The sequence below is a fragment of the Copidosoma floridanum genome, unplaced genomic scaffold, assembly GCF_036245765.1.
Source record: "Copidosoma floridanum isolate Cflo_tuat_1 unplaced genomic scaffold, Cflo_Japanese_pri ptg000014l, whole genome shotgun sequence".
Taxonomy (NCBI): domain Eukaryota; kingdom Metazoa; phylum Arthropoda; class Insecta; order Hymenoptera; family Encyrtidae; genus Copidosoma; species Copidosoma floridanum.
Window position 1 is genome coordinate 6744638 of NW_028321891.1, and position 106524 is coordinate 6851161.

Genomic DNA, 106524 nt, shown 5'->3' on the forward strand with positions numbered 1-106524 from the left:
CATTATTGCGTTGTTTTTTAATAAATTTATTTATTTTGATCACGGTAGCAAATATATATTAAAAAAACAATTCAGGATACGTTTCATGTTTATAATTAACAAAAACATTTTTTATTATTTTAATGAAAAAGAAGAAAATAAAATAAGCAGGATAGACAAGAGAAGCCTGACTACCAATCGTCAATAAGACATTTGTTACGATTCCATTAAGTTGCGAATAAAAAAAAAAAAAAAAACTTCCTCCTCCTAGTTGTGTATACACAAGTCCGAAAGACGATTAACACACTTGAAGTTCCGTCTTCGTCTCTCAATGTCCTTTTTTCTTCTTTTTCTCTGTCGTTAGCGACTAATCTTGGAGCAGCTTTTGCGAAAAGAGTAAGACTTGAGAGCGGGCCAACGGCCGTCGTACGAGATGAGAATCGCAGATTGGCTTATGCACACCCCCGATGCGAGACTGAAAGGGAAGGAAAAAAAAAAAAAAAAAAAAAAAAGACACAAAGGTGGGGGTTAGTCGAGGGAGGCACCGAGTGTTGAGTTGCTGCTTTTCTTTTTGTGCGGAAGAAAATAAATGGAGGCGAGAGGAGTTGCAGGAGAGAGAAAGTGTAGCTCTGAAATTAGAGGCGCGTCAGAAGTAAGGGCCGGGGAAACGAAGTTGCGGGGACGCGCGCCGGTTAATTAATTCGACCTCCACCTCGTTTATTCATTTTTTTGTTTTTGTTTCTTTGTTCGTCGCTCTGTTGCCGGTAATTAATACGTAAGCGTTTGTTCTACGGCAATTCGTGGCGAGCTTGTGGTGAACTAAAAAGATCACGAAGATAGCGGGGAGACGTAAAGAGCTTTTAATCGTAGGTGTGTAAAATGGCACGTGTCAAAATTAAGTCTAACAATGCCTGTGTCGACGAACTTAAATGAGACACGTTAATTATGTATTTCAGTGGAGTGTAATTAGTTATTGGAAAATGTGCGATAAAACATTTTTGTTCAGCATTTAGTTGAACTAACTGCTACACCGGTAGTTAAAAAAAATTAAATGAAAATTCAATTAAGACTTTGAACTTCCAACATCCATCTAAAATTAAAAATATCACATAGCACTCAAATTCCAAGTTGCTTTATCTTCACAAGCGATGAAACTGCGTGACAGACACAGACACCACCTTCTTGATTTTCATAACCGGCCGTGGCATCGGAGTTTTATTTCTTCTGCAGCTGTAGAACCAAAAAAAAAAAAAAAAAAAAAAAAAAAACGTGCAGGGAAAACAGGTCTAAGAACCTTAGCCACTTTCCTACCCTTCATCCCCTGATGAGATTAACGGATAAGCTCTTTGGCCATTTTCGCGGAAATATCCCTCAGCTACGAGCAAAGACCCGTACCATCCAGTCTGTAAATATACAATATTTATGCGCAGGCCGTCGCCGTACTTGCGACAAACATGGCGCAGAGCTTCTTAGAGGGAATAGACAGGTATCTAAAATGCCATGGCTTCTTGTGACCCCTGCATCCCTGATGCATGCACCTATACATAGTCCCTGTGCGTCCCCGTTTTTAGGTACAGTCACGTGAAATCTGAGTTGTAATATTGAAGCAGCCCAGCCAGCATACCATTGATTTTAAAACATTACTATCCTCCTTTTTTTGTCGATAGGTGATCCACAAATATGGCAATTGAAATTTTTGCTTCTGCCAATCATACGTCCACGTTGGTGTATCCAATGACCAAGTTTTTCCAACGTTATTAAGTAACATTGCCACTATTACTATTTTTTATGTCCATTAGCCACGCAATTCGAGCACAAGCACTCGAATGCAATTGTAAATAAACGTTTGTTCAACTAAAATTGTAAATAACTATCGTCATGTACATCTTATGGCTCTGAAATGAAACTTATCTTTAGTTTAGGATATCTTACGAGCTCTGCCTTTTATTAAACCATTTTTATATAAAATGTTTAATAGTTATGCTTGTTGCATCTTTGAAAAAAAGGACCTCAACTTTTTCTGTAATTCCAATGTCTATACAGTAAAAAAAAAAAAGGGTGGAAAAATTCTTTTAAATGTACATCGGTTATGTTACATTGCAAAACAACTTTAAAAGTAAACATCAATAGGCTAAGATTTTGACCTCGTGAATTATTCTTTCTGCCTTATTGTGGACCGCTCCCCTCTCTCTTTCGGTCACCTAAAAAAAAAAAAAAAAGAAAAAAAAAAACTCGTCCATTCAATTTCCAACGAGATTGTTTTTCCCCTTTTCTCGATCTTCGCAAGAGTAAAATAAGAGAGCCACAGCCAAATGAATTCCATCGCTTAGCTGTCGCAACTACTACTATACCAGTGGCGGTAAATTTGGGGGATGCGTTTCGTTGGCTAAACGAAGCGCAAACTCTTTGCCGGACTCTGTCGTTTTTCACGTTTAAAAGGATGCGTCGTCCCTCCAGACAACGGACGAAACAGCTGCAAGGGAGGAAAAGAAAGACAAAAGGGGAAGGGTAGCAGAACACGCAGAACATCCGACGGCGGTCATTTGTTACCTCAAATCGCTAGATGTATGTACGCGAAACGAAAGAGTTTGCTTCTCTGCTTGGGAGAGAGGAGAGAGGCTTTTTGATGATTGCAACGTTATTTCATTGCTTCTCTCTGTACATCCTCTTTACTTTTCCTTGGCAAGGCAACGATTTGAATCTGTGACCGATGGAAGTACAAAAAAGTCTTTGTTTGATAATTGGTGGTTATATTTCGTTAAATCCCACAATGATTTAATTCATTTGTGTGCAAAACAGAGCGTTTGCTCGAAGATTTTTTCGCACAGCATTTGGTACGGCGAAGGCGACAATTAGAAAACTTTAGACTCCCGAGTTGATTACTCCCTCTTCTCTCACCCCTCCCCCCCCTCTCCTCCGCAATTCATTTGCATGATAACAGACCACCTTCACGAGTTTTCCAAATTAATTCGAGCAGGCAGTCCATAAACAAAAGCTTCCCACCGGCACTGGGTGTAAATACTTCCTCCAAATCTGTATGTAGAAAAGCTCTTTGCGCGGGTCGATCTACACGAGGAAGTTTAAAGTTTTAATAACAACGACGACGTCGACTTTTAAGATTAAATTCGTGCGATTTCTAATTTTAATACGAAAGGATTTAATTCCAGGGTAAACTCCCCGAGTCTATTTTCTTGATTAAAATCTCGTTCAATTTGGTTTAAAAAGCCAGCAGCATTTGCTGGTGACCGATATTAGAAGTCCAAGCTTTTTAACTTATGGCTATATATATAAATACGTGTAATGTTGACGCACATGCGTGGGTGCCAAGTGATTAAAGGGCGCAGAGTGAGGCCCATTGCAAACAAAAGCTTTAACCCGTTTTATTTAGTTGGAGGGGAGGGGTCGGATTTACAAATAGATTATAAGAAATAGAGCTTTTTATCTCGGCCGTGGCTGAAAGGATTAAAATCGAAAAGGCCACGGAGGAGGAGTCAAGCCTTGAATAATCGATCATTCAATGCTGCTGAGACTTGGTGACTGAAGGGACTCAGCCAGTGGCACCGAGTTGACCTGGACTCTTGTTGCGTGTGTTTGTCGTCGCTCTGCAGCTGCAGGCTCGAAAAGACCTACTTTGCTCTTTTGTGTGCATACCTCCTTCTGTTTTTAGTTTTTTTTTTCATCTTTCATTTTTTAGTTGTATGTCTAGGAATTTTTTATTTAAGGCACACTTGTGAAAATACTGTATGGGTCTTACCATTTAACGTTTATGTAGAATACATCTAAACACGAGTAATTTTGTTTTACGTATGAGCGTAATATACTTACATCGAAGTGAATGCCTCCAAGATTAGGTTAAAATAAGTGTTTGGACGTTCTTGTTAAAAAAATTTTAATTTTTACCGTTAGAAACACTGATTTTTAGTTACCCTAATTAATCATGTTGTTCGTTGTCTTCATTATCTAAAAGTATTTTGAAATCGTTTATCATGCGATAACTGTATTACAAACAAACAAAATATCACGATTGAATTGAAAAATAAAAATTTTTCGTCGTTTAAAATTTCTGTACACCAGATGTTTTTTTAAAATCCGACTTGCTTGAAGCTTGCGTAATTTTTCGAATAAAGAGCATCATGCAATGTGTGAAGATGAAACTAAATTTGAGCCTATTAAGGTAAATATTAATTGAACTCGTCCTAAAACTTGAGTACGTGAGTACTTAAACAGTTTTCTCAATGTATTTTTATGTGATATGTATAAGTAATTACTCATTGTTGTTAACTCAAAACTTTTTTAATATATTAAGCGGTCACATCACGGATGGCTACATTTTTTTATCTCTTCAGGAAAAGGTTTTCTGTGGATCAATCGTGCCTAAAAAATTATATAGTTATTTTAACTACAATATTAAATTTACCATTTAAAAAATATCACTTTTTTCCCTCGGTGAGAACGTCGTTAGCGATGGGACAAGCGTTCACCAATTACAACTATCGAAAGTGCAAGCCGTACTTAGTAATAGTCGATGAATACAAGTGCATATGAGGATTTTGGAGAAAAAAAAGTTTTTCGTATCTACACAATTTTATCTTATCTAACTTTTTTTCTAGCATTTTTATCATAAATATCATTTGTGCGTAGTAAAATAACAAAATCCTTTTTTCAACTATTGTATCTTTCAAACTCCTTCGAGTTAAAAATTCCATTATTTTGCATACTTAGTATCAATAAAAGTTTTCTTTAGAGTGATGTCTACATTTTCGAAGGGTTTTCTTTCCGAGACTAAATAGCCAGGGACCTTGAGAACAAAATTAAAATTTTCCAAAAATGACTAAACTGACAAGAAAAAACAACTTAACCTGAAATTTATAGTAACATAAGAAATAAAGTACTTTAAAGCTTAGCACAACCTACTGAATGAACATTGTTTTTATCAATATAGATTCTTTCTTTTTTTGTTTTAGCATAACTCAATCCACATGAAGGTAAAGTAATTATATGGTAAGTATTTAGTAATATAAATTTTTTTAGAAACAAATAAATAATTTAAATTAATCTCAAAATTTTAAAATTTTTTTTAGAAAGCTCTGTCACAATTTTTTCTGTCCACGTCAAACAATCGAAATCAAACTTCTCCAATGTTTCAATGGACAAAACCAATGGAAGCTTGATACCTCTATTAAATGTTTATTAATGTACAAAAATATTGACTGAATAAATGATGGATTAACTCAAAATTTTTATTTAAAAAATTAATAAGTATTCATTTTTCTAAATAACTCTAATCGTGATAAAAATGTGTAAGACCTATACAATAATTCGGAATACACACAAAAGTATGGCTACACAATAAAATTTATTTTTGTAAATTAGGGTTAGTAAAGATTTTAGAGAGTAGTCAATTAATTTCAATGAAATAAAACATAATTGGTCAAAGCGTTTAAAGTACTTTTAAAACATTATTGTTCGTTTTTTTTTAAGTGAAAAGTTTGTAGATTTTTTCATTTAAAAATCATTTACATGTAGAAAATATAAGACCTACAAACAAGCTTAAAATAAACATTTTTTTTCATTTTTACCTCTTGACAATCACCAGTTTTTACTTTTTTGAAGCTTTACGTCCTGTGATAAATATTAAATAATAAATTAACTGTACAACGTTTTAGGAAAGACTAGTTCACATTAATCCCTTTTTTTGCTATAGTAAAAAAGTACATGTGTACATAACATGACCATTTGGAGTATTAAAAAGATTTCAAGTCTACCATGAAGAAAGTGTGTGTATAATGAATGTTGTATGTACATAACCAAGTTTCAATACCAATTTAAGTAATTTTTTTCTAAATCAGTTGTAATTTAGTGGGTAGCTTTACCTCCTTCATTAGAGGCAATGCTTTTAATTCGAAAAAAACTTAAGCTTTGAGTCAGAAAAGTTAATTTAAAAAATCTTGTGCAAAGAAACGACGGAAAATTTATATTCAATTGTGAAATTTTCTTTTTCTTTTGTGTAGTACTACAGATATTGCGACAAACGGTTTCAAAACACTTTAATATCATTATAATTGCTTTTGTAGACATTTTCCGCTTTAGATAATAAAGACAATGAACAACATGATTCGTTAGGGTAACTAAAAATCAGTGTTTCTAACAGTAATACTGACAAGTTTCTAATAATTTGTACTTATTTATCCAAATATTTATTTTAACCCAACCTACTAAAAGGCTTCTATTTCAACGTAAAGTATATGGTATAGACTATAAAACTAACCGTGTTTGGATGTATTATATACAAAAATTAAATGGTAGACCGATAGAACCATCGAATTGAAACAGTCCACTAAGGGGGTTCTTTTACTTGCTATTGTTAATTTAACGTTTTCCATGATTTGCAACTTCATCAGTTTCTATTTTTAAAAGGTTTCAAAGTGAATAGTAAATAAATTATAAATTTTTTGGTAAATTCTGGAATGAGCATTTATTTATAATAAAAAGAGCGTATAATTGTTTAAAAGCAATAATGTTTCGAAAAAATATCGAATTTGACTACAGCGCCCACTACTGCTGTTAATTGCCTCAAAAAATGTCAAACTATTCTATCGTTAACTTGTCATTAAAAAGTAATAAGATGCGTTCAAAAAAAAAGTATAAAAGAACGTGATATTCTTTTAAAAATTAGTCACACCTCGAGTCACACCACGTTTAGGTTCTAGCCAGACATAACCTAGAAATTATCATTCTTCTTTTACTATTTTAAAAGTAACTCTGAACTGAGTTTTACTTGGTTATAAGCTTGACAGAAATTCATTATCGTCAATTCTATAGCAACCATGAGGAGCCTGTTGATCTTGGCTTTCGTCATTATTTTGGCGCTCACCGTCTCAGCTTTTCGTAAGTAGAAATATTTTTATTATTTAACACAATTTTATTTACGAGGAATAATCACGACAATAGTGTTAGATTTTTCGATGACAATTATTATTGTAATATCTCACAATTTTTAGTGATATCAATAACCGTTTTTACTAACCTTACACCCTTATTTTAAAAATGGCACTTGTTTCTATTTACTAAAATGCTCGGTTACACATTTGAAATTTTCGGACATCTAAACACATCAATATGTATGGTGACACTTTGAGTATTAGTAAAGACAATTTAATTTTTATCAGCTGTCTTACTTGTATTTCACTAGTATATTCATATAATATCCTCTAAAGTTTGTGACTTGATCCATACGGTTTTACGAGATCCCGCATGTCGTTCAAGTTAACCTAAAAATTTTACCTAAAGTCTTACTTTGAAGAAAATCCTTCAAGTATTTTGAGCTTTTTCTATTAAATATTATAGAAAAAGAAATCAAAAATTCTAACTGTGAGATTCTTTGATATGTATTTTTTGACAGTTTTTGGGGATTTTAGCGTGAAAAACATTATGAATTATTAATAACTGTTTTAACAGTAATCTCGAGATCACTTTACTTCATGTTAAAATTTCAAATCTTCATTTTACTTATAATAAGTTTAAGTTGTGACAGCTTTAAATTGTTCACCCTTATCCAAAAAACTTTTTTGCAGGAATTTCATAATTAACTTTTTTTTATGTGGATATTTTATATCGAATAACAATGAATGCAGGGAAATGTAGATAAATAGCAAGATTTCTTAACAATACAATTAAAATTTTCGATAATCTACTAAACTATAACCTAAAGTTCTTAGTAGCATGTGTAATGAAGTAAAGCTTAGCATAACACACTAAATGAAAATTTTGTCATTAGATTCATATACTTACTTTCCTTTTACAGCGCAATTGAATCCATATCAAGCCTATGCTAATGTAAGTAATTATTTAGGATTATATTTTCTAAAAACCTTTAAAAAATGTATTTACATTAAACCTACAACTTCTAACTAATTTGAATGAATTTTTTCAGAAATTTATGTTTGACAATTCCATAAAGCTCGATTTCAACAATGAAAATCATATTTATCCAAGACATCAACCGACAGAACCAATTGAAGCTTGATACCTCTATTAAATATGTATTAATGTACAATAACATTGACTAAATAAATGATGGATTAACTCAAAATTTTTATTTAAAAAATTAATAAGTACCCATTTTTCTGAATTACTCTTGTTTTTTAGAAGGAACTTAGGGGATTCTAATAAAATAACAAATGATGGGGTAAAGTGTATCGCGGTATTGTTGAAACTATTGACTGTTGATTATTGTAAGTAAAACGTTGATAATTTTATTCCAAAACTAGTGACACGGAGAAAAAATAACCCCCTACACAAACGAAGTGACACCTCGGGTTTTATCAACTTTCAAAAACTTTTAAAAAATATGAGAAGATATATAAAATTGAATCTATTCATAATTTTCAAATCTTGATTAGATAATTTTTCCACTAGACTGTATATGATATCCCGGAAAATTATTCTTGACCCCTCACGACGTTAATACATTCGATTCTATCACGTTATACATTTTTAACTTGTAACATGATGCTTAATTAAATTATTAGCTATATCATGTACGAATTCCGCTTTAGCATGCATGCATGGAATATTTATTTTATTTCCTGATTAGTAAGCTACACAAGCTCCTTCTCCCTTTCGTATGAAATCAGTAATGCACGAATGTCCTTACGTGTAATGAATCGATTTTCGTTCATAAGTATCAGATATTGTTTTTTTTTTTTTTTTTTTTTTTTTTTTTTTTTTTTTTTCGTTTTGTTTCAACGACTATTTACTTTGAGTCTCTTGCACCTAAAAGCGCTTTGGTAGCTTTTATGACATTCAATATTGTAAACTTCATAAAATACAAAGTTGATACGATTTTTAATCAAGAAATCTTTCGATACAAACACAATTATGTAGCTGTTTGCATTTGTTATTTCCCCCTCTACATAAACAAAAAACAAAAATACTTAAATAAAAAATTCTCACAGCAACAAAAGTAAGAATGAGGTTTTGTTTATTAAATAAATAAAATTGATGATTACAGAGAAAAAATATCAATAATCCAAACAAACGGACATTACATTTATATTATACGTGTAACACAGTTTTTTAAAAATTACAATTTCATTAAGGGAAATATATTCATGGAAGAAAGATAATTTAAAACAGAAAAAATTAAGGTGATCAAAAACGATAGAATAGGAAGTTATGAAAAAAAAAAATTCCAGCTCTGCGTTACATGATGTACAATATAAAAAAAATAGAGAAGCAGAAAAATCTTTGATACGCCGACGAAAGTTTACATTCTGTCCGAAAAGCAGTGCAAAAAAAAAAAAAGTTCAGTCAACAATGAGGTAAGAAAAGGCGTCAGGAGGGTTTAGTTTTCTTACTAACGAAAAATTGAAAAAATGTTACACAAAAGTTCGAAGAGCCACAATATTGTTACGATTTTCTTGCAACAAAACGATTATTCTGCTCTTTCTCTTCAAATACGAGCTTCAATTGGTAACCTTAATCAACGCATGGCTATTACAAATAAAAATGAATCGGGATGTACGAGTATAGGTATAATCTTGTAAAGACCATATCTAGTTTTATGAGCTTTAATTATACCGAAAAATATATTTAGCTCAATCCACAGTATAGGTGTCCCTAACTACATGTCACATGGTGATCATACAAAAAACCGCAGGTTTTGCCGATGCAGCAACCGCACAGAGATTCGCCGACTCGGTAAGTATCACGTCTCTGCGGACACATTTGGCCGCTCTCCCGAGCATCTTCGCTCCTTGCTTTCTATACACGTAACAGTCAGTAGAACTTCGATCTGTCCCGGACCCTATTTCGGAGCTATGGCGTGAGGTACTGTCACAGGATCTTGGACATCCGATCAAAGTTCCACTGAGTACACATGTGCACTGTATCTATATGAATCAGGGACCGAGAGAATAGCTTTTCTCTGCCTTCTACAGGGACAAAATTGATATCCTTCCTGATATACCTACACGTGTTTCTACATATTATCTCAACGTGAGTTTGATATTACTTATAGTATCCTCATTGCGGTGGCGACATTTCGATTCCACGGTACACTACTTTGACGTATTCTTTAAGTACGAAAGTAGATAATAACAATTATGTATCCTAACTATACTTTTCAAGATAATCAAGTATCATTAAGTTTACGATTTTAATATACGCTTGAATGGAATATTTCAATTACCATGAAAATTGTTCAATAAATCAAGGAAATTTATAGCGATACAACAGTGTAAACTCATAGAAAACAACGTATATATGGAAAAAAAAGGTTTAAATGCCTCGTTAATCGTCATCTCTTCATCTCCAATATCCATTACTTGTATTGCAAATACGGAACGCACTTCAGCTCGGTTAGCTGGTACCTACAGTAATGCACGACAGAAGCGCCGATGGAGAAGACGATGATTGTATCGGAAGGCAAATAGCGCCATGAAGTTTGAAACTTCGACATCATACAGGTCTGTACATGCATATATATTATGTACATATATTATACATATACAGAGAGAAAGCAGGCGAGGAAGTCGAAAATTTAATTAACTATGCTTCTCACGATGAAAATCGAACTTAAATGCCGATGTTCGTGCATGTACAGGTATAAAGGTGTTCAAGGCATAAAATACAATAAATATGAATGAAAAAATAAAAAAGATATGATGAGTGAAGCAACAAAATAACAAATTTTAATCTTTTTTTTTTTTTTTTTTAGTACTTACAAGGCACATCAGCGCAAAACATGTAAAACTACAAAAACGAACTTCGGCCATCCGGTTGAATCCGATCGTGTCCTGAAAAAAAAAAAAAAAAAAAATTGTGCGAATGAGAAAAAAAATAGTGGAGTGTTTTGACGAGAAAATTTAACAAATAAGAGTTTTTAGTACAGACAGGTAAAGATTTCCATTTTTTTTTTAATTCTTGTACATAATTATAATGTATAATGCAAGCAGTATGGGAGGTGAGAAATACAAAAAAAAAGTTGTTTAAATTTTAAAAATGTATAGAAGGGAAGACCGAATAGAAAAAAAATAGAATAGAGGGAGAGAGAAGGACAGGAGTCGAGATAACTGCACAAGAATAGGAGATTCGATTGCACGTCACGAGCAGGCCTTCGAAGCCTATTCCGTCTCGCGATCGGTTTTTTATTACCGGAAGCTTCTCTTTTTGTCCCTTCCCTCTCTCGAGCCGCAATTATTTCTTTTTTTTTTTTCCATCGTTTTTTACTCTGCAAAAAGTTGATGCTTGTACTTGCCCATCTCGTCTTTATTTCCTTGACACTTTGTCGTCGCGATAATTAATTTAAAGTTATAAGGGACTTAAGGGATCATCTGAAAGATCCGCTGTACTTTTAACTTAATTGATACCAATTGGGGTAATTTAATGTAAAAGCGTACGAAATAAAAATTTTTATTGTGGCAATCCACAGTCAGCTTATTTTTTTCGGAGAAGAGGAGAAATAATTTTTCATGAAAACTTCAATTTAAACATTTAGAGTAACTATTCAATGTGCTGTTTTGCATAGCGACTTCCACAACGAGGTTTTATAGACATATATAATTTATCAATGATAAAATAGTATGCGAAAATTAAAAATTTTTGATGCAATTTTGTAGAAATAATTTTTTTTCATCTATAACAAAAAATTTGCGCTACTGATAACTATTGAATAAATATCTTGTTCGATAGTGAAAAACATCTAAGTAGTGTTAAAAATAAATTATTTGTACAATTAATTAAAAAAAGAAAAAAAAAAAAAAAAAAAAATTATCGACCTCAGCACAAAAAGACTAGTTGATACCCTCCTTTGGTAAGTTCTGTAGCAGTAGGTATAAACTTACCGCTGATAGATAAAACAAATGTAAGTATATTTGTTATCTTATACCGATATCGTTTTTTGTGTATCATATACCGATACCATAGATCACACAATATGGAATAAACATGATAACTAATGAACGTTTTATTATACTATTGGTAGAAAAAGAAAGAAAATTAAAGTTGTTATTCATTGCAAAATTATAACACGAACTTGTATTGTTTATATAAAAAAACAACTTTGTCCCGGCGATAAATTTCGAAGTTTTTACAAGTTAGTAATTAATTAAGCAATTATCTTGTATATTATTAGTTACTGCAAAACAATAACTCATTAGTAATTTAACATAAAATAATAAAATACATATAAAATCTACATCCCTGGAACATTTTTGAAGTTTCGCGCTATGGGTCTTATTGTCTTTATCGAAATCTCGACTGAATATCTCTCTCTCTCTCTCTCTCTCTTTCTTTTGACAAGAGAGACTCCTTTTGTATATAAAGTTATTTGTAAACAAGAGAACAGCTGATCCGCACTTATCATCAGTATAATCATTTCTGATTATTGCGTACGTCGTGTGTGTATATGCAATCAAACTTATAAAGTTGCATCGAGACCCCCTTTTTTTTTCAACCATTCGGTAAAAAATCTGTCCCTATCGACCATTCAATATAATACTTACGCTATAAATAAGACATTGTTTTTATATTGACGTGCAAAAACATGCAATCCATTATGCAGTGACGTAGACGACGACGACTGTTTATCTTCATCGCGCAAACAAAGCGAAATTAGCCTGCAAACTACGAATCCAGTCTTTAAAAATGTCACCCACAGTGAATGGAGAAGGAGACAACGAGGTTGATGTCAAGCAACCGATCAAACGTTTGGAGATTCCTATAACGAAGTTCAACGACGTGGCCATCCCACATCACCTCGATCTTCTTAAAAGACACAGGAACAACATCAAAAAAGCAAGTATTCCCTTGATTCTTTGGTCAATGAACGACTAATAACAATATCATCCAGGTTTTACCCTGAATTTGTTTACAGTGCCAGAGCATCCGAGACTGGGATCGCATTTACGCAGAGCAATTGAATGCTACTAGAACTGTCAAACAGTTGAAACAGCTGCTTTATGAGATGGATACACTGAGGGCACAAGTGCAGGACAGTGATATCTCTGTCTTTGATAAACTGACTATAAAATCTAGGACGAACACAATGAACGCCATCAAAGAATATTTAGGTAATAAATTTTGTGTGAACTTAACAGGTTTGTTTCATTAAAAAAAGAATTTGTTCAAATTCACGTAACACTTTTTTCCAACAGATTTTGAACTTAATCTGCCACTCATCCAACATCCTCCGCCCAAAGTGGAAAAACAGTTTGCTGAAAATCCACATGACAACCGTTTTCATCAAATACAGGCAGAGCAGGAAGAATTGGAAAGACAGCAGGCCTGTTTGAATACCTGGAACACTTTACATTCTGATTTAGAACAGTTGCAGCAACTTTTTATTGACTTTAACAAAGTTGTGCACGTATGTGGGAATTTTTTTATTCTCAATAACTTAAAAATTATCGAAAAAGTTCAAAATAAAACCGACTCAGCTATTAATGTTTTCAGGAACAATCAGAATTAGTGAGTAGGATTGAGGACAATGTGGAGGATGCCCAAGGAAATGTACAAAGTGGACTGAAACATTTGAAAGATGCATCCAAGTATAAAGTCATGACATATCCACTAACTGGTGCTCTGTTAGGTACTTGCCTTGGAGGCCCTATTGGCTTTATAGCAGGTTTAAAAGTAGGAGGCCTTGCAGCCATTGGCGGAGGATTACTTGGTAAACTTAAATTTCATTAAAAATTTTTTTACTATTATCATTCAATCACTATAACTATATATCTTTAAGGATTTACTGGGGGTAAAATCTTGAAGCAAAAGTGCTCGACACCAACAGAACTGAAGCAGATTGAACCACCTCCAGAAGCAAGCAGTTCCGAAAAAACTCCCTCAAGAGAAATAGATAAAAAAAATTCATGACAATCAACCAATTCTGAAACTTGTAAAAAGTCTTGCAATATTATTTAATAAGCACATCTAGTACTAGTTTCACTTATATTATATTAACATATTTATTAAGAAACAAGCCTTAAAATAGTGGACAAGCATCTAGTACAACTGTGATGTTAAACTAAAAATATTTGTAAATATATTTTGCTATTAATAAACGATCAAAACTGTGATTTAAGTTTTTTAATTAATTTAAACTCATCCCGTAGGCAGTATTATCGCTAAAGTCCCCTACCTTACCAATCACGTTTATTCGGCTTTACGCTTGTATTACTTTGTAGTTTTATTAGCTCAAAAAATAGCTAAGTATACTTACTTTCTTTTAAAAAGTATGTTTATAAAGAGCAAGTCAAACAATTAACAATTAATGTGAACGGTAACGGTAGGGAACTTCAACGGTACCCGAATAAATACCTTACAACCTTACCTCTCTGCCCTTAAATAGACACCTAGATTTACCTGACGATACTTTCATCCGCACGTGATTTTGCCTACTGCTATAAGGTTTTTTATTTACATTTTGAACCGGTCATCGTGCCGACTGAGGCAAAAAATTGTCTTAGTTGATTTTTAATAAGTAAGAATAATGGGAAGAAAGGACAAGAAGAAGAAAGTCAGTGGTAGTGAGAAAACGCAAAAAAAAACGGAAAAGAAATTGAACGCGAAAATGAAAAAGGAACTCAACGCTATTGGAGAGGTTAGAAGAAAGACAAAAAAATAAATACTAATACCAATTAATGCATTTAAACAAAACAATGATTAACACAGGACGACATAGAAAAAGTCGTGGCACAGATCGAGAAGGAAGAAGCACGCAGGCAAAAAGTCGTGGAAGCCGTAGTTGCTCCACCTTCTCGTAGAGTAAACTTTACCCTTACACCACATCCACTAAAAGACGAATTGATCATGTTGGGTGGTGAATTCCACGATGGACAGAAGACAGTTGTGTACGGTGATATGTTCTTCTACAACATCAACAAAAACGAGTGGACTGTTGTTAAAGCACCAGGTGCGCCTCCGCCTAGATGTGGTCACCAGGCTGTTGCTACTCAGTCAAACAAAGGTGAACTTTGGATTTTTGGGGGTGAATTTTCCAGCCCTTCAGAGTCGCAGTTTTATCATTACAGAGATCTCTGGGTGTTCCACATTGGTGACAAAAAGTGGGAGAAAATAACGTGAGTTCATAAGGACTTTTAAAGATAAAAGTACCTGTAGGATGGTTTTAAACGACATTTAGTAGTATTTTTAATTTCCTATTAGAGCCACTGGTGGACCTTCAGCAAGAAGTGGTCACAGAATGATTGCCATTAAAAAAAATCTTTATGTTTTTGGAGGATTCCACGACAATCTGAGAGACTATAAGTACCATAATGATATTTACTGTTTTGAAATGGCAACAAGGACTTGGAGGAAACTTGAAACTTCTGGTACAAAAATTGTGTGTAAAGATTCATTTATTTACTTGCCAAATGTTAAATAAAAATTTGTCTACAGGAAATCCACCTGCACCCAGATCAGGCTGCATAGTTTTACCTACACCAGATAACAAGATACTTGTTTATGGTGGCTACAGCAAAGAAAGAATAAAAAAGGATGTAGATAAGGGACACGTTCACACTGATATGTTTTTGTTAAGTCCAGAGAGTAAGTTATTGATGTTAAAATCTTGCTATTGTAATCGTAAATTGATGCAAATTAGAAAATTTCTGTTTTCACTGTTTTATTTTTAACAGAAAACGATCAGACGGGACTGAAATGGAAATGGACAATTGTAAAACAAAGTGGAATAACTGTGTCGCCAAGGTGCAGTGCATCAGCAATACTTGTCCAACCAGGCACAGCTTATATGTTTGGAGGAGTTTATGACGAAGAAGAAAACGAAGAGGAACTCCAAGGAACTTTTTTCAACGATCTTATAGCTCTAAATTTGAATGATCTCAAATTACAATGGCACACGGTAACATTGAGCGGTAAAAATAATTCGACGACAAAAAGAAGACGACGGAAGGCAAAGGATAACGAAAATGAAGAAGAAAATGATGAAGAAAAGGATGAAGAGGAGGATGAAGATATGGCGGAATCAGTCGAAGTTGTACCAAAAACTGTTATAACAGACGATGATGGAATATTTACTGTAAGATAAAAGTTGCTATATTTTTATTTAAAAAATCAAAAAAATGTACGAGATTTATCATTTTAATAGGTAACCATTGGTCCAGCACCAACAGCAAACAAAATCGTTAACAAGGATGGAACAACTGTAAATATATTTATGCCATCACCAAGGATTAATCCTGGCTTGGCTGTAAAACAAAATATACTGTATTTGTATGGAGGCATGTACGAAGAAGGAGATAAGCAATATACGTTGAGCGATTTTTACAGCTTAGGTAAAAAATAATTTTATAAATTTTTAAAACATCATTAATCTAATCATTACTACAAGTTGAACATTTTTATAATATTTAATCTTATAAAATACGTTATTTTACAGATTGTAAGAAATTAGATGAATGGGTGAAAATATTACAAGATGATCTATCAACTCAAATCTGGCTGGAATCTAGTAGCTCCGATTCAGAATCCGATGATGATGATGATGATGACGATGATGACGACGATGAAGGTGGAGATTCTGATAAAATGGATGTAGATGATAAATAAATTTTTTAGAGTATTATTAAAACGTTCATAATTTTATAATAAAAAAAAATTAAAAAAAAATTATTTACAACACGAAATCCTTTAATGTGCAGTGAGTGGTATCCTTTTCAATTCTTCTTCAAGAGTGGAAATCTAGATGCGTAATTACAATACATTAGTCACATAGACAAAAATTATTTTTAAATTATTATATACTACACCGTACTTTTTTCTGGAACTTGACTTTCTCGTCATCTGATGTATTTGAATGCTTTTTCACCATTATTTCTAATTTTTTTTTGGCTTTTAATCTTTTGTTTTCAATATTTTTTTTTGCTTGTTCAAGGGAAGCGTCGTCATTAAACACAAGATAAACAGTACAGTTCAGATTAAAACTATCACAAATACTTTTATCCAGTCTTTTATAATTTTCTGCATGAATAATCTGTACATTTTGCAGCTTACTAACTGCAGTAATAACATTTATATTATCTAAATATAACTTTAGATCATCTGCGTTATTTACAACAATAATACCTAGAAAAGTTTTATTTCTTAAAACTGTAGTAATTAAAAAAATTATTATAGTGATAGTTACCTCCTACATCGTTTTTCTTAGTCACATTACCCAGTAATGTTCTGATAGATAAAATAACTTTAATAACTTCACTCATTTTTTTCTCTAAAGGTATGTTGCGCAATTCTTGTACCTCATGTACAGTAGGATAAGCACTTTCAAGCAGTGAATTGTTAAATTTGAAATTAGACAATTTGTTTGACAACTTTGAATATAAATCGTCACATAGATATGGAGTTATAGGCGCCATTATCCTCAATGAAATTTCTAAAGAGTGTGCTAGAGTATGCCTGTGACTGAGGATAATATTTTGATCTCCAGATTTAAACCCAAGCTTAGTTCCTTCCTTTAATCAAATATTTGTTTGAAATAATTAGAAATTTTCGATCAAAGAACATAAAAATAAAAACGTACAACATAGTAATCACAGAATTCATAGTAAACAAATTGCTTAATAGCTGCAACAGCCTTAGAAAAGTTATGTTCACTGATTTGGCGGTTCACATTTTCCACCATCCAAGCTAATCGACTTCTTATCCACAAATCTATTGGCGTAAAGTAACTAGGAGTTGGCATAGGCTCGTCATCAGTCACTAATAATGCGTATCTACTGGCCTGCCAAATTTTGTTTCCAAAGAATTTATTTTGTTCACACTCGACAATGTCGAAGGATATCGTTCGCTCTGCAAAAACGTGATGTAAAAATCAGATACACAGTCCTAAATGTTAATAACAAAACCTTACCTTTGATGTTATGAGCACATAATGTGAAACGTAAAGCGTCCACTCCGCAGTGCGGTATGCCATTCGAAAACATTTTTGTATTAATGGACAATGTTTTTTTTAATTCTGTTTGATTCAATATACCTGTCTCAAAACTATTTTGTGCTTGCTCATTCAATTTCTGTGAAGGAGTCAATAATTATTCATATAAATTTTATGCAATTTTTTTTCTTTCCAATTTAAAATTGTACCTCTAAAGTGATTCCATTAATAACATTTTCTGGAAAAATTACATTTCCACGACTTTTAGACATTTTCTTTCCTTGTGCATCACATAAGACTCCATGCAATAAAACTTCCTAAGAAATAAATTTTTATTTTACGTATAAGAAAAGCATTCGTATTGTAAACTCTTACTTTGAAAGGTAGTTCTTTAGTCAGCTCAAGCCCAAGCATAACCATTCTTGCAACCCAGAAGAATAAAATGTCATGACCAGTTTCCATTAAGTTCAATGGATAGTACTTTTTATAATTGAATGCCTGATAAAAATATTCAATTTTAGTGTATAATCATGAGTCACAGTTTTTCTTCATAACAAAAAAATTACTTTGGTAGGCCAGCCTAAAGAAGAAAACGGTAATAGAGCAGATGAAAACCATGTATCAAGAACATCGCTATCTTGATGTACTTCAACATCGGCACACAATTTTTCTGTAACTATTATTTGAGCCTCTTCCTTGGATCTAGCTACTATCCACGTAGTTTTTCCATTAATATCACAGTAAAAGGCTGGTATTTGATGACCCCACCATAATTGTCGAGAAATGCACCAATTTCTAAACAAAAAAGATTTTATCAATCAAACGATAAGAAAAAGTGAATAAATCAGATAATGTAATCACTACCTCGACTTCGTTTCAGAAAGCCAATCAAACCACGTTTTTTCGTGAAATGCAGGATCAAGCTTTAGAGATCCATTTTTAACTGCCTTGAATGCCCTTGCAGCCATTTCTTCACATTTAATGAACCATTGCTCCTTTAATAATAATTCTATGACATCTCCCGTTCTTGAACATCTAGGAACTTGCATTTCATGATCCTTAACTGATACCAAAGACCCCATATTAGCTAGATCAGTTAGAATTTTTTTTCTGGCTATAAATCTTGGCAATCCCTAAAAGTGAAATATTTCAATATAATTTTTAATACTGAAAATCTTTTTATTACTAGAAAACTCACCTTGTATCTTCCACCTTGATCAGTCAATTTACCATCTTCATTAATTATATCTATTATTTCAAGATTGTGATTTTTGGCTATGGAATAATCAAATTCATCGTGTGCTGGAGTTACTTTGACAATTCCTGACAAATATAATACAGTTTAGTCAACTAACTTAAATTTTAAAGTAGCAAAATCTTGGAATAGTGATACCAGTGCCAAAATCTTTTTTGACTCCTTTATCTGCTATTATAGGTAAGTAAGCTTCTTTCAATGGATGTTTCACTTGTTTCCCTATGAATTGCGTATAACGAGTATCATCTGGATGTACAGCAAGTGCAACATCTCCTAATAACGTTTCTGGCCTGGTTGTGGCAACACTTAACTTTTCATCTGCAAATTATTAATGAATCAAATACATGAGTGGCACGTAAACTTTATTTTAATAATAATCTCACGTGAATCCTTGAGATTATAAGAAATTTCATAAATCTGTCCAAAAGTAACTTTCTTATCATAGCCAGGTATTTCAAGGTCTGTCTTTTTTTTCAAAGTTTCAAAATCAACTTCTATGTCAGACAGTACGCTCCCTAAGGTTGAAGACCAATTGATCAACTTTTTTTCTCTATACAACAAATTTCTCTTATCTAGTGTGATAAACGCTTCTGTCACTGCAGTATTATGATGCTAAAAGTCCATGCAACAAAATAAAATACATTTTTAACACTACCCTACGAATGCTTATGTACTGTGTTGACATTCAACTTACATCACTAATGGTAAAGTACACCCTTAGCCAATCTAAGCTGGCTCCTAAGGTTTTCAGCTGGTCCTCAATAACTTGACCTTTTTCATTCTTCCACAGATTAACAACTTCTAGGAATTGTTCTTTGGACATGTCAGACTTTTTAATGCCTTTTGTTTTGTATAAATATTTCTCAATCACAGCCTGAGTGGCTATTCCAGCATGATCCAAGCCTGGAACCCACAATACTGAAGCTCCATTCATTCTGTGCCTAAATAAATACTATGTATAGTTAAATTTGAGTAATCTTTGATTTTTTAGTACCATGGAAAATTAGTGCAATAAATTTACCAACGAGCTAAAACATCCTGAATTGTAGCAGTAAGAGCATGACCCAAATGTAAAGTTCCAGTGATATTTGGTGGTGGCAAAATCATTGTAAAACTCTTCTCAGCTTCCTCTTTTGGTCGAAAATATTTATTTTTCTCCCATACTTCGTACCAACCCCGTTCGACATCTTGTGGCCGATAAGTTTGTGGAAAATCTAAATAAAAAATTATCTAATTTGAATTATCAATAACAAAATTTTTATATTGAATACTTTACCATTAAGACGGTGATTGTTGTAGACATTATGACACTTCCTTTTCAAGAGAGCATTATTTAGTGTGGCTTTGACTTGATTCGCATACATCTTTCGTTTTTATATGTTAAAAATATTTAAGACGGAGTAATCTTTTTTTTTCAACATGCTTTTTGCAAATTTACTCTCTCAGTCCCATGTCCCAACCTAGCTGATCATTGACAATATTGACTATTTTGTGACAAATTGTGACGGATTGAGAAATTTAAGACAAACAGTGACGTATTTCATGGTGTAAAAAATATACATACTAAGGTGGGCTCTTCAGCCCCCGAACTGATCAGCCACTCAGGAGGCTTGGAACAAGCGACCTTCCATATTGGATTTTCCACCAATGAGCGTAGAGAGCGCGTTATTTAACTACTTACACTTTATTGTTGAAAATAAATACAGATTGCCAGAGATGAACAAAAAAACTGACTTCTGATGTTAAAATTCTCATAAAAAGAAAAAAAAAAATTGTAAAATTTGTTTATTGAAATATTTAATAAACTTTATGCATTGTATATTTTACAAATAATCAGATCATCATATAGAATTATATTTATACATAAAACAGTACCTAACAAATTTTAAACATATTATTCATCGAGGAAATTTTTTACCCTGTACTCTTGTTTATGCATGTGTAGCAGTAGTTGAACAATGCGCTCTCTACGCTCATTGGTTGAAAATCCAATATGGAAGGTCGCTTGTTCCAAGCCTCCTGATTGGCTGATCAGTTCGGGGGCTGAAGAGCCCACCTTATGTATTTTTTACACCATAAACATCAGTAAACATAAGCAGTCTGCTCTCGTACGTGTATTTATGCACTCATACTTGTTCTTGTACGCGCTTTAAGTATATTAAGTGCATTTTTATGTTCCGTATTTAAGTACCGGGTTGTTGTAGTTTTTCCCTGCAAGCGTACTGCAGAACACGTACAGTGGGGGCCGTTTAATTCGTTGAGCGGGAAATATAAAATTGACCAATGAAAGAGGTTATGTGATCGAATCAGCCAATGGGAATTAAATGTTTGAATTTCCCGCTCAACGAATTAAACGGCCTTCACTGTATACTTATAGGTTATTGGTTGTGGACGGAGCTGTGATGCTGCGAAAAGTAAACAAACATACACGAACGGAACGTATAAAAATAGAAAATTTAATTGCCAGCCATGGTTTACATGACTTTTCCATCAAATTTAACGGAGGAGGAATTAATGCTGCAAGCCAAATACAATAAATTGAAAAGAAAGGTATTCATGACTAAGTAAAAACTACAATTATATTCTTTATCTAAGAAGTTTTGTAGGTTATGTTTCATTATTTACAGTCGTTAACTGAAAAGTAGTAGTCATAAACCTTTTTATTTTTATCAATCTATAGAAAAAGGCTCTTCAGGACTTAAAAGCACCAAAACCAGAGCCCGAGCGCACACCTCAAACCCCAAAGCGTCCCACCGAAGCTCGAGATGCTCGCGAGGTTGCCAAAAAGCTCATCAAATCCGGCGTTATTACAGCTCCCAAGACTCCTAAAAGAGGAGAACAAGCATTCAAAAGACCCAGAGGCTTGGAACGTAAATTGAACAGTATCGAAAAGGCAGTACCTTCGTATCAGCCTTTCTCAGCTATTCAGCAGGAAGATGAACCCAGTGAACCACCAAGACAGAAAGTCAAGGGTTTGTATGAGAGCTTTGTGTCGGCGAGTGATCCTGGGAACAAGAGTCCCACTGACAAAGCAACGCTTTCCAAGCCAGAACCCTACAAAATCAGAGGCAACACCATATTTGTGTCTGGTTACAAGATATCTGATGAATTCCTCAAAAAGCACTTTTCAAGATTTGGTGTTATTGTCAAGATTACCATAGAAGCCGAAAAGAAGTTAGTCATAGTCAATTGTCAGGCATATTATCAGATTATGTAGACACTATTGAATCACAAATTTAATTTTTCCGTTTCAGAGCATTTATTACATTTGAAAAAATAGAATCAGCTGAACTCGCAATAAATGAAATGGATGGTATCATGGCTTCTTCCATACAATTGAAAGTCTCTATGGCAAGGAGACAGCCAGTAATTGAAGCGATAGGTGATTCTGGCACTAGTTCGTTGTGGGCACCACTGGCAGCGAGTTACACAGCAAAAACGAAAACTACCGACAAGGAAAAACGTGAGCTCAAAGTTTACGAAGACGATCTCTTTTCATAAAGACAGGTATTCATAAACTTGAATAGAATGATGTAAATATCCAGACGCTTTGTTATGACTGTAAAACTAATCATGATTTATTATTTAGAAAAAGGATTCTAGTTTTTTATGATGTATGATAAATTGTATAGAAAAAGAAAAATATATTGTATGTGTATATTACACTAAGTATACACAAAAGTTTAATCTTAATCCTCATTACCACTTGTGACTCTCATAATTGAAAAAGTCTGAGTAAAATTTCAGTTCCACTATGAGACGTGATGATTTTTCAAACTGTTAATTACTTGACACATGTTTGTTACGTGGAAAAATTACTTTTTTTTCAGATTTGTTATTAACAAAAAAAAAAAACCATTAGTCTGCTAATCATCTTATCCATTACTACAGCACATATTCATAATTTCAATTCGTTTTCGTGCGTTTGAAATTCATACATATTACGATAGCTCGAAGAATTTTGTTTTTTTCTTTAAACTAATTCAGATTTTCAATGCACGGCCCTTGCTCGATGAGTCAGCAAAGCCACTGAATTTACAGATTTGTATTTTAAACAAATAAGTAAGTACATACAACATCAATTGCGATGAAACAAAAATAGTAACTTTATTTTTTCATTCACCCAAAGGTATTTGTACGTCAATAATTTTTCAATCCTATGGCTCATTGGTGGTTATATATTTTTTTAATACTTACATAATCACCTCAAAAAAATGTGATTAAATATTAACTAAAACTACTTATGTAGCGATAGTTATCGCCTACATGAGAGTGAAAAAGATGTTTCGTCCCGCGAGAGCACGTCAGGACCCATCAGTCAGGCTGATAACGTGCTCCCTGCCTTAGACACCGGAGTCGGAGAGGTGTGGGCTCAGAGCTCAGATTGACACGATCGCGGTTATAGGGTGTATTCCGCAAATGCTGCCAGCAGTTAAGTTACGTAGGTCGTGGTAACGCCGCATGGTCGGGTAGCGCTAGCGTCAACCTGTACTAACTGTCGGTGGGTTCCGCATGTCAACAAACTCCGAAATATCAGATGGCATAGGAGTGAAAACAGTAAAAAATATCGAAGTTTGTTGACATGCGGAACCCACCGACAGTTAGTACAGGTTGACGCTAGCGCCGCCCGACCATGCGGCGTTACCACGACCTACGTAACTTAACTGCTGGCAGCATTTGCGGAATACACCCATATACTTATAAGTAACCGTGCGGGAATTTCGCCGCTTTTGACGGGAGAGAATTATTAGGGGCTTGGCCACCTAGCGAGTAGAGCCTGAAGTACTCGTGTACATTTTAATTTCCTGGCTGTAAGCTGTAAGAAGATTCGGGTTCCAATTCCAGCCACGGAGTGGCGCTAGAGTGGCTCAACAAAATATATATAGTGATATGCACACATGCGGAAAATCCGCGAGATCAGATGATAGTAAGCACGCATTACGCATCCTATTAACTTTAAAAGTTACCTACGTACCTAGGTGGTAAAAAGTTTGGAGCATAAAAAAAATAGTCAACACCACCCCAAGTATAAGTATATAAAAAATATATTCACCAGTGAATTTGCACTCACCTTTGTACCAAACGAAGAATTTTTCCGGTTTTCCCCTTCCTGAGGAGAGCCAGTTGTGTGCAAGAGCGTTGTGTTGTACCTACATATCGTATTGTGAATTGTGAGGTGAGGTGCGTGTAACGCGAGCGAAGAAGCGGCCAGCAGCCCGAAGGAAGAAGACCCAGCAACGATGGCATCATCGCTATGCAGACGAGCGATTTTCCAGGTGGCGAAGCGCCCGTTTTACATGTCCGCCTGTCAGGGTGAGTACGAGGACACTCTATGGCGCACCTTGACGGAGAGGCTAGGGTTGACGGATCACCCCTCTCTCAACTGTCTTGGTGCACTTTATCACATTACGTAATGCTGGGGTAAACTGTCTATTCTCGGGTCTTTTTTGCGTAGAACTTCATGAATGTGTAAAATTGTGTTGTTTGTTTATTTTTTTCTTCCATACTGGTGCTTACACGTGCTTTGCTCTTTTATGTTTTACAGCAAAAAAAGGAGATGGTGGGTTCGCCGATCCACTGGATCATGCGACTGGTCTCGAAAAGTCTGAGCTGCTAGCCCATTTGGCTGGCAACGACGTAAGTTATTACTTATTCCTCCTTAAATACAATTTTTAGAAGTCATACTTACCTCGTTTTTCTCAGTACCTGTGCATATCATGCACGATCTGTTTTCATTTTCTCTCTTCCTGTCTTGGCTAGCAATTACTTCAGCTGATCTCCCTTTTGGAGATAAAATATTGTGTTGTGATTGTAAATTATGAAGAGTAGAACTTTTGAAGTTTTCCGATTTATAAACTAAGTATTCAATTTTACTTATTATTTTGGAATTCACAAGCCACCTACAGTAAACAAAAATATTGATTTAAGATTCATTCACTTATTGACTTACAAATACAGTCCTATCTTACCTGATGTACCAAAAGTTCACTACTCAATTACATATGTAGTTATTGATTTCTGGTGACTCTTTATAATTATCTTGATTATTTAAAATTCTGCTGTCATTTTAATTGCTGAATTGTAGTTCGAATGACAGTTACACCACTGTGTAATTAATGAAACTATTTGAAGTGGTTTTTTACCAAATGCATACTATTTTTGGTTTTTCAACGAATTTCACATCAGCACGCAAAATTATAAAATATTTTTCGTACTGTAATAATTTTCTAGTTAAAATTTTAGTTACTTTTTGATTTGCTTACATAATTCAACTGATTGTTAACTTAATAAAGAGTCTTACATAATAATCAAATCAAAACACAAGACAACCATATGAAATTTTAGTGGGAATTATTAAAGGAAAATTTATGCATGTAGATTGGTAACGTTTAAGAAAATACGCAACTGTAATTTTCATTAACTTGGGAAAATATTTTAGGATCCTTTTGACACAAAAGTGATGAAACGAGGACCGGGCACCAAAGAAAAACCCAACCTAGTCGGTAGTTACTTCAAAAGCCGTTTGGTCGGCTGCGTTTGCGAGGAGGATCAGATGCACATTAACTGGATGTGGTTGCACAAGGGTCAGCCCAGACGCTGCGAGTGTGGCCATTGGTTCAAACTTGTCGAACGAGCACCTTTTCCCGCTGAATAAATTTTCAATTAGATTTCTAGTTGATTGTTTGTGACCATCTTGTTTAGAATAAAAACGCGTTATTAGAGAAAAACGAAAAAAAAAAACAATCAAGCCTTAGGGTGGCAAATTATTTTACATTCGTAAATATTCAATAAGCACAGTACACTTGTAATTAAAAGATATTGAAAACAACAGCGAAAGTGAGAATAACAACTGTCCTCCCTAAAAGTTAAGTTCTATTGCTATGCAAATAAATATCGTTAAAACATTAGAAGCGTATAGTTCAACAAAAGTTTTATTATCATACACTAATAAAAAAAAAAGTTACATCCTTGACTGATACAAATTATTAGAAAATATGTTATGATAAAAATTGCCTTTAAAATATAAAACAATTAAGAATCACAAAGTTTTTTTGATAAATAAATGATACAATGCGCATGTAAATACTTAATATATTTCATTTTTTTATGTAGAAAAAAAAAATTAATTTACTTAATTATATCACCGTTTCAAAACCACCGTCTTTACGTAGACGTATGAGATACCCTAACTGAAGAAAGTGACCACCTCAACCTACACATTATTTCTGTTACCCTCAAAAATTGATGCTTTCTTACATATGCTGGAAAGCTTACATAAAAACGTTACTTAGAATATGTACAATAGTTCCATTTAACATAAAAATTGCTAGAGCTTTACTGCTTATCATCGGCAATCATCGTCAAAAAAATTTCATCAGTTTTCTTTCTCATCTTGAAAAATATTACCATTGTTCGATTCAACAAAGTCCTTATTACTATCCTTATTCGAATTTGTGAATTCTTGAGACTCTGAGTTCTCCTTAGCGGTGAAATTTTCATTGATCACTGGACTTTGATAAATACTCGTTGACATTTGTGATACCTGGTTAGTGTCAGCTTTTTTCTTTAGATGACCAACCACTGTGACATAAGAACCGGGTATCAGGCCAACTTTAATGCTGTCAGTTGCTCTCCACCATCCCGGCAAATTTTTCGGCTGCAGCGACTGAGGTGCCAGCCACACTTTTTGACCTGTTTTTAAAGGTAATTCTTCACTTGATGCTGGTACAAAGTCATACAGCGCGGTCGCAGTGTAAACTAGTTCTTTATTTTGTAGCCATTCCTTGGGATTGTTTACTGTAACAAAGAAAACTGAGTATTGCCAAGAACTAATACATATTTTATTTTAAAATAGCAAATATCTTACCATCAATGCTGGCATTTTTGGCATTATTAACTAATCTGTGAATCAAATATGGAGTGGCAAAAAGAATACTTAAGAACAAGTAAATTGGCCACGAAGATGTACCAGTTGTTTGTTCTGCCCCACCATTCATAACTTCTGATATTGTTTCTCTCCACAACATTTCGCTGTTTGTATTTTGGTTTCTTAATCCTAAAAATAATAAAAATTTTCATTTTTTACATCTGCATGATTTATGTAAATATAAAAAATTTTCATTACTTACCAAGAGTGTGCTTTACTTTATGGTACAACCATTTCAAAAAACGAATTAAAGCAAAACTACCTAGCAGCTGCCTTAGCATTGATCTCAATTTTCCCATGTTATCAGCTACACCCAATAATGCTCTGAATGAGCTGGTCATAGCAAAGAACGTCGACTCTAACATCATAGTTAACGATGAAAAAGTTTGCACCATTGCCTCTATTGATTGAAATGCTGGTCTTGTACTTTCTTCAGCATACTGAACAAATCTAAATAAAACAAGAAATCAAATCATTAAGAGATATCAGCAGGCATTGTTAGCTTACAAAACAAAAAATAACCTGTTTTCCACGTCTCCACTGGGCCCTCCCCATTGATTCTGGCCATACATGGAATAACTGGGATTATATCCATACGATCCATAACCCATGCTACCAAATCTGTTATACCCATTCCAACCAGATCCGTAACCACCATAACTGTTCATATGAGAAGAACCAAATGGGCCATAAGGGGATTGATAAGAGGAAACTGGCCTTCTAGGTGGTAATGGTGGAGGAGCTATTGTAGGGACACCTGGCACTCCAGTTGTCTGTGTGAAACCTGGCATTGCTGCTGGCTGTGATAATCTACAAAATAGTAAAAATACTTTTTATCTATATTTGTGATATGCTGCAGCAAACATTTCAACACTAATTCATTATTGCAAGGTAGGTACTGAGTATTAGATAAACAAATATTTACCCATTAACTATTGGAGATGGCTGACGAAAGGGCGTGGAGCCAAGAGTACTTGTGCTCTGTTGATTCATCATATTTATCCCTTATTTTGTAATTTAAAGTAGTACAAAAACTATGTATAAATTACAATGTCAAGTTTTTTCCCCATGAAACATTTACGAAAGTTGTAGGTTATTGGTCTTCTTCTCATCAAACTCTTCACGTTTTCTCAATCGATATCCAACTCCGACTCACACAAGTACTTATTATTACAATAAAATTCAATGTAACGTAAAATCAATAATCATACACATCTCTAAACGTACTCATTCAACACTTGACATTAGTTTTGCAAACGTTAAGCCAAATGACTATACTTTACAAAAAAACTCTCAAAAAAAAGAGATAAGCAGTTGCAAAAAAAGCGCGTCAGTATGTATACGTGTCCTCGCACAATTCGCAAATTTGCATATGCAATGCATATTATGCATACATTAATTAAAGATAAATATAGGTATATAGGTACACATGCATTTTTTAAAGTTCTTTCGTACGGTTTCTTCTTCTGCTTTTCGTTTCACTTCAACTGGGAACTGAACCCGATCTTGGAACAGTTTAAAAAATCTTGTCTCCTTCGTTGGAACAGCTTATTATACGTAAAAATTAAAAAAAAACTTCGCTTTAATCAAAAAAATTAATTGAAGATGAATAAAACAATATCCATTGCAATATACGCAAAGGATACTTCATCTTTGGTTTTCTTACGAAAAAAAGGACTTAGTTGAAATTGCCGTTCCATCAGCCTGATAGCTAAAAACATTATCACGTACCCTTGACAGACTCTAAGTAACGTGTGTTGGAACATCATGTTCCGTTTGATGTGTGCTTTATGATATGTATGCGTTTTATCGTTTTTAAAGTCATTTAACAATGAAATAAGATTTGTATTTTTTTTTAATTAAAAAATTTATTAGAATGGCTAGAATGATTAAAAACCATTCAACTTTGATGTTAAAGTGGAAAGTGGTTTTATATTAATATTATTTATCAAAAGAATTTCTCAATAATATTGTTCCACCACAGGTACCCCTTAACTACAGTTAAGCTTATTACTAATTAGATACTACTAATTTATTACTTTTAAGAGTAATAAATAGTAAAATATAAGTAATATGCGAGGTAATATGACTGTAGAATGTCAAAAAACCCAAAATTATTTATTTCTAAAATTGCTAAAACTAAAGTTTTTAATTTTTCCGAAATAATGGGTATCTAATATATAAAATTTAAGTTATCAAATATATATACATTATGTGTATGCGCACCTATGTATGTGTATATGTGTAGGGGCGATGTACGCAATGTAAATATTGCAATTGCAGGCATGCATATACTAGATACCTACTCTACTTATAGTGGCCTCTACTGCTCTCTTTACCAGAATGATAAAATTAGAAAACGATATGTAAGTAACAGGCTGTTGCAATTTGTTGTGTGCGCGCTTTCGTGCACTCGTATCGTAAGTAATAAGTACGTGTTTTTGTGCACTCTTCAAGTCTTCACTATGTGGACCAACCGAGAAACTTCTGAATTAGAAAGTTGTCGGAGAAGAAGGCGTTTTTGATATTTTATGTAATTTGATCTGCTGATGACGATGAAAATAAATAAAATTTTTTTCGAGTGGTGGATCAATGTTAAAATCGCATTTGAAATTTTATTTCGCTCATATCTCAGTAACGCGCTTTTTTTACTTTCATGAATTTTGGTGACGGCTGTGGTGGTAGCGACGGCGCAAGTACATAGAGACCGGTCATATCGTGTTCCTTTGCGCGTGCAGCTTCTGCAAGCGGAACTGGATGGGCAAAAAAATCCAAAGTAGGTACATTGTATGTAGGGGTAAAATGTAGCAATGTTGATGACGAATGGTGGTTAGTACCGTTTCAGCGTGGCAGCAGGAGCTCAATAACGGGCGGGGCTGTAGACGCAAGGGCAGCTGGTGTCCCTGCAGATGTGCTGGTAGGACCTCGAGCGTCCGTAGCCATAGGGCCGTCCGTACATTGATGCCTGTGGATGCGCGATCTAATAACATTCGGGAGGAAAATGCAAATTTTACGTTTTAGTTTCGTGTAGAAAATATACAGAAAAAATAGGGGCAACCCAAGAGAAAATAATATCACTTGTTTCGTTATGTTATTTATATGATATAAATATGGGTAACAAATAACAATTAATAATAACAGGTTTCAGGCTATAATATAATAGTATAGTATTTATCATTCATTTGACATTATATACTGAGAGTAAATAATAGTTTTTATCATTTTTTTGTTCTTTGTAAAATCTAAATTGAAAGATATACGATTTAATCTTATTTTTATCAATAACTAGTATAAATAATTCATAGTAATTTTTATCCGTTACTTCAAAAAATATATGTTTTATGTTGTTACAAATAATAAGTATTATAAGCTATTAGTTATAATTGATGACAGTTATTATCGGTTTTTATTTTTATTTTTTCACTTTTTGAGGTGTCAAATTCGAAGAAAATAAAAAAAAGATAATAATAACAGTTATTATAATTTTTACCGTATATCTCAAATATTGATATATTTTTATTACTATTTACAGTTATACTTTGACTTATCGTTGGTTATTCGCCAAAATGATTTTAATTTGGAGGATCACACCGAAAGCTGTGGTAAAAAAAAAAAAAAAAAAAAAAAAAATGTACAGATCGCACGTTTATAGGGTTCATCATAAGTACCTGTCCTACGAGTGGATCAACGAGGATGGCGTTGATGGGAGTGAGTGGCTGTAGCCTGTGCTACGTCATCGGTTGGGGCGTTCCGGGCCTCTGGGGCACACCGGGTTATTGGGGCTGTTGTCGCCTGGGCCAGTGCTGGGGCGAAACGGGCGGCGTGTCCCTGGGGGTGGTGGGTGCCGAGCTTGCGGCCAAGTGGGCGCTCGTCGAGTAGCGGCCGGCGGCTGGTCTGCCCCCGGGCCCGGCGACCAGCTGCTGGCCACTACTGACGGGCGCCGAGCGGCCAATCGCCGACAGGCTCAACGTGCTAAGTACCGCCGCCGCTTGTGCTGCTACACGCTACCGCTGCCGACAGATCCACCCGGGACATTGCCCTCGAGGGCGGCGCCGAGCTCGTGTAGTAATGCAACCCCGCTGGACCGCTCCTGTACAACACAACATATCGTGTCGTCGATCGGTACACAACTACTCTCCTAATTTTAAATAGTTCATGCACGCAGACGCACGATTATGTTCATGTGTATTTTTTTTTTTTTTTTTTTTTTTTTTTTTTTTTTATATTTTGGGAATAATTTTTTTTTTTTTTCATTAGCCACTATTATTGGTAATACAATATTAGACAAAAATTCTGACAAGTATTTGGATTAGTTTTTCAAATATTTTGACAATTTTTTCTTCGTCTTAGATTGTTTTCTTTTTTTTTTTTTTTTGTTTCAAAAATTCCAATGGATTGTTTTTGCAGTAAAAAATTTCATCAAATGCAGTTTTTTAAAGAGCGATTGAATAAATTTATTCTAGCATAAACAATTATATTTATAAAAAAAATTAAAAAACTATCCGTCACCTAGTCTGCTTACACACACTGATAAATTAAAATTTTGTTGATCATATAGGGTAAATAATTTTATCCCCGTCAATAAATATTTTATGTTGTGGATATTTATTAAGTATTGATTTTTTATACTTATTTTTTAAATTCTTCATTAGTGAATCTCTGGATTTAATGAAATAATGATTATTCACTTGTTTTTGTTATGAAACTGTGTAGTGTCTCAGTTGCGCACTTATAACTCTCACCCGAAACAATATATTTATAAGCTATAATTTAAGCTGGAAGAAAAAAAAAAAAAAAAAAAAATTTCATAAACTCACGTCCAATATTGTCCCTGGGTCGAGCCAACGCGCTACCCGTGCGCGCGAGTCCCGGTGACGGTGGCGCGGACGGGAGCATCCTGGGTGTCTGCGGAGGGGTACGGCCCGCGTTGGGAATCGACGTTGCGCTGCTCGTCGAGGATTTACGGCGCGGGTTGCGCTTCGAGGGCTGCCGGCAGATCCCGGTGGGGCAGTTGCGGCCCATCGGGCAGTTGCCCTCGCAGAGCTCGCGCGCCAACGCCAAGCCCTCGTAGCTCACCAGGGTCTGGCGACACGCCTCCGCGTCCTGGGACGACAGAGCCAGGCTGGGAAAGCGCTCGCGAAAACGCTGCCTCTCCTGTACGGGGCATGAATGTCAGGTGGTCATGTGTATACAAGGTATACACCTGCCCAATTATATACCTCCTGGAGCCGAGTCGACTCGAAATCCTCGAGCTGCTGTTGGAAGCCGACGTTCGGGTTGGCCACCGCCCTGCCGACCCTCACGACTTTCAGGGCGTCCTTCCACGAGAGACTCGTCGTGCTCATTATGTACGCCACCGCCACGGTCACGCTCCGCGACATTCCGGCCAAACAGTGGATGAGGACGTTGCCGCCGCGCAGTCGGGCCGAGTGTATTTCACTATGAAGTCGTTGCACATGGAAAAGTACTGGGAGAGATTCTGGTCGGGCGTGTCGGCGGCCAGGATGCATAGGTAATGCTTGTCCTGTGTGTGTCGAGGAGTTGATTAATTCATGTTCATTTTTTTTTTTTTTTTTTTTAACACTGGAATGCCTCGTACAACGTGTGTATACTTGTCGCGCAGAAACAGTGAGTAATTTACAGTTTTAATTGATGCACGTACATTTGAGTGTCCAAAATGTTTGTTTTAGTCGTATACCCATGGGAATAACATGTATTTTAATTGCGAGAATATACATAACATAATGATTTTCAATCCAATTTCAGTAGAATAGGAACTATCTACTAAGTTTTTTTTTTTTTTGCAAGAAAAAACAAAATAGTAAGCAAATAATATATGCGTACAGCCGTTAAAGTGAATTATTATAGCTAAAGAAAAAAAGTTTTTTAGTAAATGAACAGATTACGATATTAAGTAGTTAATTAATGTTTATTTTAATTTAAATCGAGGATGGAGGTGTTCTGTCTCCTTGAGGTAACGTTGGTTACGTAGAAGAAATAATAGAAAATTTTATTGGGTTAAAATAACGGAAGAATTCATCAAATTTTTCTTAATTCTGCGGGGTGTGCTTGAGCTGCTGCAGGGGTTCCGAACATATAGAGCCACGAAAAAAATAATGGAAAATTTCATTGGACATTTATACATATTGAGCCAACATATTCTGAATTCATGTCATGAAAAAAAGTGCAAAGTATTTGAATAGAATGAAATGTAAATAACAAAATAACACATTGGAAGTGTTTGAAAATATGTTGAAAAAAATAAATAATAAAATTGTTTTACGAGTACACTTAACTTTCAACGAAAAGGTTTATAACTTTACGATTAAGTGAATTTTCACTCTTTATGAGACGAAATGAATAACATAAAATTTGGAATAATGTAATAATAAGGCCATATATTGGCTATTACTAAAATTATAAAAAAAAAAAAAAAAAAGTATGAACACGCCAGGGGTCTGACTCCCAATTACCACTTATCTCAGCGAGCCACTACGTTTTTTTTTTTCGACATTAGTAGCAGCTCAAGCCAAGCCTAACACATGGGTAGGTCAGAGCCAGTGTGCACACAACTCTGACTACGGAAAAGCTAATTCGGCTATATATACTAACCAACTAGTTTTTTCGCCACATGCGGGAACGGCACCGGAGCCACGCGGTTGGAGACGCAATCACAATAGCAGTGTTGTCTATCCGCTGTCGATAACTAATTAATAATAGTATTGCAGGTGACCGGTAACCGCTAATATAATGCTGTAGTATACCTATATGTATTCCTTTCTCTACTATTGAAATTTTAGCGGGTATACGACTACAAAATAAAAATTTGGGAAATAACGGACAATGTAAACGTACGTCAAAAATTCTGATGATGATTAAAAAAACAAGAAAAAACAAAAATAAAAACACTGCAGTCGCTGTGAAAAAAAAAATGTAAATTGTTATAAATTCCACAGTAATACACGTATACGTATATTGATCGTGTTCCGTGCGTGCAGCGAAAACCGTGCAGGCATTATTTGTTTTTCCAAACTGATCGACAAGAGAGAGAGAGAGAGAGTAAATTAATTTTACCATAAGATTCGTTCACCTTACAATCCAGGGACGGTCGGGGACGGTGTGAGCGAGTCGGAGACGAAAGTGAACAAGTGCTCTTCTCCGATCGTCCCTGATCGTCCCTGACCGTACGCGATGCGCAGTTGTACACGTTAGGTTAGATTAATGCAAAAAGTAAACAAACTTGTTTGTATTTGCACTTCTTTATTTACAAACTATTGTTTACATACAGCATTAACCTAACCTAACGTGTACAACTGCGCATCGCGTACGGTCAGGGACGATCGCGGACGATCGGAGAAGAGCACTTGTTCACTTTCATCTCCGACTCGCTCACACCGTCCCCGACCGTCCCTGGATTGTAAGGTGAACGAATCTATAATAACAAATCAACATTACGGAATGCAATCGTCGAGCCGCGTCGTGGATGGCGAGGATGTGCGTGATCTCGAAGCGCTCGAGTTGCGCCGAGTCCTTGCTGTCTCGGTAATTGCCCACGTACAAGCCTGGTAGAACCTATTATAGAGAACGTACATTTTTTTTTTCATTATTACAGTCCCTCGGTTGATGTATCTAATAAATATAAAAAAAAAAATTTTGTGCTTGTCTAAATAATTCAAATAGACCAAATCGATAGGAAATTTTCCGCTCTATACGCTGTTGTTTATATTTTTACTATAGCTCTTACCGTTACTGAGATATGAGCGAAATAAAATTTCAAATGCGATTTTAACATTGATCCACCACTCGAAAAAAATTTTATTTATTTTTATCGTCATCAGCAGATCAAATTACATAAAATATCAAAAACGCCTTCTTCTCCGACAACTTTCTAATTCAGAAGTTTCTCGGTTGGTCTATCTTGACTCTTCTGCGTTTTTACGCAGATGTCGTGACCCGCGGGCTTGTAAAGAAGCTCAGCGTTGGGTGAAGAGGATTCCCGCAGTGAAAATGACGGTCAGTAACATAAAAGTTACTGTCACTAACATACCAATCTATAGAGTGTTGGAGAAGCGAATAGGCAGAGAAGAAGGGGGCATTCCAGAGGTTCTCACCAGTGCTCCCAAATGTGACTGGCAAACATGTGAGAAATAACACAAGCACCAATCCCCACACAACCCGGTGCGCTTACTGGTCCCTTTATTTTTTTAATATAAATATAATAATAAGACAAGCGCCAATCCCCACACAACCCGGTGCGCTTACTGGTCCCTTTATTTATTTAAAATAAAGTGAATAAAACAAGCGCCAATCCCCACACAACCCGGTGCGCTTACTGGTCCCTTTATTTATTTAAAATAAAGTGAATAAAACAAGCGCCAATCCCCACACAACCCGGTGCGCTTACTGGTCCCATTATTTATTTAAAATAAAGTTAATAAAACAAGCGCCAATCCCCACACAACCCGGTGCGCTTAATGGTCCCTATATTTATAAATTAAATAAATAAAATACAACAAGCGCCAATCCCCACACAACCCGGTGCGCTTACTGGCCGCTTTGTTTATTAATTAAATAAATAAAATATCACAAGCGCCGATCCCCACACAACCCGGTGCGCTTACTGGTCCCTTTATTTTTTTAAAATGAATATAATGAAAAGACAAGCGCCAATCCCCACACAACCCGGTGCGCTTACTGGTCCCTTTATTTATTTAAAATAAAGTGAATAAAACAAGCGCCAATCCCCACACAACCCGGTTCGCTTACTGGTCCCTTTATTTTTTTAAAATGAATATAATGAAAAGACAAGCGCCAATCCCCACACAACCCGGTGCGCTTACTGGTCCCTTTATTTATTTAAAATAAAGTAAATAAAACAAGCGCCAATCCCCACACAACCCGGTGCGCTTACTGGTCCCTTTATTTATTTAAAATAAAGTGAATAAAACAAGCGCCAATCCCCACACAACCCGGTGCGCTTACTGGTCCCTTTATTTATTTAAAATAAAGTGAATAAAACAAGCGCCAATCCCCACACAACCCGGTTCGCTTACTGGTCCCTTTATTTTTTTAAAATGAATATAATGAAAAGACAAGCGCCAATCCCCACACAACCCAGTGCGCTTACTGGTCCCTTTATTTATTTAAAATAAAGTGAATAAAACAAGCGCCAATCCCCACACAACCCGGTGCGCTCAATGGTCCCTTTATTTATTTAAAATAAAGTGAATAAAACAAGCGCCAATCCCCACACAACCCGGTTCGCTTACTGGTCCCTTTATTTTTTTAAAATGAATATAATGAAAAGACAAGCGCCAATCCCCACACAACCCGGTGCGCTTACTGGTCCCTTTATTTATTTAAAATCAAGTGAATAAGACAAGCGCCAATCCCCACACAACCCGGTGCGCTTACTGGTCCCTTTATTTTTTTAAAATGAATATAATGAAAAGACAAGCGCCAATCCCCACACAACCCAGTGCGCTTACTGGTCCCTTTATTTATTTAAAATAAAGTGAATAAAACAAGCGCCAATCCCCACACAACCCGGTGCGCTCAATGGTCCCTTTATTTATTTAAAATAAAGTGAATAAAACAAGCGCCAATCCCCACACAACCCGGTTCGCTTACTGGTCCCTTTATTTTTTTAAAATGAATATAATGAAAAGACAAGCGCCAATCCCCACACAACCCGGTGCGCTTACTGGTCCCTTTATTTATTTAAAATCAAGTGAATAAGACAAGCGCCAATCCCCACACAACCCGGTGCGCTTACTGGTCCCTTTATTTTTTTTAAATGAATATAATGATAAGACAAGCGCCAATCCCCACACAACCAGGTGCGCTTACTGGTCCCTTTATTTATTTAAAATAAAGTAAATAAAACAAGCGCCAATCCCCACACAACCCGGTGCGCTTACTGGTCCCTTTATTTATTTAAAATAAAGTAAATAAAACAAGCGCCAATCCCCACACAACCCGGTGCGCTTACTGGTCCCTTTATTTATTTAAAATAAAGTAAATAAAACAAGCGCCAATCCCCACACAACCCGGTGCGCTTACTGGTCCCTTTATTTATTTAAAATAAAGTGAATAAAACAAGCGCCAATCCCCACACAACCCGGTGCGCTTACTGGTCCCTTTATTTTTTTAAAATGAATATAATGAAAAGACAAGCGCCAATCCCCACACAACCAGGTGCGCTTACTGGTCCCTTTATTTATTTAAAATAAAGTAAATAAAACAAGCGCCAATCCCCACACAACCCGGTGCGCTTACTGGTCCCTTTATTTATTTAAAATAAAGTGAATAAAACAAGCGCCAATCCCCACACAACCCGGTGCGCTTACTGGTCCCTTTATTTATTTAAAATAAAGTGAATAAAACAAGCGCCAATCCCCACACAACCCGGTGCGCTTACTGGTCCCTTTATTTATTTAAAATAAAGTGGATAAAACAAGCGCCAATCCCCACACAACCCGGTGCGCTTACTGGTCCCTTTATTTATTTAAAATCAAGTGAATAAGACAAGCGCCAATCCCCACACAACCCAAAACGCTTACTAATCCCTTTATTTATTTAAAATAAAGTGGATAAAACAAGCGCCAATCCCCACACAACCCGGTGCGCTTACTGGTCCCTTTATTTATTTAAAATCAAGTGAATAAGACAAGCGCCAATCCCCACACAACCCAAAACGCTTACTAATCCCTTTATTTATTTAAAATAAAGTAAATAAAACAAGCGCCAATCCCCACACAACCCGGTGCGCTTACTGGTCCCTTTATTTTTTTTAAATGAATATAATGATAAGACAAGCGCCAATCCCCACACAACCCAGTGCGCTTACTGGTCCCTATATTAATAAATTAAATAAATAAAATACCACAAGCACCAATCCCCACACAACCCGGTGCGCTTACCGGTCCCTTTATTTATTTAAAATAAAGTGGATAAAACAAGCGCCAATTACCACACAACACGGTGCGCTTACTGGTCCCTTTATTTTTTTTAAATGAATATAATGATAATACAAGCGCTAATCCCCACACAACCCAGAGTGCTTTCTGGTCCCTGTAATAATTAATAAAATTTATTAAGTAACAACGCGAGTGCTTATCACCTGACTATCCAGGATACTCACTGGTCACCACTGGTTGCGCTTGAATGATTATTTAATGCTTTTTAATGATAATTATTGCTACTAGTAAGCGCCCCAGCTTATGTAGTGATTGTCGCTTGCCTTATTACTTTATTTATTGTAAAATAAGTATGCGACCAGTAAGCGCACCGGGTTGTGTGGGGATTGGCGCTTGTCTTATCATTATATTCATTTTAAAAAAATAAAGGGACCAGTAAGCGCACCGGGTTGTGTGGGGATTTTCACTTGTCTTTTCATTATATTCATTTAAAAAAAACAAAGGGACCAGTAAGCGCACCGGGTTGTGTGGGGATTGGCGCTTGTTTTATCCACTTTATTTTAAATAAATAAAGGGACCGGTAAGCGCACCGGGTTGTGTGGGGATTGGCGCTTGTCTTATCATTATATTCATTTTAAAAAAATAAAGGGACCAGTAATCGCACCGGGTTGTGTGGGGATTTTCACTTGTCTTATCATTATATTCATTTAAAAAAAACAAAGGGACCAGTAAGCTCACCGGGTTGTGTGGGGATTGGCGCTTGTTTTATTTACTTTATTTTAAATAAATAAAGGGATTATTAAGCGTTTTGGGTTGTGTGGGGATTGGCGCTTGTCTTATTCACTTGATTTTAAATAAATAAAGGGACCAGTAAGCGCACCGGGTTGTGTGGGGATTGGTGCTTGTGGTATTTTATTTATTTAATTAATAAACAAAGCGGCCAGTAAGCGCACCGGGTTGTGTGGGGATTTTCACTTGTCTTATTATTATATTTATATTAAAAAAATAAAGGGACCATTAAGCGGACCGGGTTGTGTGGGGATTGGCGCTTGTTTTATTCACTTTATTTTAAATAAATAAAGGGACCAGTAAGCGCACCGGGTTGTGTGGGGATTGGCGCTTGTTTTATCCACTTTATTTTAAATAAATAAAGGGACCAGTAAGCGCACCGGGTTGTGTGGGGATTGGCGCTTGTGGTATTTTATTTATTTAATTAATAGACAAAGCGGCCAGTAAGTGCTCCGGGTTGTGTAGGGATTGGCGCTTGTTTTATTCACTTTGTTTTAAATAAATAAAGGGACCATTGAGCGCACCGGGTTGTGTGGGGATTGGCGCTTGTTTTATCCACTTTATTTTAAATAAATAAAGGGACCAGTAAGCGCACCAGGTTGTGTGGGGATTGGCGCTTGTTTTATTCACTTTATTTTAAATAAATAAAGGGACCATTGAGCGCACCGGGTTGTGTGGTGATTGGCGCTTGTTTTATCATTATATTCATTTAAAAAAAATAAAGGGACCAGTAAGCGCACCGGGTTGTGTGGGGATTTTCACTTGTCTTATCATTATATTCATTTAAAAAAAATAAAGGGACCAGTAAGCGCACCGGGTTGTGTGGGGATTTTCACTTGTCTTATTATTATATTTATATTAAAAAAATAAAGGGACCAGTAAGCGCACCGGGTTGTGTGGGGATTGGCGCTTGTCTTATCATTATATTCATTTAAAAAAAATAAAGGGACCAGTAAGCGCACCGGGTTGTGTGGGGATTGGCGCTTGTCTTATCATTATATTCATTTAAAAAAAATAAAGGGACCAGTAAGCGCACCGGGTTGTGTGGGGATTTTCACTTGTCTTATTATTATATTTATATTAAAAAAATAAAGGGACCAGTAAGCGCACCGGGTTGTGTGGGGATTTTCACTTGTGATATTTTATTTATTTAATTAATAAACAAAGCGGCCAGTAAGTGCTCCGGGTTGTGTAGGGATTGGCGCTTGTTTTATTCACTTTATTTTAAATAAATAAAGGGACCAGTAAGCGCACCGGGTTGTGTGGGGATTGGTGCTTGTGTTATTTCTCACATGTTTGCCAGTCACATTTGGGAGCACTGGTGAGAACCTCTGGAATGCCCCCTTCTTCTCTGCCTATTCGCTTTTCCAACACTCTATAGATTGGTATGTTAGTGACAGTAACTTTTATGTTACTGACCGTCATTTTCACTGCGGGAATCCTCTTCACCCAACGCTAGAAGCTTAAAAGCTATAAGGCAGTGACAGGCTGAGCTGATGAGATGAGCTCATGAGCTAAGGGCGGAAGAGAGGAGTGGACCGTTCGAATGATACTTAAATAAATAAATACTTCATTCACGGCCATTTACGATTCACCTTGTAAGTTTTTCGAGAAGCAACAAAAAACTGCGTTCTTTTGTTGACAATAAGAGTAAACCTTACTGTTTGACTCAGTGACACTCTCAGTGCTCTAATTTAAAGGTCTACGATTGATGAATCGCTTTGTTTTGATTGTTGCAGTAATTGGTAAGACTTTTAGGAATTCTTTGACATAATGGGAGCTGGAAAAAGTCAATTCACTGAAGAGGAACTTCAAGATTATGAGGTTAAGCATTATTGACATTGATTCTAGAAAATATTAAATTATTTAGAAAAAAAAATCTTATTACTTCTTTTTTCCAGGATCTTACCTATTTCACAAAAAAAGAAGTCTTATAGTACGTATATTTTCATTACATTTATTAGAATAAACATGCATCCATTAAGAGTCTTAAATAAATAAATGTTTTTAGTGCTCATCAAAAGTTCAAAGCACTAGCTCCAGAAAAAGTTGGACACAATAAAAATGCAAAACTGCCAATGAATAAAATATTGCAATATCCAGAATTAGCTGTTAACCCATTTAATGATAGAATTTGCAAAGTATTCAGCTCCAGCCAAGATGGAGACTGCACTTTTGAGGACTTTCTAGACATGATGTCTGTTTTTAGTGATGCTGCCCCTAAAGCTGTAAAAGCTGAACATGCATTCAGAATATTTGGTAAGTCAAGTCTTTTTAATTTTTTGCCTATTTTATTAAAAAAATAATTTATTTGTTTCATAGATTTTGATGGAGATGATATGCTGGGTGTTGGAGACTTGAGACAAGTTGTTGACAGGCTCACTGGTAGTCAAAGATTAAGTGAAGGAGACATGCAACAGCTGATTCAATTTTTACTGGAAGAAGCTGATTTAGATGACGATGGAGCTTTAAGTTTTGCAGAGTTTGAGCACATTATAGAGAAAAGCTGTGATTTCTCAAAGTAAGCATTAACTCTAATTTTTTAGTTACCTCTTACACTAATGTTTTAACATTTATCTCCTTTTTTTCAGAACTTTTAGAATAAATTTATAAAAAAAAAAAAAAAATAGCTTACCATACAGCACAAATTATTTATGTAAATATGAGACTGAGTATAATAGTTTAATCTTTCAAGGTATTAAAAATATTGGTGATATTCAAGACTTGAGATATTTATCCAATATAATCGAATATTTAATATCACACATCCTTAAAATATTAACAATTGCACGCCTGATGTGTTATTGATTAAAAACTTTTTACAAGTATTCATATAATTTTTGCAGCTGAGACACTGTCTGTAAATGTTCTTATATGATATAAAATATTTATAATTTTTTTTTAATGTATTCTTTTTATATAATAAACTACTAATGGCCAATATATTTCTGGTATGATGATTTTGATTAACCCAATGGACAGTGAATATTATGACTCAAAATTTTTGAGGAAGTTTTAAAAAATTTATTACAATTTTCGTCAATTATGACACCACAATGTATTTAGTAAAAATCTCTTAAGTCTTACAAAAATGCTTTTACTTTCCACTTCGAGTATCAGAGTATTGGAAAGTTAGATATTTTAATCGTTTTTTTACTCCTTATGATTGTAGATACCCCCTGAAAAATATAAAAGAATAAGTAATTGATACTTAAAACCAAGGTTTAATGTTCAGGTGTTGTGCACGGAATCAAACGTACGGTAGTTTCATTCGCATAAATATCCAGCATGTGAAAAATGATACTAAAATACTAATGAAGCCGACACTGATTAATAATATCCTTGTTAACTTGGGCATGGATGGACTATGTGTTTGATCTAGAATAATAAAACCCAGGCCTCCCAAGGTAAACAAAAAACTTGATGCCAATCCTTCCATTATGTACTGTCCATTTACACGATACGGCATAAATGCAACCTATTGAAATCATCGAGTATTATTGTTTGATCAACAAGAATAAAATCAACAAAGTATTTACCGGTCTACTGTGGCCATGTTCATCTGTGGTAGAACCAACACTGGGTGGCTCCAAAATCACATCATATATGATACCTGCATCAAAGTAACAACATACTATTATTATATAAAGCACCAAAAATTATTAACAATTTTTAATGTTTAAAAGTAAAACGCACCACCAGTCATTAAAAAGTAAGAGAGCAGCACCATGGAGAAAACAACCATTGCACTGGGTTTCACCAACCATGACGGCCGCTTAAGCTTCAAATTAGGAACTTCGAGGATGTAATAAGGCAGTCGGTAGAGAAAATTCATTTTTTAATAATAACTATTACACGCTCTAGCGCTTGTGTATGTTTTTATTTACATAAGCTATTGGCACAGATAAGTCGGTGCGTGGAAATTATAAGAAAAATTTTCAAGCAACTGACGGTCTTTTGACACGTTGTTCAATATTTGTATATATTGGTGCGTGTATGTGACAGAGAAAAAAAACACAAATGTGACATAACCTTAAATCCCGAGCCGTTCGTCGCAGACCCCGTCCGTCGTCTGCAAATGTGACGTGATGAGAGTATATGTCTGCAATTTCTGTGAAAAAGTGCATTTAATTGTTAAGTAAATATTACTACGCTTCAGGTCAAAAAGAAAAATACGTGTACCTAATTTGCAAATCTGTCATAATTTATTGATTCTTTGCAAGGATACATATTATTCTTCGAGTTTATCATCACGAAGGTGAAAAAATTCTTACCAATTTACTTTGAAACATTGTTTTGTGATAAAATTAACGGGAAAAGTCAATTTTTATTCATTAACATTTCGTTAATGTTAATTTTTCAGAATCTTTAAGATCATTGGCATTGAAAACAATGAATAACCCCATGCAACAGGCTGGCCCTATGGGTATGAACCAAATGGTGCAACCAAATCCTGTTTTGCTGCATCCAGTTCAACCTCAGATGCAACAGCCACAAGAAAAGCAAGACAACATCTCCAAAGTCAAGTTATTGATGGGCCCTCTTCGTGATTCACTTGCCCTGGCTCTAAAGACAGCTGCTCAAACGTTGCATCAAAACAGCCTAGTTGACACCTCCAAAGGCATTGATCCACCAGATCATAGATTCAACAAAAATATAGAAGAGTTTTATTCTATTTGCGATCAGATTGAATTACACTTAAGAACATCGATCGAGTGCCTTGGCCAGAACTCATCATCTAATAAATATATGCCAGTTTCTGTAATACCTAGCAGGACTGAAATGATTGGCCCTGGAGTACCTCAAGATGCTTTGACCTATCCTCAATATTTGATGACAGTCAAATCACAAGTTCAGTATACAAAGGATATTTATAACTTACTGTATAACGCTGCTCGTTCGATCACACCGTCTGAACAACCTCCTGCCTGAATGATGCATCATTTTAAAATTAGGTTTTCTATTCTTGTGATAAATGATACAAATTTGACTCTCAGACAAGTATCTTACTTAAACTGTTATCCGACATATTAAATGTAATTGAAATTTAATTTTGTAGTAAGTAAAAGCAATTACAAAAGTACCAAATTTATTAATAAATAACAACTTTTTTACAAGTTTATACTTGAAGTTTCAACGATTATCAATACCGATTTATATAAAATTAAAGGGCAAAGATGTGGGAACATGTTTTTAAAGTTTCTGATTGAACAGTGAAGATTTCGTCCTCAATTCTGAAAAAGAAAAGTTAATGGGTTAGGAAAAAAAAAAAAAAGAAATTCAATAGAGGCTCTGTAATATTACATACATTTTCTTCAAACTGTTTATCTCCTGTGACGTTGTTGTAAACGCTTTAAAATTTTCTGAGAAATTTTCTAAAGCTTCACATTCAGCCAAATCACTTATGTTTTCCAATGTTTCAAAGCATTCTGTGACGACTTTCTTGAACTCCTCGACTTCTTCTTTGTTAGCTGGTAGTATGGTATTTTCACAACGCAGTATATTAAATCTATTTAATAAATTTTTTAACTGAGGCAGTATAGTAATGATTTCACAATCATTTAGATCCGCTAAACATTAAATAAATTATTCACTAAATATCATCTTTAATAGCTATGCTTAAAATGTGAGAATTAATTTTTTTACCTTTGACATTTTTTACTACGAACGCGATTTTATCTTGATAATCAGTCAAGTGACCAGCAGCTTTTACCTCTTTTATCCTGGTCTCAATTAATTTGTATTTTTCATGTAATGCCTTAGTTTCCTCGCAAAGGTTTTTTATGGATGTGGTAAAACATTTTTCAGCATTCCTAAGGGCCTCTTTTTCTAGAATCAACTCCAAATGAGATGCAACGTAATCACTGTATGCCAATTCCATATCTAAGTTATAGTTCTCTGCTTCTAATTTTCTCAGACTTGCGTTAGGTAAATTTAAAGACATCGAAGATGCTCTGGTTGGGTGAAGTTTTCTTCTTGGAGAACCAACTTAAACATTTATAATATTTCATGTATTGTTAATTCAAATATTTTTAAAATAACTGTAAAAGTAAGTCCTACCACTCAACGTGCTACAGTCCAACTGACGTGATTCTGAGCTATCTGATATTTTAGTATTCTTGAGCCTGTTGCTATTAGTAAAATAAAAAATTTTTTAAATTGAAAATTTTTCAACCCCAAAACTTTGTAATCAGTTGATAGTCAAGTGACTCACCTTTCGATTCTTTGCAACGGAGTACCTTTAGACTGTTCATGATGCATCTTTATATCAATTTATCGAAACAAGCACAATTATCACAAACGAAAAATAGTAATAATGCAATCGTTGTTTTTTTTTATTTCACACACTCACCAACCGCCACTTTGTATCTCGCGTGTAGTGAACGCAATGGCTTCTGCTAATCTGCAGTATATATAACTCAAGTAAATAAAGGCTGCGTTTGCATGTGCCTGATGTCGTCACCTCTCACCTGTCAGTTAACTTTTTTGATCGCGATCTCGATGAATCACAAATCACAATCACAAGGCGTAGTAAAAAGTATAGTATCAGATCTTGATCGACAGTTTAATAGTTTAATTCGCAGTGTTGAATTCACAAATTAATTTTTTTATCGAGAAGGCGAAAAGTAAAATATTTCTCTGCTTATTGCTCGCATACAAGTATCGTCGTCAAGTCTCGCTCTGCGCGTGTTTAAGAAACTTGAAAATAATAAGTACAAGCATATTGCACTTTCAAATTTACTACTTAAACAATCGAGTGCGTAGCAGATTATTTGTTTTGAGCCCACTGGGTCGTGTGTTTGTGTGTGGACATATTTTTTTTCAGTTTGTACAGTAAGTTGTGTACGGACTAGAGATCTAAGATCAAAACGAAGATAAAACTTCTACTTCCTTGCTAAGTACAAGGAAACTTGCGTGGCTGATTATTTGAGGAAATAGGTAGAGAGAGGAAGCCCAAGTACTCATTTTTGCAACTCTTTTTTTTTTGCTTTCCTTATATACTTGTATATTTCTACCGCTAGTGGATGAGTAATCGTGATTGTTTACTTCTTTTGACTTTGAACAAGGTGTTACGCTTATCTGGTCTGTTTGTAGGTATTCTTCTTAAAAATTTTTCTCAAGAATTCTCTTCGTGACTCTTAATTTGAGTAATTAAACGTTCATTACGTTAATAATATAGTATATTAAACGAGTTTCAAGAACATAACCTTCAAGATTTGATTACGAAAATTTTAATCTTATCGTAACAGATATTGGTTTTTTACTTGTAAAAAAACAACTGCTTGCCATAAACTTTTATAGTTTCCATACTCGTACAATTTTGTTAACTCGATGCAATCGCTCCTTCCATTTTTTACAGTTCTTACAATTTTTTACTTGCAACTTGTTTTGCCTGTTGTGATTAATTCTTTATTGCATGTGCGTTTTCAAAAATTAAGTATACATTTTTATTTACGGTATTTTATATTTTTAGGTAAAATAACTTAAATCATCACTATGGCTCCTCCAACGATGGAAAGGATACAAACCTTGGAAGCAATAGAAAAAGATATCATTACCTGTTTGCAAACTGCAGGTCAAGCTTTTATGGAATTAAGTAAAGACAAATCTAATGTAAAGCAAGCAGAAAACCATACAGTTCAGTTTGTAAGGACTTTAGCACAAGTTGAAGCTAAACTTAGTGATCAGATCAATTATTTGACTCAAGTTTCAACAGGTATGTATAATAATAATAATAATAATGAAACACAAGCTGTAGTCATTAATTTTTATTCATCAGTTGTAAACTTAACATTAATCAATAATATAATTATTATTTTCATACTAAAAAAAAAAATATATGTCTGTCACAAAAATAACAATTTAGTGTAAAATTATTTTTTTTAAGTTTTGTTTATAAGTTAAGTCATATTACAATTCTATTCTTATTTTTGAACTAGACTGAGCTTTTGATGTTTTAAAAAAAATATAATTGTATTGTAAAACATGGAGTATTTCTATTAAAATTTGATAACCATAAACTACTGATATTTTATTAAAATTGTAATAAAACAGTTATTTGGTAAAATACTTTCTTGCAATATTCTTCAATGGTTTCGTCTGAGTCCCAAGTTTAAAGTATTTAAAATTAATTTAAAAAATCATGTAGTACAAAAATTATTTTTTTAACTGTAATAGACATTTCATTTCTACTTCAAAATTTCAAACATTTTTTAAATATCACTTTTCTTTAAAAATACTTTCTTTGTATGTGCACTGTGAAATATAATTGTACGAATTTCACAAAAAAAAGTAGTTTAAAAGTATTCAGCTGAACATTATTGAATACTATCCAACAAATACACATTTTCCTTTCACAAACTTTAAATAAACCATTTCAGGTCAACCCCATGAAGGCTCGGGTTATGAGAGCCAGAAAGTTTTGCAGATGGCTTGGCACAGATTGCAGCACGTAAGGAGTCGAGTAGAAGAGCTGGAGCGCCTCAAAAACAAGCACCTGCACTCGCGTAATCTTGCTGCTCTGGGTCGACCCCAAGGCCAGCCTCAACAACAGCAACAGCAGCAACAATTGCAGCAGCAACCTCAACAGCAACAACAGATGGCTGCAAGTAACGTCGCGGTGCAGCAACCCCAGCCAAATTCTACGACCTCTTAGTTTGAGATCTTGTAAGTTTACTTTTTTCCTTTTTTTTTTTTTTTTCTTGGAATGAGGACCGAATTATAACAATTTTCATTCCTTAACTCTCTCTTTTTTTTTTTAATTTTTTTTTTTTATTCGCGTAATTTTTGTACGTAGTTTTATAGTAAGGCTATAAAAAGGCTTGCTTTTAGAATACTTGCGGGTATTTAAAGTATTTACAATTAGTTTTATCAACTTTTTTTCGAATAGTCTTGTTTATATACTTTTTGCATTTATTCTTTTATAAAACTAATATAAATTTCATTTTTATATCTAATAAAAAACAGCACAGTACAACAGTAGTACAATTCAACAAAATCTTACATCTGTTTATAAGTTTCATCTTCAAAAACTTTTCTGAAGCATTGTGGCTTAATGTTCAAATACACTTTTAAGAAAGAGCACGTTTTATAATTTTTGGATTAGAGTAAGAAAAATCGAGTGTTTCAAATACATATCTGTGTCAGACACAAAAAAAACGAAGTTGTCTAAGGCACAGTGCCGTCTATGACGGCCATGCTTCGCTTGACAGTTGCAGCCAACGATAGACGAGACTTGCGCTCCTCCTCCAGCTGCTTGCACATCTGTGCGACTTGCGTTTGCAGATCCGTCATTTGGCACTTCAAGGCTTTAACAGTTTCCGATAAGCACCTGTTGGCAGACAAGACACATTCACAAGATTCATCATTGTAAGCTGAGAATCATACTTTCCAACAGCATCTTTCTCATGATTGTGGAAGCCGATTTTGTTTCACAAGCATGAGATGGCAGCTGTTGATGATTACTGTTGAAATCAACTTCTTTGTAAGTGTTAATAGTAATAATACTTGTTTTTAATATCATATCATATTTATTAGAGAAAATGAAACTATTGATTTAGTTTTAAGAATTATTAACACTAACTTTTTGAATTTTATTTGAATGCATCAAGTAACTATTCATCATATTTTATTGTTTTCACGTTATCTATAAGCTAAAATTGGATCACAGTAAGATCCTAAAACGTCAATTATACTCACCAACGTTTTTTGACAGTATTTGAATGAAAAAAAAAAATTTTTTTTAAACAGAACTTTTAAAGTTAATCATAAAACATGAAATGTAATTATTAAAAAAATTTATATCCGTTTGTAAGCATTAATAAATTATTGGTAACTTTGTAAGTGATAAAAAAAATTTTCGTATGTGCATACCCAAAGCGCACCTTGTTAAAATTTTTCTTCTATTAGAGAATTGACTTAATACCTATATTATTTCAGTTAATTTTGCTCCCCTAAAATGTGTTACTTCATTAATCTATAATTAGAATCACGTTTTTGCTTATCCTATCAATTTTTGGCATGCTTCTCAAATACCTATTCTAGTACAAACTTTGTAAAACTATATCGAATGAAACACAGCTCTAATGAAAAAAGTCTATTTGCAAGCTATAACATTTCAAAATAAACAAAAAATCACTAAGTACAAACGTTGTAAACACATCTTTCAAAAAAAAAAATAATAATAATAATAATTAAAATATCTAGCATTCTGTATGGAAAAAGGTAAAATTAAAAAAAAACACTCGTTGACTACGACTCTTACGTACCTGTCCTCGTACGCGTCCCAATTTCCGACTCTACTATGCATAAACGATGCGCTATCGTTTACCTTATGTAGCGGGTAGTAATCCAACATAGCTGAAATTTTTAATCATCAAATTATGATTGTTGGTTGTGTTTTGGCTAAAAATAAATTTAGCTTTCGGCAGCGCTGACAATTTTTCGGGGGGACGAGCATGTTGATTTAATCGTCTTCCTTTTTTTCGTTGCCGTGGAAAATTTTTAGTCGACTGCTGAAAATATTTGGCCTCGCACAGCCTAACTCTATTTTTATGCAATTCAAATTGTTAAAGATTTTTTTTTTTCTTTTTCTATAACTACGTAAAAACACACCACATTGACAATTAAGTATTTAAGCGTCATTAAAATCAAGCGGGCTATGAGGCAGTTTTGTTACAACGAAAAAAAAAGCAAAAACATACACGTACGCACACACACGCTCATAAAATTATTAGCATCGTCATAATTCAGTGAATCGTCAGGAAAACACTTGTAAGATCAGTGTACGATTAAAAATTAATTAGTTCAACAACTTGATAAAAATATGAAGAAAAAAAATTTCACTGAACCATTAGTTACTGTAATGATTACATGTAGCCTGGTGTTATGAAATTATAAAAGCAGCAAACACACGAAAACTCATTTGCTTTGAAAGTAGCAAAAACCAAGCTTAAAAAAAATAACATCAAAAATCGCATTAACAAACGACTTACCAGAGTGTACCGTGAACCTTGCGTTAGCCGACAAACAATAGCCCTCGATGACCTTCAAAATTATTGCATCCTCCTCAAACTGTCGTTCATCTGAGATGGAAATCATTCCAAATAAGTAACCCTTGGATTATACAAAGAGGGAATGAAAATAATTAAAAAAAAAAATAGTACTTACTGCACGTTTTGGTGGAGCGGTGGCTGTCCGTAGCGTCCGGCTTTCCAAAAGTCTTGTTCCCGTAAATCGGCGGCGTCGGTCTGATCGAAGCAAGGCTCCAGGGCGTGTTAATCCCGACCGGCGAGGAATGTTCCGTTGCTGCTGCTGCTGCTACTGCTGTTGCCAGCACCACCGGTTGCGTCTTTGAGCTCTGGTTCCCCGACTGGAGATGCAATAATTGATAAAATTTATTTTAAAAATTTGTGTCACAATCAGTATTAATCGTAGGATTTTTCAAGTGGGTGATTAAACAAAATTGAGCATCGCAAAAACAGGTTGTTCAAGTCGCAAAGAAACGAAAAATAAAGGCTCGTGTGATGCGGAACGATGTGTATATATTATAATTTAAGAGTTGCTGTGATGCAAAAAAGTTTTTTTTTTTTTTTTTTTTTTTTTTTTATAGTAATAGACAGTGGAACACACTAAAGTATTATAAATAGATATTATACAAATGAATTAATAAAGAAGCGGTCGTCCTGATTATTAAACCACTCGAGAGTCAGTCTCTGCAGATACCTACATTTTTTTGTTCTGTTTCTCATTCTCTATTTGAGATGATTGCGTTTTTATTCATCTACGATACTTTGATAGCTAATATAAAATTAATCGACAATGAAAAAGTTTGTAACACTCTACAAATAAGAAATTTTAACTCATTTATAAATACTTCATAATTTGAGAGTTGTGGTATTTAAAAACATGCATAATTTGCAATATGATTCTACATTTATGACAAAAATATTTACATAACAATAAAAGTGTGTGAGATAAAGATTCATCCAACGTAATTTTGTGCAACTTGGATAACTATTTAACAGTTTCACGATGTCTAAATATATTTCAAACTCTCAACCTATAAGTATTTATTTATATAGAAAATATAATATTTGCACATAAAATTATTTATAGGTTAATGGTAATGAGTCCTATTACATTCCTATGATGTAGAGCTCTTAAAAAATTTAGTATAATTCACAAAACTTATTTATGTGTATGTATAAATCGATAATTTGGACAAGCACTTTCAACAGTTTATTCGGGACGATGAATCATGCCTGCTTGTAAAGTATAAAAATTTGCTAAAGCAATGCTTCTACATATTTTTCGCAAATGAACAATGCATCTTCGGAGAAATAAATTTTTATGCAGTGCTGTACGTATCTTGCTGTGGATGCTGCATATTACGTAAATAATCTGATGGTCTATGGTAAATTCAAATACAAAAATTTCTTCAACGAAACTTCAATGTGCGCTTTTGTCTCTCAAAAGGAATTAATTCCATACAACAAGAGGCTTCGTGATTTAAGTGCTTTTTTTTTTTTATCAGTTAGTAAAAAGAAAACGTAAAGCAAAAGCATACTTCTCACAACATGGCTGTGTGAAAAAAAAAAGAAAACTGTGAAGCGGCGTCAAAATTGCTTCCATGGTGATGTGGTGAATTTGAATTATAAACAATTAGTAGCGGCTCTGACAAACGAAAAAGAATTTTTCTAATTTTTTTTTTTTTTATGCATTCCAGCTAAACTCTGTTGGATCAACTTGTTTGACCACGAGGAATCGTACAGGATAATGTCCAAAGTTTTAAGCTAAAAAATCCCAGGCTTGTGAAAACTTTTATACTCATGTACTACACTTGTGAGTCAACAACACCCTTTGATTCTTCTTCGTTTGTCATTCAAAATTAAACTCTGCCTTGTGTTACAAAACGAAAAGAAAACCCCACAATTGTACGTAAAACAAAAAAAAAAAAACAAGAGATGAATGTCAAAAAACGTCAGTGTGCGGTTGTTTGAAAAAAGTTATTGAACGACAAAATAGAACGAACGATATAAAGAAGAAAAAAAAAAGTAGAAAGAAAAAAACGCAGCCATGCCATGGAAGAGCTTGCCTTGGTCGGTCATCATTGGGATCGTTTTCTTGAGCCACCAGTGCGCGTACAGGCCCGAGGTAAAAACCTGCCCGTCGGCATTACCATCGGGCTGCCTCGGCTCCGGCTCCAGTCCCGCGTCCTCCTCCACTTCGATTTCCTCCAACACTCTATTATTGTAATGATTATTATTATCATTGTTCCTGTGTATCTTCCGGCCCAGCGGCCTTCTGCTTCCCCGCCTCGTTGGCTTCAGCGACCTGTCGCACGCCAACGGCTGGGTCAAGTGCTTCTGCTGCACGACCGTCAACTTGGCAAACCTCTTCCCTGGCAACCCTTGCCCCTCTTCTTCCTCCTCGGACCTCTTTGCCCCTTCGCCCCTACTGGCTATGTTATTGCTGTTGCAGGTGCACTGCTCGACATTCTCGTCCTCGCTACTACTGTCCACGTCGTCGTCGCTGATGTTGAGCAGTGCCGCGCCGTCTTTCAAGCGGGACGAGGACAGCAGGCAGCTCTTGGGAGAGGACTCGGACGAGCTCGAGCCGAAGGGCGAGGTGCAAATGCACTGGTTCTCGAACTTGTTCTCGTCGTTCTCGCTCTCGCTGTGCGGGCCCCCGCCAACGCTCCTCCGGCCGCTGCAGTACTTGCCGGCGTTGTAGCACGAGCCCAGCTCGGCCGAGTGGTACTGAAAACTGTCCGCCATGCCCGAATCCGAGGACCTGGGACTGCTGGCCGTCATCGCCGCCTGTAGGCTCGACTCGCACTCGGCCCGCCTCAGACGGCCGGGCGAGGTCTGCGGCTGCCTCATCCCCAGCGAGCGCCAATTCTTCGAGTCCTCGGCGCTGTCGCGCAGCCTCGAGAGATCGGCGACAACGCAAGCCGCGGTGAACGGCTCGTCGTCGTGGGAGCGGAGCTCGCGGTACGGCACCGTGTCGAGGCTCGGGAGGATGCAGCTTCCACTGGCGTGGCTCATCACGGGGGGCAAACTACGGCTCGTGGGCTTAGGTATGGGGCCTTCGCTGCTACGGAACGCCCCGAGGAGAGTGGTCGAGGCGCACGAGGCCGGTAGACGCACGAGCTCAGCCTCGAGCGGCTGTTCCTCCCCGTCCTCGTCGGTCACGTATCTGACGTCGAGTCTCAGGGTCGAGGACTTGCGGGGGGCTCGCGCCAATGGCTTGCCGTTGCTGGGGTCGTTGTTGTCGTGCGGCTGATTATTACCGATCTCCGCAATCAGGGAACGGGGTCGGCCCGGGAGCAGGGAATAGGTCACGAGATGGCACTTGCGCATCCTCACGGAGGACAGGTCGGGCTTGAACAGGTACTCGAAGTAGAGTAACCGTTTGAGCAGCTCGGGACTCAGGAGCCGCTTGCGCACGAGCCGGGCGAAGAAACGCGACAGACGGGTGTACGGTGGGTGGCTGATGCAACAACTCACGTGGGACAGGGTGGTCGGCGAGCGGCTTAGGTTCGCGCTGGCCGAGCGGCTTGGCTGCTGTTGCTGGTGATGGTGGTGGTGGTCCTGGCTCAGCAGCTCGATCCAGTGCTGGCGCTCTTCACGACTGGGACACGTCACCGTTATGGTCTCGATCATCGGGCCTGGCGTTGGTTGAGAGAGAAAAAGAAAAAAAAAAAACATGTAACGAGTTAGCGCGAGTTTATAACTTTGCGGAAACTCGAAGGCTTTGAAACAAGCAAACTTGGATATCACGATCTCTTCGGGAGCTCGTATTGCACTCTATTTTTAGCTCGATTGGTTTTCACACAGTCGGCGAAGCACCACTATGCGTGAACGAGAAAAGCCGTTCCATTGTACGCACAAATATTGTTTCAAAGTGTACAACGAGTCCGTGTGTGCTTTCTTTAAACATTTTCGCCAACTCACCAGTTATTTCGAAGGCGTATCTCGTGTCCTCGGAGTGTTCTACCGCGACAACGTTTAGGCCGGTCACGGGAAGTCTGCCCTAAAATTGAAGAACAGACTTTAAATAAAAGGCTAAATCACGAAATAACTGAGCAGATATGAAACTCACTTCGTAAACAAACGAACTCATCCGAGGACTCGTACTGAGAACGAGCAACGCTGTCGGGAACAAGACGAAATACCTGTCCCTTCTATCGGCACCTGAAGCTAAAGTAACAGGCCCAACGTGGATAATGTCTCCCAGAGTGGTAAGCTCCTCGCCGTCCCAGCCTTTGATGCCGCTGGTCAAGATCTGTATGGCGAGCTCGCGCTGCTTTCGTATCGCCGCGCAACGATCGGCGATTTCCCGATAAACGCTGACGCTGCGCTGGGTGTCGCCTCTGTCTGGATTGTTTTTTTCCGTGTGCCTCTCGAGCTCCTGCAGCATCGCCGAGTACTTGTCGAGTCGACGGAACGGCTTGCTCAGGCCGGTGGTGAGTACTAGGATTCCCGGCGATATCGCCCCGCTTCGCTCCATGAACTCGTTCAACTCGTCTCTGCAAATGTGATTTCAGACTGCTTGGGTATGTTCGCGAGATATAGGGGGGGGAGGATTTAGCGTATATACCTGTAACGATCCAATACGCAAACTGCTTGTGGATGGCAGTTGCAATAGGTCATGTGGATGGATTTGATTTTAGGGGCTAGGGTGAGGAAAATGTTGCCCACTCGGGCTTCCAGTCCTTGAGACAAGGCGCTATCTAAATTAGCTAAAAGACGCTGGTGCATCTCTAAAACTTCATTGAAGTTGCCGGCCAATTGCTTGTACTCTTCTTTTTTAAGTCTGAAAAAAAAAACAAAAAAAAAAAAACATGTAATTTGATGGCAACGAAAATATTTATCTACTTGGAAAGAAGAACAAATGAAAATCAATGGGCTCTTACATATTGGCTGCCTCCAGAGGCTGAAGGAAATTATTAAGTAATCCTTGGAGTTCCGCGACGTTAGCTCGCTCGGAATCAACTATGTCTTTCAAGACGATGTCCCGGTTCAATGTTTGATGAACCGGCGAGTCAGGCGAACTCTTTTCGGACGACACTTTGCTCGACGAAGCCACAGAATCTGTGAATTATTCAACATTTGTGAATTTTTCATACCCTCCAAAGCTACTAGGTTTTATAGCCATGAAACGTACCCGTGTTAGCAGATTAAAGCAAATGGTTATTGGGTGGTTTTTTTATTATCATGGCGATAGCTATTTTTAAACGAATGTTAGTAACAAAAGCGATTTCATGGATTAGTGTGATTATATTTTTGCGCGCGATACATCATTTGAAGGTCAATTTATGCTTTTATAACATTTGGACTATTTACTTCAATCCATGGACAGCCGAGGTGGGTACAAAGTAACAACAACATCGATATTAGTAATGTTAGAATTGCGAGAATACCTGAATCGCTAAAGCTGAAACTTTGCAAAGATGTACCTGGAGGCTTGTACTCTTTGACATAATTGGACGGAAACCAGCCAGTTTTTTCGTTCAAAGTCCCCTCCCACCAGCCGCCATCGTCCGTCTGTGTTATTGTTATGACTTCTCCTTTTTTGAAACATAGCTGATAATAAAAAAAAAATTAAAAAAATACATAAATAAAGTTTAGACTGTACAATATGTAAGATTATTTCAAGGAAACAACAATTTACCAATGAATCGTAAGGTATACGCGCTCGTTTTCTAATTATAAAAGTGACAGTTTGAAAATCTATTTTTACAGTTCAAGTTTAAAAGGAAAACTCATAAAGCCGTAAAAAATAGCCGATTAATGATCGTTCCGTTATAAAATACGTTAACTGGTAATCGTAAAAATCGATAAAACGAGATAACCCAAAGGCCATTAGTGTTGCAAACGTGATGTACGTAAATATGCATTACCGAGATTATTAAGATAAGAGATCTATTTTTGCGTCCCCGACGTGTATATGTTATACACACATCGATGTATTGCATATAAACTCTTGAGACATTCTTTGAAGATGAAAATTGTACACCCACTCCTTGAGCACTTGAGGTACAAAGAATAGGCATTTTTTGTCTCCAGGTCTCTACTTTATTTTACAAAGAAAACAATAATGGTATATCCGACTTTATGTAGTTTCCCTTCTCAATTAAAAGCCCATTAAAATTTTCCAAACAAAACGACTTTAAGAGCATGCGCTTTCTCAGCAGTACCGATCAATCAATCGTAACTGTCGAATCAAACAAATCGTGCTGCAGCAATAAATATTTACTTTCGAATCCTCCTGGGAATCTTTATCTCTCTCTCTCTCTCTCTCTTTCCCGAGTTCTCGCAGAAAAGCGGATCAAAGTTTGAAGCAGCTGCAAAGCTCCTCTCGAAATCTGTGCCAAGTGCACGCACTCGCACACTCTCAGCTCCCAAAATCTCTTTTCGAGCAAACAAAATTGGTCGTCGAAAACGAAAAAGAGAGAGAGACGAAATAATAAAAAGAAAAAAAAGCGTAAAAAAAATACAAACAAGTTGTAAATAATTTTTAAATTACTTTGGTAGTATCGAAAAAATACATTTGAAATCTGGTAAGCCGTGATATTTGACAGCTACGTTGACTTGAAGATTGTTTGTTTAAATAATACTTTGTGCGATAATATGCTCACCTCATCGTTGTTCGTTCCTTTGAAGGAAAACAGCGCCGTGACGAGTTTCGGCCCATCCGACTTTGACATATCTTCTGTGGGTGTCTCAATTGTTATATATTATCGTGGGTATACACCACCTAAAAACAGAACGAACGTTTCTCGAATAACTACTGCCTGTTGAAGAAACGACGACTTGAGACGAGAAAGCTAAGGAAAAAAAAAAAACAAAAAAAAAAAAAACGGAGTTAACTAACTAAATAACTGTCCGTCATGTAGAGCTTGGCGTCGCTTCTCCTTCCAAATGAAATGTTATTCTATAGATGCATCGTGGGCTGCACTGCACTTTACCTTTGACCTACAACGATGAGAGATGGACCGACAATGATGACAGGAGCATCTGGGCGTGTATAATGTGAAATATAATATATATATATATATACCTTTGTAGGTATAAACACACCCGCGCACACAAAAACGCACGTGAGAGAGACGTGCACCACTGCACGTAATTACTTTCCTGGAGCTGCCGCACTTGGGACTACAATTATTGCACACACTAATATATTTTGGAGCCGAGAAGGAGCCGCCTCTCTCGGGGGCTCCTCTCCTCTCTGGTTATAATTTCGCTCCCACGATCACCCAATAAAAACTGGCGCTCCGTTTTTGTGCTCCCCGTCTCTTCGTTACACGGGCGCGTGCGTGGATGTGCTTTAATAATACAAATAGGGAATAAGAAGTATGTGCGCGTGTCGCGAATAAGATGGGTATTTCTGTGTATACATATATATATATATATATATATATATATATATATATATATATATATATATATATGTATAATATACTTTGGGACGTGTAAAATTGTATACTTGTAATATCCCTCGCGCGATTTTAGCGCGGCTATAAATAAACGAGCCACTGCTTATGCGTGTTTATTATAATTATTAGCAGGCGAAAACTGCCCGACGACAAAATGACGGCTCGGAAATTCTTTTTTATTAGATCGCACGTATATATATAGGCATGCGATGTGGGTATGTGTACCGCACAACTGCGCGCTCCGATGACGACACACACTGAAAATGCTTCGGTGCAGCGGCGACGGGGGGTGAAGCGAGAGCGCAAATAATAATAATAATAATGTTCACACTGTAGTGGCGCGAAAGCCTCGGGTGGTTTGAAAGTGGAGTCAGGATGCAGGAGGTCCCCTCTTTTCGTGTGACGTACAGTGACATTTTTATCCATTTTTTTTTCTTTTGTTTTTGCTCATTTGGGACGAGTAAACAATCCTGTACGAATCAATGAAATAAAAAGCTCATTAACAAACAACCATACACAATTTATTTTTTCACAACAACGGTCGATCTTTGCCACATGTATAAAAAAATCTTGTACACGCCCACACATCTCACTATACGCGAACTCGATAATGAGTACAACACACATGTATTTGTAAAAAAAAAAAATAATAATAACAACAACAACAGCAGCACATTTCATCCGTTCAAATCCTCTCCTCCTTCAAAAACTCATCGTCGGCGAACCCCGGGTTCTCGTACGCGTGATTGCGCTCAGGCTGCCTCGACTCGTTATTTGCCTCGGTACTCGCGTAAATTTTCTCGGGCTCGGGTTGTCTCTGCTGCTGCTGCTGTTGTTGTTGCAGATGTTGTTTTTCGTTTTGACGCTCGGCCAAAACGACGGTCCGTCTCCTCTGCAGCACGCGCGACAATCGCTTCGACAGCATCATGCCAGTTTCACCTGAAAAAAAAAAAAATATATATATATATATAAATAAAAGCGTGTTATATTGTAAGGATGCAAAAGATGAAACAAACGAAAAAATACCAGTCTTTCCGGAAGCGTTCAAGTTCTTCTGGAGCTCGGTGCCGAACGATTTGGCGTACGCGTGTTTGTCCTTGTTGTCGGCTATGTTGTGGATGGTCATGCGCTTCCTCGGCGGCAGGGTGTTGCGGTGGCCGTTTGCTTTGGTGTCGTTGTCGATGTCGCGCTGCAGCTCGCGCATTATCTTCTCGGCGAGCCGTTCGGTCTTTGCTTCCTCGGACAGGTACATCGTCTTCAACGGAAACAACAACGCAACGAGAGGGATGTCATTTAAAAAATCGACTGTTTCGGACCCGTTTTTACACAGATGTATAGCGTATATTATATTCTCTGACCTTGTCGCAGCAGTAAAAGTCCAGGGAGACCTTGGCCATGATGTGCGAGAAAGTGTCGAAGCGATGGAAGAGCATGGCCACGAATTGTATGAGCAGGACCAAAAGGAAGCCGAGAATAAAGACGAAGCCTATGGGCTCCAGGCGCAGGTATTGGCTGTCTACGTGTACCTTATTGGGAACGTATCGAAGCACCGATAAAGTTTCGCTCCCTTTTTACCGTTACTGCATGTATACTTTTTATCGTTGTAAAATTAATAGGTGTACATATATATATATAAATACTTACTTCGGTGGCTTCGCTATCGAACGTTATGTTGTACTTGACCCCGAAGGGCCACCGCAAGTGTATCAGCTCCTTTTGCATCTGCATCAGGAATATAATGAGCACGAAGAGCGCGTTTATCATGAAGAACTTGAAGATGTACTGATCCCTCAGGTCTAGTATCTTCTTCGCTATATCGGCCTACGCGGAGAGAGCAAAGAATACAAAAAAAAAAAAAACAACAAAAAAAAAAAAAGTAAAATACAAAAGTATCGCCTCAACACTGTATAATATACGTATACCCACCTCGCGCTTGGGATCCTTATCGATGGGCTCGAGGTAGGTGCTGATGAACTGCTTCCAGAAGGTCTCCTCGTCCGACTTGAGAAACTCGACCTCGCCCTTGCCCAGATCGTTGCTGTGCAGCCAATTCGGCGACACCAAAAAGTTGTCGCTCTCCTGAGCTATGCTCCTCACGCTCACGCTGTCCGCGTCAAAGTCGCTGTCGTCGAACTCGGAGCTCGTGCTGCTTTCGTCCTTGTCCTTCAGCCCATCGACGAACTCGACCCGGCGACCAACTGGGTTGCTCGAGGAGCCCCCGTCGTCCAAGCTACTTTTGCGATGGTGGTGGTGGTGGTGATTCCGAGAGCCACTAAAATGGGGTACATACAGTTACATGGTCGACAATAACCTTGCACTCCCGGTCGATCAGACTATATAGTATGATTTTTTTATTTTTTTTAAATATTCTCATACGAACTTTTCCATCTCATCCAGCCGGCTGTCGATTTTAAGGAGCGCCGTCGTTACCTCCTTGTAGTCGCTTTCGTATTCGCGCGTCTGGTCCCGGGTGCACAGCATGCACTTGAATAGCCCGGCCAGGGAGAACTCCACGGCTCCTGTTTCCCTTCGGTTGGTGGCTTTCGCGTCCGCGCTCTTCGCTTGGCTCTTCTTCTGCTGCTCCTGTCGTAAATCAAACGCATGTTTTCTGATTTGAAAAAAAGGAAACAAACAAATAAAAGCAAGGCCTACAAGTTCCTCGGGGCTCGGGGGTGGTTTGGGCGAGTCCCTCGTGCCCCAGCTGATGTTGTTCATGTTGAAGAGCGAGAAAATGATGAGCAGCAGGTACATGGAGGGCACGGTCACGTAATAGATGCAGGCGTACTTGAGACAACCGAACTCTTGGGGATGCATGAGGGCAGTTATCAGGAACTCGAATATCACAGCGAGGAAGAGCACGGTGGTCGGGGCTAGCCAGCCGTCTTCCGAGATCTGGATCATTATGCCGACCAGCACGACTATCATCAGCAGGCCGTACAGCGCTGTTATCACGGCGGCGACTGCGAGCTGCGTACAGGTAATACATTATATACATATGGTTTTTCACAATAATAACTTCGGACGAATTCAAAGCAGCAACTAAGAGTTCATTGTGATTTTTTTTTTTTTTTTTTTTTTTTTTTTTTTTTTTTTTTTTTTTTTTACTTGAATTTTTTCTCGGCAAAAGTAACAGATGAAGCAAAACAGCAGGACCGGCAAGAGGTTGTAGTAGAAGCTCGTCCAGTTGTCGATCCTAAACGCAGCGACGAAGGCTCCCACCAACATGAGGAATATCGTACCTGGGCCCAATATCGTACTTCCTGCGACCAACGCAATTTCTCATGAATAATCACACGTGGATGAAAAAAGACACGAAAACCAATGATCCTACCCATAAGAATCCATTGGTAGAATATGTAGATGGACGAAATATCCGGATTGGCCTTTTTCGTCGCCTCTGACGTTTCGAGCAGATCCATGATGTTGGCAATGGTCGAGGGTATCCACCGGCGCCTCTGTATGAAAAACTCGTTGAAGCCCTCCGGGGCGTGGGTGTAGGCGTCGCTAGCCGCAGAATACTCCACCTGCGGCAATTACCATCCAACTCGATCACTATATTATATACATGATATATCAACCCTTCAAGGCCGGTAACATTAAAACAAAAAGCCTCTCACTCTGTAGCCTTGTTGCAAAATGAGGGTACAGAGCCACCGGTCTTCGCCCTGGTCGTACTGTATGTAGTGCTTGGCTTCCTCCGGCACGGAGGCGTACTTTCTCATGACGTTGTGGTCCATTAGCGCGTTGGCCCTGAACAGAGCAAAGCACCCAGGACTGCAAAGCACACAGCCGATCGTGTGCTCGGTGGACTTTTGCAGCCAATGGCCGACGGCGTACTCGAATTGTTGGAACCACACGAGTGGGCCCTTACCCAACGGGTGTATGCGTCCGCAGGCCGAGCCGAGGTCCGGATTGATCTTCATGCGATCGATGAGCGTCTTCACGGCCGAGGGCTTGAAGTCGATGTCGCCGTCTAGGGTCAGTAGGTACGTGTTCTTGGCGATCGCGCTCTTGCGCTCTATCGTCACCGGCAGCTCCATCAGCCGGTAGCCCAGAAGGTAGTACATGTACATCACTTGGCTCCAGCGCTTGCGAGTCCTAATCCGGTTCTTGTCTTTCAGGTGGACGTACAGGGGCGTTTTGTCGGGCAAAGTCCAGACTAGCCGACCACCGTAAGGCGTCGGGTACTTGATAGGGGCCATCGGTCGCATGTTGCGCGCCCTCACGCACTTCTCCACCGTCTTGACGAACTCCATCACCCAGTCGTTCACCTGCGTCTTGTTCTCGTCGTGCATGCACCGGCCCACGCAATCGTGCATGCACTTGAACGCGTCGTCGAAGAACACGTGCACTGCGAGAGTGTGTATATTTATCTTTGTTAACTATGATCATCGACTCACTCATCCTACTCCTACGCGTGTATAATTATATTAAATAATAATCTCACCTTCGAGTTCGTAGTAGTCGCGCGACCTGATGCGCAAGCTCTTCTTCAGGGCCCTCATGACACCCTGGTCGCGATCGAGCCTGAGAATGCTGTTCAAAAAGTCCGTCATCTCCTCGGCGGTCTCGTGCCACATGGTCGCGCAAGCGTAGAGCCTCGTGACCTTGTCCTCCTCCCTGACGGTGGCCGTGTCCTCCTCCTCCTCGAGTTCCCTCGCGTCGGTGAACTCGTCCACCGTCTTGAGGTAATCGTCGTCTTCGGGTTCCAGCCGCCACCTGCTCAGGGCGAGCGACTGGTCGAGCGCGAGGGCGTCGTACGACGAGACCGAGAACAGCTTGTCGGTCGTCGCTAGTCTCTGGTTGACAAAGTGCCAGACGTGCCGGGTTATCCAGATCTGCGAGAACAGGCACAACAGCCACGTGTAGCTGTACCACTTGGTGGCGTATTCGTACATCGTCGTGGCCGGTGACGAAAAGAACAGACCGTCTGGCAGGACTTCGTGGAAGTAGCACTCGTTGATGGCTCGCAGGCCACAGGCGATCCAGAGGAGGACTACCGTCAGCGGCACCGACAAGTTCAGGGGAAGAGCGAAACCCACGCCCTGCATCAGCGTTTTACAGGCGAACTTTGCTGGAATTCCAGTTTGGAAAACCAATATCAAGTTTTGTTTGTATGATAAATAGGTGTATTGTATATATCGCTTACCACTGCTGTAGACGCAGATCCCGGCGATCGCGTTGATCAAAAGGACTTTCAGGGGTATCCAGTCGGTGTCGGCAGTCGTCCCCTTGAACAATCCTAGGCTTTCATTAGTCCGGTTAGCCGATGATACCATGTAGTTGTACGATTTCATGTTGAAACCCTCGAAAAAGGTCTTGGCGGCGATGCCCCGGCTCGTCGTTATCACGAGGGCGGTGAGCACGAACGTCGTTACGCGAAGCAGAGCCGAGTAGCCGGTCAACACCGGCCGGAAGGCTTGCAGGTTCCGGCGGGCCAACCCGAGACTGCGGATGAAGCCTGATGGGGTGTTGGAAGGAAAGTCAAAGTGTTGATTATATATTCTTTGTTTTTCCCGCTTCCTTATTATTTTTATGTTAACGATTTTTCGTGAAGCTAGGTTTAAATCGTCTCGTGTCGCATTTGAAAAACGTAAATGAAAGAAAAAAAGAAATAACCGAAATGGCTGTTGCTCGAGACGTAGTTTCCCCACCAGCGCAGAGAAGTCAGCAGGAGAGCTATGGGCAGAGTCCAGGACACGGAGGACTGTTGGCCCTGTGACGCGAGATAAGTAAAGACACACAGTCCCAGCAGTTGGCAGCAAAAGGCACCTACGTCCGTGTAAAAGTGCAGGGGCTTTTGTTTCGAGTCGCCGTACTTGGTCAAAAAACCTGGAAAATTAATTTAACAAAATGTTATGTATACCCTATATTTGGTGCAGATAATTAAACTGCAAGTTTGTATACTGGATGTACCTAAAACATTGGGCGCGATGCAGATGCAGGTGAGCACCGCAGCTCCTTGCATCACATCGAGATTGGGAATGGCGAGCAAAAACAAGGTGGCCGTGCCGATGGTGTGCAAGACCTCGACGAGGGTCAACAGCCCGATGTATCGGAGCTTGGGGAATTTTATGCTGTAGAAGAACGAGTTCCAGATGAAGCCGACAAAACTGAGGGCCTCCGGTACCGAAAACGCGTAGATGATGCACCAGACCCAGGGCATGCGATCGTCCTCGGCGATACTCGACTCGTATCGGTGTTCTTCGCGGGGATCGCGTCCAGGGTACTGGTCGCAGTAAGGCACGCTCCGACCGCTCAGCTGGGACGTCGCGAACAGGGCGCTCGACTTGGCGATCACGCTACCCGCGAGGATGACGACCAGCAGGAGGCCGTAGAGGATGCTCTTGATTACCTGTAGGAGTGCCTCGTAGCCCCGTTTTTCCACCATCGAGCCCGTCCGTGGTGGCGACTCGGTGCATTTGAACGAGTCCCAGAGCACGAATTCATCCTCGGCCCTACGCACATCAGAGAGATCGTGAGAAAGTATACAATCGAGGATTTCTTCAGAGTAATGCATATATGTGTTTTTCTTTTTCTCTTACTGTGTGGTTTCTTCAAATTAAAAAAAAAAAAAAAAAAAAAATGAGGCATGTATATACACGTATTTAACGTGTCGTGTAAGTGTGGATGATGATTGTAAAAATTGTTGGTGCTATCTATTATTGTTTTATCATCGTTGTTTATTGCATCGCGTTCTTGCGCAGTGTCTTTAAAAATGCTGTGTGTGTGTAAATACACGTGTATTAGTTGAGGAGTAGAATGAAAAATTTTTTTATCCACGCGTATACTCGATTATAAGTTCGGATAGTTGATGATTTTTATTGGTTGTCCGCTTGACAAATTTTCATTTTAAACTGTAAAAGTTATTTTTTCACCGACAAAAAGTATCCGTTTTAATACGTACACGTAATAAAAATGAAATTTAATGAAAAAACTTTTTATAATATATATTTATGATCTCTCTTGATATTTCGAGTAAAAGCCTTATCGGTTCTCGCACGAATTCGTGACATAATTGAATCCAAGCCGTAAAGATCGGCATTCAGTTAAACGCTCAAGTATGACTAACATATGAGATTAAATGTTTTAATCTCTTTTGTTTTCGGATCATTGATGGGAACGATGATGCTATCAAAGTATTTTTTTTTTTTTTTAATTGATACATTTGGGCACTGATTATTAAACTGTAATATTATCTTAATTCAATTAACTTAATGCAAGTAAATTGCAACTTTTACGTGTTTCCGAGACAATATTATTTCAAATTTTAGTTTTTTATTATATTACTTTGAACTGATTTACTTTTATTAACGTTACTCACGAGAAGTATATTGATCTTGTGCCACGTTAAATCTGCACATGCAGTAAAGCATATATTATACATCTTGAGTGTTGATCAAGAAAGTGTTTATAAAAACTCGATGACTTGTGATAAAATCTTTTCAATGAAGAATAAAAAATGTACTATTTCACTGCAACCAAAGGAGGAAAAAAGGTCCAACAGTGCCCCGCAGGCAATGAAACATCGAGAGAAAATACTCACCCATCGTCATAATTGTCCTCGTTGTCAGTAGACACGCTGCCACCGTATCCATAGTCAAAGTCGTTGTAAAAATTGTACGGAGAAGCGTTGTGCTGCTTGTCTCCTTGCATATTGCATCCAGGCACCTACCTCGCGTTCAAGGGGTAGGATCGCACGGAATACAATATGTATATGTCACATGTATGTGACGGGTACGCGATCGCGATCGTCACTGGCTGGCCTTTGCGAATCGATGCGATTTTTCCCCGTCTCCGATGGCTTTGGTACAATCTTATCGAGCGCTGATCGATAAGCTATATAGACGATAGCTATTAGGAGATTTAGACTGGCGGTATCTTTGACGATGATGATTTATACGATAAATAAATTTTTTTTGAGACATACAATTCGGAAGCAATGATGATTATGACTTATTAAAAATATCGATCGGTATCATGGTTTTCAATGTGCGCCCCGTCGTCATGCTTTCTCGGGGTTGCCGGCCTGGGTAAATGCGGATTTAATTGGGGAAGAAAGGAAATGAGGAGGTTGAGCATTAAAAGTTGGAAAGAAATCGACAGTTAAAAATTAATTAAGAAAATAATAATTTTTTTCTAATCCGTCGAGGGAGCGTCGCAATTGGCGCGACGGGCTGACTACGGCATAAAACGATGGGATGGGTGGATCAAAAAAGTATACAGGATTCCACACCTACTTATTAAACACTACAATTTTTTATTGTTTGTATTTAAATTTTGTTTACATATGTTAATAGTATGACAGATAAAATATACTTCGCATTGCTTCGTATGTACACATTTTTGTTGTTCCTCTGCACAAAAATTCGATTCAATCAAAAAATCTGGGCGGGTCAGGCAATGTGTCCATTTTTCTTCAAGTTTTCCTCGTCAATCATTCCCAGAGCACATAAACAAACCAATGCGGCCCCTTGCTCCGCCCATTTCTTATTTTTTTCCCTGCAACCAAAAAAAATTATATATACCGCAATTAACCATTTCATTATCCAAGCATACTAGCGAAATACAAAAAAGCATAGCTTAGCTTTTACACAACAATAACAAAACACGATAAATCGCCGACTCACCAGAACGACGAACCGTACTTTCTGCCGTCCACCGTAACAACAGATCGGAAAAGTTTGTCCTCGTTTATGGTATTGTAGGCTGGCAATTTTTTGTGATTCTTTTGAGTCCACTGGGCTAACTGCGTCTTTGGCAAAGTCGTGTCCTTGGTGTAATTGCTGCGTAAGAAGGCACAGCGCATCATAAACACGTCCTCGGATTCGTCCTCGAGTTTTCGCTTGTTACCCAAGAGAGCCAATCGCTCCGGGATAACTTCGAATCTACCGTCGTAGCCTTTTTCCTTGTACTCCTTAAGTTTTTCACGGCAGTAGTCATCCATGTCCCACACTTTGCTGGATAAAATTTGTATATTTCCAACAGCCATCCAACTTACAAAATCAACGAAAAAAAAAAATCTCACCAAATCTGCTCGAGAGTCTGAGTGTCGAGAAACCGCCTACCAAGTGGCGACTCTTGCAGGTCCCTCAGTATATTCTGCACGCAATACTTGGTATTGCTCGGCGAATTGTCGTAATCAACGGCAAGTTTGAGGTACGATCTTATGACTTCCTCCATCGGCAGCATACCTTTCGATCGGAATATCGAGCAATTCCACTCGGCGGCCCTGGCGATCATCACACTGCTGCAGCCCGTATCGCTCTTGAAACGCGCTATATCCGAGTACTTTTCTATCTCCTTGATGTTTAAGTACTTTTCATAAATATACCGTTGGCAGAAGATTAAAGCAGACATTGAACATTTACTCGTACCTTGGAGCCACCGTTGGCGATGACCGGTATCTCGAGGTGCCGAGCTATCCTCTGGATCATGGAGTTTCTGTTGGGGTTCTGGGGTCTCTCGGTGACCGTCCTCCCGTGAACGGTAATAGCCGCAATGCCGGACGAGGCAAGTTTTTCGCAGAGCGCGAGCGTCTCCTCTTCGCCAGGTAGGACTCGCACCTTGCAAGTGACCGGTATGCTGAGTCCGCCGACCAAACTCGTAAGGATGGCTCTGGCTTTGTTGGGATCGCGGAGCAGTGCGGCACCCATGCCTCCGAGGAGGGAGAATCGCTTGGGGCAGCCCATGTTCACGTCAACTCCAGCCACGTCGTTCTCAACCAGCTGGGCGACTTTGAGCGCACGACCGGCATCGCAGGTGCCCAGTTGCAGGACCACGTGCTCGCGCTCCCGGGCGCACGTGCGAAACACGATCGTGCCGTCCGTCCGGTCGATGTAATCGATCGTGCCCAGAACATCTAGAGGGACAATTCATTCATTGAAAAATTTATGAGCATGACTGTTTACCAACATGAGTTTGTGTTTATGATAGATATACATATAATGATTCAGCAGCATATATGTGATTTAAGAAATACATTATGAATTTCAATCAAACGGCACTTTTGACATTTGCCTCTTAACGCTAATACGATTACGGGTAATTATTGTAACAATCAGTTTCAGTTTAACTATAGTTAAAAATTAATGAAAAACATAATCAATAAAAAAAAGAAGAAATGAACTTGATTTGCAATAAATAATTCCTGCATACAAACTAAACTTGAGTATTTAAAATATCAAAGCAAATCTGATTGGTACTAATGAAAATTTTCAGTCGCAATTTCATAAAAATTGGGCAATAATTGCACATACATGTTTAAGTATAATGCCATAAACAGGCCCTAAACTCGATCATTGTTAAACAACTATTGTACTTCTATAGAAAGAAACCCATATATTCATAAACGAAATAAAATAAAAGAGCTGCCATGAACAGCCATGCACATCTTCACCTAAATGATCTGCCAGGTTGTAAGCCCTTAGAAAGACAATAAATAAACACATACCATTTTGACGGCGCACAGAACGCAATAGTTTCCAATCGATAAGTTCCTCTGTATAAACAATATCCGCCCCGTAGTCGAGAGCCAATAGTCGCATCGGTAGCGTCCCTATCCGGACCATCGGTGCCAAGATTACCTTGTTTTCGTAATTTAGCCTGGACCTCTTCACCTCAGCCTCAACCTCCGACGTCTCCCTCATTTTCACGGTCACCTGTACCTTTCCGTTTTTCTTTATTGTAAGTACCAGAATTCAACAATTGTTTCACAAACTATCAACAAAGTGTTACCGATACTTACTGTACACCACGTTTATGTTGACAGTATGTCATCAGCTGTTCCATGTACCCACAAGCACGTGTTTTTTTCTGGAGCCAACGACAGTATATACATATTTATGTGTACGGAATCCCGGTCACGACACTCACGACATCTGCATAAAAACGCATAAGCGTTAGTTATAGTAATTATAGTAATCACTACTAATTAAGTAGTAAGTAGTGCATATGGTCGATTTTATTAAACCATTTAAGTAGAATATATAAAAATTTGGAGGTAGATCTTCGGGTAAAAGATATATTGTAAACTTGCCGCAAACAGCACAAACATCGTTAATTATTTATTTTGTATCTGTTTCAAGAGTTGCGGCTGGTTTATAAGTAATTAAATGGCTCTAGGGCTAAACTGCCTAGAGCTCTCCTTCAGAATTTCAGAAGCAATTTTTGGCCAAAAAAATCACGACCGCTAGATGGCGCTGATCCAAATGATTATTACTACGTATAGTAGAGCCATTTAATCAATTATAAACCAGCCGCAACTAATTTTATAAATACAAAATAAAAAGTTAATATTGCATGTGCCGTTTGCGGCAAGTTTGCAATGTATCTTTTACACGATTATTGACTTCCTATATATTTATACTTTCGGGTAAAAGATAAATTATAAACTTGCCGCCAACAGTGCAAACATCGTTAACTTTTTATTTTGTATTTATAAATAAAGTTGCGGCTGGTTTATAATTAATTAAATGGCTCTACTATAAGTATAGTTCAGTAGCAATAGTCATTTGAATCAGCGCCATCTAGCGGTCGTGATTTTTTTGGCCAAAAATTGCTTCTAAAATTCTGAAGGAGAACTTTAGGCAGTTTAGCCCTAGAGCTATTTAATCACTTATAAACCAGCCGCAACATTTGAAATGGATACAAAATAAATAATCAACATTTTTTGTGCTGTTTGCGGCAAGTTTGCAGTGTATGTTTTACACGAATATCGACCTCCTATATATTTATACTTTCGGGTAATAGATAAATTGTAAACTTGCCGCAAACAGCACAAAAGATGTTGATTATTTATTTTGTATCCATTTCAAATGTTGCGGCTGGTTTATAAGTGATTAAATAGCTCTAGGGCTAAACTGCCTAAAGTTCTCCTTCAGAATTTCAGAAGCAATTTTTGGCCAAAAAAATCACGGCCGCTAGATGGCGCTGATTCAAATGACTATTGCTACTGAACTATACTTATAGTAGAGCCATTTAATTAATTATAAACCAGCCGCAACTTTATTTATAAATACAAAATAAAAAGTTAACGATGTTTGCACTGTTGGCGGCAAGTTTATAATTTATCTTTTACCCGAAAGTATAATTATATAGGAAGTCAATAATCGTGTAAAAGATACATTGCAAACTTGCCGCAAACGGCACATACAATATAAACTTTTTATTTTGTATTTATAAAGTTAGTTGCGGCTGGTTTATAATTAATTAAATGGCTCTACTATAAGTAGTAATAATCATTTGGATCAGCGCCATCTAGCGGTCAAGATTTTTTTGGCAAAAAATTGCTTCTGAAATTCTGAAGGAGAGCTTTAGGGAGTTTAGCCCTAGAGCCATTTAATCACTCATAAACCAGCCGCAACTTTATTTATAAATACAAAATAAAAAGTTAACGATGTTTGCACTGTTGGCGGCAAGTTTATAATTTATCTTTTACCCGAAAGTATAAATATATAGGAAGTCAATAATCGTGTAAAACATACACTGCAAACTTGCCGCAAATAGCACAAACATCGTTAATTATTCATTTTGTATCTATTTCAAAAGTTGCGGCTGGTTTATAATTGATTAAATGGCTCTAGGGCTGAACTGCCTAAAGCTCTCCTTCAGAATTTCAGAAGCAATTTTTGGCAAAAAAAATCACGACCGCTAGATGGCGCTGATTCAAATGATTATTGCTACTGAACTATACTTATAGTAGAGCTATTTAATCAATTATAAACCAGCCGCAACTAATTTTATAAATACAAAATAAAAAATTTAACGTAGTTTGCACTGTTGGCGGCAAGTTTACAATTTATTTATTACCCGGAAGTATGAATATATAGGCAGTCAATTTTCGTGTAAAAGATACATTACAAACTTGCCGCAAACAGCATTAACAATATTAACTTTTCATTTTGTATTTATCAAATTAGTTGCGGCTGGTTTATAATTGATTAAATGGCTTTACTATAAGTAGTAATAATCATTTGGATCAGCGCCATCTAGCGGTCAAGATTTTTTTGGCCAAAAATTGCTTCTGAAATTCTGAAGGAGAGCTTTAGGCAGTTTAGCCCTAGAGCCATTTAATCACTTATAAACCAGCCGCAACTAATTTTATGGATAGAATATAAAAATTTGACATTGTTTGTGCTATTTGCGGCAAGTGAACAAGATTGTCTTTTACCCGAAAATCGACCTCCAAAAGTACTAAAGTAAATTGTACTTATATGGTTTAATAAAATCGATTATATGGCACTACTTAGTTGTGATTATTATATAGTTATGTGTAGTAATTATATAATAATAATATCTTACACCGTGCTCTCATCTCTACCAGAATGATAAAATATAATATGGCTGTATTGCGCAAATGCTGCCAGCAGGCATGAAATTCATCCGATTAATTTTGATGGTCAAAAGTCACTATCCTAGTAAATGTCACTATATTAGTAAATTTCGGGAAAAAAATATGGTATTTCAAAAAAAAAAATTTTAATTTTTAATTTTTTTGGTCAGCCTCGCTAGATGGCGCTGACTGTACACTAATTCGGTCAATAAGGATTTCAACAATTGCAATCAGCCCTATATTTATCATTGTATCTACTTATTTACTTATTAATTAGCTATTATCCAAAGCCCTAACCCTTGCTCTATCTGCTCTTCAATCTGATCAATAGTTATCTATATGTATTATTCAGTGCGATAAATTTAGAGTTTATTTCACGATGATGTATATGGTTTTAAATAGTAATGAATAGGCGTATATGTCAGAATTATAGTAATAATTTTTTAAGCTGAGCAAGCTGTCTCAGTTACATACATCACGCATGTCATCCAAAAACTACACCAAACGTTTTCAAGCCTTTAACATTATTGGAGACACACAAAAATCCAGGTAAAATCTACTACAGTGCTAATGACATCATCTCCTCCATCAGTTCCTGCTACGCTTCTACTTGAAAGAAGAAAAAAAATTCTTAAAAGAATGAAAACAAGTTTAATGGGTTTCCAAAACATACCAATTGTGTTTATTTGAAGAGTTAAATAGCATTACATAATTGTTTTCGTTAAGTGCTCTGAACTCAAAACTCTTTCAGAGTGCAGCTGATAAATGTTTATCGGATATATCTGTGTTTTTTGATAACCATCAATGTAACTACAACATGTGCATAAATGTGGTGTGTTTGCTGATAAGTATTACGCATTCTTATCACTAAAACACAGTTAACTTGCCTTCATGAAATATCAGTAAAGATTTATCAACATGATTCATTGATAGTGATCATCTTTATGATTTAACAGCTTATCTTGACTCCAAGTATCTAATTATGTAATTAACTAACCATTTAAACACTGTTTATAGTAATGACTTTTTTTTCAATTTCAGCTTCATTGATAAAGCACCTCACTTGATAGATTATTTTTTCTGTGAGGACATACACGGAAATTACACAAGCTGATTTCAGCTGCTTCACTTACATCTACTGATGACTATCTTTCTTTAAGAAACTTATTTTGTAAACTCAATTCATAATTGAAGCTAAGATCTTCCATAATCAGTGATAATGGCTAATATAGGCACAGTCATTGCACACATGATAAAACTAGCGGTTACTGTCCTCTGTATGTCATTTTTCAAGGATTCGTTTTCTCTGAAGGTGACAAATCAAATGTGGGCCATTCGAGCTTTTCAACTGATGTTTATTCATTCTATTTTGGGAGTCATAAGATATGGTAACATTACATACTCAATTCCAACTGAAAATTAATCATCCTTAAGACAGTAAGTTCAATATCATTTCATGAATTTTCAGGTAATTCCAATACGACAAAACGTTTGCGCAACTTTTACGAATTTCTGACGAGTATTATCGAGATCGTCCCAGTAGCCTTTTTCACCACGGAGGTTCTCTCCAAATATCAAACGTGCGAGGAATTACGCTTCTTCATCCTAGCTTTAGGCCTAGCACCAACTACAATTGAACTGAGCTCTTCAACGAGAATTAGAGATCGCTCGAAACTGGAGCTCTTTACCAACGTCATCGTAGGACTGCAGTCCTTTGCCGTTGCACTGATCTGCCTTTGGTACGAAAATTACACTGGTCTAAGTTTGGCGATTTCGTTTGCTGTTGCAAGGTATGTTTCTGAGGATTTCTGCGACAAATACGAGGTACCTTATGTTGATTTATCGCAATATAGTTTTGGGTTTACTCAGCTATTTGCTCTAGCAGCTATTAAGGATGTTTGAGACAACTATTTAGAATAAGCTACAATTGAGATAGATGACTAGGATGTAAGTATGTCCTCGAAAATATAGGTGAAATTTTTATTGAAGTTAAAGAAAATTTGAGAGAAAAACTCCCTCATTAAAGTCTTTAAAAACTTATCTCTATATGCAAATATATATGCTGCGGATCTAAGTGTATGTGTGTGTGTGAAAACTTAATGACCATAGTGATCTAGCAGAGAGAAGAGTATTTTGGATTGCCAACACAATAAGCATTAAGTGTATTAATTGTAAAGTTTTGGAATGTTTGTTCACTGTGTTGTCGAAAATATAGGAAATAATACAGTTAGTTAAAAATCAATTCTACACTGCCACTTAAAATGTGACTTAGAGATATTATTGTACTTAATAACAGAGTTACAAAAATTGTGATTGCATAACTATTGTTTTTTACTTCAAATCAAGTACTACATTTTACACTAATTACACTTAAAACCTGTTGTTAAAGCTAGTTTACCGTATTGAAAAGGTAATTAGCTATTTACAACCCTGGTATTTGAACTTATTTTAAACCAGATACTTCTTAAGTTTGAATACGACTTGCTGAAATTGTATCTACTCCAATATACTTTTCTCTTTGTATAATTAATGATATGCTTGCAAAGTCTGCTGCTTGAAATTCTTGGCTGCTTTGAAAAAAATATTACAAATTATATACAATCAAATTTTTTACATAACATACATTAGATTGTTTTTTTTAAATGTGTAATTAACTGCTAGATAAACTTACTACAGACCAAAGAGACTTACTGATAAATCAATAAAAGCATATATTAACAGTACATATATAAAAGGAAAAAAATGTATGGCAAGAATCGTATAAGAAACTATTGAGAACATGTATAAAAGTTAGAAACAAAAGGCACCTAAAAAAGTTCGATAATCTTCCAATTTTTACGGATTTACTGTAAACCATCTAAAAACATAATAGTACCATCAATTCTAGCCACGAAAGTTCGGATGAAGTTCCAAGAAACAAAAACATTAGCTAAAAAATCCTTATTAATAGTAAGGAAACAGTTTGGGCGGTTTAAATTTAAAAAGTAGGCACCAGTTTTATTTGATGAAGAAGCAAAAAAATGTAATTTTTATGTTGAAATTGAGAGAACTTTATTTAAAAACGCAATTATTTATATTATATATGATTAATGAACATGTATTTTATTTTCCGATCCAAAATTTAGTTTAAAAAAAAATTTTAGCTGTGAAATAATATTTTCAAGAATTTTTTAGAAAACATATTTTTCGAGTCCACTTCGTAATTCGTGTTGTTTTTCTTAGTCGAAAAATCTGATGTTTCGAAATTTCTATTCATCATTCATCAAACCGCGTTCAAGTACTTTATCAAAAAATCCCAAGCTGCTCGAACTAAAAATAAAGGTGTATTGGTAGATAAAACTAAACTTTTTATGAATCAAAGTCCGATAAAGATAATTTTATAACTTCCTAGAATTTACTGTCTTCAAAATTTTCCCCATCAAACAGTATACACCGATAAATGATATAAGTTTATCCTCTTCCCCACGAGGTACGCAACAAATATACTCTTAATGACCTAGTAATGTTTTTACAATTGTTCTAAACTTATTACGTCCCCTTATCTATTTTCATTATTTTTGGTAACCCGCAACACCTTCAGAATTTATCAATACTCTAATTATATATAAGTTCCACAGAAAGTGTTGCTTAAAGACATAATTGCATAAGATATTCTATAATTTAGTTTTTTTTTTCCACAAAGTAATGACCTATTTTTGTATAAAATATTTAATATTCGATAGTTTACAAAAATCTCAAATATATAGATCTTAGCGATATTATGTTTGCTCACCACGTAGTTAAATTCACTAGTTTTATTAATATTTATTTTAATTAAGTTTATATTTTCAATGGAAATATTGAATTCTGTTAAATAAAAACTACATGTATATCTGGATGTAAGAAAAATCCCTTTTAAAAGATTTATGGTGTATATCTATCACTGCAAAAACGTACAAACACGAATTTTTTAGAAATCTTACGTTATACTTAATTGAATGTAACAAATATATCTCTTCAGTTAACGTATAAAAGTCATACTTCCCGACTAATATAACTGTGATATTTACTAAAAGTATGTAAACGCATAATAATTTATAAAATCATGCAAAGCTTTTTAAATCAGTTTAATAGTTTAAGAACGAAATATGATTTAATCCAGTTTTTGCTGTACTGTTATTATTTAAAATTTTTCATTGGTTATTTAAAAAAATTAGTTAAGCCAATGTTGTGCATGTACTTACAAATTATAAATTAATTGTACGAATCGGCCTAAGTATTTTAATTTTAGTAACGTCATTTGTGCAGATGTAACATGATAAAGTGAAATAAACGTATGGTTTATCAACATCTTCACGCCAATAAAATATAATTTATTGTGTCCACTTACATGAATACATGATTTTTACTATCTGCGCTTTAAAGAATAAATAATAACATTAATAAAGTAAACACATCAGCTCTGAAGTTAGGCGGTATCAGGAGAAGTGTCGAATGATAATTAAATCTATAAAAATTTTACAATATATTTAATTTTATTGGGTAAAAACAATTTTACATTATGTTTTATGGTCTTAAACAAGTAAAAAATTTCAATACAAAAGCAATTCGTTTTACTTTTTACACTCCCGAAAAAGCGCATTCGAAAAATTATTTAAAATTGTATTTTCACACTACATCTACTTCTCAGTGAGTTTCCATAAAAAAAAAAAAAAAAAAATTAAATATTCTCACCTTCTCAACGGCATCATCTTTTATACACTCTTATTGTCTTACAAAAAGAATTTTCATTATAATATTTGTATTCAGTTTATTTTATTACATCGCACGTTTCCGTATACTAACGTTGCAAATGTGCAACTTTCTCACCAATCGGTACATACATACAAAACAAATGTCATGTTTCAGTTTCAGAACAATATTCAAACTTGGTGAAAATTGCATACCTACTACGATTTTCCTAATTTACAAGATTTAATTAAAAAATATCACTTTGTCTGGTAATCATATTATTATTTGATTCGATTTCAGTACAAAGTCACGACAACAATCATAAAATGTTCTTCTACATATATTATATACATTGTCGTAAAACCATACCTACAGTTTTCAGCCCTGAAATCCAAAATTTCGTTCGGACTCGAGACTCTTGCTCTCTACCAACTAAATTACATCTTGGATAAAAAAAAAAAAATGTATTTACAATCGATTCTCATAAATCTTTTAAAATCCCTCGTGCTGCATCCAAAAAAGTACACAAGCACAAACAAATTCGACAATAATCGTAACGGTAATGTGCACCAGTTCGATTGACAAAATAAGCCAACAACAACACGTCATCGAACACCGGCATCGAATGAGTATATAATATAATGTATTAAACGAGTACATCAACAAACCACGAGTCAAATTCTCACTCACTCGCGCGCATCGCTTATCTACACCGGGACAGAACAAAACAAAAAAAAAAAAAAAGTGCCCGTAAATTTACAAGTTGGAGTTGGATCCCCGCCACGAGCCGCCGAGCTGCCCAGCGGCTGAAGTAACAGCCCCAGAAGACGCCATGGGCTGCAGCCTCAGGCTGTTCCTAGGACTATCGTCCGCCTCGAAGCCGGGGTTCGCGTGAGCCCCGTGGTTCTCGAAGACGTCCTTGACGCTTATCTGGCTGCTGCGCGTCGGCCGGGGCTGTATGCCCAGCGCGTTGCCGGCGACCCCGTAGACGTTGTTAGCCCCGAGGGTCTGCATCTGGGACTTGCGGCGCTGGGCCGCCATGATGCTGTTGCGCCTCCCCTCGAACGCCTTGAACGCCTTCGTCGAGCGCCGCGTCGACATGTTGCGCGGCAGACCTGTACAACCGACACCCCCCCCAAATGAACATCGTTATAAACGTGCGATAAGCTTATACGCGCGTGTGATGTATGGTGTGTGTATAATTAACGCACCCATGCCCTGTCCCTCGGCGAGGCTGAAGAACCGCTGGCGGAAGGCGACGTCCAGGGTGTTGATGGCTTGGGTCTTGCGACGGCTCTTCTCGAGGTTGCGGATGGTCTTGCGGCGCCCGGGTCCGCTGCCGCTGCCCTCGTCGTAGTCACCCTCCATGCCGTCCAGCCTCTGGAGGTCCCTCACTATGTCGACCGCGTGCTTGGACAGCAGGGCGTCCTCCGAAAGGTCCTTGGACTGAGGAAATTGGGTTGTTTTTTTTTTTTACTTTTCACCGCGAAATATATATACACCCGGTATGGAGGGACATCGAAGGGGTGGAAATGTACCTTTTTACAACAGTACCAGTCGAGCGCGGTACTGGCCAGTATGTGGGCCAGTGTTCCGAAGCGATGGAGCAGCATACCGGTGAATTGTATGAGCAAGATGAGCGAGAAGAAGAACACGAAGACGAGACCGATCGGCTCGAGCTGCAGGTATTCTTTTGTTATTTGCACCTGCAACGAGACGCGCTTTACTGTGACACATCATCTATTTTTTTTTTTTTTTTTTTTTTTTTTCACCCTTCCCGGGTGTTGAGATCTAATGCGCTAAATTATACGACGTTCGATCGGAATTTCGATGTTTCGCTCGTACGAGATTTATTTATTTACGTTGCTTCGGTTTGAATGGTTTCGAGTTGTCGAAATTGCGATCGGATCGTACGGTTTATTTTTAAAGCATACAGTTATAATTTGCGAGCTTTTTTAACGTTTTAACCATGTTTTTTTTGCAGTAACCAAGTACGAGGTGCAAACGTGTAAAAATTGTTCATCACGTGTATGACGTTTTAAAAAAGCTCGCACATTCCAAGTGTATGGATCATAATAATATCTAGTGCTGTGTTAAACATGTACACATATGTATGTATATTATATATAGTATTTACAAACGAAGACACACCTGTAAATTAGAACCCACCACATGGGTGTAAGTTAGTGATAGAGATAAAATTTATAATTTTTGTACATGTATACACATAACAGTAGTAGTAGTAGTAGTAGTAGTATCGATTGTCAGACTAATCGAGACGTATGTATATAGACACAGATACACAGAAGTGAGATTTTCTCTGTTATTCTAGTGCTTTTTCCGTCAGTAGAGGAGAAAAATAAAGATTATTAATCATCATTATGTCTTATAAAATATATATATATATATATAGGGGTCTAAGCGACAGTTAGACACAGACACACAAGACAGTGGGGAGGGGGCATCCACTTCATCCAGAAAAACCCCTATTAGTGTGTGTGTGTGTGGTTGGGAGTATTTTGTATGTGCTGCTAAAGAAATGCTTATTATTATTATAGACTAAATTAATTATAACTAATTATTATTATTATTCTAAATATAACATATAATATATGTATAGAATAGAAAGTATAAAGTATAGTGATAGGTTGTGCGTGAACATTATGAAGAAGTTTGAGAAAAAGTGCCGGTCTCTGGTACAATGCGGCACCCGCAACCACAGAGGTACGTAACCTATCGGTTGAATAATCATTTTTGTCTTCCAGACGGAAGCAACTTTGTTAAATGTACGTATACCATTGATTAAGATTATATATTCAACCCTGTTGGTAACCTCCTATTGTTATGAACAATCGTTAGAACACCAGACGTGACTCGAAAGAACAAGAGAGTGCAACAGAATTCTGTATGTATAGCAAAGTGCCTCGTCGATCTTTATAACATAAAGAGGAGAAGGAATTAAAAAAAAAAAAAAAAAAAAAAAAACAGAAACGAGGCACCCACTATAAGTTAGTCACTCGTCATCATCACCCGATGTTATTATGTATACGTATATTTGTATTCGTGTGTGCTAAATAGCATATATATATATATGGTTGTTTGGCATGATTTTCACGTTCGCTGCGATGTCTACATGTATATGTATGTATGCGAAGGGCCGAGTGAAAGCCGGCCGGTCTGTGGTATAAGGTACCTCCGATGTCTCCTCAATGTACGTGATGTTGGTTTTGACGCCAAGCGGCCAGACGACGTGTAGTTGGTCTTTGTTCAGCTGCATTAAGAATACGACGAGAACGAACAAGGCATTGAACATTAAAAAGGCGAAGACGCTCTTATTGCGCAGCTCGATCAGGTCCCCGGCGATCCTTGCCTGGGTGTGTGCGCGTCAGCAAGTTCGAAGAAAGTCGAGGGAGAGAAAAAGGATGCGAGGATAGAGAGAGAAAGAGAGAGAGAGAGAGAGAGAGAGAGAGAGCAAGAGAGAAAAACAAAAACACACATTTTTTCCATTAGTTATGCTATAGTAAGCCCCGCACGCGACCCCGTGCTCAGCCGATTTTTTCTTGCCGATCTTTTTTCGCGGTATACGCGTGCTTGCGAGTGAACGGTGCGGTTACCGTACATGTATATGAATTTTATTATTTTAATGAAGGATTTTTGATCCGATAGATCGGCAATTTGTCGCCGAGAGGAGCATTGGGTCGCGATGCGGAGCGCTTGTTTACCTCTTGGGACGCCTCGTCATAGGTGATGTTCGTCTTGATACCGAAGGGCCACCTCACGTGCAACTGGTCTTTGTTTAATTGGAGGAGAAACACAATCAGGACGAAGAGGGCGTTCAGCATAAAGAAACCAAAGACGCTCTGGTCGCGCAGGTCCTTCAAATCTTTGGCTATTCGCGCCTTTGGGTGCGAGTGTGCGGTTTTTTCGTTTTCGTTTTTTTCGTTTTTTTTTTTTTTTTTTTTCGTTTTCGTTTTCGTGAAGGTGGCACGAAACACGGGGGTGTCAGGAGCGAAATTTTTTGTTTCAGATTAGCTTTGATTGTTTCAAATATATAAATTTGTTTATTTTTCAAGCAGGAATGATTTTTTTTTTTTGAAAAAACAGCAATGACATAACATAATAAAGAAAGAAAAAATTAACTCGATGCAATGGTTTTCTTCGAAATGTGAAATCAAGTTGGAAAACAAAAGAAATTAAATGAAAAATGGACTCAAGCAAAACGAGCAGGGATTCGTGGCACGTGAATTATTCCACTTGACGACTTTCAATGGGAAATGACGAATAAGGTCAGGGAGGAGCGAGGCTTGCATATATTAAATAAATAATAAAAACCAGGACAAACCGTGTGCGGGCTCGATTTTTCAATCTTTAAAGCCAACGTAGAAATAAAAAGTAAAATGAAAAGTATGGCTCGAAACAACAAACAAAAGTATGGAATCCTCGCACACGGCCGCCCCGGGGGGGAAACGCAAGAGTCTACCTTCTCGGCCTTGTCCTCGTCAATCGGATAAAGATACTTGTCCAGCAGATCCTTCCAGAACTGCTCCTCTTGCATCGACAGCACGCCGACCTCGCCCTTCTTGAGGCCCTCGTCGTCGAGCCAGTAGGGCCTCGAGGGGAAGCCAGCGTTCCTCTCGGCGTCCGAGTTCTGGCTGGCGGTGCTCTCGGTCTCGCTGTCGCGGCCGTCCTCCTCCGCCGGGTCCTCCCCGATGGCGCCCAGGTGATCGGCTGAGCGCGAGCCCACGGACGAGGCGCGCCTCCTACCGCCCGACATGTGCCCGTGCGGGTCTACCGCTCTGTTGGTTGTTGAACTCGTTAAAACAAAACTCATGAGATGAAGATAGTGATGATAAAACAACAGCGCACTTCTCGATGGTTTCGAGCCGCTTGCCGAGTATCTCGAGCGACTCGGCTATCGCGACGAGCTGCTGCTTCTCGTCGGACGGCTTGCCGTGGGTGCACAGCATACACCTGAACAGCCCGGCCAGGGAGATCTCGATGCTGCCTTGGTCGTCGTCGTTGTTGCCCACGTCGTTCTGTAAAAACCCGAGCAGCGACTTTTGCTTGGCCTTCCGCTTCGCCTCCTCGGCCTCCTTCTTCTCTTGCTCCAGTTCCTTTGAGGGCAGAAACAAAAGTTTTTTTTTGTCAACAGGGTGCTTGCGAACAAAGGTATGTACATGAAATCCCCTACCTTTTTGGTCTTTTTGACTTGAACCTCGCGGGTGCCCCAGGATACGACGTTCAGGTTGATGATCGAGTAGAGGATGAGGAGGAGGTACATGGACGGGATGGAGAGGAGGTAGATGATGGCCGGCACGATGCACATGAATTCCTGCGGGTGCAGGCAGGCGGCTATGACGAAGGAGCTCGACATACATATGAGGAATATCGCGGATGGTGAGCCTACGCCGTCCTCGCCCAATTGGAGCGCCGTGCCCACTATCACGGCCATCATTATCATCGCGTAGGCCGTTGACAGGATTTGCGCGCACAGTAACTGATGTATACACACATATACATGTACAACTTGGTTGGAGCACTGATTCGATGGTTTTTCGTTTTACAAACCTGTATTTCCGATTTGCACGTGAAACAGATGAACATGAACAACAGTATGGGGATTATGTTGTAGTAGAAGCTCGTCCAGTTGTCGATCCTAAAGACGGCCACGAAGGCTCCCACCAACATGAGAAATATCGTACCGGGACCGAGTATCGTACCACCTGTGTGTAACAAGAAGAAAACAACCGTATATTCCAATGGACCACAGCGTTTTTCACAAAAGCACGAGGCAAACGTACCCATGAGCAATATTTGGTACCAGATGTAGGGCAGCGATATGTTGTCGTTGATCTTGATCGTCCGCTTGGCGTCCATGAGAAGATCCATGATGTTGGCGATGGTCGAGGGTACCCATCGTCGGCGCTGATTGTAAAACTCGTTGAATCCCTCCGGGGCGTGGGTGTAGGCGTCGCTGGCAGCCGAGTACTCGACCTGCGTGATTCCGACCACATTAATGCAAACCATCCCAATGTAAAGAGGAAGAAGAAAGGAGAATTCCAAAACGACACGTACCCGATATCCCCTCTGCAGGAGCAGGGTGCAGAGCCATCGGTCCTCGCCCTGGTCGTACTGCACGTAGTGGCGAGCCTCCTCCGACCTCGTGGTGTACTTCTTCATGACGTTGTCGTCCATGAGAGCCTTGCCCCTGAAGAGCGAGAAGCACCCAGGACTACAGAGTACACAGCCGATCATGTGCTCGGTAGCCTTCTGCAGCCAATGGCCGATCGCGTACTCGAACATCTGGTACCAGACCATGGGACCCGAGCCAACCGGGTGGATACGTCCGCAAGCGGCCCCCAAGTTCTTGTTCTTCTTCATAAGATCGACGAGCAGCATCACCGCCGACGGCTGGAAGTCTATGTCCCCGTCGAGGGTCAGCAGAAAGGTGTTTTCGGCTATGACCTCCTTCCGATCGACGCTTATCTGCTGCTCCATCAGCCGGTGCCCCAGGAGGTAGTACATGTACATCACCTGTTGGCGTTTGTCAAAAGGCAATTAAAACCAGCCGTCCAACCGATCGTGTTGTATCATTATTGTACGAGGTGTTCACCTGACTCCAGCGCTTTCTGTGCCGGATCTTGCTCTTGTCCTTCAGATGGGCGATCATCTTCGTCTTGCCGGGCAGTGTCCAAATGAGCCGTCCCCCGTACGGGGTCTGGTACTTTTTGGCGGCCCGCACGTGCATTCGCGTCTGATGGACGTCCGAGGCGGCCTCGTCCAGCGTGCCGACCAGCAGCTTCACAAAACGATTCACCTGGGACTCGTTCTCGTCGTGGTCGCACAACTCGTACGCGTCGTCGAAGAATATATGTGCTACAAAACACATGTGTATCCATTTTTTAGAGCGAAACTTCGATGATCACGATAATGCGAAAATCAACTTACTCTCAAACTCGTAGTAGTCGGGGTCGACGACCTTGAGGTATTTCTGGGCGACGCGCCTCGCGCACTGGTCCTCGTCGAGTCTCAGGATACTCTTGAGGAACTCCATCATCTCCTCTTTGTTCTCGTGCCACATGGTAGCGCAGGCGTAAATGCGCGTCACGTGGTCGCTGCTCTTGACCGCCGAGGGTGGCGTGCTCGTCCCGTCCGTCTGCTCGTAAATGGTCTCGTAGTCACCGTCGCCCTTCTCCTTCTCGATCTCCGCCAAGTCCTGCCATAATCAAAACGAGTTTTTACACAATGCCATTCAAACCACCCACCCGTTGCTCATACAGCTTACCTCGACCTTGACCTCTGGCTGGTCGTCTCTTTTCCTGTTGAGGCTCATCGATTGGTCGACCAGCAGTCCGTCGTACATCGGGATGACAAAGAGCTTCTCCGTGGCGGCGAGTCTCTCGCACTTGGGCGTCCATATGTGGAGGGTGAACCAGGTCTGGGACAAAAGCCAGAGGAGCCAGAGCCAGCCGTATTGCTTGGACATGAAGTCGTTGAGGAAGTAGAGGGTCGGCGACTCGAAGAACAGGTAGTCGGGCATCTTGCCGTGGAAGAAGCAGGGGTCGCCGTTCCTAAGCCCGCAGGCGGCTATCAGCAGGGATATCGACACGGGGGTCGTCAGGTTGACCGGAAACGCGTAGCTGAAGCCCTGTATCATGATCTTGCAGGCAAACTTGCCGAATATGTACATGAGGTAGGAACAGACTATGAGGATGAGTAGGGCCTGGCCGGGCGTGTGGAGTTCCGCGTTGACGATCTCGTTGTCCCCGTTAGGTAGGATCTCGAGGAAGTCGGGTAGGACGCCACCCACCGTCTGCCGGACCGCTTGGACGGTGATTTTGTGCTCGCCGAAGGCCGAGCCGAACATCGAGAAGAGATGGCCAAAGTTTTGGCCCTTGAAGTGCAGGATGATGCAGGTGCTGATTAAGAAGGCCACCATCTTCCAGGCCGAGATGAACATGTAGGTGAAGTAGCGCGTCTGTATGAGGTCGCGTTTGACGCGTCCGAGGGTCCTCACGATGCCGATGGGGCTCTGGGCGGACACGTAGTTCTCCCACCAGCGACACGAGACGAGGATCAGGGCGGGCGGTATGAGCCACAGGGAGGGTGACTTGCCGCCGTCGAGTAGCGGCCAGACGACGAAAGCGGTAGCTTGGGCGGCGAGGGCGGCCAGGTCGACGAGGACCAGGACGAAGCGCCTCGACTCGTCTTTGCTCTTGTTGCGCGAGAGGAGTCCGAGCAGGCCGGGCACGAAGCACACGCAGTTGGTCAGCATGGCGCCCTTGACGACGTCGACTTCCGGGAGAACCGCGAAGAAGAGCATCGCCAGCCCGACCACGTGGAAGGTCTCCATGAAGAAGACGAGGAGGAAGTGCGAGGAGAGGGGCTTCTTCCACGACTTGAAGATGCACATGCGCACGCTACGGAAGAGCATGCCGATTTCCGGGACGAGGTAAGCGCCGATTATGCACCAGATCCAAGCGATGCGCTCCTCCTCGGGTAGGCTCACCACGAACTGACGATCCCGGCCTGGTTCAATTTTTTTTTTTTTCAATGATATTTTCGGACAAAAGATGAAGAATCGGTAGTAAGGCTACTTTCATTCTGATCGAACAAAATGTATAATATTTACTACTTGAAATAGAAAAAGTAAATAAATAACTTTGCTGATAATGTATGTAATTTTACACCGATTACCGTACTTTTCCATTGCGGTGTGACTGCCGATTCCATGTCAATCGTTAACGATCGCTTCCTCTTCGTTACGACTCATGGAAGCCTCTACTTATACATTTTATCGATACGTTAAACGGTGTGCGATTCGGTGATTGATAATTTTATTATTGGCGCAAACAAAGAGCCACGTATAAAGGTGGAAAAAAAGAATCAAGAGTTCCGCCTTCCCCCCCGAACCAGCGCGCGAGAGTATAATATATTTATATGCACATGTATAAAAGTGGAAAGTGACAGTGAGTTATAGATGTCTACGTATTAAAAAAAAGTCGCCAGATATACACACGTATAAGAGAGAGGGGGGGTGGGGTGGGGGAATGTGGGGGCTTACCCAACTGCCTGTTGCAGTAGACGATCGTGCGATCGGCCTTGAGTTGCGAGGTCATGAGTAAGAGCGTCCCTTTGGCGATGACACCGCTCCCAAGCACGATACCGAAGACTAGAAGGTAGACGAAGGCTTTCGTTATCTGGACGGTGATGTCGAGGCAGCGCTGGTTCGCCATGGAGCCGGAATCGATCTTCGGGGGTGGATCCCGGAACACGTCCCAGCCCTTTGTCTCCACGACTGTGCCCCGGCTGGAGAGCAAACGAAGGATATTTTAGCTCTTTTTTTTATTTATTTATTATTTCTTTGCAAATGGCAGGATGTTGTTTTATTTGTTGCCTCGTACCTGCCGCCATAGTCATGCGTGAGCGGCGTGCTCTCGTCGTCCGAAAAATCGTCCGGACCGCCCCCGGGCACGGAGCCGTTTTGCTGCTGTAGGTGGCCTTTCGACATGTTTGCTAATCAACAGCTGGAACGAATAAAAGAGAAAAGGATACTATTATCGTTATTGATGGATTTTTGGCTACACTCATTCGCTTTTGGTTAAGTGGCTTTGCGCTGCCAACGGAAGGAGTTAATGTGGGGTATACAGTGGCGCGTGAAAAAAAAAAATTTAATCCACACCTCGTATCCTTATTAAATTCATTTTTGTGCTGTATTTGGGTGTATATACGTATGGCGAAAGTATACGATCGATCTTTGTTGTGTACGGAGGGGGGGGGGAGAAAAAAAAGTTTCGTGGCTTATTTTAACAAATACTCATGTACTTCTCGTGGCGCAAGACGCGGTAGTGGAAAACCACAGCTACAGAGAGTATGATGAATGGTCTTTCAATGTTACCCGCGTTTTTTGCGTTAGGATGGATTTTCGCGTGCTTGAAAATTTCGGAAATTTCATCTTGTAACAATTTTTACGTAACTAACGAAACGAGGAAGCTTTTTGACGGGCGTTTTAATTATACATGTTCCCGTGATTCGGTGGATAATCGAGGGTTATTAGTTCGACTGTAATGGCCCTTGCGCCATTAGTTGCGTAAATTCAATCGATACGATTTTTTGAAACTATATAAGACGTCGACGCTGAACTTTCGGCGTACCTATGAACGATTTCCTTCCCCAAAACTTAGACGCTAAACTGATTGATCAATCAATCGTTGCGGTATACGATACAGCAAAACAAAAAAAAAAAAAAAAAAAAGGAGAGCCTTTACCTACAAACCTCGTTCACGTAATAAAGATACGCAAGAGTATAAAAAGAAAAAAGGAGAAAAAACACGGAAAAGCGCATAAGCATAATAATATATAGTAACTTGAGTATACTTGCGTGCGCGTAAGTAGCATCATCAGAGAAAGGTTTTGGCCGTTTCTCTCTACAACATGACGTTTATTCTTTGCTCTTTTTATATGCACATAATATATATTCACAACTATATATACGAGCTTGTGCAAGGGATGTGGGTTGCACGTATATATGCACACACGTGGATTTTAACGCCTGGCAAGTAAGTAGGTATATGTATGGTGTTGGTCGAGGTGTTGGTTGCGTGTTTATGAATGTATTACGTTTAGTATTTGCATCTCTTGAAGATGCTACACTATTAATTACTAAGTACATATTATATGATATACGTGCACATGATCGGTGAAAACGTATTTATCGGCACGAAGATAATATATGAATGACCCATTTCCGAGGTTTCCCGTTCGCGTTGAGGAATATACATGTAAGTACAGCTGCAGTTGGGAAATTGAATTAAAAGTGTAACAACACACGCTCACTTAAAGGGGGGGGGGTATTGCGCTCTTCTCAAGACGCCGATGAGATTTAACGAAGCGAATAATGTGAAAAGCAACTCACCCGCATGGGAAACCCAACTGAATACGTACGTGTAACTTCTACGTTAAAGTAAGGTGATTTTCAGTCTCATCGGTGAGACAGTTGAGAAAAAAAAAAAAAAAAAAAAAAAAAAAAAAAGATTAACCAAGCCTAGCCTTCGAAAGAGAGGCAATAATCACCCGGGAATTTTCTGCCCAACCACTATGCATGGAAATTAAAGTTCAACCCGGATAAGTGTACGTCGTATGCGTATGGCTTTTAAGTGTGTGTGCACATATATATATATGTACCCATTTGTACGTGTACAGGTTTGTCGGCTTATTTTGTAAATTAAACTCGGGCCGTACACGTGTGTGGATAATTGCCGAGAAACGGTCGAAAAAAAAGACTGTATGCAGCATTACGTGGAGTTTAAGCGGGCCATTGTACAATTCGTACATGATAATAATGTAGGAAACAACTTAAATCCGGAGCGTAACTTTGTTGTGTTTAAATTAAATGTTGTTGGGTAATTCGCGGACTGAGCTATACATATATACATATATATGTATTACGTGGACAAAGGTTTAAAATTATATATACAAAAGTATCGTAAATTTTCAAATTTCCTTTCGGCTCGCTGTTACACGGGCTCGATTGGTTTTGCAACTGCGTTCCCTCTTTTTTGTTGGCTGATATAATTTTACGGCGGACTCGAAATACCTCCGTGAGACCGTGCGTGCATATATACATATGTGTATACGTGCAAAAAAAAAAAAAAAAAAAAAAAAACTTGCGTCAGCGAGTCACCATAAGGAGGATTTTTAAGATTTCCTTATTTCTCGTCATTACCCCGCAGCGCCAACGCGAAAAAAGGAGCTTTCGGATTAAAGGTTTACCTCTGGATCGCGGGTCCAAGAGGAGTAAAAAGAGGAGGAAGAAGAGAGAGAGAGAGGAAAATAAAAAGGGAGAGCGAACGGCAACACGCCATTGAAACGGCCTTGGCCATTAGCACCGGCGTCACACGCGCGGCTCCCCCCCGCCCTTTCTCTCAGCAGCACGCCTCCCCGTATCAATTACCCCGTCCTGACAGCTCGACATCCTTCTCCTTCCTACTTTTTTTTTTTTTTTTTTTATCTCTTGAAAAGCTCCGGGATTATTTTATCACGCCTGCGTATAATGCTTACTAAAAATATATACGCACACGGCGACCTTACCCGTATGCCTATATGTATACACCCCCGAGAAAAAATATCATTTCGTTCTCAAGAGCACTGGGGAGGAAAAAAAAAATACAAATGAACGAATATAATGTATGTATGTATAGGCGCCGAGTAAGGCACGCTAACGATGCGAGATATGCGGTACCTAGGGTCTACGAGGTCTCGGAGGGGGAGGCTCGATAAAAAGTGAAAGACTCCGCGAGGCCGAGAGTAACGGCGCCGTTTCAACTTTATGTACATATATAAGTACACCACGTAAATTGATTGGGAATTTTGGGACTTTGGAGCGCATGACGATTTAAAATCGGATGATCCGAGGGAGAAGATCGAGCTTTTTTATGACGTAATATACCAGCTCTTGGGCTTATTGGCTCATCGGCTTGTAAATAATCGAGTGTCGAGGTTTATTCGTTATGTTTTTCGCGGGTTTTCCCGATAATTTTCCGCTGGAATGGCCATGATTTCACGCGCCCCGATGCAATTTCCCAACCGAGTGGCCCATATAATATATATTCTTGCAACGAGTCGGCAGCAGCCGGACACGGCTCCCTTGTATACAATGTATAGGCGCGCCAAAAAAGAAACGCAACTCTCTCCGGAGAGAGAGAAAAGCCGTGTGCACAAAGTAAAGTCCGGCAAAGTCGGCCTTTTGTTCGCGGGCGGAGCCACACGCCATGCACTCGTGGAACGGGCGCGTATACCCGCAGCACGCGAGATAGATAGCACGATATAATATATATCCGGGGTTCCTGGACTCTCGTACACATGTATGGACACACAATGTACCTGTATACGTATATATATATTGTACAAAAGCGTGTAATTCAGGCGAGCAGCGGTGGAAAGTGAAAGGAAGCCCATACGTATAGGAGCTCGCGTGTGCTGTCGCCTATACTTATGTATGAAATTCAAGCAGCCCCCAAGAGAGAGAGAGAGGTAAGGTAGCAGCAAGGACGTCCAGTGTTATATATACCTACCTGGCCGCCCACTAGCCGGCCACCGCCTTTATTTGCGCCCTCCGATCATTTTTCTTTTTTTGTTTCATCGATGGAAAAAAAACGTTTTTTCCTTTTCGAACCCTCCCGAGGAGGATACGGAGGCACGTACCTATCATTCCTTCATTCGCGTTATCATGAGAGAGAAAAAAAGTGCCTATATTTACGGGGGGGGACATTTGATGGCACCTATATATACACGAGAAAATTTGTGTTTGGATACAGAGTGCATGTCGGAGCACCCTGAGCTAAAGCTGAATTTTAATTGCACGTGCGATCTGCCTCGAATTTAAGGCCCAATTACCACCTCTGGTCCCCGATCGGTTTACTTACAGCTGCGTATATATACTTTACCGAGAGTTTCTCCCCATTTTATTGCGTTCGCGGGCGCGTATCGGAGAGTACAACGACCGCACGCTCGTCCTCCGCTGCTCTTTACCTCCCCCGGTTTTTTCTAAGTTATGCCGAGCTCGTTGCGTCTTTCGACTTTTTTTTTTCCTTCTTCATCCTTTTTTACGGAAGAAAAAAAGACGAGGGTCGCAAGGATGACTGTCCTGTATTCCAGGGGCCTGCCAAATTAGACTGCACATATTACGCGCTCCAACTCTTTTTTTCTCACTGTTTACATTCAAACGAGCTTTTTCGTGCACAAAGTATACATTTTTTATGGCCCATGAGTTTTTGTAAAAAGCATCAAACCCCAAACTCGTAATTATCAGAAAAAGAAAAAAAAACTCCACTGTGATGTAATTTAGCCACTTGTTTCAAACATTTTACGCAAAAAAAAAATGCTAACCATTTATTTATTTATTTATCTCGAATCTTTTATAAACTACAAATAAACACAACAAATGTTTGCTACGAAATTGAGAGAAATCGTATAAAAGATTCAGTGAATTCCAAGTGCAAAAGTTTACTTGCAAACTTAATCACTAACTTGCGCATCGACAAAGATTAGTACCTACACCTGAGCATCCAAAGCGATGAAAAAGCTCGTACAAGCACGGTATACAATGTACTTATATATTATACTCTCACGCTCACGCGCTGCTGTTTCCAAAGTCACCTATAGTGAATCGCTATCTTAGCTCGCGATAAATGGGCATACTCTAAAAATCGACCAAATCGCGAGTAAGTATTCCCTTCCAGCACTCCATCCCCCTAATCTTTTCTAAACTTCACATTGATGTAGAACCGGCGCGTATAAGCTCAAATTTCTCAATTTCTTCGTACCAGCCTATACTTATAAGATCTAAGATTCCGCTCTCGAGATGCGCCTAGCTCTTCCCTGCAGCCTATATACGCATAGGAATGACAGATAGTCGTACATGTAAAACTCGCACCCAGAGCGCGTGCGTAAATCATATCCCCACGCAGTCCTCGCACGATATGCCATCTCGGCGTTGAGTTTCGTTTTATTGAAATAAGTACCCCGCGAGGATTATTTATTATCGCCGAGCAGCGCGATAAATCCGCGGTTTTTTCACGCGTCCCTCTCCCCCCGTGGGCCATCCGATAGAGTCATTAGCCCGTACAAAACCAACCATTCGTCATATACCCCCGTCGCCTTTATTGGCAGGGTCGCCCCTTGCGCGCAAAAAGGCGAATAAATACGCGCGCGAGCGAAGATCGGGAGATATAGGGAGAGAGAGAGAGAGGGAAAAAGAAGAAGAAGAAGAAAAAAACAATACAAAGATGCGAATCGAGGAAATCTCGGCGCGCGCGCGCGAGGAATGCAAAACGAGCGGGCCGATGCACCGAGAGAGAGAGAGAGAGAGAATTTCGCGTTTGCACCCAATCCCGCTTCTCTTGACCACCACCTCGTGTATACGTATATTTATGGGTGAGTGTATGTTTTTTATGTGCACAAGGATGCAGGGAGTTAAGGGAGAGAGGGACCGGCCTTTACTTGAGGTCATCATCTTCTCGTCGTTGTCGTTCCTTGCTGCTGTGGGCTCGTTCACCCCCACGCTAGTCACTCTAGCTTCGGTGTATATATAGGGTACATAACATACTGCGTGGGCGTTGACTCTTGGAGGAGACGGTTCTGCCGTATACCATGTAGTGCGCTCGAGGGGACCGGTCGTCCCGTGTCGTCGTCGACTCATTTTAGCTGCTGGCCTTTTCTTTCTTTCGTTTTTCTTTTTTTTTTTTTTTTTTCCTCCCTCGTTCTTTTTCCCCACGTGGTGGTGAGAAACCGATCGGAACTTTAATTCCTCCTCGATCCCCCGAGGCTATATATGTACATTTTTTTTATATCGTGTATAATAAGGAAGTTGTAACGAATGACGGGGGGTGATACGGGCCTGTTTTTCACATTATATTTTACAAGCGGGGGAGCACTCGAGGTCCAAGCGTATACAAGCGAATCGTAAAATTCAGCGTTTTATCTTTCTCGAAAAAAATAAAAATAAAAAAATTTAATTTAGGCATAAACACGCGCTTGTATACATTAAAAGGGCTTGCAGGCATCCATTATCATTCAACGCGACTCCCCTCGTCTCTCACGCGATTTGCAGTCGAATGATACTTGAAAGCTCAGAATTTACAAGTATTGCGTACACTCATGGCTTCGTTTATTGTTTGGCCGGTGATGGGATGAGCGCGCCAACAACGCAGGGCTTATTTTACGCTTCTTAACATTTATCGTAGCGTGTATACAATGCGACGGGGGGGGGGTGATGGAGGACTCGGGTGCGTTTGTGCCGAAAGGATATCCTCGTAAATCCCGCGGGTATTGCGCACCAGGACGGGATCACCATTATCATTACTCGGTGCGTCGTGCGTTGTTATTATTTTCACCATTTCATCCGCTGCGCGCGTGGAAACCCGAAGGCCGATTTATAATTGAGATCCGAGAGGGTGCGCGCATCGGTGTGTACGAGATTTATTTGGTTTCTTTTCCAGAGAGGATCTTTAAATTTCGCGTGTACATGCTTTTGCAATGACATTTTTTCTTGCCGATCGTACGCCGATCTCTGCCGATTTCTACATGGTGGCTCCCGCGGTTCAACGCATCGGGAATAATAAAAGAGGGAATCCCATGTCTCGTTTGGTGGATCGCAACAAAAATACTCTGATTTTACTGCAGCTGTTGTGCCACCCTGAAGTAACTCTCTGTCGGGCGTTAAACTCACTCGAGCGTGCGGTAAGGGATTTGCTAGTGGACGATGTATAAATGATGTTTTTGTACATTTTCAATGATGATCGCTGTTAAAAAGTATAATCACACGACGGTTTCGTGTTTTTAACATCAAAGAGAACGATGGATCGGATCAATGAACAACCGATCTCAACCGATCGTGCATTTTTTTCCAATTACACAATAAGAAAAGTTAAGCAAAAACTCTCCCAATGGGACACCGTTCGCAAAAGAAATCCTTCGTTTTCACTATCGGCTTAATTGCAACGTTGCAACAGCATCGGCAAAACGAAACCGATCTCTCCTTCTCTTTCGTATGCGTGTATATTATACTCGTACTCACAGGATGGGCCGAGCTTCGGTATACCTTTATACAGTTCTCGCTGTTGTCCGCATGAAATACTTGAGAAACGGCCTTGCAGCATCGTGTACAGGCTCCGTCCCTTTGTATTTACATACTTACACACGAAATCGGAAAAATTGCCACGGTGAAATAAGTAAGTAGATATATATTGTACGTGTGTGAGTGTAAATCGGTATGTTCGCACGCGAGGAAAAAAAGGCCCGAGCGGAAGTGAGATAGCCATCCGCTACGAACTTATAGCAGAGGTAACGTGTATATATAGGTGAGTATGAGCCCATATGTAATGTTTTACTTAATGGCTCTTCTCTTGTGCGTGTGTGTACACTTACATATACATTCGTCAAATGTATACTATTTAGGTAGGTACCTACACCATTTTTTGTACATGAAATTTTTGTACCTGTTGCAGTTGTTTTTCTTTCGTCATAATGCGGGAGAAAATTTATTTTCGACTCAGTAAATTGAATATCCTCCCTTGTTGAAATTTGTTAGACAAGTAGGTAAAAGTGTACCTACGTATACGTCCGACTTTCAACGTGCCCTTGTATTTATTAACCCTTTGCCAACAGAGCGAATATATATAATTGTTTATACACAGAGACCGCGAAAATTCCACTCCATATTGAAAAATGACAAGGCCGCACTCTAATATTTCTCTCTCTCTCTCTCTCTCTCTTTTATTTTCCATTTTGCGTGCATCTATGTATTCACTATACGTACATAATATATTATATGCTGTAAGTTCCCCTTTGGACTGGCCCCATAACTTTTACCCATCTCAGCGTATACACCCGCCTTTCCTTTTACTTATAAATATATACCTATACGGCCAACATCATGCGGAAAATACACGCAAGGTTGCGTAGGTATACATCATCAATTCCCGTAAAACGACAACAGCAACGACGACTTATCCGCCTCTTGGACACGGGATTTTCTCATATCATACGACGCTTAAAGCTCATACTTATCTATATCCATATGCATGTACGCGTTGCGCGTGCATTTTACATTATCCGTGTACTTGGCTGCAGACCATGGGCATTACGGCAAGATTTCTTCAAAAGAGCCGGCGCCATTGTGCCTTGAACTCGAAGGATTTTTTTAGTTAGAGATCGGATCCTAACGTATATATGAATCGTACCGTCGAAATGTGCAATATTGGAGGTCCATCCCCTTAAAAAAAAACAGATCCCTAAAGCGTATTATTTACCATTCGATCTAAAGATCGAAATGGGGTCGCAACAGTGTCGGTTCCGTAATCTATAGCTGAAACAGAGTCATGGTTCACGCTCTCTCAACATAAATACCTATACCTTGGATTGTATAGGTATTAATTTTTGACCTACATTTTCAACATATTCCGTCTTTACGGGTTACTTGGCCTTCGTTCTACTTTGAAAATTCTTGTTCGCGTGTGTATATTGTAGTCTTTGAGCCCCATTGGGACATTTACCCAAAAGGGTGCTCATGTATAAAAGTTCAAGATCTCGAATCGGTTACGCAACAAGTACAGTGGAAGTATTTCGTCATCATTTCGTTGTTGTTTTTTTTTTTTTCCCCCTCGCTCGAAAAATTCTTCCGCTGTATAAGTGTATCCGCCCGTGAGTCACCCAAACATCCTCGACCGGTACAATTTTCCGTTTCCATCCTCGCGATCCTGAGACGCGTACACACTCACGCATTTTTCCTCGAAAAGCGTCCAAAGGCCGCCAACATAGAAGAAATTCTCTCGCTGCTTCCCCTTTTGGCGCAACCTCCTGCTCGTACCGATCACCGCGGACGCAACATCCGCGAGTCTGTCTCATACGCGCGAAAATTCCAATGACAGTCCGAACCCTGGAAATACCATTGTGCACAGCGTGAGACTGCAACAACTCTCTCTTTCTCTCTCTCTCTCTATAATATATGGCACATGCGTGCAATCGCATTTTTCAAAGGCCGATCGGACGCGCGAGATAAATCGATCCGTTTTTTTTCGCCACCGCTCGTATTACGAGGTGTGTTGCGAGTGCTCGTGGTTTCTATTTTTCGCGGATCGTAGATCGGCTGATCGGTCGAAACTGTACAAGTATACATTTTATACCTATAGTCGTTGGCTTACTGTCATAGTTATGTAGTACAACGTGTCCTATACTCTGTATCCCGCGAGACATACCGATATTTATGACACAACGTACGTTTAATATTTATCATGCGGGCTTACACGTGGGTGTATCTATACACGTAACACTTTAAACTTTAGGGTCCTTTTGATTTTTATTTTTTGCTCCCCTTTGCCGATCCGGATAGAGGCTCGTTGTGTATCCTTGTAGGAATGACGCGCCGATTTCGATCGACGATCGGCCGATTTATTCGGTAGCTCGAACTATAGCTCGGCGTACGTAAGTATACACATACATATGTAACTCTGTTAAGTCATTTCATTGTCCCACGGGAAGAGAAAGTTTTAACGATCGGCCGGACCACGTCTGACGGTCCTCTTTCTCGGAATTTTATCCAAAATTTGTTTCGGCTCTCAAGTTCATATGGGCACAACTGATTAGTCGCGCTTTATTTTGGGTGTTCTAGGAAACGCTTATACCTCACAAATACTGGTATTATTTACCTATACCTAAGTATATATGAGTGCGATTCTTTCTCGTTGAGGCTGTGATGAAATATTTTAAAATAGGAGGCAGGCAATTCTATTTTTTTTTTTTTTTTTTTTTTCAAGAAAAAACTTCATACGTTTCAAGAAAATAGTTTGTACGCGCTAAAATAACGATCGTCTTGAAAAACGCGTTCAAAGCACGTATCGTGTATCCGCAACCCCTGTCTGCGATCTCAGAGAGTGCGATACACATATATAGGTATAGCCAAATATGCAATCTCGTCCAACCTCGTTTCACTTATCGTCCCTACATGTATACGTGATGTATAATCTACCTACTATATATTATATTGTACATTACATTGTAGAGATCGGCATTTTAAATATCTCCCCACCGGCCGCTACATGCAACGCTTTGGTATGCGTGTGTGCACATGATACAACATTATACGACTCCCCTCGCCAATCGAGACAAGAACATCGAAACCGCTGCCCACATGACTCATGAAAGAACGTAAGTATATAAGATATTGTGAGGTTAGTAATATACAATCGTTGGCTTTTTTTTTTTGAGAATGAAAATTCTTGCGAGTACCGTCCATCAACTTGAAGAATGTAGCTTTATCATCGAGTACAATGGTCCCACGAGTTTGCCGATGATAACGCGATTCAATGCGACTATAATATATATATATATGTACATCTGTATGCACAATAGACAAGAGAGCCAATCTGGAGAAATCCACTTCCTGAAATTCACCAGATGAATATGTTCTCGCGGGCAATAAGAAGCATACAAGCGGGCATTGCAAAACTAATTCTCGCATACTTACCCGCGTGTAGAAAAGAGAAAAGAAACTTTCACGTATATTGGAGCGACACGAAAATAAGTGTACAGTGGCGCGGCTTGGCGCTCGATCTCATTTCGCTGGCCCAAATTGCCGATCTCCTTGTTTATTCACACGCCGTAGGTGTACGTACAAGTTGAATGTGGACCAGATTTATTTTCCCGAGAGATCTGCTAATTTCGGGCGTTGTCATGTAATGTTTTTCTTTTTTTTTTTTTTTTTTTTTAAGGTGTATTTCGATTGTGACGAATTTTCACGTACTCATAATTGGATTTCTCAATCGCCGAAGAACCGAAACATACTTTGTGCTTTTGTTGAAAATTTTGGGTGATGCGATGACAATGCGTTTGATGTAAGCTGCAGGGAAATTTCTCCTCTCGCAAAACTAGAGCGATGAAATTAATTGATCGGAAAGTAGGCCTTTGCGTATATATGTACCTGATGTACGTCGGTTTGTTTCTTCACCGGCAAATTAATCAGCGTTTCTCCAAACGTAACACTTTGATTTTACAATGAACGTGTGCTCTTCGATACAGTGAATATATATACACCCTGTGGATTATCCATGGAGTGTAAATCGACGAAATGCCTTTAATCGCAATGTTGTCCAATTCTTTTTTAGCCCAAATTTCACAAAACAGCGATTGTTCATCGAACCACATCGGTAAGGAAAATAAAACGAGTGGCCTGAATCGGTGTCTCGGACAGCACAAAAAATTGCGCCCCAAAGGGTGCTTGTATGCACTTCGATGAAGCGCTAAAATTTCAAACGCATGTACTTATATCCTTTGCATCTGACGTACCATTGCGCAAAAACAGTGAACCCAACCAACAGTGCATGGAAGAAAAAAAAAAAAAACCTCCAATCGGCGAATAGCTTGGATTTTTCATTTTTATCGAAAATCTCGATCCTCTCGCACACGTATATAGGCATACACGGCAAAGAAATCAGCTGTGGGTGAATGGCAAGCATCTACCCACACACGCGAGAAAAAAGCGTTCGACTGTGGTGCAGGACCCGCCTGCACACGCGGGTGAATTACAACACGACGTGAATAAGTCTCGTTAGTTTGCTTCATTGCGCAACATTGTAATTTCTGCTCTCGATGTGTTTAAAATGTTTTCTCTACTCTCTCGAGGCCCCGTGTCTGCTGTTATACTTATAATACGCGTACAGAGCCCCAGATCAAGTATATACACACGCGTTATCCTTTCGTACAATGTCATGTGTGTGTGTGTGTGTTGCGCCGGACAATATACGTGCGCGAGTCTTGCGGAACTGTACAGAAAAGGGCGTGGTGACTCATATTATATGCGTGAGCGTGGACGGATTCTTTTTATTTTTCACCCATACAGCCTTTGTACATCTACAAGGTATGGGTATTTTCCTCCCGCGCGCAAGCTCGCGCACCTTTTTTCTATATATGCCTTTGCATTTTACTTTTGCTCATATGTGTGAATACATCGCACGGAATTTTTTGTTTGCAAGGCATTCCTTGGACAATTTTTTTTCCCTCTTTTTTTTTTAAGTAGCGTATTAATAGAAAGATGTATATTTTGAGGTGCGATCAAGTTTGACGACAAGGATGAGTTTTTTTTTTTTTTTTTTTTTTTTAAATAAATACCTACGAGCTGTTTACGGCAAACAGTTTTTTATGCCGCACCGGTGGATTATCAGACAGATTGTTTTTCAAACTTTTATTTTATTTTTTTTTTTTTAACAGTCTCGAGTTTTAGTTAAGGATGGAAAATTAATTTGTCCAAGGCCCACCGATGCGGATGACGATTTGCTGTCAGACATGTTTATCGAATGAATGAGGGAATTTCCTGGTTTGCAACGAAAGTCGCGTTTAGGGACGAAGTTGGGGAAATTTTCGTTTACATGGATCAAGAGGGCGTGACACAAGAGTTTCCCCACACGCTTTATCGCTGCATTCACAATTTTAACGATGTCTTCGACTAATACTTAAAATATCATTACAAAACGGCGGAGGAGGAAGAAAAAAAAAAAAAAAAAAACGCCTCGAACCGTAACAATAGACGTGATCTTTTAATCACATTTAATTAGCATAAATCACATCAGAGCCAAAGCCGATGCTCGTATATGTATACACACACTTATGTAATCGATCAAACGCTGCGAAATGATGCAAATGACAAAGAGAAAGGAGGAGGAGGAGAGACTGGATACTCCCCGAATATAGAGTAAAGCTATATTTAGGCACATCAATCGTATACTCTTGTACACGCTATATCGTATACATTTGTACGCAAACTCATGTAAATTCATACAAAGATATTTGTCAATATTATTTCGTGCATAATGCATGACTCTCCGCGTAATATAAATTAACAACCGAGCAAACACGGCGCATACGTATATTATATATATACCCTTCTCCCCGCGAGCCCAGTCGACCGCGCGTATATATAATGAATGATAATAATGATTTTACTCGCGTCGGTCAGGCAGCAAATTAAATAATTGTTCCGCGAAATTGTTGTTTCCAGCGCGCTACACATGACTCAAAGACTATTTTGCAACGAGAAACGCGAATAACATTTTATATGTATAAACCATTTTTTCTCTATCGTATCCTGGTCGTTCCGATAGTATATATTTATACATACCGATAATAACGCGTTTCGGCGTGTATGAGTCACCCGTGCGCGGTTGGCTCGTAAAGCAACTGCACGCGATAATGTATATAGAGGATGTATTTTTTATACGATAAGCGTTTGACTGTATTTTATTCCCAATAAACATTTCGTACGGAAAATCATAAATGTAAGATCTTGCGTCACGCGCGTCTACGGATATATCCCTTTTTTCAGCTTCTCTTTGCGTGTCAGACACAAAAAAAGAACAAGCACAAAACCTTGCGAGCCACATATTATATTCTCGCAAATTGGGTGCCAGGAAACAAAAAAAAAAAAAAACAAAAAAAAAATAAAGTAAGCTTTGATATATTTCAAGCTCTCGGTTCGCAAAACTGTCGCGACGGGCGTACGGTATAACCGTTCGAAAAGTGTCTCGGAACTCGAATTTCCAAATGCACGAGCATGGCTATACATGCACGCCAAACCTGTCCGGCTTATATACACAGCAACACCTATTAACGCGAAAAAAAAAAAAAAAAGCACAGCTCGGAGAACGTAACGCGCAAACAAGGGTTCCATTCGCGTGTACCTATACACATGAATAAAACATCCCTTCCTCCGGCATTCTGCGGTGCTTATACATGTACCCGTGTTTTCTATTGTAAAGCAATTGTACACATGCGGGGTGTACCGTGAAGCGGCGGCGCACTTCCAAGCGAGCCAAGAGGAGATGCTGCGCTTTTCGCCCGATCGCATTGTACGTGTAATATGCATGTACCACATGTGCCCATTGTGTGCACACTCCGTCTTAATGGGCGCGAAAAGTGTATAAATATATACGTAATAAATTTGTGCTTCTTTTTCTTTCATACAACGCGAAACTATGTGAAAATATATATATTTATATACGTGCCGTCTTTGTATGCTTGTGCCGATCATTTGAACAACTTCATAACTTATACACGCTTTTTTTCGTGTTATTGTGGTTGTTTCTTTTTCTTTCCTAAAAAAATCTCGAAACGCGATACATGCGCCTTTATTGTTAATTTACGATCCTCCGGCTGCTCCGTGTCGTTCGTTGGCTGTGACTTACGAAATTGCGTTATCACATCTACAGGTGTGTCCCCTTGGTGTAATATTTTACGGCGCCTATTCTGTTTTCCGTCTGCGTGTAAACGAGCTACAAGAGCCACGTCTTGTCGAGAGAGGGGATTATAAATGATCGGTACTTAAAATGGGCAAAAAAGTTATCGGCCCCTTCCCCGTGAAAGTAGATCAGATTTTTTTCAAGTGTTACGATAAACGACAGGAAATTGAAATCAAAATTCAAGAATGACGATTGTAATCGCGGCAAAGGCACAAACGTTACGACAATACGTGCGAATTACACGAATTAGGAATGGCCTCTCGCAACGATCAATGGAAGGAAGAGGAAAAAAAAGCATGTACGATCGCTTCGAATATACACATCAGCCGAGATTTCGGTGTACGTGTGTATCCGTCACAGCCAAGCGAGGTGGCTCATTATACATTGTATGCTAATTGGAAGGTGCGTTGCCCCTGAACTCGGGAGCCCGTGTAGCGCCAAAGCGCGAAACATTAATCACCCGTAAAAATGAAATACATCCATCCGATTTTTTTGCCGATTTCTACCGATCTCGAGCCGCCTTTTTACAACGCGCTTTATTCCTGTATGCACTTGGGGCATAAAGACGAAAATGCATGTATATACGTATTCCGTATCTCGAACTTTCCATCTGCATAACAGTATAAGTATCGAAATTACGTAAAGGAGATAGCGACGCTCGCTTTCCAAAGTATCGGTAGCCGATATCTCTCTGAAAAAGGCCCGCGTGTCTCTAACCCCTGCAGCTTACCTACACACACGCACGATTTGTCTCTCGTGCAGGCGTATTTTTCTTCTCACCGCGTGGGAGTTACACCGTATATGCATACGCATTGCCGCTATGTATAATATATATACTGACGAGCTGTTTGACCATTGTCTCGAGGCTTGAAATCGATGATTTAAATACCGAAGCAACGGCGACGTTTCGGGAGAGGATATCGAGGCGGGACCAGTGCGCGTTTGTTCATTGTGCCGAGTCGTCTAATCATCATCGAGAGAGTCTGATGGCTTTATTGTTTTCTACTCGCGGGCCATTGCGGAGATGAGGTCGGAAAAAAAAAAAATCAGCGTTGCGCAACTGCTACGCGTGCGGTTTAGAGAGAAATTTCCGATACGTATATATACCTACGAGGGATAATAATCGAAAAGAAAAAAAAACACACGCACGAACACGGCGCAGTCCTTGCGCAACGAAAATTGACGCTCTAATTTTGTTATGGTTTTCGCTCAAACAGCGATGGGTATACGTGATCTCGAGCGCTGATTTACAATCAATTGGAAATAAAAATAGAACTCCTCGCGCGTATACTATTATATCCCGCGTGCATCTCCGACAAGACGGATTATTACTGTAAACACATCGGGGGGCTGACTTTTGTTTGCTCGAACGTTGTTTTTCTAGCTTTGAAATCGGCATGAATTTTTCCAAGTAAAAATAAAAAAAAAAAAGTCTAGCAAAGGACTATTGGAGTTTTTTATTCAAGGATTAACCGCGAGCGCCGAAGAAATCCTCTCCTTTCGCGCGATCAGAAAGCATGTAAAATTTCTCGTAAAAGTTGAACGGAAAAAATGCACGTGGTCACAGGTTCTCACACAGAGGATGTATATTGGGATTCTAAAAGGTCACCTGACTCTCGCGATATATTATATAGTCACTTTGGGGGAAAAATAACACAGGCCTTGTAGGTGCAATTATATTTTTATTTTTTTTACACGTTCAACGATTGTAATACGATAAAGGCTTTCAATAACATATTTTTAAGGAGATGACAATACCTTAACTATTTTTTTCCAACTTAATTAGTGTTAACGTCGAAATGTGCGTTTTCGCACTTTCAAAGGAAAGTTTTAAGCTGCAAAAAACTAATTGAGTTAGGAAAAAATAGTTAAGGTATTGTCATCTCCTCAAAAATATGTTATTGAAAGGCTTTTATCGTATTACAATCGTTGAACGTGTAAAAAAAATAAAAATATAATTGCACCTACAAGGCCTGTGTTATTTTTCCCCCAAGTGACTATGTATATCGCGAGAGTCACGTGACCTTTTGGAATCCCAATAGATACAAACAGTAGACCTCGGGCCAATACACACGATTGTACCGCCAGATTAATTTTTACAGTGTGTGGTTCTCCGAAGGAGAACATTATACTTACGCGGCGTGACTATCAGTAGATGCGGCCAAGTTTGGTCGGACACGCGTACACACACACCCCCGGTAGTATACTGCAGGTGTAACTCTATCCGTCAACCAACAGATTTCAGATTTCGCTAATGAAAATCGATCCCATCAGCTGGTGATCGATAAACCCATCAGTTATGAAGAAAAATGCGCGCGTAACGAGGCTGAACTTACTACACATCATCATCATCGTGATCTACTCGCAGCACGGTATAGGTATAAGGTATATGGCGCTCGAAAATTGCCGATTAATCAATCAATCGATCCGTGGAGAAAAAAAAAAAAAAAAAAAAAAAAACAATTCCATCGCTCTGTTTGCGGCGCAACTACATACAGGCATAAACGAGATGCTGCTGTTATTGTTATTCCGCTCGCGACAGCTCAGAGACACGCTCGCACAAGCACCGTCACGATCGTCATCATCAAGGAGGGAAGAAAAACGAGAGCGCCTTCCCACGACCGACTTACGGAAGTTGGGTGTCTCCCCCGGCACGAAAGGAGGAGGAAAAAAAAAAAAAAAAAAAAAGTAACGATCGGCAACACGCCGTGCTTTTCTAATCTTATATACCTTACGCCGTATACAGCGAGAAAAGGTGGGCTGCTCTCTCAACGTCATCGGTCGAAGGCCGCCCTTAATCATAAGAATTTTTACGGCAGTGCCGCGGATGCAACATGGTATACCTAACGTGTGTACGTATAGCAGCGGGACACGCGGACTCTTGCGCAAAAATATACCGTATGTGTATATATGTATAAACATTGTAGCGTTTGCGGATGACGTGTTGCGTCGTTACGGTAATACAGGTACGCCCGTCGCTCGGCTATACATACTATACAGTGTTCCGTGGTAAGGAGAACGACGCCGATGACGATATCTTTATATAAAATACATACACGTGCATTTAGGACAGGACGTACATACACACATATATACGTATAAATGTATCCTTTTTGGCGTGACGAATACACAAATCATTCATGCAACGCGCGAAACGTCCTCCCTTTGATATTGTACATGTACGTGTGTACAATGCTCATCCGCGTGGAAGCAATTTTTTTTTTTTTATATATAAACGTAAATAAATAATCTTTTTTTTTTTATTTTCATCCATGATCGCGTACCTACTTGTTGTACACGGAGAGGTACGCAAAGTAAAGAACCATTTCCGAACACGAAAAAAAAAAACAAAAAAAAATCGGAGATGCGATCGTTGGACAGAAGCGGATGCACGTAAGTTCCGGACAGACTCTCTTTAGCGCAAAATATAATCATACAGCAAAAGCTTTAACCGCTCGATACGTGGCTTGGACTGGGCAAAAGAGCGTCAAATTCCTTGGCAACGGATACACACGAAAAACAAAAGGAGCTCGTTGATAAAAAGCTCGGTCCATTCGGCGCGCGAACTTTCGTCGAGAGTTCGTCGCGCCGGCGACCTTGCGCTCTCGCGTACACGCGCGTGTGGGAACAACCGGTTTCTCCTATTTTCACATACCTTAAGTGTATAATCCCATTAGAATCTATACTGTATATCCTCCGTCGCTTGTTTCCTCCCGCCCTATCGGCATCCGAGTTTTGTCGTGCATCGGTATGAAATACACGTACAAGGTATAGGTATAATCTTTGCTCCGCGAACGCGCGACGATTTTTCACAAGACTCCCGCGCGATCTAATTATAAATCCCGGGAAAGGAAAAATTGCTCCTCGCGGTGTCACAATTGATTGGTGTCTTGTATATATACACACACTGTAAACTCCCACGTGATAGTTTTTTTTTTTTTTCATTTTTCTCTTACACAAAGAGTATACAAGTATAGACGAAAAATCGATACCATGTAGGTATATGTCTACTAACTATATTTCTCGTTTCTTCTGTTGTATATTTGGCTTGGAAAACACATGAAAAGCTACAGTCGGTATGTATACAGACATAGAGCAGTAGTGTGTTGTATACATACTTATTTTACAGTCGGCTGGCGTAAGGATCGAGTTTTGCGAGTTTCGCGCTTTCACTTCGTGACGACCGTTCGTACAGTCTTATTACTACACTCAAGGGGAGGGGGGGTAATAGCAATGGCATATAGTCTACTCTGCATCAGTAGGTAATATAAATACATACCTATATGTTATAATAGTAAGTAGTTTTGGTAGACTGCGCTACCCCGAAGATTGGCATACTTATCATACGTATAAAATATACATTTTCTACCGAAATCGGCAGCCGTAGATCGGTATATTTATTTTTTATTTTTTTAACTCAAAGATACGACGATCGACGGATAGGATGCGTATTTATATACATACACCCGTTTTTGCGTCTAATCGCGCAGTTAATCGAAAGACCGGTCGATCGATTAACGAGTGACGACGCGCCACAAGAACGGGTAGCAAAGAAATTATTACACCTTCGACAAAACAGCTCGAATGACGCGTGGATCTTGTACACGTTACTTTCTTCCTCGATCCATTTACCTACATTTGAGCGCACTAATATTTTCCTCTTTTTGGTTTCACCGTTTCGAAAATAAGGAAAAACAAAAAAGAAAAAAAATCCCGATGGTCATGTGTGACGATCCAACAGATTCTCTCTTTTCCATACCCGGGATTTTCTCTCAACGCCCAATAGAAATTCAAATCGCGGAGCACTATGTTAACACTCCCATCCCGGGGCTAGCGCATACATAGTAATCTCACGAGGAAAACTCGGTGGCTGTATTATTACAACCTTGGACGAACCTGCTTCCAAAAAAATGCCGAATAAATCGTTCCTCTCTAAACCACCTATAGATTACATGTATATATATACGTGCTCGCGAGAATGTTTCGATAGAGCGTACTTACCATACAAGTGCCTGACTACTTGTATATACGCTCAGCTCAGGGGACGCACGGGCTAACGGTATAATGTATATACCCGATTGTCCGAGCGCTACGGCCTCCTTGTGGCGTTAATTCGCTCTCGCGACGGAAACGCCGCCGATTCTCGTTCCGTATGGCCGATTTTATCCTCGATTTTCGTTGCTTGTGCCTGTACACGTTGATGTATAGCGGCGATTCGGGGAAAAAAAGGAAAGAAATACGGCGCTTCTTCGAAATCGCGTCAACCCAGTGCTAAGATGTGAGGAGCTTTTACTTTGTTTGCTTCCGGTGTGAAAAATCTCGATTATTTCATTGTCAAAGCGCCGAAACGGATTTTTCCGAGATACGGGTACGGCGTCGCTTCCCCCTCCCCCGCGAGGTACACACAGATAACGATATGCACTGCACGAGAGCGTTTTTCACACTTTCTTTTTCCCTGTCGGCGCTCTCCTTTGCTTTCACTCCGTTTTGAATCCAAAGCTGATTTTTTTTTTTTTTTCTTTTCTTTCCTCCACCTCCTCCTTCCTTGGCTGTAAACGACGCTCCAACTATTACCAAATGCACCTACCGCTATACAACAGCCTATAGAGTGTCCAAGTGCCAAAGTTTTTCGAAATGCGTCTGAGATTTACTTGCAAAAGCCATACATAATTATCATTATTATTATTATATTATGCTCTTTTTTTTTTTTTTTTTTTTTTTCTTCCCCTTCACTATACTTACAAAAGTGAATATATAATTATATACGTGGAGAATACAGGGTAAGAAACAACTGTGTGAAAATCCCGAGTTTATAGTCGCCCGACAACAACCTCTCCTCGCGTTATTGTATACTTGTATGCCTATACGTACAATGCTACACTTTCGCTTGTCGGCACATAATACACCACCACCACCCTGTCGCTCTTGTTACACATTTTTTTTTCTTTCCCAACTATTCGCTCTCCTCTACGCGCAATATTATATGTACAACAGGTATCCTCGTGCACGCACTTTTATTTTCACTCTCGATTGATTTCCCTGATTTTTGGTGTTTAGTTTTTCGAGGTGTCGCACGCGTTTTCTAATCGAGTGCCGATCTCTTCGCGCACGTACACGCGGAAAGCCCGCGAGTCGTTGCGCAAGATTATTGTCATACATATATACACACGCGCTTCCAAGGACCGTCCGATCGCTCCTACATCGCCTCTCTTTCTCTTTCAAAATACTCGAGTGCCAACAAACCGGAGCTTCCCGGATCCCCATCGACGTCGTCGTCTTCGTTATTACCGATTTTTCTCTCTCCCCAGCTCCCCCACGAGGCGAAAAGACACATTTCATACATTTTTTGCATCGCGTACAACAAGCACTTTGCTCCTTTATCCGCGGTTTTTGGGAGAAAAGCCATCCTTTGCGATGCGATTAATCGGACGCAATACGAGGTAGGTAATGGATTCGCACGTATGTGCAGTATGCACTCATTGGCAAAACTCACCAGCTGGTCTGTCTTATCCTTCGCTGCCTTTCTCCCTGCACGGAGCAGCCGAGGGGGGCCCCCAGCTAGAGCGGACAGAGTGTCAGCGAACCGATCTGCTCCTCGGCAGCCTCGTCCTCGGCAGCATCGCTCCCGATCTTCTTCCTCTTCTATTTTTTTTTCCCCTTCTAATTGCTCGTGGACGATAAAAAAACCGAACAAGGGGGCAAATCGTTTTCTAAGGGTATGACAAGTGTGGGTGGTTGAAAGAGAAGAACATTCGTGTACAATGGTATATGATAAAAACGGAGCCGCCGCGGGGCCCGAGGGAATCGAGCGAGCGATCGGCCGCCGCGGTTTCGCGCAGGTGAAAGCAGGCCCGAGGTATAGAGGCGAACGACGGCGACTGGCGAGCGCGACGCGCCGAGAGACAGCAGCTACTCCGTGCACTTTGCCTTTTTCTTTCTTCCTTTTTTTTTTTTTTTTTTTTTTTTTTTCCTTCTCTTCTTTCGCCTTTTGCTTTTCTCCTTCTGCAGCCTCTCCGGTGTGTGTGAGCGCGAGAGCGTGTGTATCTCCTATCCTTATCCGGATAGCTGGTCGGGCCGTAACAGAGAGAGAGAGAGGTGGCGTACATGAGGCCCCTTCCTTGGCTCCCCTGGAGGTGCGCGTGTGGGTAATTTTATACGTCGGACCTCGGCTCACGGTTTGACTTTCACCGCGAATACGCTGCCTCGGTGAACGGATCGTGCAGGTCCTTGCGCGCGCGTGTGTGTGTGTGAGCGCGCGAGAGGTGATTGTGCGAGAGGAGAGGTGGTTGGGCCCGTAGTGCGCTCTAGCTCGGCTGCGGGACCAGGCGATCGCGACGGCTCGGCTTTTGGTGGCTTAAACAGCCGATCGGGAGGGTTTTGGATCCATGATCGGTATCTGTCCTTACCGATCTTTCTATATGCATGTACTTAATATCGCTATGGCTACGAATCCATAAGGTCTGCAGGATTTTTTGGTTTATTAACTTTGCCGAT

The 106524-nt window shown here is 38.9% G+C and overlaps 16 protein-coding genes, 1 long non-coding RNA gene and 1 pseudogene across 24 annotated transcripts; 9 read left to right on the top strand and 9 right to left on the bottom strand.

Moving 5' to 3' along the window:
- Positions 1–6666: 6666 nt before the first annotated feature.
- Positions 6667–8052, top strand: LOC149374758 (uncharacterized). Its single transcript, XR_016293043.1, has 3 exons — positions 6667–6867; positions 7784–7815; positions 7913–8052. It is a non-coding gene; the product is annotated as an uncharacterized LOC149374758 (long non-coding RNA).
- Positions 8053–12294: 4242 nt separating this feature from the next.
- Positions 12295–14043, top strand: Syx17 (syntaxin 17). 2 transcript variants are annotated; one of them, XM_014351571.2, is made up of 6 exons: positions 12295–12443; positions 12545–12777; positions 12857–13052; positions 13137–13348; positions 13435–13651; positions 13721–14043. In XM_014351571.2, the coding sequence occupies exons 2-6, from the start codon at positions 12628–12630 to the stop codon at positions 13849–13851; spliced, it is 906 nt and encodes a 301-aa protein (XP_014207057.2). In that variant the 5' UTR covers positions 12295–12443; positions 12545–12627; the 3' UTR covers positions 13852–14043. The 2 variants fall into 2 exon arrangements, with proteins under 2 accessions (XP_014207057.2, XP_089448088.1); XM_089591962.1 differs by having other exon boundaries at positions 12295–12777.
- A 355-nt stretch (positions 14044–14398) lies between these two features.
- Positions 14399–16583, top strand: LOC106637790 (kelch domain-containing protein 4). The gene is made up of 7 exons (XM_014350723.2): positions 14399–14578; positions 14650–15056; positions 15142–15308; positions 15376–15525; positions 15615–16015; positions 16085–16271; positions 16376–16583. Exons 1-7 carry the CDS (start codon positions 14468–14470, stop codon positions 16543–16545), a joined length of 1593 nt encoding a protein of 530 aa, XP_014206209.2. The 5' UTR covers positions 14399–14467; the 3' UTR covers positions 16546–16583.
- On the bottom strand, positions 16231–20557 carry ValRS-m (Valyl-tRNA synthetase, mitochondrial). Of its 2 annotated transcripts, XM_089591966.1 has the most exons (16): positions 20398–20557; positions 20143–20335; positions 19816–20062; positions 19505–19733; positions 19260–19439; positions 19065–19189; positions 18731–18999; positions 18433–18661; positions 18242–18364; positions 18076–18183; positions 17846–18005; positions 17516–17784; positions 17123–17447; positions 16751–17061; positions 16614–16677; positions 16231–16516 (listed from the first exon to the last, which is right to left on the bottom strand). In XM_089591966.1, the coding sequence occupies exons 1-15, from the start codon at positions 20483–20485 to the stop codon at positions 16627–16629; spliced, it is 2907 nt and encodes a 968-aa protein (XP_089448092.1). In that variant the 5' UTR covers positions 20486–20557; the 3' UTR covers positions 16231–16516; positions 16614–16626. The 2 variants fall into 2 exon arrangements, with proteins under 2 accessions (XP_089448092.1, XP_089448093.1); XM_089591967.1 differs by lacking the exon at positions 20398–20557 and having other exon boundaries at positions 19816–20073; positions 20147–20165.
- Positions 20558–21239: 682 nt separating this feature from the next.
- Positions 21240–22628, top strand: Nelf-E (negative elongation factor E). Its single transcript, XM_089591977.1, has 4 exons — positions 21240–21413; positions 21499–21671; positions 21802–22295; positions 22376–22628. Exons 2-4 carry the CDS (start codon positions 21591–21593, stop codon positions 22620–22622), a joined length of 822 nt encoding a protein of 273 aa, XP_089448103.1. The 5' UTR covers positions 21240–21413; positions 21499–21590; the 3' UTR covers positions 22623–22628.
- Positions 22629–24013: 1385 nt separating this feature from the next.
- LOC106639734 (cytochrome c oxidase subunit 5B, mitochondrial) lies at positions 24014–26032 on the top strand. 2 transcript variants are annotated; one of them, XM_023391024.2, is made up of 3 exons: positions 24014–24434; positions 24676–24758; positions 25561–26032. In XM_023391024.2, the coding sequence occupies exons 1-3, from the start codon at positions 24362–24364 to the stop codon at positions 25774–25776; spliced, it is 372 nt and encodes a 123-aa protein (XP_023246792.2). In that variant the 5' UTR covers positions 24014–24361; the 3' UTR covers positions 25777–26032. The 2 variants fall into 2 exon arrangements, with proteins under 2 accessions (XP_023246792.2, XP_014208978.2); XM_014353492.2 differs by having other exon boundaries at positions 24018–24434; positions 24667–24758.
- Positions 26033–26049: 17 nt separating this feature from the next.
- Pex13 (peroxisomal biogenesis factor 13) lies at positions 26050–28405 on the bottom strand. Its single transcript, XM_014353460.3, has 5 exons — positions 27974–28405; positions 27571–27858; positions 27251–27498; positions 26989–27177; positions 26050–26918 (listed from the first exon to the last, which is right to left on the bottom strand). The coding sequence occupies exons 1-5, from the start codon at positions 28042–28044 to the stop codon at positions 26497–26499; spliced, it is 1218 nt and encodes a 405-aa protein (XP_014208946.2). The 5' UTR covers positions 28045–28405; the 3' UTR covers positions 26050–26496.
- Positions 28406–30821: 2416 nt separating this feature from the next.
- LOC149374759 (uncharacterized) lies at positions 30822–40181 on the bottom strand (annotated as a pseudogene).
- A 58-nt stretch (positions 40182–40239) lies between these two features.
- Positions 40240–41383, top strand: LOC106636244 (calcium and integrin-binding protein 1). Its single transcript, XM_014348587.3, has 6 exons — positions 40240–40354; positions 40496–40580; positions 40658–40692; positions 40768–41015; positions 41079–41277; positions 41348–41383. The coding sequence occupies exons 2-6, from the start codon at positions 40530–40532 to the stop codon at positions 41367–41369; spliced, it is 555 nt and encodes a 184-aa protein (XP_014204073.2). The 5' UTR covers positions 40240–40354; positions 40496–40529; the 3' UTR covers positions 41370–41383.
- Positions 41384–41813: 430 nt separating this feature from the next.
- LOC106639722 (oligosaccharyltransferase complex subunit ostc-B) lies at positions 41814–42724 on the bottom strand. Its single transcript, XM_014353481.2, has 4 exons — positions 42453–42724; positions 42296–42369; positions 42017–42234; positions 41814–41935 (listed from the first exon to the last, which is right to left on the bottom strand). Exons 1-4 carry the CDS (start codon positions 42589–42591, stop codon positions 41917–41919), a joined length of 450 nt encoding a protein of 149 aa, XP_014208967.1. The 5' UTR covers positions 42592–42724; the 3' UTR covers positions 41814–41916.
- A 100-nt stretch (positions 42725–42824) lies between these two features.
- Positions 42825–43854, top strand: LOC106639713 (mediator of RNA polymerase II transcription subunit 29). Its single transcript, XM_089591939.1, has 2 exons — positions 42825–43014; positions 43120–43854. Exon 2 carries the CDS (start codon positions 43149–43151, stop codon positions 43686–43688), a length of 540 nt encoding a protein of 179 aa, XP_089448065.1. The 5' UTR covers positions 42825–43014; positions 43120–43148; the 3' UTR covers positions 43689–43854.
- Positions 43829–45165, bottom strand: LOC106636235 (uncharacterized). Its single transcript, XM_014348575.2, has 5 exons — positions 44971–45165; positions 44817–44887; positions 44403–44744; positions 44065–44326; positions 43829–43990 (listed from the first exon to the last, which is right to left on the bottom strand). Exons 1-5 carry the CDS (start codon positions 45015–45017, stop codon positions 43921–43923), a joined length of 792 nt encoding a protein of 263 aa, XP_014204061.1. The 5' UTR covers positions 45018–45165; the 3' UTR covers positions 43829–43920.
- A 63-nt stretch (positions 45166–45228) lies between these two features.
- On the top strand, positions 45229–48961 carry MED11 (mediator complex subunit 11). Of its 5 annotated transcripts, none has more exons than XM_089591816.1 (4): positions 45229–45294; positions 46231–46473; positions 47138–47423; positions 47969–48961. In XM_089591816.1, exons 2-3 carry the CDS (start codon positions 46254–46256, stop codon positions 47410–47412), a joined length of 495 nt encoding a protein of 164 aa, XP_089447942.1. In that variant the 5' UTR covers positions 45229–45294; positions 46231–46253; the 3' UTR covers positions 47413–47423; positions 47969–48961. The 5 variants fall into 5 exon arrangements, with proteins under 5 accessions (XP_089447942.1, XP_014209275.1, XP_089447941.1 ...); XM_014353789.2 differs by lacking the exon at positions 45229–45294 and adding an exon at positions 45305–45714; XM_089591815.1 differs by lacking the exon at positions 45229–45294 and adding an exon at positions 45305–45695.
- Positions 47533–57130, bottom strand: LOC106639902 (Rho-type guanine nucleotide exchange factor). Its single transcript, XM_089591818.1, is given in 14 exon segments — positions 47533–48087; positions 49025–49115; positions 49751–49840; positions 49926–50037; positions 50039–50127; positions 51853–53427; positions 53714–53792; positions 53862–54288; positions 54360–54575; positions 54676–54853; positions 55219–55345; positions 56401–56519; positions 56637–56737; positions 56823–57130. Coding segments are annotated over 12 exon segments (3216 nt in total). The 5' UTR covers positions 56470–56519; positions 56637–56737; positions 56823–57130; the 3' UTR covers positions 47533–47924.
- A 746-nt stretch (positions 57131–57876) lies between these two features.
- LOC106636864 (chitin synthase chs-2-like) lies at positions 57877–64939 on the bottom strand. The gene is made up of 15 exons (XM_089591925.1): positions 64748–64939; positions 63118–63659; positions 62821–63033; positions 62351–62662; positions 61649–62275; positions 60819–61552; positions 60533–60725; positions 60307–60461; positions 59854–60168; positions 59582–59778; positions 59128–59473; positions 58846–59022; positions 58560–58727; positions 58228–58456; positions 57877–58140 (listed from the first exon to the last, which is right to left on the bottom strand). Exons 1-15 carry the CDS (start codon positions 64855–64857, stop codon positions 57887–57889), a joined length of 4572 nt encoding a protein of 1523 aa, XP_089448051.1. The 5' UTR covers positions 64858–64939; the 3' UTR covers positions 57877–57886.
- A 534-nt stretch (positions 64940–65473) lies between these two features.
- Positions 65474–67995, bottom strand: Dus2 (Dihydrouridine synthase 2). The gene is made up of 6 exons (XM_014351654.2): positions 67949–67995; positions 67655–67868; positions 66579–67063; positions 66230–66504; positions 65832–66161; positions 65474–65703 (listed from the first exon to the last, which is right to left on the bottom strand). Exons 2-6 carry the CDS (start codon positions 67848–67850, stop codon positions 65598–65600), a joined length of 1392 nt encoding a protein of 463 aa, XP_014207140.2. The 5' UTR covers positions 67851–67868; positions 67949–67995; the 3' UTR covers positions 65474–65597.
- A 2936-nt stretch (positions 67996–70931) lies between these two features.
- Positions 70932–74860, top strand: LOC106638107 (uncharacterized). The gene is made up of 3 exons (XM_089591912.1): positions 70932–71083; positions 71576–71922; positions 72003–74860. Exons 2-3 carry the CDS (start codon positions 71754–71756, stop codon positions 72434–72436), a joined length of 603 nt encoding a protein of 200 aa, XP_089448038.1. The 5' UTR covers positions 70932–71083; positions 71576–71753; the 3' UTR covers positions 72437–74860.
- Positions 74861–76000: 1140 nt separating this feature from the next.
- On the bottom strand, positions 76001–84755 carry kkv (hyaluronan synthase-like protein kkv). Its single transcript, XM_089592116.1, has 15 exons — positions 84649–84755; positions 84309–84553; positions 82530–83773; positions 82193–82460; positions 81858–82120; positions 81320–81778; positions 81046–81238; positions 80813–80967; positions 80436–80741; positions 80111–80358; positions 79725–80040; positions 78967–79143; positions 76783–76950; positions 76462–76690; positions 76001–76359 (listed from the first exon to the last, which is right to left on the bottom strand). The coding sequence occupies exons 1-15, from the start codon at positions 84753–84755 to the stop codon at positions 76001–76003; spliced, it is 4737 nt and encodes a 1578-aa protein (XP_089448242.1).
- Positions 84756–106524: the final 21769 nt, after the last annotated feature.

Coding starts and splice junctions, on each gene's coding strand:
- LOC106636864 (XM_089591925.1), bottom strand. CDS start 64,857: ATGCAAGGAGACAAGCAGCACAACGCTTCTCCGTACAATTTTTACAAC. Junction 60,726..60,818: donor TTTTGCAACAAGGCTACAGA/GTGAGAGGCTTT, acceptor TAATTGCCGCAG/GTGGAGTATTCTGCGGCTAG. Junction 60,169..60,306: donor TTTGCCGAGAAAAAATTCAA/GTAAAAAAAAAA, acceptor ACCTGTACGCAG/CTCGCAGTCGCCGCCGTGAT.
- Nelf-E (XM_089591977.1), top strand. CDS start 21,591: ATGGTTTACATGACTTTTCCATCAAATTTAACGGAGGAGGAATTAATG. Junction 21,672..21,801: donor ACAATAAATTGAAAAGAAAG/GTATTCATGACT, acceptor ATCAATCTATAG/AAAAAGGCTCTTCAGGACTT. Junction 22,296..22,375: donor ACCATAGAAGCCGAAAAGAA/GTTAGTCATAGT, acceptor TTTCCGTTTCAG/AGCATTTATTACATTTGAAA.
- LOC106637790 (XM_014350723.2), top strand. CDS start 14,468: ATGGGAAGAAAGGACAAGAAGAAGAAAGTCAGTGGTAGTGAGAAAACG. Junction 14,579..14,649: donor AACTCAACGCTATTGGAGAG/GTTAGAAGAAAG, acceptor TGATTAACACAG/GACGACATAGAAAAAGTCGT. Junction 16,016..16,084: donor ACGATGATGGAATATTTACT/GTAAGATAAAAG, acceptor TCATTTTAATAG/GTAACCATTGGTCCAGCACC.
- LOC106636235 (XM_014348575.2), bottom strand. CDS start 45,017: ATGCATCATGAACAGTCTAAAGGTACTCCGTTGCAAAGAATCGAAAG. Junction 44,888..44,970: donor CCGTTGCAAAGAATCGAAAG/GTGAGTCACTTG, acceptor TTTTACTAATAG/CAACAGGCTCAAGAATACTA. Junction 43,991..44,064: donor ATAAACAGTTTGAAGAAAAT/GTATGTAATATT, acceptor TTTCTTTTTCAG/AATTGAGGACGAAATCTTCA.
- LOC106639722 (XM_014353481.2), bottom strand. CDS start 42,591: ATGAATTTTCTCTACCGACTGCCTTATTACATCCTCGAAGTTCCTAAT. Junction 42,370..42,452: donor TTACTTTTTAATGACTGGTG/GTGCGTTTTACT, acceptor ACTTTGATGCAG/GTATCATATATGATGTGATT. Junction 42,235..42,295: donor AACATGGCCACAGTAGACCG/GTAAATACTTTG, acceptor TGATTTCAATAG/GTTGCATTTATGCCGTATCG.
- LOC106636244 (XM_014348587.3), top strand. CDS start 40,530: ATGGGAGCTGGAAAAAGTCAATTCACTGAAGAGGAACTTCAAGATTAT. Junction 41,016..41,078: donor ACATGCATTCAGAATATTTG/GTAAGTCAAGTC, acceptor TTTGTTTCATAG/ATTTTGATGGAGATGATATG. Junction 41,278..41,347: donor AAAAGCTGTGATTTCTCAAA/GTAAGCATTAAC, acceptor CCTTTTTTTCAG/AACTTTTAGAATAAATTTAT.
- LOC106639713 (XM_089591939.1), top strand. CDS start 43,149: ATGAATAACCCCATGCAACAGGCTGGCCCTATGGGTATGAACCAAATG.
- Dus2 (XM_014351654.2), bottom strand. CDS start 67,850: ATGAGGGAGACGTCGGAGGTTGAGGCTGAGGTGAAGAGGTCCAGGCTA. Junction 66,505..66,578: donor TCGCCAACGGTGGCTCCAAG/GTACGAGTAAAT, acceptor TTAAACATCAAG/GAGATAGAAAAGTACTCGGA. Junction 65,704..65,831: donor AAGTACGGTTCGTCGTTCTG/GTGAGTCGGCGA, acceptor TTTTGGTTGCAG/GGAAAAAAATAAGAAATGGG.
- MED11 (XM_089591816.1), top strand. CDS start 46,254: ATGGCTCCTCCAACGATGGAAAGGATACAAACCTTGGAAGCAATAGAA. Junction 46,474..47,137: donor TTTGACTCAAGTTTCAACAG/GTATGTATAATA, acceptor AAACCATTTCAG/GTCAACCCCATGAAGGCTCG.
- kkv (XM_089592116.1), bottom strand. CDS start 84,755: ATGTCGAAAGGCCACCTACAGCAGCAAAACGGCTCCGTGCCCGGGGGC. Junction 80,968..81,045: donor GTACCAAATATTGCTCATGG/GTACGTTTGCCT, acceptor TGTTACACACAG/GTGGTACGATACTCGGTCCC. Junction 76,951..78,966: donor ATGACGAGGCGTCCCAAGAG/GTAAACAAGCGC, acceptor GTCTCGTTGCAG/GTGCAAATAACAAAAGAATA.
- LOC106639734 (XM_014353492.2), top strand. CDS start 24,362: ATGGCATCATCGCTATGCAGACGAGCGATTTTCCAGGTGGCGAAGCGC. Junction 24,435..24,666: donor TTACATGTCCGCCTGTCAGG/GTGAGTACGAGG, acceptor TATGTTTTACAG/CAAAAAAAGGAGATGGTGGG. Junction 24,759..25,560: donor CCCATTTGGCTGGCAACGAC/GTAAGTTATTAC, acceptor AAAATATTTTAG/GATCCTTTTGACACAAAAGT.
- LOC106638107 (XM_089591912.1), top strand. CDS start 71,754: ATGGCTAATATAGGCACAGTCATTGCACACATGATAAAACTAGCGGTT. Junction 71,923..72,002: donor TTTGGGAGTCATAAGATATG/GTAACATTACAT, acceptor ATGAATTTTCAG/GTAATTCCAATACGACAAAA.
- Syx17 (XM_089591962.1), top strand. CDS start 12,628: ATGTCACCCACAGTGAATGGAGAAGGAGACAACGAGGTTGATGTCAAG. Junction 12,778..12,856: donor ACAGGAACAACATCAAAAAA/GCAAGTATTCCC, acceptor ATTTGTTTACAG/TGCCAGAGCATCCGAGACTG. Junction 13,349..13,434: donor ACTTTAACAAAGTTGTGCAC/GTATGTGGGAAT, acceptor TAATGTTTTCAG/GAACAATCAGAATTAGTGAG.
- ValRS-m (XM_089591966.1), bottom strand. CDS start 20,485: ATGTATGCGAATCAAGTCAAAGCCACACTAAATAATGCTCTCTTGAAA. Junction 18,006..18,075: donor TTAATGGAATCACTTTAGAG/GTACAATTTTAA, acceptor ACTCCTTCACAG/AAATTGAATGAGCAAGCACA. Junction 17,062..17,122: donor TAAGAAAAACGATGTAGGAG/GTAACTATCACT, acceptor AAACTTTTCTAG/GTATTATTGTTGTAAATAAC.
- Pex13 (XM_014353460.3), bottom strand. CDS start 28,044: ATGATGAATCAACAGAGCACAAGTACTCTTGGCTCCACGCCCTTTCGT. Junction 27,178..27,250: donor TAAAGTAAAGCACACTCTTG/GTAAGTAATGAA, acceptor TATTATTTTTAG/GATTAAGAAACCAAAATACA. Junction 26,919..26,988: donor CAAAAATGCCAGCATTGATG/GTAAGATATTTG, acceptor TCTTTGTTACAG/TAAACAATCCCAAGGAATGG.